This window comes from Rhinopithecus roxellana, chromosome 19, assembly GCF_007565055.1.
Source record: "Rhinopithecus roxellana isolate Shanxi Qingling chromosome 19, ASM756505v1, whole genome shotgun sequence".
Lineage (NCBI taxonomy): Eukaryota > Metazoa > Chordata > Mammalia > Primates > Cercopithecidae > Rhinopithecus > Rhinopithecus roxellana.
The window spans coordinates 6518210-6662388 of NC_044567.1; the positions used below are offsets into that span (position 1 = coordinate 6518210).

The 144179-nt window shown below is 44.5% G+C and overlaps 3 protein-coding genes across 9 annotated transcripts in view; 1 reads left to right on the top strand and 2 right to left on the bottom strand.

Annotated features, from left to right (window-relative positions):
- Positions 1 to 5028: 5028 nt before the first annotated feature.
- On the top strand, positions 5029 to 9526 carry NXPH3 (neurexophilin 3). The gene is made up of 2 exons (XM_010359995.2): positions 5029 to 5446; positions 7770 to 9526. The coding sequence occupies exons 1-2, from the start codon at positions 5393 to 5395 to the stop codon at positions 8472 to 8474; spliced, it is 759 nt and encodes a 252-aa protein (XP_010358297.1). The 5' UTR covers positions 5029 to 5392; the 3' UTR covers positions 8475 to 9526.
- Positions 9527 to 28677: 19151 nt separating this feature from the next.
- On the bottom strand, positions 28678 to 113792 carry SPOP (speckle type BTB/POZ protein). Of its 5 annotated transcripts, none has more exons than XM_010360014.2 (11): positions 113528 to 113752; positions 70005 to 70055; positions 55010 to 55153; positions 54222 to 54343; positions 51192 to 51343; positions 50941 to 51068; positions 42657 to 42834; positions 38259 to 38314; positions 37312 to 37434; positions 31666 to 31808; positions 28678 to 30340 (listed from the first exon to the last, which is right to left on the bottom strand). In XM_010360014.2, the coding sequence occupies exons 3-11, from the start codon at positions 55085 to 55087 to the stop codon at positions 30196 to 30198; spliced, it is 1125 nt and encodes a 374-aa protein (XP_010358316.1). In that variant the 5' UTR covers positions 55088 to 55153; positions 70005 to 70055; positions 113528 to 113752; the 3' UTR covers positions 28678 to 30195. The 5 variants fall into 5 exon arrangements, with proteins under 5 accessions (XP_010358316.1, XP_030779316.1, XP_030779315.1 ...); XM_030923456.1 differs by lacking the exon at positions 70005 to 70055 and adding an exon at positions 103881 to 103933 and having other exon boundaries at positions 113528 to 113691; XM_030923455.1 differs by lacking the exon at positions 70005 to 70055 and adding an exon at positions 103875 to 103933 and having other exon boundaries at positions 113528 to 113691.
- A 23546-nt stretch (positions 113793 to 137338) lies between these two features.
- SLC35B1 (solute carrier family 35 member B1) overlaps positions 137339 to 144179 on the bottom strand; it is a 7271-nt gene continuing 430 nt past the window's right edge. Inside the window, exons 2-9 of one of the 3 annotated variants that reach the window (XM_010360040.2) lie at positions 143484 to 143587; positions 142726 to 142856; positions 142399 to 142429; positions 141533 to 141690; positions 140511 to 140637; positions 139608 to 139714; positions 139278 to 139431; positions 137340 to 137922 (exon numbers count right to left, since the gene is read on the bottom strand). In XM_010360040.2, coding sequence (XP_010358342.1) covers positions 137870 to 137922; positions 139278 to 139431; positions 139608 to 139714; positions 140511 to 140637; positions 141533 to 141690; positions 142399 to 142429; positions 142726 to 142856; positions 143484 to 143587 — 865 coding nt within the window. In that variant the 3' untranslated portion in view covers positions 137340 to 137869. Of the gene's footprint in view, positions 137923 to 139277; positions 139432 to 139607; positions 139715 to 140510; positions 140638 to 141532; positions 141691 to 142398; positions 142430 to 142725; positions 142857 to 143483; positions 143588 to 144179 lie in introns of all 3 variants that reach the window. The other 2 variants (XM_010360052.2, XM_010360047.2) reach the window with 2 other exon arrangements.

Genomic DNA, 144179 nt, shown 5'->3' on the forward strand with positions numbered 1-144179 from the left:
CAGTGGCAACACCCCTTGGGGCCTTTCCGGCCAGCGGTTCCTCTACTCTCCTGGCTCCCTCACCCCCTGCTCCTGTCCTCCCCGTCTTTCCTCATCCCTTCCTATGCGGCCTCCCGGGGCTTTGCTCTGCTCTCTACAAGCTCCCGATACTCACCTCAGATGACTCTCTGGGCTGACACACCTCCCAGTCTTGTCCCTCCAGTCTGACCTCCATTGTGCACCCTGCTATTCACCTGAGCACCCTCAAGCCCCTTGCAGGCCCCCTGTCCAGGATGAGATGCCACATCACCCCCGCACACCTGTGCTCCCTAAGCCAGAATGCTGGGGGTCTTCTTTGACTCCTCATCCCCGTGTCCTAGAATCTGTCCCCTCTCCATTCCACCCCTTAGACATCTTTCAAGGTCATCCCTTCTTTCCAGCAGATGCCTCTGCTCTGATTCAGGCCACCATCGCCTCCCAGCCTCTAGTTTCACCCACCCTCTCAGACCCACCCTCCACACTGCTGCCAGAATGGTCTTTCCAGAGATCTTCCTAAAGTGCAAATCCCAGCTGTGTTTAAACCTCATAATCAAAACAGAAACAAAGACACCTTAACCACAGGATGAAACCCTAAACCCTTAGCTAGACCCGTAAAGCCCTGCATGGTCCGGCCCCCGCCACGTCTCTGGCGGTGTTGTGTCCTCCCCGCATTCACTAAGCTCGGCTCCCTTCAGCTCCTCCAAAGCACCAAGTTCTTCCTAGGCTCAGGGTCTCAGCAGGTGCAGCTCCTCTGTCCAGCTTTTCATCCTTCAGATCCCAGCTGAAAGGTCACATTCTCACAGAGGCATTCCCTGACCCCTCCCAGGTAAATTAAGATCCCTCCTTAGTTTCTCTTTTGCTTGGAATTTGCTGTTCTTCTTCCCCCATACCTCTTGCCAACACATCTCAGAGCTTATGTTTTCATGTGCTTAGTTATTTAATGTCTGTCTCTCCTATAGCCCAAATTCTCCATGCAAATAGGACTGCAGTCTCTCCTGTTCACACTGTACCTCCACACCAGCCCAGAACCGGACATAAAAGTAGACACTTGATAAGTATTTGTGGAACAAATGAATCTTTCATCTCCTCCTCATCAGAACCCCATTCCCAGGCTTTCTTTCATCTCTGGCCTTTGTAAGAGTTGCTTCCTCTGCCTGGAAGGTTCTTTCCATTCCCTCCCACCTGGGCAGATCCACACGTCATTTAAGATTAATCTCTCTGCAATCTGTCCATCGCCCCCTCATTTGAATTAGGGTTTCCCTCTAGGCCCCCTTGGTACCCTATACATAGCACTCTATCCTAACACTTTAAAATTGCAAATTGCCAGCTAAACATGAGAGATTATCAACAATAATGATCTACTCTCACTCTCCCCCAGACCTCTCCACTGTAGCTGGCTCAAGGGCATCACTCTCTCTGCCTTTCAAACCATTAGGAACCCCATTTCCCATTCATTCACGAGGCACTGCTCAGGTGCCCACTGTGTTGCGTTGTTTTCCTTCCGGCAGCACTGGGGAAGCATGGAGGAAGGAAGCAACATAGACAGGATTATTCCAAGGGTGAGAGGAAGCAGGTGAAAACAACAGGGGTGCTCAGCAAACGCCCAGCCACCACCATCCAGGGTGCAAATGGGCGCAGGGAAGGCTGGAGGCAGAGGGGTCTACCTAAAGCGCTCAGTTCTGCCCCCTTCACTGAGCATCTGCTGTGTGCAGGGTATGGCTGGGGAGAGGGGTGGGGAATATGGAGAGGTGTGCCTGAATGGCAGACGCATCACCTCTAGCACAGCTGTTAGTGTGCTTGGTGCAGAGTTTACGTGTCTTGGATCTGTCTTCCCACCCTGGGAGTGCTGGAGGGCCCAAGGGTGGGAACAGTTGTTGTCAAACCTCAGCCAAACCTAGTGGTCACTTTTCTGTCTCTCCCTTGCCAGGTCTTTCTGCTGTGGTTCATTCCCCCCTTCCTGACACTCCCCACACCCAGGTCTAGAGGCCACCTTCATCAGCATCACCTGGGTGGGGACAGGAGCTTATGTAATATGTAGTCCTGGGTTCCTGTCTACCAACTAAGGCTCCCTGGGGATGGGACCCCAGAATCTGCATGGTGCATACTCCACACCGTGTCCACTCTGCTTGGCACCTTGAGCGTGAAAACCCCACTTCTCCTGTGGCTTCAGGATCAGCCCCAGCTGTCCTCCTAGCCCCTGGCTCCCTGTTCCTCCCTGGAAGCCTTTGGGGGTTCTTTTCCTCTGACCACCTTACCTTAAATGCCAGGGTGCCCAGTGCTCCTCTGGCACCCTCCATACCTCCAGCACCCCAGGCTAGACTTTCTCCTGCCCTTGGGTGGCTGACAGCACACAGACTTGACATGGTCAAAGCTGATCCTCCCACCCTCACCACAGACCCCATCCCTCTCCTCCCACCTATAGTACCCACCTCATCAACTATCCAGCCTGTTGCTCAAGCCAGGGAACTGGGTATCACACCCGATTTCCTTTCTCCCTTCCTGCCTCACCTCAGTAACAACCAAATCCCGATCATTTTGCCTCCTAAAGATGCCTTCAGCCTGCCTGCCCCCTGCCCCCAAACCACTGCATTTGTCTCCTAATGATTTCCTCTCCTCTCCCTCCCTCTAGTCCAGGGGATTCTCCAAAAGCTTTTAAAATGCAAATCTAACTATAATCACAGCCCCATTAAAATCCTTCAAAGATTCCTTGTAAACAAAGATCCCAACCCCTTGACCCTCCATCATCTGGCCCCAGCCTCCCCTCCTCCCACTCTGTGCTCCGGGAACAGCAAACTGCTTCCAGTTCCAGCCTCCAGACCTTTAGTCATTCAGTGCCCTCTGCCAGGAATAGCCCTTGCCAGGCGGGCTCTTTCCTCACAACTGCAGTATCACCTCCTCCAGGAAGCCATCTCTGACCCTCCCGCCCCTGCCCCCAGCTTCCTCGGTGCATCCATAATGCCTTCCTTGTTCAAGGATCTGTTATTCCACTCACCACACTGAGTTATAATTATCGATTTTCATGTCTCTGTTCCATACTTGCCGATGAGATCCTTGAGGGCAGGGACGGTGTCCCATTCATCTCTATCTCAACCCCTGGTCTGGCGCCTGGCACGGCAGACAGGCTTGGCCAGTGGGTGATGGATAAATGCGGAGGGGAAACTTGAACAAAGTGAGAGCCAGAAATGACCAAGAGGGGAGTAAGGGCAAGCCTGGCAGGAGGAGCAGCCAGAGCAAATGTGTGGGAAGTGGAGGAGCGAGAACTTCCGTTTATTGCACTCCTACGACTGCCCGCCAGCCATTGTGCCTGCGCTTTGTTTGCACATTTTGTCTCATTTGGTTCTTGCAAGAACAGATCAGGAAACGGACATCAGAGAACCAAAGTAACCTGCCCAAGGTCACACAGCCAGGTCTGGAACAGAATCTGGGACTGTCTGGCCTGAAAACCTGTGCTCTTTCTGCTGGGCCACACAGCTCTCCTAGGGACAGGACCTTCTGGAAACCAGACAAGGAGTGGGCCCAGCTACGCCCCTGCCTAGCTGAGCGCTGGAACCAGCTGCCCACACTCAGGCCAACAGCTTCTCCCTCCCAGCCAGACCAGAGGCTTAGAGGCCAAAGATTTGCCTGTTCCTTCCTCCCCCGGCTATGGGGGGTCTTTGACTAGACATGCACGCCTCCACCCCCCCACCCCCCCACCAGGAAAGAGCTGTTGCATCTTGGTATGGCCCAGGGTGCCTGGAAATGCAGGGGGTTCTGTGATGCTGTCTGGGTTTTGCAGAATCTGTCTCCCTCATCACACTTGGCCCAGGCTGATATTAAGATTCATCTGCATTCCCCGCGCACCCGCCTGGCAGATGGTGGGGGAGGAGGCTGGGTGCGTGCCGGGGTTGCAGCCACGGGACCAAGCTGGGCCTTGGAGGGCCACAGAGCAGAGTGCCCACCCACCGTGCCCCTTGTGCCAAGCCCAAGCTGGGACCACTTCAAATGATGGGGTGCCTCCTCACCTTCATAGCCTCCAAGGGGTGCCAGGACTTGACCTTTCATTTTTCTAAAGACTAAAGGGACCCTGGAATTCCAGGAGGGAGACCTGAAGATATGGAGTGGGGGTGATGCAGGATGGGCCCCAACTTTGGGAATCTCAGATCAGGGTCGTTTTCTTCCTCCTTGCCCTGGAGGTTTGCAGAGACCCCACTGGGACAGGAGCCGCTGTCGGCCTGGTGACCTCTGTAGCTTAGAGAGGGCAAGTAGTGAATAATGAAGGGACAGCCTCCAGGAGGGCCTTGCTCCCTCACTCTCCAGCTTCTCAGGACCTGCCCCCAGCCCCAGAATCTAGCCCGGCTCCTATCAGCCTTTTCAGCTCGGGGGACAAGCCAAATACTTCCTGTCACAGTGGCTGGACCCAGGAGGTCCAGGGATTATCTCAGCCCCTCCAAGTAAAGTAGAAGAGGGAAGGAGCAGACATCATAACAAAAGGAGTGCAGGCTAGACACCCAGAAGGACTTCCCTCAGCGCAGGTTTTGGCTCTTGGAACAGGTTTTGAAAAGAAGGATCTTTCTTAATTCTAGGATTCCTGAGTTGGGGGCAGGGCAGCAGATTCTCGCTGCCCGCTCCCGGGGAACAGGTGCCCTGCCACAGGGGTGGAAACGGTAGGGTCCCTATCCCCTGGCCACCACCCTCTCCCTTCCTCTCCAAGAGCTACTCTGCCCCCGCGTGCCGTCCCCTCCGGGCTGGAGAGCCCGCGTCCTAGGTCCCCGGGCTGCGGGCCGGCAGGGGAGGAGTTAACTCCGGAGGTACCGGCTGGGCTCACTGTACCTGCCGCCGCCGCCGCCGCCGGTGGGAGGGACGAGGAAGCGGGAGCCGCCTGGGCGACAGGAGCGCTCTAGTCTGGCGGGGCGCAGCGCGGGGAGCTGGTAGCCGGGGCTCCGCGCGGCCGGGGGCGTCCGCCAGGGGGCGCGCCGCGACGGGGCGGGTGGAGCAGCCTGGTCGGGGAAATTAGCATCAAGGACGGGCGCGCGCGCAGGTCCCTAGCACATCTGGGCGAGAGCGGCGCCGCTGGAGCCGAGGGGGGCGCCGAGCGCAGATCTGGAGCAGCAGAGCCACGGCGCAGCTGGGGCCCTTCGAGGCGCTCGGGGCGCACATCTGGGACTTCGAGCGGGGGCCGCGCCGCGCGCAGCTGGACCAGGGGAAGGGGGCGGCGGCTGCACAGCTGGACCGAAGGGGGCGGGGTCGGCCCTGGGCGACCGGCTGAGGGAAGGGCCGCGGGCCGCCGGGGACTGGAGCATGGGACGGCGCGCCTGAAAGAGCAGGAAGGGGACGGAGAGGCCTGGGACCCCGTAAAGAGAAGAGGAGAACGAGGGGACGAGAGCGGAGGAGGAAGATGCAACTGACTCGCTGCTGCTTCGTGTTCCTGGTGCAGGGTAGCCTCTATCTGGTGAGTGGTCCGCGGGGAGCTGCGCAGAGGGGCGGGGGCCCGGAGGATCAGGGGAGAGCGCGGGAAGCTTGCGAGCCCTGAAACTTTCTCCCTTCCCCCGACATCCCGGGGATGGCGGGGAAGACTGGAGGCTGGGGGAGAGGGCGGGTCCGAGGCCAGAGACTGGACAGATAGGGTTAATAGGGGCGGGAAGAGGGTGCTTTGCTGGCCCACCCACTTCGCGGCGGGTGGCTGGAGGTGCGACCAGCGCTCGGAAAAACGCCCGGAGCCGGGTCGCCAGGGTTACCCGACCCCTTATCGGAGCCTCAGGACCGCGGAAGTGGGGGCGAGTGGGGCGCGGGTCGTGGAGCTGGTGACCTGCAGGGTTTTCCCTTGACCTCCGGTACTCAGAGAGCCCCGGGTTCTGGGTCCCCTAGAGCGCGGAGCCGGTCCAGGCGGGGGGCGGCCTCCGCGTCCCTCCCTCCCGCCTTCCCTCCCGCTCCCTCCCTCCCCGCCTGTTGTTTTCCTCTCCTCTCCTGGCTGCGCGCAGCCGGAGCCCCACAGGACCTGGGCAGGCGGCTCCCGCCCCGGGCGCTCGCAGCAGCTGAGCTGAGCGCCCAGAGCCCCCTCCCCGTGCGCCGGCTCCGCGGCTTCTCGGCGACCCACGGCGCCGTGGAACCCCTCCCCGAACCCAGCCCAGGGGCTTAACTCCCCTCCGTCGGAGCGGCTGCCAACCCTCCTCGAAATACTGTCGTGGAGAAGCCTTAGCCCCGCATCTGGACCTGCCCCTTTAATCAACAAGCCCCTTGCCACCGCCCCATGCCACTGTGGGAAAAGCCCTTCCCTTCTCACGGCCCCACCTTTACCCTCCAGCCACTCAGCCGTGATCCCCAGGAACAAGTACCTACAGGTCTGCAGCCCTGGACCCAGTCCCCGAGCCTCCCCTCCTAGCAGTCCCTCTACCCCACCTCTGGGGCCTGGCAGTCAGGGCCAGCCTGAACTGTGGGGCAGAGACAGACCCGGCCACAGCACACAGCTGCCAGCACCACCCAGACCGGAACACAGGCATGAGGAGCTCACAGCCCCTTGGAGCCCTACTGTCCCCACCCCAGTGTCACCGCCAAATCCAGATGCCCCTGGTGCTGGTAGTAAAGACACCTGGGGAGAGTGGTTGCTTTCAAAAGCTGAGCAAACACGCAGCCAGGCTGCGCCCTCAGGAAGCCCTGTCAACCCCCTGATGCCCTCCACTGCTGCCCCACTCTCCCTGTGGCGCCTCCAGGAATCTTCCCAGGTGTGGGTTGTCACCATAGCTGATCCAGCAGAGGGAGGATGAGCCCCTGCGGATTCCAGAGGCGGATGGTGCCTGGATAAAAACCCTTTCAAAAAGACATATCTGATCTGTGAGGCCAGGAGTGTGGAGTGTAAGGGAAGGGCTGACCCTATGTGAACTCAGCCTTGCAGTGTTGTTAAACTCTGAGCCCCGGTGTCCTTATCTGTCAAATGGGGATAAGAACTCCTACCTCAGAATCCAAGTAACATCTTGGCATGTCATCCTCAGTGTCCCCTGGAGAGGTGTTTGGCTTTCCATTCCCATGGCCATCCTGGGTGTGGCATTCACTCGGGTCTCCCCTAGTCCTCTTGCCAAACCTAAACTATATTCGTGCTTGAGAATTATACTGTGTTCTGCTTTCTTATTCCATTGTCTGGTGGTTCTCTTTGCATCCAAGGGTAGAAATTATCCTAGGGTAGGGACAGTGTCTTACCCAACAGACTGGGAAGTCCCAAAAGGCAGGGGCTAGCCTCTCCTGTCAAACCAGGGGCTGTCCCAGGATAAGGATGGTGCTCCCCTATCTGACTCAGGGCTCTTTGAGAGCGGAGACTATGCCTCCCCCATCAGCCTGGGGATTTCACAGAGGCAGAGATCCTACCTCCTATCAAACTGGGGGCTCTGTCAGCACCGGGGTGATACTTCTGCAATTAGATGGGGGCTCCCCAAGATCAGAAGCTGGGCTTCCCCCATCAGACTGGGGACTCCCTAGGGGTAGGAGCCGTTGTCCCTGGTGCCACAGTCCACTGGAGAGAATTACTGTCAGTCTTTGAGACTTTGAATAGTGGCCAAGACAGGACAGTGAGGAAAGGACATGGGGGGCGGGCTGACCCAACTGTCAGAACCTGAGGTGTACACAAGCTAGAGTGTACACTTGCCCCCCAGCTTCAGTGGACAACATGCAGGAGCTCTTCACCCAGGTCAGAGTGAAGTGGCAGGGACAGGGGTGCTGCTGGTGGTGGGGGTGGTGGACCTCCAGGGACAGGGCTCTTACTGTACTCACAACTCCCTCCATAGGTCATCTGTGGCCAGGATGATGGTCCTCCCGGCTCAGAGGACCCTGAGCGTGATGACCACAAGGGCCAGCCCCGGCCCCGGGTGCCTCGGAAGCGGGGCCACATCTCACCTAAGTCCCGCCCCATGGCCAATTCCACTGTCCTAGGGCTGCTGGCCCCGCCTGGGGAGGCTTGGGGCATTCTTGGGCAGCCCCCCAACCGCCCGAACCACAGTCCCCCACCCTCAGCCAAGGTGAAGAAAATCTTTGGCTGGGGCGACTTCTACTCCAACATCAAGACAGTGGCCCTGAACCTGCTAGTCACAGGGAAGATTGTGGACCATGGCAACGGGACCTTCAGCGTCCACTTCCGACATAATGCCACAGGCCAGGGCAACATCTCCATCAGCCTCGTGCCCCCCAGTAAAGCTGTAGAGTTCCACCAGGAACAGCAGATCTTCATTGAAGCCAAGGCCTCCAAAATCTTCAACTGCCGGATGGAGTGGGAGAAGGTAGAACGGGGCCGCCGGACCTCGCTTTGCACCCACGACCCAGCCAAGATCTGCTCCCGAGACCACGCTCAGAGCTCAGCCACCTGGAGCTGCTCCCAGCCCTTCAAAGTCGTCTGTGTCTACATCACCTTCTACAGCACGGACTATCGGCTGGTCCAGAAGGTGTGCCCAGATTACAACTACCATAGTGATACCCCCTACTACCCGTCTGGGTGACCGGGGGCAGGCCACAGAGGCCAGGCCAGGGCTGGAAGGACAGGCCTGCCCATGCAGGAGACCATCCGGACACCGGGCAGGGAAGGGGTTGGGCCTCAGGCAGGGAGGGGGGTGGAGAGGAAGAGATGCTAAGTGGGGCCAGGGCCAAGTCTCAAGTGGCAGAGAAAGGGTCCCAAGTGCTGACCCCAACCTGAAGCTGTGGTGCGACTAGATCACAGGAGCACTGGAGGAGGAGCGGGCTCTCTGTGCAGCCTCACAGGGCTTTGCCACAGAGCCACAGAGATGCTGGATCCCCGAGGCCTGTGGGCAGGCCGATCAGTGTGGTCCCAGAGTCATGGGAGGAACCTAAGCCCTTGGTTCTTGCCATCCTGAGGAAGGACAGCAACAGGGATGGGAGATTTCATCAGTGTGGACAGCCTGTCAACTTAGGATGGATGGCTGAGACAGGGCTTCCTAGGAGCCAGTCAGGAGGGTGGGGTGGGGCCAGAGGCGCTCTCCAGCCCTGCCTAGTGGGCAGCCCTGAGCCCCTTCTCCTGTGCTGAGCATGGCATGAGGCTGAAGTGGTGACCCTGGGGTCTTTGATGTCTTGACAGATTGACTATCTGTCTCCAGCCAGGCCACCCCTTTCCAAAATTCCCTCTTCTGCCAGCGCTTCCCCTCTACCACCCATTGCTGATGGCACACCCATCCTCAAGCTAAGACAGGATGATGGTGGTCCTCCCAGCACTAAGGCCACAGCCCATCCATGTGCTGTGTGTCCCTCTTCCACCCCACCCCCTGCTGGCTCCTCTGGGAGCATCCATGTCCTGGAGAGGGGTCCCTCAACAGTCAGCCTCGCCTGTCAGGCTGGGGTTCTCCTGGATCTGGATGGCGCTGCCCTCTCAGCAGCGGGCACGGGTGGGGCGGGGCTGGGCCACAGAGCATGTGCTGGATCTGTTCTGTGTGTCTGTCTGTGGGTGGGGGGAGGGGAGGGAAGTCTTGTGAAACCACTGATTGCTGACTTTTGTGTGCAGAACTGTGTTCTTGGAGCAGGAAATAAAGCTTGCCTGGGGCACTGGAGTCAGAGTTGTCCAAAGAAAGGGCCTCAGGCATCCCTTGGTCCAGCAAGAATTTCTCTGATGGCCACAGGGCATTTGCTGGAGACCCAAGTGGCAGGGCTCCAACCGCCCTTGGAGCTGATGCTTGCGGAGGGCTCAGGGCTTCCCTCTCCAGCCCCCGTTCCAAGCTGTCTGATCCCACATGAGGAAACCTGAGTAAACCCGCTGGGCTTGGTGCTGGAGGAGGGCGTAGCATCTTCTAGAACAGCTCGGGGAGGGAGAGCTAGCAGGTAGAATGGGCCAGTGAGGGTGTTCCTTGGTGTCCTCCCTAAACTGCCATCTGCAGACTCAGCAGGGTCCTAGCCCCGTCATTTTGCTGCGTGGCCTTGGCCAAGTCCATTCTCCTCTCTGGCTTTCTTTGTTTCTTCCTCTATAACATGAACGGCTTGCCCAGACCAGGGGTTCTCAAATGCAGATCACCCAGAGGGTTTGTTAACACACAGGCTTCTGGGTCCTACCCACGTTTCTAATTCAGCAGGCTTGGGTGGGGCCTAAGAATCAGAATTTCTAACGAGTGCCCAGGTCTGTGCTGATGCTGCTGCTCCAGGGCCCACGCTGGGAGACCCACTCAAAGGACCTTGAAGTTCATCTCTGGCTATGGCTCCGCAGGATGGGGAGATACCTCGGATGCGCTCTCCCAGCTGTAATTTCCATCTGCTTCTCCCGGGGAGGGGGCCTTTCAGAGATTCCGGGGTATTGTATTGGGTTTTCAGTCTGACCACATGCCAGTGAAGGAACAGGCTGGAGTGGGTGTGGACACAGGGCCTGCATCAGTCGCTCCCCTCCCGCAGCTAGTAAGAGGCCTCAGAATGGCTGGCTGCCAGTGGCACCACGTCTGGGAGTTACTTGGGCCCTTTGGGGCTCCGTGAAGGAAAGACACTACCAAGGTCACAGTGTCTTCTGGAGGCCATTCTAAGTCGGCTCCCTTGGGAGGGCAGCACTCAGGGCCCTTGGGGCCCTCCTGAGGAGAGGAGAGTCCTGGTAGCAAGGTAAGATGGTCTTGTCAGCCCCCACCTTTCACCCCTGCCCAGCAGCGCTGAGCGCAAACCGGTCCCCTCATACTGCAGCACAGAGCTAGGCGGGGCTGAGAAGCCATCTAGTTACAGCCCACCTTGTAAAAAGTGACCCAGCCGGGCGCCGTGGCTCAAGCCTGTAATCCCAGCACTTTGGGAGGCCGAGATGGGTGGATCACGAGGTCAGGAGATCGAGACCATCCTGGCTAACACGGTGAAACCCTGTCTCTACTAAAAAAAATACAAAAAACTAGCCGGGTGAGGTGGCGGGCGCCTGTAGTCCCAGCTACTCGGGAGGCTGAGGCAGGAGAATGGCGTGAACCCGGGAGGCGGAGCTTGCAGTGAGCCCAGATCGCGCCACTGCACTCCAACCTGGGTGACAGAGCGAGACTCTGTCTCAAAAAAAAAAAAAGCGACCCAGCTTGTTTCCCCCACACCATACTTTCAGGGGCCGTCTCTCCTGAGCAGAGACAGACGTGAGACACAGACCCCTCCTCCAGACCACCCTCCGCTCCCCACGCTGGAGGCTTGAGGCTGCTGGTACTGGAGCAGCCCACCCATGGATGCCCACCGGATGCCATTCAGCCTCCCACAGCGCCATGGAGACTGCAGGAAGGAGGGAACAATGGGGCCAGAGGCCCTGGGTGCCCTCCCTGCCTGCCCTGGCTGAACTCTCAGCAGGCACCTGGGGGCACTTTGACTCCCCTCCTGCTCCTCTCCTCCTGTGGAGAGCCAGATGCTGCCGACAGCTGGAGGGCCCGGCCTGCCTGGCACACAGTTCTGCCTGCACCAGGGATGGATTCATTTTAATAACTTCATTTCACCCTCATGCACACTCTGCCGCCTCATCCCTCCTTTCCGCCTTCCCCAGTAACCTGGCTGCTCTCCTCAGCTGGGCCCTTGCTAACAGATTTCCTCCCAAACCTTAATTCTTTGGAATAGCCCTCTGGTCCCTACTGCTCTTGCCAGATACTTCTGTGCCCCCTTGGTCCTCATAAGGGCAGGGGTCCATCCAGCTTCCTCTGGCAAAGACGACGTCACCTCTGCCCCATGGGCGAGCAGTGTCCCCATGGTGACGCCCCCCGCCACCGTCACGACGAAGTGCTCCGGCCTCCCACTCTTGCCATGCACACACTCACAGGAGATTCCTCTAAAGCAACCTGTCCCCCACTCTGCCCAGACCCCAAAGGGCCAGGTCCTACTCACACTCCAACCCTTTGGTCTCCCCCATCCACTGCCCTTCAAGGCAATCTGAAACGCCCTTAGACCATTTAGTTGTCCCGAGGTCTTCCACCCTAGCCCCTCAGCCCAGCTGGGGGCTGCCAGGGGCCTTGTCTCCTCCCTCAGTGGAGCATCTGGGACAAGTTTACCAGGCTGGGGGCTCTGTAAGGACACAGCTTGGATCTCCCCATCAGGCTGGGGAACACCTAGGGCCAGGGGCCGCGCCTCCCTCATCAGACTGAGGACTCCCTGATGCCAGGGGCTGGATGGCCCTTTAGACTGGGGGTCCCTGAGGGCAGACGCTGTGACCCCCGTCATCAGACTGGAGTCTCCCTGAGGGCAAGAATTGTGCTCTGGATGGGAGGGGGACAGCTTGCCTTTTCCTAGGCATCAGAGCACCTGGAGGCTGCCTCTGCCCTTCAGCTTTGCTCAAAGTCGCTGTCTGGGTCTCAGCGTTCCTTCCTCAAGTAGGGTGAATCTCCTAGCACTCTGAGAAGCTAATAAGGGGGAGTACCCGTTAGGTCAACGGGTAGCAATGCCCGAGTCTCCTTCTCAATGAAGCTTAAGGCAAAAGCAAATGAGTATCTAGGTCCCTTCCCCCTCCTGCCCCCCTTCCCTTTCCTGGGATGAGCAAGCGGGAACTGAGTCACCCCGTTCCCCATCCTTGGCAGGAATGCTGGTGACCTTGCATTGTGGCAGATTCAGGTGGCGAGGCCCATTGCTCAGAGATGTACCCGGTGGGTGGGTGGCAGGGATGCTGGGGGTGTGTTTATGGGGATGGAGGTGGCTGAAGGGTGGGTAGGGGTGACCAGGTGCTGGGATTATCGAGTGAGTATGTGCAGGGGAATTGTAGAGACACAATGAAACAGTTGTTCTGTGTTGGGAAATGATCCAGTGTCATGGCTGGGAGTGGGAGAGAGAAATGTTACTTCCGAAGACTCCAAGTCCTGTGGTACTGCCAGGAGAACCGGGGGCTGGGGTGACGGGTGAGGAGAGGCACCATTAGCCCTGCCAGGCAGAGGCAAGATGGGGTGGGGGCGGCACCTGCCAATTATGCCAAAGCCTTGGAGTGGCAGCTGGCACCATCACCAAGGCACAAATGCCAGCAGAGACCTGGCACTCACCTGGGTTGTGATTCCATAGGGCCTCTGTCTCCTGTTGGTCTCCCAGGCTCAAAGGCTGACCTGATAATTCAAGTGAAGGATGCCTAGTTCGAGGCCTTCCAGTTCCTGTCCCAGGCCACCTGGTCAGGTGGTCCCAAGGGACAAGCTAGGTCCTCCTGAACCGCAGAGGCTGCCAATACACTGTCAACACAGGTGGTGTTGCAGGAAGATATAGCTGGGTCCTCATCCTGGGTCTGTAATTTATTAGACATGTGGCTTTGGACTAATGACATAATCTCTCAGAGCCTCCTTAGATGAAAACTAGGGCTTTGCGTACCTTGGCATATTGTTAGGAAAATTAAATCAGTTGCTCAATAAATGTTACTTCCTCCTGTCTTTGTTTTCTAAGATGGGTTGATGTTAACCTTGGCCTTGCTTCTGGTGTGGAAAGGGGAACGGGTCCCAGGCTAGAGGTAGGAGACCTAGGTTCCTACCCTGGTTCTGCCCCATCATGCATGTGGCAGAGATTTCTAATTGTCCCACAATACCCATTTTCGCTTTCTCCATAGTAATGGGATTCTCTGTTTTTAGCTGGGCATGTGGCTGCCTGAAATAACTACTGCATTTCTCAGCCTCCCTAGATGTAGTCATGTGACTAAGATCTGGCCAGTGACATTTAAGCCAAAGGTTTAGGTGGCACCTTCCAGAAATCATCAGACAGCTGATGTGCACTCTCCGTCCCTTTGTTCCACCCTCTGTCCTGCGGCCTGGAATAGGTACAAGGCTGCTGCCATCTTAGACCAGGGGGTAAGAGCCACACCCTAGAAGTGGCAGAGCAGTGAGTTGGAAGAAGTCTTGGTCCCTGGGAATGTTCTGGAATAGAAATATCATACCAGGGCGGGGCATGGTGGCTCATGCCTGTGATCCTAGCACTTTTGGGAGGCCGAGGCAGGTGAATCACCTGAGGTCAGGAGTTCGAGATCAGCCTGGCCAACATGGTGAAACCCCGTCTCTACTAAAAGTACAAAAATTAGCCAGGTGTGGTGGCGGGCGCCTGTAATCCCAGCTACTCGGGACGCTGAGGCAGGAGAATGGCTTGAACTGAAAGGGAGTTGGGGGGTGGGGGATGGGGGAGTGGGGGTGGGGGGATGGGGGAGTGGGGGCGGGGGACTGGGGGCTGGGGAGGGGTTGCAGTGAGCCAAGATTGTGCCACTGCACTCCAGTTTGGGTGGAAGAGCGAGACTCTGTCTCAACAAAAAAAGAAGAAAAGAAGAAAAGGAAGAAAGGGAGGGAGGGAGGGAGGCAGGCAGGCAGGCCGGCCGGCCGGCCATACCAGCCCTAGGCTGCCGGCCTTCAGACTTTTATGTAAGAGAAAAATCAAAGTTCTATCTTATTTAAGTCACTGTGCTTTGGGTTTCCCTTTCTTGCTGTTAATTCTAGCTCCTCCTAAGTCAGTGGATGTATTTGGGCACTTCACTTACGTGGCCTCGGCTTTCTCATCTGTGGAACTGAGATAATGCTTACATATCTTGGCACGGACCAGAGAGGTTTTATAGACTCACAGGCAAGAATAAACATGGAAGGCGCTGGTCCTCCTCCCTGTCTCAAGGCACACAGCCTCCATTTTAAGAGGAGTAACAAACAAGTTGCTGCCGCATTGTCGAGAGCCCTGGAAGGGCTCAGGAGAATTCTCTAGCCCTGAAAAGGCCTCAGTCCCCAAATTCGTCCCCAACACCTCTGAGTCCCATCTACATTCTGCTGTTGGTGACACACAATCCTCGTTAAGGGCCTGACTGATCCCAGCCAGATGGGATCCTAATTTAATTAAAACCCTTTAATTACCTGCAACAACACTGCTTTGGAAGTTCAATGCAAAAGGGCTCTGTGATGGGAGGGGCACCGTCCACAGGGCAGAGTAGTGGCTGCCCTTTTAGCACTGAGGGAACCGAGGGACGCAAAGTGCTTTTCCCACCCCAGTGGGCACAAACTGCATGGAACAGCCAGTGTGGTCCAGGCTTCTGGGGTGGTTTATACGGTACAGCCAAGCAGGGGAGTGCATGAACCAGGCCCTTGGGAGCAGAGTACCAGGCTCTTGGCCTGAAGCTGTCAGTGCTGGTTTTGTGCTGACACTGAGACCAATACAGCCTGTTCTGGTCAGGTCTGAGCCCTCCCAAGACCCTGCCCCTGCAGGACACTCTGTGTAGGAGCAGGCATGGCTCTAATTTCTCCTGAATGGCCTGGCTTAAGAAGCAGGAGTTACCTCTGCAACCACCAAAGGAAATTCGTGCCCCTGTGAACAGTATCTTTCTTCAAGGTGTCATCCACTTGGGGAGGGGCGATGAAAGGGAGTAACCTGAGTGGGCTGCAGAGGAGCCACATGGTTTCTTGGGGACGTATAAGGACCACTCATGTTTGTTGTTGTTGTTGTTTTTTTTCTGAAACAGAGTCACACTCTGTCGCCCAGGCTGGAGTGCAGTGGTATGATCTTGGCTTAATGCAATCTCCATCTCCTGGGTTCAAGCAATTCTCATGCGTCAGCCTCCCAAGTAGCTGGGATTACAGGTGTGAACCACCATGCCCAGCTCTTTTTTGTATTTTTAGTAGAGATAGGGTTTTACCATGGTGGCCTGACTGGTCTTGAACTCCTGACCTCAGGTGATCTGCCCACCTCAACCTCTCAGTGTTGGGATTACAGATGTGAGCCACCACACCTGGCTTCATCTCATGGTCTTGAGCCTCAACTGGCTTCTTCTGATAGAGGCAGAAGGAAGGAGCCCAGCCCAGGCCAGAGCCTGCTAAGCCTTGGCAAAGGCAGACTCAGAAACCCAGACCTGTAAGCTGGGCTGTTTGGGGGATATCATGTGTTAATACACCCTCAGTTCTCCCTTAGTACTTAGTCCTTCAACAATTGCTTAATTAACAAAGCCTCTGATAGTTCTGACTGGTCTCCCCTGGTCCAGGAGATACAGGTGAAGAGGCTTTGATTCACACTTGAGCCATAGTCTTAAAGCAAGAGAAATGTTCTACTGGAGTCAGTGTGATAGCAGCAGCTGGAGTTGAACTAAGAAATCCCAAAAGGAAGGAGAAATTCAAGAGGGAATAGCTGAAACCACCAGGCCCCACCATCCCATACCTCAAAGATTCTTCCAAAGGTAAAGCCAAGGAGGCTATCTACATGCTTTATTGAACAAGCCCTCCAGTACCAAGCCCTCTGTGCTCCCACCCATCTCATCCTCTTCCTCTCTCCTCCAGAATCCTGTTTCAGTTACCCTCATCTCACTTCCTCTGCTGTCCCTACCATTCACAACCTCTGAAGAGCCTGTTGCTATCCCTGGACTTGGGCTGTGTCTGGAGTAGTGTCTGCAGTGCCCACCTGCAGATTCTCTGAGCAGGAAATGTGGATGTCCCCTCTAGACTAGAACCGGGGAACAGAAGCGGCCTTCCCCCTCGGACCAGAGACTCCCTGAGGGCAGGAACTGTGCCCCTCAAGACTCGCCAGAGGCTGGGTGCGGTGGCTCACGCCTATAATCCTAGCACTTTGGGAGGCCAAGGCGGGCAGATCACAAGGTCAGGAGTTTGAGTCCAGCCTGGCCAATATGGTGAAACCCCATCTCTACAAAAAATACAAAAATTAGCTGGGCATGGTGGTGGGTGCCTGTAGTCCCAGCTACTCGGGAGGCTGAGGTAGGAGAATCGCTTGGACCCAGGAGGTGGAGTTTGCAGTGAGCGGAGATCACACAACTATACTCCAGCCTGGGCAACAGAGCAAGATTCCGTAAAAGAAAAAAAAAAAAAAAAAAAAAAAAAACCTCGCCAGAAGCAGGGTGGCACTCCCTATAGAGGTGCGGCTGCATGCAGGTGCTGCAGCTCATCCAACTCTGCATGAGAGGTCATCCCTGCTGTGCCTCACACCTGTGTGCTGATGCATGATCACAGCCTCAACCTGCTAATGTGGGAGAGGAAGTGGCAACAGGAAGACAGACTGCTGCACGGTATGCACCCCAAATTCCCAGGTCCTCCTGGCCGGAAGAGCAAGTGTGGCAGGAAGGGTGAAAGCAGGAAAGGATGGTGGCATGCCAGCCAGTGTTGGCACACCCCTCCTCCCACCTGTCCCTGATATTGTATGTTGTCTTCTCTAGAAAGGTCTTCAGAGACCCAGGTTGGCCCCTGGGGCACAGTGAGGGGCTGGTCTCACCCTGAATCTCTTAGTCAGAAGACAGCCAAGGCTTCTGGCTCCTAACCCAGTGATTTCTTCCCATTACGCCAGGCTTCCTTGCCCCAAATCCTTTTCATGGCTTGGCAAAGAAAGCCCTAGTCGGTCCTAGGGAGCCTGGACTCCCCTCACTTTGGGATGAAGGCAAAGCTGTGCCCAGCTGGGATATGTTTGAAGAGAGCTGTGTCTTGAGTCTTCATTGGCATGTAACCTTTATCTACCCACCTTGCCTCTCTGGGCCTTGGATGGCAATTCTTCCCCTACCTGCTCACATGGTTCCTGTGAGGGCCAAACTGGCCCAGTGGATGGTGAGCCCCCATATCACTGTTGGCCCCAGCCGCTGGTGCTCACAGACATCCACAGGAATGGGGAGAGGGCTGGGTTTCTCTTTCTTTTCAGGGCAGGCTATGTGGCACAACAGCTGAGTGCACAGATTCTGAAGCCAGGTTGCCTGGATCCAAATTCCTTCCCCGCCACCTCCTAAGTGTAAACCTCGGGCAAGTTACTGAACATCTTTGCGTTTCAATCTCCCCATCTGTAAAGTGGGGATGCTTGCTCCTGGCAGAGGGCTTTTGTGAGTTGCAGCCGTGTTTAGTACAGGGGCAGTGCTCAAGACCAGCGGCCCAATGACAGCTCATCATGCCCCTCCTGCTCCTGCCAAGCCTGGGTGGGAAGTAGGGAGAAGAACGGCCATGGGCTCTATCATTCCTTGCTGCATATCCCAGCTGGGCACAGCTTTGCCTTCACCCCAAAGTGAGGGGAGTCCAGGCTCCCTAGGACCGAGTAGGGCTTTCTTCGCCAAGCCATGAAGGGGATCTGGGGCAAGGAAGCCTGGCGTAATGAGAAGAAGTCACTGAGTTAGGAAGAATGTGAAGGAAAAAACTAGGGAAGGCCAGAAGTCTGTCATGTCTACAAAAGATGACACATAAAAAGGAATCTACTTTTGTTTTCCTTGATTCTGGCCCAAAAATGGGGCACTTGGTTGCATTCCCTGTTCCTCGGCCCAGCATCCCACTTGTGCAAGCACCAGCCCTTCCAGCGCACTGAGTGGTTTCTTCTGTGTACTGCCCTCTGGAGCTCTACCTGTAAACAAAAAAGGCTCAGAGAATGCAAGCGACTAACGGATCTTTATTTAGGGACCCAGAGAGCTGCCTGCCAGGCACACTCTCCAGGCACGGGGACCCTCCTGCCTTACCTTGCCCTGAGTCCTGGCCCCAGTGCCCTGCCCCCCAACCACGCACTGATAACCCAGTCTCTCCTCACCCAGCCTCATCACCTTCACCTGACAGACCAGTTTCTCTGGGCTTGGACGGCCCCATGATCCCTTGCTAGTATCCCGTGAATGGGTGTGTGAAACATGCCCGTCTTGGACTGTACCCTTGAGGGTGACGACTGTGCCTGTCCTGCCGCATAGTGAGTCCCCTGAGGACAGGGCCTTTTGTGACCCTTTCCTTCCATACTTTGAGAAGGGCCAAGTGCCTGGGGTACACACAGGGCCTGGCTGGTAAATCTGGTTGACTCACAGATGAACTCAATGCAGTTTCTATTGTGGGAATCTTTCACAGGGAGAGGGAGAAAGAGAAGGGAAAAGACACAGGTGAGGAGGCAGCTACATTGTGCCATGCCACACTGGCTTGGGTAAACAGAGGGTAGATGGGGGATGAGTGTGGAAAGGTATATAATGCCCCCATTTCCCAGTCTTGGCACTCCCAGGCCTGGGAGAGGAGGGGGCCTGTTGCCACTCAGCGGGCTCTGCCATCTGCCACATCTCAGCGGAGATCAGAACTGGAGGGCTCATTGTAGGCAGGTTTTGTTTTTTCTCTAAATGTGGCAGGATCAGGCTCAAGATGTCACTCTAGTGAGCAGGACTAGAGACGGTGAGCTAAATGTCCAGGAAAACAGGGGAGAAATAAATGGAAGCTTCTATGTTCCAGAAGAGAAGAATGGGGGCAAAAAAAGAAAAAAGAAGTGAAAGAAGATAGTGTAGGGAAGATGGGCTTGATTTAGCAGGTTTGCATCCATCTTTCCCTGGCCACTCAGAAGGCAGCAATAGCCCAGGACACAGGGCTCCTGGGTCCCAAGTGCGTTCCTCTCCTCAACCCTTGTTTTTTCTTTTTTATTAAAAAAAATTTTTCAGAGACAGGGTCTCACCAACCTAGTCTCAAACTCCTGGACAAGGTTTCCACTCACCTTAGCCTCTGGAGTAGCTAGGACTACAGGCATGGGCCACTGTGACCAACCTCAACTCTTATTTTTTTGAGATGGAGTTTCGCTCTTATTGCCCAGGCTGGAGTGCAATGGCACGATCTTGGCTCACCACAACTTCCGCCTCCCGGGTTCAAGTGATTCATTCTCCTGCCTCAGCCTCCCTAGTAGCTGGGATTACAGGTATGCGCCACCACGACCGGCTAATTTTGTATTTTTAGTAGAGATGGGGTTTCACCATGTTGGTCAGGCTGGTCATGAACTCCCGACCTCAGGTGATCTGCCCACCCCGGCCTCCCAAAGTGCTGGGATTACAGGCAAGAGCCACCGTGCACGACCCCCAACTCTTATTTTTATACCTACAAGCCAAAATGCCTCTGCCCTGCCTCTGAGCTTCCTTTCTGGTATGCCTAATCTCCTAACTTTTGGAGACTGTAACAGTGATGACAGTGATGATCATAAATGAAGAAGGAAAGAGTGATTTCCAGGTGACTGAAAGATTTGATGCAGGCTCTTTCCTGGGACCTCTGTGGACTCTTCCTCCTCCATATATCACAACAGGTGAGATACCTGGAACCTTGCAGGACGCCAGGCCAGCTCATCTACTTAGGATGCTTTTTCCAGAGTGAATCCTACTCAGAAGATTCCCACACTCCCAAAGGTGCCCATTTTAGTGTGTCATTGTAGATTTTTATTCTAATCCAAGAAATCCTTAAAGGAACTGGTCTCAGAAGGCCATATATGGCTTAGTTCAGAAACAACAATATAGCAATAGCTATAATATTAGTAGCAATTTACCTTTTTGAGGCCTTTATTCAATGCCAGACACCATGATAAAGATGTGACATGTATATTTTCATTAATTCCCAACAAGAAGTCTATGAGATATACCCATTTTACAGATGAGAAAACTAAGGCCAGGATCACGAGTGGTGGCAGGAGATGGAAGCCAGACTCCTGGACTCCAGGTGTGTGATCTCCAAACACCTGCCGCGGCTGGGCCCTCAGTGCAGCCTGCACTCTTACCAGCTCTTCTTCAACAGCTAGTTCAGATCATGTCTCCAAACCCCTTTCCCAGGAGTTCTCAGACACTGACCTTATTTCCACTTAAATCTGAAAAACATACGACAAACTTGCTCAACCTCCCAGTATCAGACAAACCCACTTATTTCTGCAGGACTCTCCTCACATCTAGAGAGAGGATTCATCCCTGCCTAAGCCCACTCACCTGTTTCTCCTCCAGCACTCTTAGAACCTGAAGGCATAGACTGTCCCCGCTCTACCGGATCCTGGAGTTTTGACTGCTTCCTCTCTACTAGATCTTTCCCATCGGCTTTAAACATGTTATGTCTCCTTCATTCTATAGACAAAACCTAAACGCTCCCCTCAACGCATTTTCCTCCTCCAATTACTGTCCTAACTTTGTGCTTCCCTTCACAGCCATGCCTCAAAGGCTTCTCTGTCTCCCGTTCGTCACCTTCCCCCATCAGGGTCCCTTCCCTGAAACAGCCTTGGCTAAGGTCACCAATTACTTCCATGTTGTTAACTCCAGTGGACATCTTTTACTCTTTTATTCAACAGCATTTTTTAAAAAACATTTTTTTTTTCTTTTTAAATCTGGTTTGCCTAACTTTGTATTTCCTTCATATAGATATCTGGCCACTTCTCCTTTGAGGTGTATCTTCCTGTACTAGCCTTGAAGTATAAGAATTCCATAAAGTTCAGTCCCGGGCCCCCTTTCTCCTCACTCTACGCTCCTCCTCAGTGATCTAACACCCCAGGATTTCGATGGCACTCCTAAACCTGTATCTCCCAGAACCATCTCTCCAGTCCCAACTTCTCTTCTGAGCTCTAGGCTTACCAATTCAACAGCCCATGTGATACCTTCATTTGGATTTCTCAAGGCATCTCACAGTCAACAAGTAAAATAAAATCAATGACCTGATTGCCTCAAGCCTGTTTATCTTCCCATTGGTCTCGCTTCTGGTAAATCCATCTATTCACACAAGCCAGAAACCTCTTCATCCTTACTCTGTCCAATTCATCAAGTTCTGCCAAATTTGCTCCCTAAAATCCCTCTCAAGTAGATGTACTCTTCTCCAGCTGCGCCAACTCCCTACTTCAAGTTCTGTCATCTCTTGCCTTCTTCCACCCCCAACCCCAATGCTAATTTTTCCATACTCTAGCCAGAGATCTTATTAAAATGCAGATCTTGTCGTCCCTGCTGCCTAAAGCTCCTCCATGGCTTTCCCATCGCTCCAGTCTAAGTTATCTAAATCCTAATGTGACCAACGAAGGTTCTGCCACGGCTTCCAACATGCTCTCACATCTCTCCACACTCTAGCCACCTGGCCTGCCCTGGGCTTCTGGAAAAACACAATAAGCTCCCTCCTGCCTCAGGGTTTTATGAATGCAATTTCTCTGTGTGGAATGTGCCTTCCCGAGTACCAAGTTGACAGGTCCTCATCCTTCAGCTCTCACTTCAAGAGCTGATTTCTGGCCGGGCGCGGTGGCTCAAGCCTGTAATCCCAGCACTTTGGGAGGCCGAGACGGGCGGATCACGAGGTCAGGAGATCGAGACCATCCTGGCTAACACGGTGAAATCCCGTCTCTACTAAAAAATACAAAAAAAAAAAAAACTAGCCGGGCGAGGTGGCGGGCACCTGTAGTCCCAGCTACTCGGAGGCTGAGCCAGGAGAATGGCATAAACCCGGGAGGCGGAGCTTGCAGTGAGCTGAGAACCGGCCACTGCACTCCAACCCCGGGCAACAGAGCGAGACTCCGTCTCAAAAAAAAAAAAAAAAAAAAATAAGAGCTGATTTCTTAGAAAGGCCTTTCTGGATTCCCCAGACAAGATAGTTCCACGCAGAGGATCTCATGGTACCCTACACATTTCCTTCAGGGCACTTACCATGCTCTGACATTATTTGTGGGATTATTAAGGATAATCTCTCCCCATTAGACTCCAATGACTACAAGGAGCAGTTAGTTTTACTCACTGTTGTATCCCTAGAGACTAGAACAGTCCTTGGCATATTGTATATGGAATGTATAAATGAACTATTAGCAAAGAAAACAAAAAGAGCTGTAAAAACTCTTGGCCAAACCAAGGCAGAGATTCTTAAATACTGCTGGGAGGAGAAGACACTCGGGATCACCCGTTGGCAGGCATGCTGACCACTCTCAAATGCCTTTTTTTTTTTTTTTTTTTTTTTTGAGACGGAGTCTCGCTCTGTCGCCCAGGCTGGAGTGCAGTGGCCGCATCTCAGCTCACTGCAAGCTCCGCCTCCCAGGTCTACGCCATTCTCCTGCCTCAGCCTCCCGAGTAGCTGGGACTACAGGCGCCCGCCACCTCGCCCGGCTAGTTTTTTGTATTTTTTAGTAGAGACGGGGTTTCACCGTGTTAGCCAGGATGGTCTCAATCTCCTGACCTCGTGATCCGCCCGTCTCGGCCTCCCAAAGTGCTGGGATTACAGGCTTGAGCCACCGCGCCCGGCCCCTTTTCTTCTTTTAAAAAGAAAAACTGTTGTTCAGAGATAATGGGGCAGGAAGGATGCACTACGGAGAAAACTCCCTGGAATCACTGAAGATTATGTTGGATAACATGTCAGTCACAATGTCTACTTTTCATTAGTGCTTCAATAAAATATACTTTCGGCTGGCTGCGGCGGCTCACGCCTGTAATCCCAGCACTTTGGGAGGCCGAGGTGGGCAGATCATGAGGTCAAGAGTTTGAGACCAGCCTGGCCAGCATGGTGAAACCCCATCTCTACTAAAAATACAAAAAATTAGCCAGGCATGGTGGCACATGCCTGTAGTCCCAGCTACCCGGGAGGCTGAGGCAGAAGAATTGCTTGAACCCAGCAGGCGGAGGTTGCAGTGAGCCGAAATCATGCCACTGCACTCCAGCCTGGGCAACAGAGCGAGACTCCAAATAAAAAACAAAACAAAAAAACAAAACCACTTCCAATACTGATAAGACACAGAAATTGTAAAATGTGTTAATTTAACCAGAGAGTAAAATATGCAATACAACATGTATCAATGTATCTTTCGATTTCTGAAAAGGCAGTATTTCATTTTGCTTTCAAACTACATAAATGTATTGTTTTTTGAGACAGGGTCTCACTCTGTTGCCCAGGCTGGAGTGCACTGGTGCGATCATGGCCCACTGCAACCTCAAACTCCTCGGCTCAAGCGATCCTCCCACTTCAGCCCCCAAGTAGCTGGGACTACAGGCGTATGCCACTGTGCCCAGCTAATTTAAATTTTTTTTTTTTTTTTTTTTTTTTTTTTTGTAGAGACAAGGTCTCACTATGTTCCCTAAGCTGGCCTTGAACTCCTGAGCTCAAGAAATCCTCCTGCCTCAGCCTCCCCAAGTGCTGGGATTACAGGCATGAGCCACTGCACCCAGCCCATAAATGCACTTTTTAAATGCTATGGGTGGCCAGTCATGGTGGCTCACATCTGTAATCCCAGCACTTGGGGAGGCCGAGGTGGGTGGATCACTTGAGGTCAGGAGTTGGAGAAGAGCCTGGCCAACACGGCGAAACGTTCTCTCTATTAAAAATATAAAAATCAGCCAGGCGTCGTGGCACACACCTATAGTCCAGCTACTGGGGAGGCTGAGGCAGGAGAATGGTTTGAACCTGGGAGAAGTCTGAAGTGAGCCACGATCGTGCCACTGCACTCCAGCCTGGTGACACAGCAAGACTCTCTCTAAAAAAATAATAACTTAAATGTCCAGTGGTGTGCTGGAGCTGCTTCACACTGGCTCTCTAGAGATAATTATTAAATTTTCAGGAATTTGAGAACTGGTTGCTAAACAGCCATTATTAAAAATTCAGTTATACTAACATACAATTAGGTAAAGGTAATAAGTACTCAAGACTTATTTCTTCCTAATTATTTTACATTTTACTACTATCCATGCTCAGCTATAGTGGGCTGTGTGTCTCTTCCCAACTCTGCTTCAGTGATGTCATTTTAGTGATCCAACATCAGCCATGGTGACAGCGTTTACACCGTGGGAACTGGCAATGCTGCCAGCCAGGGCTTCCATGTCTGGGAACTGAATGGTGTACCTTTACAGCACACCAAGAACCAAACCACTGGCCCATGAAAACATTTGAAGGTCTGAAGCAAATGTTTATTGGAAGATGAATAGGTTAAAATGTACAGAAACATGTCAGCCAGGCATGGTAGCTTACACCTGTAATCCCAGCCCTTTGGGAGGCTGAGGCAGGCGGATCACCTGAGGTCAGGAGTTTGAGACCAGCCTGACCAACATGGAGAAACCCCATCTCTATTAAAAACACAAAATTAGCCAGGCATGGTGGTGCATGCCTGTAATCTCAGCTACTCAGGAGGCTGAGGCAGGAGCATTGCTTGAACCCAGGAGGCAGAGGTTGTGGTGAACCGAGATCGTGCCATTGCACTCCAGCCTGGGCAACAAGAGTGGAACTCTGTCTCAAAAAAAAAAAAAAAAAAAAAAAAAAAGTATGAAAACACGTCTTTAAGAAATCCTTCTCAAAATCGTGTAAGGGTTGAAGGCAATTTTTTCTCAAAGCTACAGTTGTTCTACAACATGGCTTTCATAACAAATATCAGTTACTAGTGCCCATCATTTATAGGACAACCTGTACACCATTACTTCTAGAAAAAAACAAATGTGTTGACTAGATTATGATACAAATTCTGAAGAGTGGGAGAGATTCCCTTCCTCTCTCCCTTTCAAACTTCTGGAAAGAGGAGCTTATTCTCAATCTATGTTTTCTCACCTCATCAGGCTTGGTTTCTGCCTCCACCATTTGACTGAAACTGCTTGAAGGTAACCCTTGACCTCCTTACTGCTAAATTCAATGGATTCTTTTGAGTCCTCAGTTCTACGGGCTCTCCGGTTTATTTCTGCTTCCTCCATTAGACTGAATTAACAGAACAGAAATCCTACCTTCCATCCTAGGCTTAGCCTAGCACAGTGTCTGAGGCCTCCTAGATGCTCAGCAATTGTTTGCTCAGTGGCTGGAAATGTAATCTCTGTGACCTTGGGCATGCCACCTCACTTCCATGGATGTCTGTTTTCTCAGACATGAAAAGAAGGTGAATCATGTGGGACCCCCCTTTTTTCCTTCGGTTTGTCGAGACTCAACTTTAAGGGTCTTGCAAGGGCTAAAACTCTCCCCCCACCCGTTTTTTTGTTTGTTTGTTTTTGAGATGGAGTCTTGCTCTGTCACCCAGGCTGGAGTGCAGTGGCGTGATCTCGGCTCACTGCAATCTCTGCCTCCCAGGTTCAAGAGATTCTCCTGCTTTAGCCTCCCGAGGAGCTGGGACTACAGGCACACGCCACCATGCCCAGCTAATTTTTGTATTTTTACTAGAGACGGGGTTTCACCATGCTGGCCAGGCTGGTCTCAAACTCCTGACCTTGTGATCCGCCCACCTTGGCCTCCCAAAGTGCTAGAGTTTCAGGCATAAGCCACCGAGACCAGCCAACATTCCCTATTTCAAGTGAGCGTTATAAGTGGATGTGTCCACTTTATTACCAGGCAAACTCCTGGATTTTCACCTTCTCTTTGGTCCTTGGGTCTAAGCTCCAAAGCTATCCCTTTGCCTTCTGCTGTTTCTTGGCTCAGAGTCAGGCTGAGTGACCTTGAGGAAGTTACATAGCCATCTTCCCAAGCTATACAATTGGAATGAATGGGAGCTGTGCAAGACAAGCTGGCAAATGTTGAGAACTCCTGTGAGATCTGTAAACTGCAGTTACTAGAGCTACATCCCCAAACCTGAGTTACACATATTTTATCTTCATAACCTTTCTCCCCTGGAGTTGATCCCCTTCAACTCCTTCATCATTTTGGTTGCTTGTACTGAATTCCCTCAAGTCTAAAATTCTTTTTTTCCCTAGAGCTGCAGAAATCAAGACCAAATAGTATCCAGATGCCACTTTCTACTCCAGCATTATAGGATTTACAGAGGGGGAGGGATCATCTTGCTAACGGCTCAGCGGCATTAAGATCCCATCAGTCAACAACATTCAAGTTCCTGTTCTCATCCCGAGGTCAAAGCTTCTGGTTCTCCCAGCTCATTATCCCAAATACTAATCGTCCTACATTTGCTTTCTTGCTCACTGTCTCCATGAGGTGTCCACCTATTGGGTCAAAGGCCCCAACATGGCACGGTCACCTCTGAAATTAAAAGAAGAAAACGCATTCACCTTGCGCATACACGTACATAAAGAGCAGTCCAACGATACTCACCTGAATGTTAGATTAGTCAGCAAGCCATTAGAAATGAAGCTAAATGATGTAGGGCAGAGTTCAGTGACAAGTCATGAGATAAAGGAAACACACAGGGCTCAGGCTGATTTAAAAGATAATTAGTTGTGGAAAATAAGGTTGGGTTCCAGCCAAGAATTTGTCTTTGACAAAGATAAACCAAAGGCTTTGATACAGTCATTTTGGGGGGGATTTAGTTGTTCTTTTATAGGAGTTGAAGAGCAAGAACAAAGCAATAGTCAGTTTCAAAGTGCAGCTCAACTCCCCCTCTGTTTGTTGTTCTGCTCATAAACATACAAGCTATTTCCTTTCATCTGCACAGGCTCATACAATATGGAGATCCCACAATAGATTTACACCAGATTTAAAGATGAATGTGCAGAGCTGTGGTCAAGCCAGAGATCTTCTGGCCTAAGAAAGATCTCAATGTCCCTGGCTGGAATTAAAAAAAAAACAAAAAACACACACAAAACAAGAGAAAGCTCTTCAAGACCAAAAAGGCTTTAACAGTGAAAAGGAAAAGAGGAGCATCTCTTACCCAAATTGTTAAAACCCACAAAGATGCTTAAGATGTCTAGTAACAATGCAAAGAGCTTTAATCTTTACATAGAGAATGGGGAAAATTTTCCATAGGTGGTCGGATATATGGGGGGAGCTGACAACACAGGGAAAGGGGAGATGCGGATGATGCCAGATACTCTATGTGGACCTGAAACTGCAACTCCAATGGTTCTGCAAAACTACTTGCCTGAAATACTGTTTTGATAAATAAGCCACATCCTTGTGGAATTGAAATCTCCAACTGTTTCACTGGCACGGACATCTCTGCAGTGACAGCTCATGCCCCAGATTGTGGAGTTAACTTGAATTAAATTTCAGATGTGGGGGAGCTAAGGGAGGGGGGTGGTGGCAGTGGGAGGTTTATGAACAGTATGCTGGGGCTCTGATGTTGTCATAACCAGATGGCTTCAACTGTATCATTTAAAACAAAAACAAACATGCCCAGAAAGAATGAAATAATGACAGGAGCATCAAGTAGCTTTACCTGTACCTGAAATCCCAACAGCTTTGTACCCACAGTAAAGCCCAAGTTGGAAATTCCATAAATACTGAAAATCCCAGAAGAGACCTTGATCCTGACAGAAGCTAGGTGCCAGGACTGCTATCCTCCTGAGGGCAGAGTCCCTGAACTCACCAGCCTCTCAACCCACAGCTGTCTGTGAATGAAGAGGAAAGCAAATCTGAAGCCTGGTTTGTCCTTCTGGAACCTCTGAAGAACAGGCCAGCAGAGGCACCTTTCCAGAGCTTTGTTCTTGCTATTCCCACAGGAAGGAAGCTTTACTTTCAGTTTTGTACCTAAACATTTCAGAAATGGAACTTCCTCCAGTTAATTACATAATCTTCAGGATACTCCATTAGAAGATCTGGCATTCAATAGTTGTGTGATCTAAGGCATATCCCTTCTCTGGGTTTCTGCTTCTCTCATCTACACAGTGGGAAGATGCCGTGTCTCACCTGTCCTACCAAGTTCGTCAAGTTGTTCGAAGTTCAGATGAAATATTGTATACAAATTTAGCTGGAAAAACCTAAGACGATATGGGTAAAGGAGACTTTCGAGTTCGCCTGGATCCCTGGACTTGTGTGCTGATCTGGAAAGCTAGGACGGAGGAGGCGCAGGACAGCAGCCAGCACATGTAGAACTGGGTACTTCCTCACTCAGGGGACACTTTCCAAGGGAAACTGGGAAGTGCAATGGAATGGTTTCCAATAAACTAATCCTGCCTTTGAGTATATTAGTAACAGATCATATTTATCCATTCTAGAGGCAGTAAGATAAATGAAAGTTGGAAAATGTACAAAATCTAAGGTCCACTGAAGGGAACTGGAAGGTGCAATAGGTTGAGGTTCCACCAAAGGTAAAAAATACACACGCTGGCCAAATAGCTGATGCATTCTTCAATATATCCCACTGTCCTAACAGAGCCACAAAAAAGGAAGACAGGGAGCCCCAGAACATTTTTGTGAGCTCAGATATTAGCTTTTCTGGAAACACATCAAGTCAATGACAGAACCAGTAAGAGACAATAATTTCCCTTTATTTAATCTCCACATTTATGTCCCCTGGATCTTTTTGTATTTAGTTAGGAGAAGGGAGGTGGGGATTAGGTCTTAAAACATACAGGGTGCAGAAAAGCCCACTACCATTACTTGCCTTGGCAGAGGTAGGGGCCTGATCCCTCATCAGGATATGGACTGGGAGATACTCAGGGAGGACAAGAGACTGGCAGATGCTGATAGCTCACAAAGAAAACTTGAAATTACGGAGTCTCAACAAATCCCTACGGCTCATTAGACATTTCAAACATAATCTCTGCAAGCTGAAAACTAGGACTTCAAAATCCCTTAAGCAAGGGACTCAGACCCAAGAGACAAGGCAGGTGAGTGAAACAAAAGACCAGAGATACCACACAGTACAAAATAGTAATTATTTATATTTTCAAAAAGAAAAAATTAACATTTGGAAGTTCTCCCCTGGAGGAAGAGGGGCTAGTCAGAAGGAACAGAACTGGCTCCTATGCAGGCGGCAAGTCAGGTACAAACAGCTGAGCAATCTGGGCTGGGATTTTATCACACAGCATCTTTAATTAATAAAATTTCCTTCTCTCTTCTCTTCTTTTGTTCTGTTTTTGTTTTGTGTGTTTTTTTTTTGTTTGTTTGTTTGTTTTTTAGAAAAAGGGGCGGGGGAGAAGAAATAAAATCAGAGAAAAATGCCCAAAAACATTTTCCACAATATCTAAAAACAGAGAACCATAGTTCTTGTCAAGACAGTATGAATTCTGGATGAGTTATTTTTTTCCAGTTTTCAACACCAATAACGATTTTTGCAAAAGCCACCACATCAGAACACTCATCTTCCAGATCAAATAACCTTCCCCTTTTGCCTTCACTTGTCATTTTTCATAAAAGGATAAAAGGATGCATTCTGTTCTTGCAAACAGTAAGTGCTAACGACAAGAGAGCTCTTCTGATGCTTGTATGGTGGTGAGTTTTCACAAATATCCAAGTTTTAGCACAGTTGGAAGGACTAAAATTTGTTTCTCTCAATATAAATACTACTGGAATCCACAAACTGATTTTTGAGAAATTCTGCAAAAATCTTTTCTTCTTTCCTTTTCCCTTCTGTTAAAACTCAATGTCCTTTCTTTTTTTTTCCTTTTTGCTCCAGGCACCTGACGATTTATTCTGCTCAGTCAGATGCAGACAGGTTTCTCCGAAGTACCACCGCTGGGATGTCCTCAGGCCAGCACCTAAACTGAATCCCCACAGTATCAAACTCGGCCAGGCCAAAGGGAACACAGTGACGCAGCAACAGGGTTTTCATTAGGTTGAATAGCCCCGAGTCCTGGGCCCTTCCCTCCCCCCGTTTCCCCCAAGTTATTTAGTGCTGTTTTAAAAGTCTGGGGCCACAATGCAGTCTCTTCCCCTCACAACAGAGTAAAAGCTCCACAGATTGCGCTGTCTACCTGGTGGTCAGTGGCAGCAACAGTGGCTGCTGCTTCTGGAAATTAAACGGAGTCTTACAACAAGCAGGATCTTAGGATTGCTTCAGGCGTTTGCGTGGGGGTCCCAGAAAAGGGCACTGTGCTGAAGCCAGAGAGCGGTATGCCTCAGCCACCAAGTGGGGATGTGACACCACCATTGACTTCCACCCAGAGGTCTCCAAGACATCCGAAGCATGACTAGGAGAAATGTGGAGAAATGGGTTACCAAAGGGAGTGAGCAAGGGATGAATTCAACAGCCATCTAGATAGCCTAATTTTCCAGTGTTAGGTATAAAGGGTGTCAATGCAAGAAATAGACAGAACCCTTAATATGCATGAGAATTTGCTTGTTAGACAATGCGCAGACTGGTGACTTGCCTGTGGCTGTCGTCATCTGAAAACCAGGACTTTGAGCCACTATATTCTCAAAAACAAAAAGCGGAATGTTCCCCAGGCCCTCAACACTGCCTATGTTCCTTATATTCACCAGTGATGCCCATCATAAAAAGGAGCATGGGCTCCCTCAGCCAGAAGCCCTGAGCTTCTGCCTGGCTTTGCCACTCACCAGCCTTTAACCACAGGGCAGATCAGAGCCCGGGGCCTAGTTGATTATCAAAAAAGAGGGGAGGATAACCATACTTCATTCAATGGTTAATATCTCAAAAGCACCAAGCAAGTGTCCAGCACACAGTAAGCACTCAAAGGAACTCACACTGATGGGTCTCTCCACTCCTTCTTCTGCCTCACTTGATCACTCCTTAGAAAATAATTCTACAACTAGACCTAGAGGATGTTATTTCTTGTCTTTGGGAATTTTCTATGTTGAATATTATTCACTCAATCATCTGAAATGTCTCAGACCTGTCTTGCCCCAGGACTGCTGTTGTGAGGGCTTTTCTTCTTCGGGTTTTTCCCAGCTTTTGCTCTCTCCATGGGGCAAGGGATAGAACATGTCCCACTGAGAAGATGGGTTGTAGTTACAATTCATCTTTCATATTATTATTCATATTATTATTTCAGAAAGTAGTATTGCCAGGTCATTCATCAAGTACGATGAAGGAACAGACCGAGCGGAATGAACATTTCTTTCTCAAAACAGTATTATGAAACCAGCTACTGATGATCCCTTCTCTTTTCCTCATTCTATAACTGAACGTGAGGTACATTTTACCAACTCATAAACATATCTCTATCCTCCTAGAAATCTACATGTCTTTTATTAAGTCACTGAGTGTGAAGTAAAGATACTATAATTTGGGGCACACAGCTTTTTCAGGCAAGTTATTTTCATCACTTCGATTCACTATGAGGAAGTAAAACACTTTACTCACCAATAGGATTCAACCCATGAAGGTAAGACCATTTTCCATACAGTCAATTAAAGGAAAAGATGAAAAGCTCTATACTTACTGCCAAAAGGTTAATGAAGCTACTTGCCTGCTTTACCCACTAATTCAAAGTCTTTCTCATTTCTTCAACTATCCAACTATTCTGAAAGAAGAACTTTGAAGATGCCAACTCACTAGTTGATGAAATCCACTGCCTGAGTTTTCAACTGATCTGCGCTGTGGAGGTCAGCCAGGATGAGAATTTCTGCAGCATTCTCCACGGACAGGTTACTGCAGAGGGCATCCTCACACATGACCTTTAAACGCTCCAGGGCATACTGTAAAACACAAGCACTGCTGTTGTCAGAGCAGCAACAGCTCTGGGCTGACCACTACTGAAGCTGTTTTCTTTAGCTGTACCATCATATTAACTAGATACTTGAACAGAACTGCACAGACCATGAAAAGCTACTACTGCAATGGTAAAACATAACCATATTCTTAAGGTTAGATGTTTAAGATTGAAACACAAACAGCTAAAATAACTTGGAAAGCTGCCACTCGAGTTCTAAAGTCTACCTATTAGAAAAATGGCAATTCCAGGGTAGATCTGCATCCTGAAGTTTACTCTCCTCCAGTCTGTGATGAAAGTTGTTCTTAAACCTTCACCACTTAATGATTACAGTGAGGCATCAGTTTGCTTCAAGTCAACAGGGACATTACTGCAATCCCCTTATTTAGAGCCAGAAGAGGGTGAAGCACAAATCTTTTGACTTAAGCATTGTCACTAGCCCAGCAGGATATGCCAACTGACCCATTAGGCTGTGAAAAGGAGCCCTGTGGTGACTTTTACCAGCACCTCTGCCACTAGTTGTTTCTGAATGAGGGTCAACTAAAGGCTTCCTTTTAAATAGAGAAGGATAAATAGAGTCTTATTTTATTGGGGTTGAGGTTAAGCTTCTCAGGGTAAACGGACAAAGTGGCAGAGAACCTAATGCAGTTTCAGTTCAAAAACTTGTATTTTCTAAGAAAAGGGCATAACTATTCTTGAAATGGAAAGCCTAGGTTAATGCTGGGCACATCTGATCTACTTGATTGGTTCTGATACAACTCTACCCCTTGTTCTCTAATATGAGATTATGAACTTACTAGGAACTTCAGGTATAGGAAAGAGGAAGGAAATACAAGGAGGCACAAAATAAAATGTCATTAATCAGTTCACAGGAAAACAGCTTGCTTTGAGGCTATGCACAGTATCCTTATAGGCCCCAGCTTGAAGGCCCCAGAACTCAATGACACAATGCCCCTTCAGGGTGAATCATGGCAATCAAACCAGGACAATTTCATTGTTATCAATTCTGGGTAAGGAGGCATATCTGCTGGCACTGTGATCTCCTGCAGCAAAAAGAGGTTTTATTGGTTTTGGTGCAGCTTTTTTACATCTGAGTAACTGGAAAACAGTTTCCATGGAAAACAGGAATGACATTAGATAAGCAGGAAAGGAAGTTGCCATTTTTGTTTTTAAAAGGCTGGAATAAAGGTTTAGTAAATGTTCAGTTTTTTATACAGTGCTGCCCAGACAATTCCTCTTATCTTTTCTCAATACATTCTTTTAAAAGGACTTTTACTGTGAATAGCTCTGATCCCTACTGCATAATTAGACAAAAGTAGCCATTCTTGTCCCTTGGGGACAAAGTTTTTTCTTAATTATGCTTCTGAAAAACCTGCCTAATGGCAGTACTTACCCAAGAGATGGAAACTGTGTCTCCCAGGCCTAACTGAGGAGTTTTGTTTTGTTTTTGGTCTAATTACACATGTCCCCAGGAGACTGGAAAAGCTTAGAAGAAGCTGTTTCAGCCTCTTGGGTAAATTCTAGATGTTTAGATCATTCCATGAAAGATTTCTTATTCTGTTTTCCTAAAACTCACAAAGAGGTGTAAAGGTAAAAATGTTTTCAAATAGGCTTGGAGCAAAACCTGTCTAGTGGGAAATTCTGAATGGAATTTGAAAATGCACCCTTCAATTACTTCTCATTCATAAATTTAAAGCACTGCTGTGATTCAACAGCTTTATCTTTTAAAACCACAAGTTAACACATTATGCTGAAATGCTATCCTTGAAATGGCAGTTCAGGCTGATCACCATGCCCTGTGTCCTTACAGTAGGTTACCAGTAGGTTTTCCGGCTAGGGAGCAAGAATGAAAACTCAGGGACACAGCAGAAGTTTAATCTTGGCTCTGCGGATATACAACTCTGAGCCTTGGTATTTCTGTCTAAAAAGTGGGCCTTGCAATACTTATCCTTATGGAATCTAGAAGATGAGAGGATAAACACCTGATGTGTATAAGCACAAGTGACCACTTCATTAAAAATCAGAGCACAGATCAGGCAAAATCATAATTAACTTTATAAAAGGCAGGTATTGGATTATGTCTTCTACTTTCCCAGAGCTTGCAGTGAATATTTTCTTACTGTCTCCATTAAAAGCAAGTTTCCCTTGGTCAGAATTGAGGTAGACTGTAAGGATATGGAATTTTCACCTTGCTTAATTATACTCATAAAGTCTTGAAAAGTGACAAGAAGGATACGGTTACTATTCCAATCTTCTTCATCAAGAGCACTGATTGCATTTACTTACCCCATCCTCTACATACACTCCAAAAAGCCAATCAATAAAGCTAAACCTCCACTATAAACACAGGCACTTTCCTCTGTCCTCAGGCACAAAGGGAGGTAGACTATCCCATCAGCAAACACTGGAAGACTCTTGTGTCCTTAGACCAGAACCCACTTTTCCCACCAATGGGTATTGCAGCATCACCCCAGGAAGAGGGGGTGCTTTCAGCAGAGAGCCTTCTTTCTCACAGAGTCTACTGCTGGCAGGGTCTACACCCTTTTCCCACCCTCACGCCAACTCCACTTGTCCCCCAACACAGGAAAAGCTCCCACAGGATAAACACCAATTCTTTCACCCCTCCCCACAGGTCATGTGTCCACAGATCGCAGGGCCTAGAAGGGTATTGAGTTCTCTCTCTGATGTACCTACACAATGAAAGTCCGTTTCCCAATGTGTGTTTTGGGGACCACTAACGTTTTTTTGTTTTTGTTTTTTTTTGTTTTTTTGTTTTGTTTTGTTTTGTTTTGTTTGAGACGGAGTCTCGCTCTGTCGTCCAGGCTGGAGTGCAGTGGCGCAATCTCGGCTCACTACAAGCTCCGCCTCCTAGGTTCACACCATTCTCCTGCCTCAGCCTCCCGAGTAGCTGGGACTACAGGCGCCCACCACCACGGTCGGCTAATTGTTTTTTGTTTGTTTGGCTAACTTTTTTGTTTGTTTGTCTGTATTTTTTAGTAGAGACAGGGTTTCACTGTGTTAGCCAGGATGGTCTCAATCTCCTGACCTCGTGATCCGCTTGCTTCGGCCTCCCAAAGTGCTGAGATTACAGGCGTGAGCCACCGCGCCCAGCCGCTGACCACTAATCTTGCAGGTGATCCTTGAGAAAAAGGATTCCAGGGTTCACTAAATTGGAGAAATGCTGTCTATCATAATTCCTGTTAGAAAATTCACAGTAACATTAATATGCTACAGGTTCTGAGAAATCCTGCAGTAAGACAGCAACTATTTGTCTTGGTTAAACTCAGTATTTTTCATAAGCCTTTCCCACCAACTTAATATCTGTTGATATTTCACCTTATTTTGGGAATCACTGACCAAATTATTTTAGGTAATCATCATATGTCTTTGATTCTAAGATCTGCGTTTTTATTTTCACACTTTAACACTTCCCAAATTGAAATGTGTCTTATGAAGTATAATTTATTCTACTATTAAGCTATTAATTCTCTCATAATTTTGAAGAAATACTTTCTATTTCGATAACTACTTAGGTAAAAGCTGAAAGTGCTAACCAGGACATTAGGTAAAAGATTACAGCCATGCCTCAGTATCCTTAGGGGACTGGGTCCAGCGGCCCCGCAAATACAAAAATCTGTGAATGCTCAAGTCCCTTATATAAACTGACAGTATTGGCCAGGCACAGAGACTTACACTCATAATCCCAGCACTTTGGGAGGCTGAGGTGGTCAGACCACTTGAGGTCAGGAGTTCAAGACCAGCCTGGCCAACATGGTGAAACCCTGTCTCTACTACATATACAAAAATTAGCTGGATGTAGTGGTGCATGCCTGTAATCTCAGCTACTCGGGAGGCTGAGGCAGGAAAACTGCTTGAACCTGGGAGGCAGAGGTTGCAGTGAGCTGAGATTGTGCCACTGCACTCTAGCCTGGACAACAGAGTGAGACTCCATCTCAAAAATTAAATAAATAGACCAGATGTAGTGGCTCACAGCTGTAATCCCAGCACTTTGGGAGGCCAAGGTAGGTGGATCATTTGAGGTCAGGAGTTCGAGACCAGCCTGATTAAAATGGCAAAACCCCATCTCTACTTAAAATACAAAAATTAGATAGGCGTGGTGACAGGCGCCTGTAATCCCGGCTATTCGGGAGGCTGAGGCAGGAGAATCACTTGAACCCAGGAGGTAGAGGTTGCAGTGAGCCGAGATTGTGCCATTGCACTCCAGCCTGGGTGACAAGAGCAAGACTCTCTTCTCAAAAAAAAAAAAAAAAAAAATAGACAGTATTGGCCTGTATCTTTATGTATATCCTCCTGTGTACTTTAAATTAGCCCTATATTATCTATACTAACTAATACAATATAAATGCTATGTAAATAGTTGCTATACTATTTTGGTTTTTTATTTGTATTATTTTTTATTTATTTTTTTGAAACAAGGTCTCGTTCTGTCACCCAGGCTGGAGTGCAATGGTGCAATCATGGCTCATTGTGGCCTCAACCTCCTGGGCTCAAGTGACCCTCCCACCTCAGCTTCTAAAGTAGCTGGGACTATGGGCGTGCACCACCACACCTGGCTAAATTTATTTTTATTTTTGTAGGGATGGAATCTATGTTGCCCAGGCTGGTCTTGAACTCCTGGGCTCAAGCAACCCTTCCTCCTTGGCCTCCCCAAGTTCTGAGATTATAGGCTGAAGGCCCCATGCACCCAGCACCACTGTGCCCAGCCTGTTTTTTCTTCTTTTTCTTTTTTTTTTTTTTTTTGGAGACAGAGTCTTGCTCTGTTGCCCAGGCTGGAGTGTGGCATGATCTCAGCTCATTGCAACCTCTGCCTCCTGGGTTCAAGCAATTCTCTTGCCTCAGCCTCCCGAGTAGCTGGGACTACAAGCATGCACCACCACGCCTGGCATATTTTTGTATTTTTTAGTAGTCATGGGGTTTCGCCACGTTGCCCAGGCTGGTCTCAAACTCCTGAGCTTAGGTGATCCACCCGCCTCAGCCTCCCATAAGTGCTAGGATTACAGGCGTGAGCCACTGTGCCTGGCCTCTTGTTTCTTTTTTCTCAAATATTTGTGATCTGAGGTTGGCTGGGTCCACATGGATCCAAAGGGCTGTTTTACTGATAAAGTTTAAATACGTTAATAAACTCAAAAACATTTTTGTAAATTATAAAGCACAATCCAAATGTATTTTGAATCTTTACTATCACTGTGATTAAATTTGAGATGGAAAAAAGAGGAGAGGTAAATGTCAAACTTATCCTTCTTTCCCATAGTTAGGTGACCATATAGTTTACTATTCAAAACAGGACACTTTTGAGAATAAAAAGTGTGCTATTAATAATTGTGTTGGAATAATATATGTAAACCAGGACTGTCTTGGCCAAATCAAATATGCTCATTTTACCCACAATGCAATACAGAAGCCTGTTCACGAAACTCAAGAAGTCACAATAACTCCTAGTCCTGATTATTTTTCTATTCTTATCTTACCTTGTCAGCAGCTGCCAACAAATCATCAGCCATTTTGTCGAGGTTTGGAGCCTTCCCTGTGTATATGAAGCACATCATTTCCTTAAAAACTTCAGGCTCCACATCATTGATTTCCACTCGATTCTATGCCAGAAAAACTGAATATGAGAAACATTCCAACAGAACAAAATCCCTAAAGTAAACTATTTTCATGATTTTAAGCTCTCATGAGGAGAGAACCTTGTATCATTTAAAACCTAACATTAATGGGCCGGACACGGTGGCTCACGCCTGTAATCCCAGCATTCTGGAAGGTCGAGGCGGGCGGATCACGAGGTCAGGAGATCGATACCATCCTGGCTAACATGGTGAAATCCTGTCTCTACTAAAAATACAAAAAAAATTAGCCAGGCGTGGTGGCGGGCACCTGTAGTCTCAGCTACTCGGGAGGCTGAGGCAGGAGAATGGCGTGAACCCGGGAGGCGGAGCTTGCAGTGAGCCGAGATCACACCACTGCGCTCCAGCCTGGGTGACAAAGTGAGACTCCATCTCAAAAAAAAAAAAAAAAAAAACCTAACATTAAGGGAAAATTTCTTTGTCCAGCTTGATTAGAACAATCTTTTCGCCCATCACATGTTCCATCTTTGTTTTCTCAAACACAACAGCAAAACAACTCTTTGATTTTTTTCACCTTTCTTTTCCTCAATTTTCTGAGTAAAAACATATGTCTAAATACCCTCACCCAAAACTGTGTGGATGATCAGCCTCATTTAATAAGTCAATCTGCTTTATCCATAATACTTCTACACCACTTCTCTCTGCTTTCAGAAGGAGTTTAGGGACTCATACTCCATTTTAGTAACACAGTAAGAAAAAAATAATTAGGAAAATAAATCTGCAGCTAAAGTGGGAAATCATCTGACTCTAGACACCTGGCTAAACAGACATGTCTTCATCTTGTTACATACCTTTTTGCTCTCTTCCATTTCATGTTCAAACATGGCACTAAAAACCGGAGAACGAGCTACAAAGTGAAAGAAAAACAGACAGATAAGCCTATCACAGTAAAATCTTTTGGTTTTTTCCAGTCATGAGGGAGAGATCATTTTCTTTCCTATCCTACTGCTATAGGAAAGGTCTCTGCCTCAGCTTACATCAGAATTACAAAATTCCTCTCTTTATATAACAATAAGTAACTAATTATAATACATAAAGGAAAATAAAACACTACTTCCAAAATAACTTATTGTCTCTACTCCAACCATTCACATTTCAAGGAAATTACTTATATACGTTGGATGATAATGCTATGTTCTCTGTATAGATTTGGGGTTCAAATGGAAAGTCCCTTATGATCAAGCAGGGTGTTCTAATACCTATGTTTTTGTTGGAACTGACACCACACTTTCTGCACCTCCAGGGACCACATAGGAAGGTCAAGAACTGGGCTCAATGGCATCCACTAACCAGATGAAGTGCATGTTCACCTATGGCAAGCTGCCTGTCTTTCTAAGCTATGCATTCTTTTTTTTTTTTTTTTTTTTTTTTTTTTGAGACGGAGTCTTGCTCTGTCGCCCGGGCTGGAGTGCAGTGGCCGGTTCTCAGCTCACTGCAAGCTCCGCTTCCTGGATTCCCGCCATTCTCCTGCCTCAGCCTCCGAGTAGCTGGGACTACAGGCGCCCGCCACCTCGCCCAGCTAGTTTTTTGTATTTTTTAGTAGAGACGGGGTTTCACCGTGTTAGCCAGGATGGTCTCGATCTCCTGATCTCGTGATCCGCCCGTCTCGGCCTCCCAAAGTGCTGGGATTACAGGCTTGAGCCACCGTGCCCGGCCTAAGCTATGCATTCTTAACAGAGATGATATTGCCGCAAAGAGGTAGGGGAAAAAAAACTTTAGATTTTATAATGATTTGTGTCCCTTTAAAGCACAACCCTACCTGATAAAATCTCCTTCCTTACTATTTTATTTCTCTCATCAGGGAGAATTTAAATTTAGTTTTTCGGCCGGGCGCGGTGGCTCAAGCCTGTAATCCCAGCACTTTGGGAGGCCGAGACGGGCGGATCACGAGGTCAGGAGATCGAGACCATCCTGGCTAACACGGTGAAACCCCATCTCTACTAAAAATACAAAAACTAGCCGGGCGAAGTGGCGGGCGCCTGTAGTCCCAGCTACTCGGGAGGCTGAGGCAGGAGAATGGCGTAAACCCGGGAGGCGGAGCTTGCAGTGAGCTGAGATCCGGCCACTGCACTCTAGCCCGGGCGACAGAGTGAGACTCTGCCTCAAAAAAAAAAAAAAAAAAAAAAAAAAAAATTTAGTTTTTCTCCTTAGAGGCAGGGATAATGAAGGTTGAGAAACAGTATTCCAACTCATGCTCATTCTAGTCCAATGAACATCATGAAAAATAATCTCAACCATGAAAAGTAATAAAATGGCTAAGAACTCAAATTTGTTCATGTTGTCAAATAAATCAGGGGTTTTGGTGAAAGGTGCGATCCAACGATTACCTAAGAGTGAAGGAATGGACAAAATACAGAGTAGAAGGGATTTGAGCTAACAGGGAACTGGAATTTTTGGCCTATAGTTTATGTCAGAAAGGACTAATTTTAGTTCTGCCATTTTCTTTTCTTTTCTTTTTTTTTCTGAGACAAAATCTTGCTCTGTGGCCCAGGCTAGAGTGAAGTGCAGTGGCGTGATCTCAGCTCACTGCAATGTCTGCCTCCTGAGTTCAAGCGATTCTCCTGCCTCAGCCTCCCAAGTAGCTGGGATTACAGGTGCCCACCACCACACCTGGCTAATTTTTGTATTTTTAGTGGAGACGGGGTTTCACCATGTTGGCCAGGCTGGTCTCGAACTCCTGACCTCAAGTGATCTGCCCACCTCTGCCATCCAAAGTGCTGGGATTACAGGCATGAGCCACTGCACCTGGCCTAGCTCTGCCATTTTCTAACCACATATTCTTGGGCAAATCATTTAACCCTCTGAACTTCAGTATTTTAATGTATACCAAAAGGATATTAATTCTCATTGTTCTTATTTCAGAAGGGTTATAGACTATATAGAGAACTAAATAAATATATTTCAGAAATTAAAGACTAAAGGCCTGGTGCTTTTCATAAAGAAGGAAGGGTCCAAAGCAACCAGGTATTGAGGGTCCTCAGTAAATAGATAGCAGCTGATGCAACGAGAATAAATGAAATCACTCAGGGAGAAAAAGTGGAATGAAAACGGAACTGAAGCAGATCCTCAGGGCTCACCAATGTATAAAAGGATGGGTGAGGAAGAAGTAAGGAGACCACTCATCAGAAGCAACCAGAGAACCAGGAGAGAGGAGTCCTGGTATATGAACTAAAGTCCTTCAAATTTAGCAACTAGTAGATCATGTAATTTTGAAAATCTGCTTTCATAGCATGGAGGTGAACTGAGGATAAGTGGGAGGAAAGAAGTAGAAAGTGAATATGCTAACTCAAGAAACTCAGTTCTGGGGAAAAGAGAGAGAGAGATAATACTAGAGGGAGAAGCTTGGAGCCTGTTTACTGGCTGAAGATGAAGAGAAAATAACAGAGAGATACTGAAGATACTAGATAGACAGCAAGGGTATAACCGGTAGAGTAAGGTTTCTGAGAAGGCAAGATGGGATATAAAACAGAGCAGAGGTAGAAAAAAAGTCTGCTTTGTCCACGAGGAAGAACACCTCCACTGAGAATGCAGGTGAGGTGAGAAGCAAGAGATGAGGGAGTTCCTACATAAGGGCTTCCTTTTCTCTTGGAGGAAGTAGGCAAGGTAATCTTTTAGGAGTTTGGAAGGAGTTAAAGAGTGGTTAAGGTTTGAGACAGCTATAGTTAAGAAAGGGAGTTGCCTAAACATCTGTAGAAAAACTATTGGCGGTGTTGAGGGCCTAGCTAAGTGTGGAGACGCTAACCAAAGAGTTATAAACTTCCTTGAGTTTTGTTTTTCTTCCCCCTGAGATGGAATCTTGCTCTGTTGCCCAGGCTGGAGTGCAGTGGCATGATCTCCACTCACTGCAACCTCCGCCTCCCAGGTTCAAGCGATTCTCCTATCTCAGCCACTGGAGTAGCTAGGATTACAGGCGCGTGCCACCACGCCCAGCTAAGTTTTGTATTTTTAGTAGAGATGGGGTTTCACCATGTTGACCAGGCTGGTCTCAAACTCCTGACCTCAGGTGATCCAGCCGCCTCCGCCTCCCAAAGTGCTGGGATTACAGGCATGAGCCACTGTGCCCGTGACTTCCTTGAGTATTACACAGTAACAGCCAGTTGTGAGAGGGTACAGGAAAATGTTTAGACTGAGGCAGTTTGAGGTTTTACCAAGTGTGTACTTTAGAATGACAGAGCTGAGGGTCTTAGTAAGAAGTGTGTTACTTGAAGGTTCACGCAATTTCCTGTTGGGTCTTAGGGTCTTAAGAGAAGTATGCGGTGATTGTTACCCTTCCCTGGGTGGTGAAGTCAGTCCTTCCTCATCAGTTCCTCCTTGGTGTCAATCTCCCTGGTCTTGAAAACCATGGGTCTATTAGAGCAAGAACTGATCCTCCATGTCAGGGGCAAGAGTTTCATTCTTCTAGCATGTTTAAATCGAAGAGAGGGCTGGGAGCGGTGGCTCAAGCCTGTAATCCCAGCACTTTGGGAGGCCGAGAAGGGCGGATCACGAGGTCAGGAGATCGAGACCATCCTAACGAACACGGTGAAACCCCATCTCTACTAAAAAATACAAAAAACTAGCCGGGCGAGGTGGCGGGCACCTGTAGTCCCAGCTACTCCGGAGGCTGAGGCAGGAGAATGGCGTAAACCCGGGAAGCGGAGCTTGCAGTGAGCTGAGATCCGGCCACTGCACTCCAGCCTGGGCGACAGAGCCAGACTCCGTCTCAAAAAAAAAAAAAAAAAAAAAAAAAAGAATCGAAGAGAGGCCTAACCCCTTCAGGGCTGAGGACTAGCTAGATGGCAGATGGCATTTAGTCCTGAGCATAGAATCCTCTCCATTACATCCTAAGTCCCTATCTAGGGGTTGATACCTGCTCTTAACTGGTGCTCTAACATCTACTTTCTAGGGGCAAAGGCATTCAATACCTTTGTACATCATCATCCATTCCTTGAAAATGATGGCCTGGGTCCACTACAGAGAGGAAAAACAGAAATCTCATTTTAGAGAGCAGCTTTTTTGGTTCTGAGCATTAATGTTACCAGAATACAAAGGTATATTTAGCTGCAGTTTGTTTTGTAGTTGAGTTCAAAAAGTTGAAGTTGAACAAAAAGTTCAAAAAGTTGAAGTTTTTGAACAAAAGGTGATTATGCAATCACTTGTTTTTCCTTAATTCACCAAAATTATAAAATTCCTCATGAATAAATACCAACCTGCTAAGATAGCTTTGTGAGCCTGGAATTCCTGGCCAGCAACACACAAGCAGCAGTCTGTGAACCGGGAATTCTCCCACAGTCCTCCTAACTCATCTGCCAACCGGCACTCAGGAACCTTTACCATGTTCATGGTATTCTGGCCAGAAATGTTGACAGAATCTTGCACAACACTCACCTGTGAAAGACAAGGAAACACAAGCCAAGCTTTTGTTACCAGGAATTTTTTTGCCAGCAGATAGAGAGACGACTTTTACCTCATTGCTGTAGTACATTCAGATACTAATATTAATCATATTATCTTGACACCACCTTCACAAATCAAGGCTTTATCCCTGGATCAAGTAACTCCTTTTCTGTCACAATCAGACTTATTCCACACCATCTCAGGACAATGGGGAGAGAGCCCCACAAACCTCCTTTTCCTCCAGTTTCTAATAAGCTTCACCTCCCTTAGACTACAAACCTGGGCAAAGGTGCCAGAGAGACAAAACTGACAGAAACAAACGTTAAACCTCAAGTATTTACCTTATTCTGCCTTAAGTTCAATACAAAGAACTCCTACAAATATTACCATTTAAATTAAACTCTAGAGACAAGAATCTAATCCCCCCCCCCATTTTTTTTTTCCAAGACAGAGTCTCACTATGTCTCTCAGGATGGAGTCCAGTAGCATGATCATGGCTCACTGTAGCGTTGACCTCCCAGGCTCAAGTGATCCTTTTACTCCAGCCTCTGGAGTAGCTGGGACTACAGGCACATGCCACTACACCTGACTAATTTTTTATTTGTTAAAAGAGACAAGGTCTCACTATGTTATCCAGGCTGATCTTGAACTCCCGGGCTCAAAGCGATTCTCCATCCTTGGCCTCCCAAAGTGCTAAGACTACAGGCGTGAGCCACTGCACCTTGCCAAATATAATAACTAAAGCCTATAAGAAGTTATTTTAATTAGGTCAAGAACATGCACATAAAATGCATCTTCTACAAGGCCTAGTAAATAACTGGCACTTCTTCAAAAATATTAGTTTAATGAACATGACATTACTGACCCACTGTCAGTAAGGACCAGACTTGGAAGATCTTTCTAGTAGTGAAAACTGGGTGAATATCCCACACTTTTATACCTTTAGTCAGTTGTGATAATGACATACAAGATGCCTGGCTGTAGCTACACATGCACTTATAGCTTTGGAAGATAATGATGACAACAGGTTTATAAAGGGATCCCAACTTCCCACTATGGCTTCAGCAGAAGCACGTTTTAACCAGTTCAGCCTAGATAAAAAAACCAAGTTAACTTCTAGGTGAGTCAGTGAAACTCAGAAAAATCTGTGAGGGTACCAAATACAAGGATTTATAAATCATACAACGTCACAAAATAAATGTCAGTTGCCAAACTACAGATAGGATGCTGCAGATCAGTCGTCTGCCTAACAATCATTCAAAGCAGAACTCACAAACCTTGAGAATTAGTTCGCCACTCTTGCTATTCCTAACACTAAGATGAGAAAGACAGCTTAGGAACATCCTTAATGACCCAGATTTCTTTTAACCTTCAAGATGCAAGTCATCCCTTAAACGCAGTCATAAACCCAGAGGCAAAGTTAATGACCTGTAGTTCCTTCTGTGCAGGAGTGAGATATTTACTATCAGGTCAAGAAATTTATTCATTTGTTTAAAACTAGCCGTTATGGTCTTGGGCAATGAAGCAGCCAAGTTAATCACTTATGAATATACTTGGCATTAGTATCACATTTATCAGAGCCAGATTATAACATTATTTTAATAGCCTAGGACCCAGTACGAACCATCCCACAGAGATTCTCTCTTGTCCTTTGTAAGAGCTCTAATTTGCTTCTGCCACTTTCTCATATTAATACCTTCACTTCTTTGATATAACATTAACACTGAAAGTAGAAGTTGCCTGTTCTCAGTTATAGCTCCAAAATACTAATTTAAAAAAAAAAAAAAAAAAAAAAGGAAAAGACCAATTAAATCCGACTTTCTCACAGGGAAAGGCAGGAATCTCCTGGGATGGCCAATGAAGGGAATGGAGAATGCTTTTGGCACTGGGTTCCTAGTTTGAATTAAACTAGGTTGACAGGAGCCCAAAGTCATTAACACTTGATGGCAATTTAGTAGACTGGGTGAAATGAATTGGCAAGAAGAGCTAAACTGAATTTCACATAATCAAACCATGGTTACCAGTGGGCCTTCTGCTGGTTAGATGCACATGTGGTAATGAGTGGGGCCCAAAGGCTGTGACATCTCTCACTGGGGCAATTCCTCTCTCTGGACTCAGACAGGAACACAGCAGAAAAGAGAACGTACCTTTATTGTCTGAGCCAGGCTTGTTCTGTAGATATATAGATGCCTGGAGTCTCCAGAACGCTGAATGTCTGGCACCTCTCACCAACATTAAATACGCTTAATTAAAAATAAATTCTAAATGGCATTCACAAATGAGTCTTCAGAGCCCAAACTTTTAACTTAAAAAGGGATTGTTTTCCTCTGCAAATGATGATGCTAAAATGAGACCATTTTGAGAAAAACTAAAGATTTTTTTTTTAATGCCTATAAAGTTGACTGTGGAGACTCATTCAGAACTGCAGCTGTGAAGATGACGTGACTGTGACATTTATGTCATCTTATAAATGACTGCATGAAAATGTCTCAGGAAGGCTGTATAATCTCCTTAACTTCAACTTGTAAAAGGGTCTCACTTTTAAAGTGAATCCTTTTCTTAAAAAAACAAATTTCATAAAAAACTAAAGATTGTGCCAATTCTTGTACATTTCATCTATACATAAAGTAAAACCCAGGGAAATACACTTTTTAACTTCTGTATAATTAAAACAATCTAGGAAAAACAGACACTGCCTACAAATTATTTACAGCAGGAACAATATTTCTACTAGCAAAAGATTAGCAACAACCTAAATGTCCATCAACAAAAGAATGAATAAATTATACATTCACACAAGACTATTATATACAGCACTAAATATGGATGAAGTATAGTTATATAAATTTTAGAAACATAATGTGAAAAAAGCAAGTCTTAGATGACTACATACAGTCTGACACCATTTTTATAAAGCTCCAAAACAAGTAACCTAAACAATATATTATTCAGACATACAAATAAACAAGTACATGATAACATAAAATTCAAAATAGTTATTTATCATCCTCTGAGTGGGGAAACAAATCTTAGGGATTGGGGAGAAGCATTACAGGTTAGTTTCAAGTTACTGGTCATATTTTTAGGTTGAGTGGTAGGTTTAGTATAGTCTCATGCTTTATAACCTACAATGATATTACCTATTGAATCACCATTTGTGTAGTCAAGAACAACCAAATAATGGTATTTTCATCCAGTACAAATAATATATTCAAATAATCCAATAATTAAAGGATAAAAAGGTAAAAATGAATAGATTCACTTATTTAAAATTTGGCAACAATACCTATTCCCAGGCTATGGGGTGTGTGCGTGTGTGTGTGTGTGTGTGTGTGTGTGTGTAAAACAATTAGTTTTAAAATTTACAGACGGGTCTCCCTCTGTTGCCCAGGCTGGAGTACAGTGGTACTGCTGTGATCACAGCTCACTGTAGCCTCCAACTCCTGGGCTTAAGCAATCCTCCTGCTTCACCCTCCCAAGTAGCTAGGACTACAGGCATGTGCCATCATACCTGGCTAATTTTTAAATTTTTTGTAGAGACAGGGTCTCACTATGTTGCCCAGGCTGGTCTCAAACTTCTGGGATAGAATGATCCTCCTACCTCAGCCTCCCAAAGTGCTGGGATACAGGTTATAGTGAGCTATGATTAAGCAACTTCACTGTAGCCTGGGCAAGATCAAGATCCCATCTCTTAAAAAATTAAAATAAAGTTAATTAGTGTCTGGATATTTCACATTTATATGTTATTTCATATTTCATCTTTAGTTGCAACATCACAAAGAGGTACTGGGATTATCTACCTGTCAAAGGCATATATGGTAAAGTTGGAATACAATGCATCTTTATTGCTAATGGCTATTTGTTTTCAATATAAATAATTGGAGAAAAGGGTCAATAGAAGCTGAAATATTTCATGAAGATTTTCTGTGGACCAAATTATTAAAGAGAAAATTTTAAATAGAATTTAATCATGCTTTCATGTCTCTATTTATTTATTTATTTTACAGACAGGGACTAATTATGTTGCCTAGGTAGGAGTGCAATGGCTATTCACAAGCACGATCATAGCACACCACAACCTGGAACTCCTGGGTTCAAGTGATCCTCTTGCATCAGCCTCAGGAGTAGCTGGGAACCACAAGCGTGCGCTACCACTCCTGGCTCTCATGTCTCTCTCTTTTATTACCAAAGTAAATGTTCTGTCAAGAAAACTTGGGACCCGAGTTTGTGCTTCCTTGGGTGAATGGCATTCAGCTCCACTTAGTGTAGTGCAGTGGACTAGAGATAGAAATTGGGAGCTGACATGACCCTCACACTAGTTTGCTGCACAATGTTAGGAAAAATTACCTGACTCCCTAGGCACTGCTTCTCTCCCCTTGTAACATGAAATGAAGAAAACAGAACTAAACCTAGCTCAAAGGACTGTAATAAGGGACAATTCAGGAAATGCTTTCAAAATGCTTCCAAATAAGTTAACTAAGCAATATCAACTTGGAAGAACTGCCACATTTCCTAATAGGTAAAACATCACTAAGAACTGAAAGTGATCTCAGTGTCCACAGTCATATCACCCTGAACACGCCTGATCTTGTCTGAAAGTGAACTCAATGTAGGGCACATTATAAATAAGACCACCCATTCATCATTTTCAGAGTTCACAATCTAATTTCATTTAAACATTCAACAACAGGAATACCACTGAAATAAAGGCCAAACATAAATGGGTGCTTCTCAGTCTTCCACCATAGGAGTCCCTCTTGTGGCCTCTGGGAGCACGAGAATCCCTATGAAACAACTGTACTTATTATATCAGGATGAGAATGAGAGTGCCTGAGCCAAAGGCTGAGTGAGGAACGGGGCACTGGGGTACTAGAACCTAGATTTCTATATGGACATCAATTTCATAAAAGCCTCTAAATAATATGAAAATACTAATTAAACCAATAACAAGGCCGGGCGCGGTGGCTCAAGCCTGTAATCCCAGCACTTTGGGAGGCCGAGACGGGTGGATCACGAGGTCAGGAGATCGAGACCCTCCTGGCTAACACGGTGAAACCCCGTCTCTACTAAAAATACAAAAAAAAAACTAGCCAGGCGAGGTGGCGGGCGCCTGTAGTCCCAGCTACTCGGAGGCTGAGGCGGGAGAATGGCGGGAACCCGGGAGGCGAAGCTTGCAGTGAGCCCAGATCACGCCACTGCACTCCAGCCTGGGCGACAGAGCGAGACTCCTCTTCAAAAAAAAAAAAAAAAAAAAAAAAACCAATAACAAATAAAATGTAAATATGAATTAAAACAAATGTGTTTATAAATATTCCACTGATAGAAGGGAAATAACAGGTCAAAGGATAAAATGTGCACCAAAAATGATCTAGCTATGAAAAGTGCTAAGAACTTAGATGAGCTGCAGACATCTTTAAAACCCACACATCCAATACACACCCCCACGCAACCGTCTTGCAACGCTGAATGCTACTAAGTCCACAGAGAGCCTTGGAACCGAAACAAGTCTCACTAGGCATAAGCCCAAGTATGAGAAGCAACACTCAGCACCTGTGGCCAACAGAGAAGTGTGAGAGGAACAGATGGCACACCTGGTTCGATGGTAAAAAACCGATGGCATCAGCAGAACCCAGCAGACGTTTCCCTGTTCAACATCTCCTCGTTTCTAAAGTGTCATCTCACTTCCCATCTAAGTCAAGGCACATCTAAACTTAACCACAGGATTTCTCCTAAGAGAATTTCATATGGGGAAGTGAAGGGAGAGAGAGACCGAGCTGGAACTTGGCCTCGGATTCAACCACAGGATAAGAGACTGCCAAGTGAGGGAAGGCCAACTGGTTTCCAAATCAAGACTGTGAAGACAGGGGTTGGAGCAGCTGGAATGGATTGGGAAGAGAGTGGGAAGCATATGAGAAAAGGCTGGACCCACTGTGGACTCAAAAAAGCTGCAGTAAAGGTTATGGTATTGCCTAATATTGCCAGATGCAGTATTTAGGGGAGATTTTCTTCAGAGAACAGTTTCAAGATTGGCTTTCATTTCCAATAGAAACTAGAATTTTCTACTATTTTTAAGTTTTTCTGAAATGCAAGTCTCTAAAATAGGTGAAGATTCAAACTGTGATCTGTTTACATAACATCTAACCTCATGTAAAACCAAATAAATTCTCATTTCTTCATTCAGGCAACTGAGTATAATCTGTGACCAGTTAAGATTTACACAGAATTCACACTCCAAGTTTATCAGACATAAAAGAACTGCCACATTTTATGTATTTATTATAGATGCTATCACTCTAGCATTTCCTTCTTTTACTTAGTAATTAAAAAGGAGAAGGGATACCAATTTATGCAAACTATATTTTACATATTTAGTGTGGTATTGTAAGAAACTGCCTCCAGGCCGGGCGCGGTGGCTCAAGTCTGTAATCCCAGCACTTTGGGAGGCCGAGACGGGTGGATCACGAGGTCAGGAGATCAAGACTATCCTGGCTAACACGGTGAAACCCCGTCTCTACTAAAAAATACAAAAAAACTAGCCGGGCGTGGTGGCGGGCGCCTGTAGTCCCAGCTACTCGGGAGGCTGAGGCAGGAGAATGGCGTGAACCCGGGAGGCGGAGCTTGCAGTGAGCTGAAGTGAGCTGAGATCCGGCCACTGCACTCCAGCCCGGGCGGCAGAGCGAGACTCCATCTCAAAAACAAAAACAAAAAAAAAAAAAAGAAACTGCCTCCAAAGTTTTCGAATCATTTGCAACTACTCTGTTGCAATACAGAAAGCTGGCTGGGCGTGGTGGCTCACGCCTGTAATCCCAGCACTTTGGGAGGCTGAGGGAGGCGGATCGCTTGAGGTCAGGAGTTCGAGACCAGCCTGGCCAACATGGTGGAACCCCATCTCTACTAAAAATACAAGAATTAGCCAGGCCTGGTGGCACACGCCTGTAATCCCAGCTACTCGGGAGGCTAAGGCAGGAGAATCACTTGAATCTGGGAGGCAGAGGCTACAGTGAGCCAAGGTCACGCCACTGCACTATAGCCTGGGTGACAGAGCAAGACTCCGTCTCAAAAAAAAAAAAAAAAGAAAGAAATACAGAAGCCTGCTACTGACAGCTAGGCCTTTTCTGCAAAAGGGCAAGATTCCTAAGGGACTCCCTTCCCTGCTACTCAGGTGGTGACATGCCTTTGAAACTGTCATTAACTCACAGTGTGAGTCTATTATTTGACAAAGCAAGCTGGCAATTGGGGAACAACCGTACCATCCCCCATGATGATACACTGTTTATTATTATCAAGCGGTGCTGCTCAGGAAGTGGTTCCTCAACCACACTATGTGCAGGGAACACTAATGCCCCAGTTGACTGGAGATTTTATTCATTTATTACACCATGAGCTTGTGAGTATTTCTAAATGTATTCATAACATCATGAAATGACTAATTGGTATATACTCATTAAAGAAACCACTTTCCAACTCATTCTTGGTTTGGGAATTTGACTTCAAGGCTTCTCCTGTAAACCTGGGAAAAGCTCTTAGGTCATTGGTGAGAGGACTTTCCTAACTGACTACAGCTAGCTCTCTGAGCTGTGAGTTAGAGAGCTTTACATAGCCTTCACCCTAGAAAAAAATGGTTCTCACCTTCCTATTTCATAATTACTCCAGCAAGACAAACCATAGGCCTCAACTCTTGATAAGAATCTAGTTTCAAGAGCAGAAAAGGAAAGTAATGTGCAAACACACATGGCCTTCACACTTAAGAAGCCAGAAAGTATAAAGAACAGATACACATATTTAGCTTGATGTGACAGTTCTTTCAAATGCTATCTGAAAAAAATCCCACAGTGAAAACTCCTGACCCAAGCAACTTAAAACTGACACATACCAAGGTAGCACACAATCTTGGTTTTTCAGAACAGTAACAAGTGGAAAGCTGAGATGTCCAACAACCTTGAAATCATCAGGTAGCTCAATAAGTCACATAAATAACATTTGTGCAGCACTACTCCACTTGGGGTTTTTTCTTACTCTACATCCCTGATACAATTAAGTCTACCAATACTTATCAGGTCTGGGAACTGCTAGTCTCAGCAGAATACAAGGACTCACCTCGCAGAAGAGGGTAAGCTTGTCATCAGGGAGAAGCCCGTTGGCCTCATCCAAAAGAAAATCTCTACGGATGAATTTCTTGAATCCCCAGTCTTTGCCTTGCACAAACCTATATGCCCGTTGACTCTCTGGGGTGAAAAAAAAAAGTCATATTTAAGGTTACGCAAACACCAGATCAAAGCCACAACTTGTCAGTGTATGAAACTTCTGGATGTGAAACTTAAGAGTTGAACAAAGAGGAGAACATTCACCCATAGCTTTGGTTTCTTCTCCCTTGGCATTCAGGATGGAGAATTTGAATTTTGCCCGAACTTCACTCTTTGGACAGCTGACCAGTAACAGGTAAAGTGACAGGTAATCTTTGCTTTCTTCATCTAGCCCTTTGGGGTTTACTCGCAAACACCTGTCCAAAACAGATACAAAAAAAAAAAAAAAAAAAATGTCAAAAGCATCCATTTTGATAGAACTGGAACATCAGACTCAAGAGAGGGAGATATTTAAAACACAAATCCAGGCCTCAAAGAAGAATATAATTCAGTAGAATAACCAGCTGGGAACAACTTTTTTTTCTTTTGTTTTTGAGACAGGGTCTTACTCTGTCATCCAGGCTATAGTGCAGTGGTATGATCATGGCTTACTGCAACCTCGATCTCCCTGGTCTCAGGTGATCCTCCCACTCCCGCCTCCTGAGTAGCTGGGACTACAGATGTGCACCACCATGGCCAGCTAATTTTTGTCGAGATGGGGTTTCGCCATATTGCCCAGGCTGGTCTTGAATGCCTGAGCGCAAGCGATCCGTCTGCCTCAGCCTCCCAGAGTGCTGGGATTACAGGAATAAGCAACCACACCCGGCTGGGAACCACTTTTCTAGAGCAAAATGGGTCACCTTTTAAAAAGTAAACAACAGGCTGGGTGCGATGGCTCACCCCTGTAATCTCAGCACTTTGGGAGGCCAAAGCAGGTGCATCACTTGAGGTCAGGAGTTCGAGGCCAGCCTGGCCAACATGGTGAAACCCTGTCTCTACTAAAAATAAAAAATAAAGAAAAAAACTAGCTGGGCGTGGTGGCAGGCACCTGTAATCCCAGCTACTCAGGAGGCTGAGGCAGGAGAATCGCCTGAACCTGGGAGGCAGAGGTTGCAGTGAGCTGAGATGGCGCCATAGCACTCCAGCCTGGGTAATAAGAGCGAAACTCCGTCTCGAAAAAGAAAAAAAGAAAAAGAAAAAAAAGAAATGTGTGGGCCAGGCACGGTGGCTCACGCCTGTAATCCCAGCACTTTGGGAGTCCAAGGCGGGCAGATCACTTAAGTTCGAGAACAGGCTGACCAACATGGTGAAACCCTGTCTCTACTGAAAATACCAGGTGTGGGCCGGGCGCGGTGGCTCAAGCCTGTAATCCCAGCACTTTGGGAGGCCGAGACGGGCGGATCACGAGGTCAGGAGATCGAGACCATCCTGGCGAACACGGTGAAACCTCGTCTCTACTAAAAAATACAAAAAACTAGCCAGGCGAGGTGGCAGGCGCCTGTAGTCCCAGCTATTCGGGAGGCTGAGGCAGGAGAATGGCGTGAACCCGGGAGGTGGAGCTTGCAGTGAGCTGAGATCCGGCCACTGCACTCCAGCCTGGGTGACAGAGCGAGACCCCGTTTCAAAAAAAAAAAAAAAAAAAGAAAATACCAGGTGTGCTGGCAGGCACCTATAATCCCTGCTTCCCCGGAGGCTGAGGCAGGAGAATTGCTTTAACCCAGGAGGCAGAGGTTGCAGTGAGCCAAGATTGCGCCACTGCACTTCAGCCTGGGCGATAAGAGTGAGAATGTCTCAAAAAAGAAAAAAAAAGTGTGAATAATCTTTTATAGATAATAATAATATACATAATCTTTTAAAGATATTTTCCCAATCTGGCAATAATATTCCAAGACTAAAATAAAAGATGCAATATGAAGGAAGCACAGACAAAAGTGAATTCTCATTACATAGCACAGAATTCCAGGCCAGACTTCTAAACAGTGTTAGAGATGCCAATCTGTTACGGAGAGATCAAAACAAAATTCAGACAGAATAGGTTCAACTAAGTTGTAAATGTCATTAGTCAAATGCATGGGTTTCAGACACTGCTTCTACCACATGCAATACATAGGTCACACGTATCCTTAGGCCTTGTCTGTATTATTGAACCTCTCTCAAACAGGTGGCCCAATCCAGTATCTCTCTAGGGAGTGCATATGCCACATACATTATTATACACCTTGCTAATGATGAGGATTTAAATACGATGTCTAAGAATAAACATCTCTCTCAACACTTAGTAGTAAAATACACAATATATAGCCAACAAATACTAAATTAATGAAAAAATGACTTTTGGTGGGTTATCAGAGGTCAAAACTGGTGTTTCAGAGACATGTGTTTGCTCTTTGCAGTGGGTATATGGTTGTATCCTCAACTGCCTGCTCCTCAGGCAAGATGACACATAGTCTGAATAAGACTGATCCCCACTCCTCGATCATATTTTCCCTGCTCCAGGGATTAGTTCAGGGAATGCAGACATAAAACGATTGGTGCATGTACAACATATTCCTGGCCACACAGTTCAGAGAAAGCTCAAAGACTTTCGCTGGCATGTAGTAGATTATACCCATTGCTACTGCCAGTCACCCTTCAAGCACAAGAGAAGCTAGACCTGAGATGTCCAAGAGCGTGGAGAGCAGGGCCAGGACAGAGATGGTGTTCTTACTCTAACCACTGGCTTGCTGGATCAAGCTACCTTCAAACCCATCCTATACCCTGTCAATACAGTTACATAAGCAAATAAATCCCCTTTCCTGTTTAAAAGCAGGCAACTTAAAAGTAAAGAGATTTTTGTGTTAAAATCTAGATTTCTTGCTTTTCCTGAAAAATCAGAAAATCTGGCAAGGGTCAGTCCTTACTCATGCATAGCTATAGTTAGCTGGAGCTGAGTAGCCAGCATCTCTTTTAGAACACTCACTAGTTTGCCAAGCAGTCACCAGTCATTCCATTTATGGGTATCATTTATAACACTGGCCTTCTTTATTTATTTGCATTACCCTATAGCTTGAGTTTGCCGATTTCTGATATACTCATTGAATGAATTCAACAAATATTTAGTGAGTACCTATTATGTGCTAGGCACTGGGAAATACAGTAAGAACAAAACAAAAGTCCCAGCCCTCATGGAAATTACGTTCTTGTCAGTGTCCCATAAAAACAAACAAAACAGACAACTTCAGAAAAATTTTTACAGCTAGACGTATTCTTCCTCACCATTTCAGTTTATCATTGGCTCCTGATGAAAAGGTAGAACTTTTAATGACTTCACCCATTTCCTCCCGGCAAAAGCTAAAGTTATTGATGGTCCACATGTAGGAGAATTTCACTACCTTGATCTGTTGATAGAAAAACAGGAAGGAATTAAACAGGAAGTGGACAACCTGAAAAAAAAGGCTGAAGAGCAGATTGTCATTTCCCCTCCCTCCCTCTGCATGATCCTGATAGGAAGATAGCAGTTTTCAGGTTTTTCTCACCTTAGGTTCCTCATCCACATTTTAAGAAATCTCATACTGACCAATAGCTTTTATAACTTTTTTCAGCTGCTGAGAACACTGGATGGAAAGTGAGAGAAACATAGATAGGAAAAACAAAAAACAAAAAACCCCAGCACCACCATGGACAGGGCTGGGAAAGCATATGCTAAACCGTACTTAAAATGGGTCTCTGTTACTAAAACGGTGATGTCACTGCCTGGGGTTGCACATCTCAAACTTGTTTCCCCAACAGAGGAAACTTAAAACACTTTCATCAAGGGCAATGTAACCAGATCTAGTTTCAAAGATTCCCCCTTTCAACCTCCACTGAAAAACACTAGCCTAGGGAATTTAGATTCCACATGGAAAACTAAGGCACCTGAGGCTAACAAGTACCTTATCTATCTGCTCTTTGGCAGTTATGTTCCAGAGAAAGCAGGAAGTCCAATGTGGAAAAGCAATCCTACTCCTTTCGTCCACCAAATCCTCCCCAGATGCAAGATTCACAGGGTGAAAACGTCAACTTACCTGTGTGTAGCACCAACTCTCAGCTACGGGGCCACTCGACATTTCTGCCGGAGGTGGAGGACTTGGAACCCTTGACATCGCCAGTTTGAAGGTTAAACGAGATTTCCAAAGTCAGGGAGCAAAGATTTCTGTTCCCTCTTCACCCTGGTCAGATCCAAGAGCAAGAAGACTTTATTAGATAATATTGAGATACTATCCTAACTATTGTTTGACCTGCTAGAGACTGGAAGTTTTGTCTCCATACTGTTTGAGTGGCTCCTTACCATTGAGGTCCTAAATTTTTTTTTTTCCCCTGAGATGGAGTTTCACTCTTGTTGACCAGACTGGAGTGCAATGGTATGATCTTGGCTCACTGCAACCTCCACCTTTCCTGGGTTCAAGTGATTCTCCTGCCTAAGCCTCCTAAGCTGGGATTACAGGCATGCACCATCACCACGCTTGGCTAACTGTGTATTTTTAGTAGAGACGGGGTTTCTCCATATTAGTCAGGCTGGTCTTGAACTCCCGACCTCAGGTGATCCACCCGCCTCGGCCTCCCAAAGTGTTGGGATTACAGGCGTGAGCCACCGTGCCCGGCTGGGGTCCTAAATTTAAATGTTAACATCAGAAAAGGCTATCTAATGTAAAGTAGTCACCTAGTCACAATTATATCACCCTATACTTCTGCACAATACTCAATAACTATATTGCTGAATGAATTTACTCGAAGGGTATTTAAAGTATATCTATGAAAAGGCTGCCTGAAGAGGAGACAGCATCATTAACACCAGACATAACTTGCCATAGGCTCCTTCCTTTGGGGTACAAATACTCTACTCCTAAAGCAAAATGACCTTGTTACCCTCTCTAAGTTTGCTTCATCTTCTCCTATGCTTCACTGCAAACTTAAGGAGTCTTCTATTCCTCAACCCATTGCTAGCTGCTCTCTTGAAGGGGAATATTTTTACACCTTTCTTAGATGTATTCCTTTCTCTGAAGCATTCATGATCTCTCCCTGCTTACATTCCTGTAACCACTCGATATTTCAGATTCTTCTCCTTGCTCTCTGTTTTGTGATCATTCCTCAGTTTCCTGTACTAGATTATCTTTGTCCACTGTTGCTCCCCATGGTTTAATCCTCAATCATTTTCTCAATCTACATTCTCTTTATGTCAATTTTTTGTTTTTTCATCAGTCAGACATATCTTTATGGCAATTTCATCCATCCCAACAATGTCAAATTTCTACCTTTATACAAATGTTTTCAAAATCTCTACAACTCTCACCTCTCTCATAAGCCTCAGACCATTCTCCACTAACTGCTATATATCTCAATGGGGTGTCTCAGTAGCAAATCAAATCCAACTCAAAATTCTTCCCTCCAAAGCCTTTCTAAATACCAAAGTCATTCAAAAAACTGGTGAACTTGGGGATGAGGGAGTAGACTGGGGAGATGTAGGTTCAAGGGATACAAAGTTGCAGATGGGTAAGATTAATCCATCTAGAGAAGATCTACTGTACAACATGAGGGCTATAGTTAATAATATTATATTGTATAATAGAAGTTTGCCAGAAGAGATTTTAGGTGCTTTTACCACCTACGCGTGCACACGCACACACATGTGCACACACACACGTACACACAAAAGGTAACCGTCAGATAATGGATATGTTAATTGGTTTGACTATAGTAATCATTTCACTATGCATATGCAAATCAAAATATTATGTTGCATACCTCAAATATATACAATTTTTACTTTTTTTTTGAGACAGGGTCTCACTTTGTAACCCAGGCTGCAGTACAGTGGCTCGATCTTGGCTCACTACAACCTCTGCCTCCCAGGCTCAAGCAATCCTCAGTCTCCTGAGTAGCTGGGACAATAGGCATGCACCACCATACCACCTTGCTAATTTTTTGTATTTTTTTGTGGAGACAGGGTTCTGCCATGTTGCCCAGGCTGGTCTTGAACTCCCGGACTCAAACAGTATGCCCACCTTGGCCTCCCAAAGTGCTAGGATTACAGGGATGAGCTACCACATCTGGCCACAATTTTTTTTAATTGGTGAATTTGGTTACAATTTCTTTTTCTTTTTTTTTTTTTTTTGAGACGGAGTCACGCTCTGTCGCCCGGGCTGGAGTACAGTGGCCGGATCTCAGCTCACTGCAAGCTCCGCCTCCCGGGTTTACGCCATTCTCCTGCCTCAGCCTCCCCAGTAGCTGGGACTACAAGCGCCCGCCACCTCGCCCAGCTAGTTTTTTGTATTTTTTTTTTAGTAGAGACGGGGTTTCACCATGTTAGCCAGGATGGTCTCGATCTCCTGACCTCGTGATCCGCCTGTCTCGGCCTCCCAAAGTGCTGAGATTACAGGCTTGAGCCACCGCGCCCGGCCAATTTGGTTACAATTTCTAAGCACCATAAACAAAGACAAAAGACTACAAAAAAAAAAAAAAAAAAAAAAAAGCTTGTAACATATGACAAAGGGACTGAATAAAAAATTGATATATAAATCGTTTCTGTGAAATCAATTGGGTGTATCTAGTACAGTGGAAAATACATGTACCCTAAAACTTAGTAACGCCACTTTTAATGATACATGTGCTAGAGCTGTGATTCTGAAGTGTAGAATAAAAGGACCAGAATCTCCTTTTAAACAGATTGCTGGCCCCACCCCCACAGTTTCTGATTCAGAGATTTGGGATGGGCCCAAGTTTGCATTTCTAACAAGTTCCCAGATGATCCTTTGAGAACTGCTGCCCTAGAGAAACTACACGTGGGCACAAAACACAGACAAGGGTTTTCAATGTGGCACAGTTAATAACAGTGAAAAACTAGAAACAAACTAAAAATCCTTTAGTAGGGGAATAGATAACTAATTTGTATTATTTCCATATAATGGAAAACTATGCTTCAGAATTTAAAATGCATGAACTAGGCTGGGCACAGTGGCTCACACCTGTAATCCCAGCACTTTGGGAGGCTGAGGCAGGCAGATCACCTGAGGTTGGGAGTTTGAGACCAGCCTGACCAACATGGAGAAATCCTGTCTCTACTAAAAATACAAAATTAGCCAGCAGTGGTGGCGTGCGCCTGTCATCCCAGCTACTCGGGAGGCTGAGGCAGGAGAATCGCTTGAACCCGGGAGGCGGAGGTTGTGGTGGGCCGAGATTGCACCACTGCACTCCAGCCTGGGCAACAAGAGCAAAGCTCCATCTCAAAAAATAAAATAAAATAAAAGAACTAGATCTACAGCACCATGGACATCAAACACAGCGCTAATAAAAAAAGCAAGTTTAGGAATGACATGTACAGTATATTATTTATGCAAATTTAAGGTTTTTATATTATTTACAGATATATGACGTAGTAAACGTAAAAAACAACAACAACAAAAACCCAGCCTTGACAGCCTATATATCAGTTTCATACTGGGAGAAGGAGGGAGAAGGAGACTGGGAAAATAATATAAGATACTTCAAGTTTATCTCTTGTGGTTCTTTTAAAATAAGGATACAAGGATAATATGATAATACAAATATCTGTTAATTAGCGATGACAGGTACTTGGGTATAAACTACTTTTTGTAGTGTTCTGCATTATTTTTATTGTTTTGATATTGGAGCAATTGTGTAAGGATGTATTCCATTATATCACACATCTCTGGTTTTTAATACACAAGGGAGAAATTTCCTGAGCACCTAGTTTGTTTTCAAAGGCTAAACAATATGAATCTTATAACTGATCATGTTGCCCTCCTTGCTTGGCTACTAGGAAATCCTGAGACAAGTTTGTGACTCATCTCTTAAAACTGTAAGCCCATATGCCTGTTTTATATGCTATATTTTATACAGGATCATATGTTCATTCTATAATAGTTTTATTTTCTTAATTATTCCCTTTGATATAATTCTCTCAACTTTTAATCTTTTATTATGTTAAGTATTTTTGGAATCTGCCTCAAATCCTTTGCAGAAAGAGGTATAACAAGTAACAACAGGCTGGGCATGGTGGCTCATGCCTGTAATCCCTGGACTTTGGAAGGCCAAGGCAGGCGGGTCACCTGAGGTCAGGAGTTCAAAACCAGCCTGGCCAACATGGCGAAACCCCATCTCTACTAAAAATACAAAAATAAGCCGGGTGTGACAATGCACACCTGTAATCCCAGCTACTTGGGAGGCTGAGACAGAGAATTGCTAGAACTCAGGAGGTGGAGGTGAAGGTGGAGGTTGCAGTGAGCCAAGATGGCGCCATTGTACTCTAGCCTGGGAGACAGAGGGAAAAAAAAAAAGTAACAACAAATCACACAATAACTCAACTCACAAATATTCACTGATTCACTGACTACTTAAATAATAAACAAGGAGATTAATAAACTACAGGTGCGCCTTCACAGAGTAATACTCATAAATAGATGCTATTCCCATGGTCATAAACGCTATCTTACAGGAATTGACTTTTTTTTTTTTTTTTTTTTTTTTTTTGAGATGGAACCTTGCTCTGTGGCCCAGGCTGGAGTGCAGTGGTGATCGTGGCTCACTGCAAGGTCCGCCTCCCAGGTTCATGCCATTCTCCTGCCTCAGGCTCCTGAGTAGCTGGGACTACAGGCGCCCGCCACCATTCCCAGCTAATTTTTGTATTTTTAGTAGAGATGGGGTTTCACCGTGTTAGCCAGGATGGTCTCCATCTCCTGACCTCATGATCTGCCGGCCTCGGCCTCCTAAAATGCTGGGATTACAGGCATGAGCCACCATGCCCGGCCAGGAATTTACAATTAAGGCATCTGTGAAATCACAGATGAAGCTAATATGGTGTGCTTGTCTCACTTAAGCTAGCAAATTAAGCACTGCAGTGGCATTTGGGCCTCCCTGGCTTGTGCAATTCATGATTCCATGATAACATGAAGAAAAGAGGCCAAATGCTACTGTGGTCACCTCCAAGACAGGCTTGCATTTGATGGAAAACACATTCTCAAAGAACTGTTTTATTTTTCCATTAACAAGTATAAATTAGCTAGTTTTACAAGTCCCAATTATCATTAATGGCCAGAGTGAAATTTCAAAATTCCTACTTTGGGACGGGGTGCAATGAAGGTTTGATTTTATGCGTTAGTTAAGAACAAAAAATTTGGCTCTGGAGAGGTGGATTATAGGCACAGCTCTACACTGAGTAATCATAAAATACTAATTTGAACTTATTTTGAGGTTAAAAAACTTCAAACTTATCTAACAATGAACAATTTATGAATTACCTAAGCCCAGGGAAAGGCCAAATTTTAATAATCACTTTATTTTAATGCCTTAATTGTTGCTACTGATCCTTGGTTCATTATTATAACCAGAAAAAAGAAAATACTACTTTGATCTTGACCATTTTTTCTCACCTTTTTTGCTTCTGACTTATTTTGTAGCTACATCTTTTCCTTTCTTCTAATTTTTTTTTTTTTTTTTTTTTTTTTTTGAGACGGAGTCTCGGTCTGTCGCCCGGGCTGGAGTGCAGTGGCCGGATCTCAGCTCACTGCAAGCTCCGCCTCCCGGGTTCACGCCATTCTCCTGCCTCAGCCTCCCGAGTAGCTGGGACTACAGGCGCCCACCACCTCGCCCGGCTAATTTTTTGTATTTTTTAGTAGAGACGGGGTTTCACCAGGTTAGCCAGAATGGTCTCGATCTCCTGACCTCGTGATCCGCCCGTCTCGGCCTCCCAAAGTGCTGGGATTACAGGCTTGAGCCACCGCGCCCGGCCCTTTTCTTCTAATTTTTAAAAATCTCTAACCCCACAGCCAGTAGAACTGGAGAATCTGTCTCAAACTCTGAGGAGCTCTAACCACACAACCGGCTGTGAAGGAAATTGACTAGGACAGCACAAGTCTAATTAATTTCACTCATAGCAGGAACCACAGGCAAAGTGTTCATCAGCAAAGTAGTCTAATGCTACATGAACTCTCTAGCATTTCATGCCAACTGCTGCAGATGACCAGCAGAAAAAATTTTTAGAAAAGAGATCTACCTGAGGATTACAGTTTGAGAACCTCTGCAGTAGACAACTAAAGCCAAAATATATTGCTCCTGCCTTCAAACAAGTTAAGACAGTCTCTGCCTGCATTCTCTATTGAGAAATTTATTTTCCAAAGCTTACCAAACTTTCTAGTACGCTCAAACTCTGAGGCTGAACATACACCACCATTTATCTTCCTGCTTACTCTATTAAATTCTGACCTGTGAGAACAGACCTCTTCGAGTTACATTAAAAAATACACTTTAAAATATCTCTGTCAACTGTAAATCTGCTTAATTTCCAATGAAGGTAGTATCAGCTAGTACCTAATAAAAATCTCTAATGGAATGCTTCCTAGTGGGTATTATAAGACCATGAAGTCATTAACCAGTTTTGATGTGATTCAAGTCAACAATATAGTTTCTAACTAGAATATTAAACTTTGGAGGACAGACAGAAGGACAAACGAAAATGTATTACAGGTTGAGTATCCCTGCTCTGAAAAGTTCCAAAATCCAAAAGTTTTTGAGCACTGACATGACATGCTCATTGGAACACTTTGGATTTCAGATTAGGAATGTTGAACTAGTAAGTATGTAACAAAACTATTCCAAAAAATCTGGAAAAATCTGAAATCCAAAACACTCTGGTCCCAAGCATTTCAGATAAGGGGATATTCAACCTGTAATGCTGTCGTGATGCATAGATAATGCTTTCAACTGAACCCACGGTGCATTTCTTTTCTGCCTTCTTTTATACTTTGAACACTTCTGCTGACTCCTATAGACTTTAAGCTTCTTAAACAGAACCTGCAACTGTTCTATCTATCCCTTACCACCTAGCACAGCCTGCCTGGAATTCAAGGCATTCAGTACAAATACTCTGATAACGGCCAGGCGTGGTGGCTCATGCGTGTAATCCCAGTACTTTGGGAGCCCGAGGTGGGTGGATCACGAGGTCAGGAGTTTGAGACCAGTCTGATCAACATAGTGAAACCCCATCTCTACTAAAAACACAAAAATTAGCCAGGCGTGGTGACACGTGCCTGTAGTCCCAGCTACTCAAAAGGCTGAGGCAGGAGAATCGCTTGAACCTGGGAGGCGGAGGCTGCAGAGGGCTGAGTTGGTGCCACCGCACTCCAGCCTGTGACACAGCGAGACTCCATCTCAAAAAAAAAAAAAAAAAAAAAAACTCTTGATGACTGAAACACTCATCCAGTTGCATTCCAGTTCATTAAGTTTTCTGGTTTTTTTTCCACATATCTCTAAAACAGCCCTTTGAACAATGCTGAGTATATCAGATTTGCAATGTAATGAGAATAATCTGTTATTTCAGATAAATTATATTACAAAGCCAAAAACTCCCAGCCTGGTACTTCTAATCCCGGTCCTGGTAAAAGTGAGTTTTTCATCCAGTATCAAGTATATATTTATTCTACAAGAGGACAAAGCCTTGTTATAATTTCATGTTGAAAACAAAAATCAGTAACTAATCTGAACTAAACTCTTACATAATCAGAATTCTTTCAAGATAGAAGAGAAATTTCCTGTACAATAAAGGAAAATGTCCCAATAGTTTATTTTGCAGTATTTACACAGCTAGGCTGGAACACCCTCTGAAAAGTGTTACATAGACAGCTTGTGCAGTCACTTTTTAAATCTTTCACTTATTTCCCATGAGCATTTCTCCACCATCAGTCGAATCTACTTATTCAGAGAATTAAAATAAAATCAACCAGTTAATAGAGAGAGAGGCATGAATCTCATACATAATATCTATGACTTAGCCTTACTTATATCCATCAGTTTTAAAATGACAGGAACAAGATTGTGAAGACATTAGACTGAATCATGAAACTGCTGTTTTATATGACAAAAATAACTGAATATCAGCAATTTCATGTAGTTCAACATAATACACAGCATATACAAGCTAGATGGCTGGGAACATACTTCTTGCCAGAGAATGGTCTGTTAGGGACTTTTAAAAAGCCTAACTTTGTTTTCCTCTGGTTTAAAGCTTTGCACAGTTTCCAGGTAAAGAAAACCCCAGTGTTGTAACTATTTTCAACCCGAGATGTTTGCATTTTCCAAAACAGAAGATGCCAAAAAGATTGATGACAACTGAACAACAACAAAAAACAAAACTACAAGACTTTTGTATACTCATTTTTGAGAAACTAATGTATCCTAAAAGAAGCCTTTTGTTTCTTCTGTTATAGTGTGCTCAATCATATATATACCCCAGGAGGTAATCTTTTATTTCTCATTACCCCAAGGGTAGTTATTAAAGGTCATACTGACTTCTGTCGCAAGGTTTACATGACTTTTGAATATTTGTTATGAGTAAACTTTCTGCAGTTCAATCTAGTCCAACAAAATATTAAATACACTTAAAATATTTTTAGAGACACAGCTTAAAACAAAACTCAGGGCTTCAGACAGACCTCAATCAGCAAAGGAAAGACTGAGGTTCTCTTATGTCTTTTATCAGGTTCACGCTTTGTAAAACTTTACAAATTAAGGATGCCTGTTTCTCTGCTGTTGTTGTTTTCTTTCTTTTAAAATTTTTTTTTAAAAAAAGTTGTAGAGACAGGGTCTTGCTATGTTGCCTGGGCTGGTCTCAAACTCTTGGCCTCAGGCAATCCTCCTGCCTTGGCTTCTCAAAGCACTGGGATTATAGGCATGAACCACTGTCCCCAGCCTGTTTTCATTTTTTAAATTCTTAAACATTGCACCTACAGGGGGATTACTAAGTGAATCTAGAGATCAAGAAGAAAAAAGTCAACAGTCTTACAGAAAAATGGGCAAAGAACAACTAACGGTGTAGAGAAATGGAAATAACCCAGTGGTTCTTAAATATATGAAAAGATGTTCAACTCTCATTCAAGATAAAAATGCAAATTAAATCACACATTGATTCACCCACTGAATTGGCAAAGATCAAAATGTTTGATAACACTTACCCAGGGTAAAGACAACATTTCTGGTTGGAGTATAAATTGTTACAATCTCTGTGAAGGGCAATGTCTATCAAAGTAAAAATGCACATCCCCTTTAATCCAGCAATTTCACTTCTAGAAATGTATCCCTACTGGTATGTTTTAAATGACAAATATAAAAGGTTTTTCACTGTGGGACTATTTATAAACATATGAAAATGGAAATAACCTAAAAGTTCATCAACAGTGGATTAAATAAACTATGATACAGATAATGTAATAATACACATCTCTTAAAAAATAAAGAAGTTCTATTTTTTAATAGAAAATGTATATTTGTTTTAACATATAGAATATCTCCGAAAAGACATAAGGCTCTAGGGATGCTGGTTACTCCCATGGAAGGAAACTGGGTACACCTGAGTGGGAAGAAATCCCACTGTATTCCTCTGAATACTTTCTGAATTCTGAACCATGTAAATATATGACCTATTCAAACAGTAAATTTAAAAATTTAAAAAGGAATTAGCAGCCTTTACAATTAATTTTTCCAAGTTGTGAAGAGGCTTGTACATCAGACCCACATGAGAGACAAGAAAGGAATTCTTCAGTGGCCTCCACTGCTATCTGAGTAAAATCAACCTTTTCGTCATGACCACCATGGCCTCAGCACACCTCCCTGACCTTCTCTAACACTCTTCTCAATCCTGATGTTTTAGTCACTCAGGCCTTTAACTCTAATCCACAAACACGTTGGGCTCTTTCCTCAGCCCACCAAGCTCTTTCTTCCCTCAGGTCTTTTCATAGGTCGGTCCTTCTTGTAATTCAGGTCTCCTATCAAATGAAGTTATCTTCAGAGTGGTCTTCCCTGACCACCCAGTCTGAAGCCGCTTCCACTTCTAGCCTGTTCCTCTCATCACATTACCCTATTTTATTTTCTTCTTTATTACCACTACCTGAAATTATCTTGTTTTTATTTTTTCACTTGTCTATTGTGCTCCCTACTAGAAGTTAAGCTCAAGGAGAATAGTATCCCCCTGTGCCTAGTATGGCCTAACAGGCACTCAGTAAATATTTGTTCAATGAAATTCTGGTTGAGTAACTAGACTCCTTCTCTTTTGGGATCATTTTTCCCTAAAGAGTTAATAAATTAAAGTTTAGAAGTTGTTGAATGAATGTAGCTATAGGAATCCAGGCATACTTCTAAAACAATAAAACATTTTAAAAGGAAAACTATCAAGTCACTCCAACTTTAAGAATTTATTGAGTACATTACAAAACTATACTCTTCCCTGATTAAAAATTTTTTCAAATTCAAGAAAACAGAAGAAAAGGGAAACCTACAGAGCTATGGGGGAGAGTTCCTGAATCTACAAGACAATAGAGAGAAAAGTACATTTCCCAGAATAAGTCAATCCTGGTTACAGAAGTACCATTACAGCAGCTGTCAGGAACCTAAGCTAAACTCTAAGTTATTTCAAGTTAAATTCTTTTTTTTTTTTTTTTTACAGAGTTTCACTCTTGTTGCCCAGGCTGGAGTGCAATGGCATGGTCTTGCTTCACTGCAACCTCCGCCTCCCGGGTTCAAGCGATTCTCCTGCCTCAGCCTCCCAAGTAGCTGGGATTACAGGCGCCCGCCACCATGCCCAGGTAATTTTTGTATTTTCGGTAGAGACGAGGTTTCACCGTCTCTTCAGTTGGTCAGGCTGGTTTCGAACTCCTCACCTCAGGTGACTCACCCACCTCAGCCTCCCAAAGTGCTGAAATTACAGGCGTGAGCCACTGCGCCTTGCCTCAAGTTAAATACTATATATTACAATAAAATTCTAATATATTGATTGAGGGAAATCCTTAGCATCTACTTTTATTTGTTATATTGTTTTTGTATCTGACACTGGGTTTGATTCTGGATGTACGGAGAAAAGATAACTAACATTTATTAAATACAGATCAGTGTAAATATGTACATATGTAAAAACACGACTAGGCATATAACTAAATTTTTTCCATATCAGGCTAAGATGTAGAACACATTTCTGTCATAGCCAAATATTTCTCTAATTAAGAGCTGAACTGCTTTGTAACTGTTGTATATAAGGAAAACCTAGAAACAAGCATAGTATTATGTGTTCAAGTCAGTACTTGTAAGATTTTCCCAGTTTACAGGTATTTCTTAGTAAGTATAGATTCTAAAATGATTGTGAGGATTAGATATGCACTTGTACATAAAAAGGCTATTTCTCCTTCCTTTCCTCAATCTGTGTTATAATTTCATAGAAATGCCTAGCCAGTAAGGCTCATCTAGATAGATGAAGTCAAGCTGAAGATGAATAAGAAGGTACATGACTCACAAGTCACTAAACCCAATAGGATAAAAACAGAATGCTCCGACTCCCAAGCCTCGGTGTGTGCTGGCAGTTTACAGGCTTACTGCTCTTCTTTCAGGTTATAAATAACTACAAACTGTCCTTGTCCCCAAGGAGACCTTAGCAGCCAGCTCAAAGGTTAAAATATGGAATAATTCTCACTTTGGATGCAACTTTTCCAGACAGCAAAAAAATCACAAAAGCAGAAAATGTAATGCCAAGTTAAGTTAGGGCAGGGGGATCATTCCCTTGCCCTAGAAACTATCTATTATGTAACAGTTGTTTTTTTTTTTTTTTTTTGAGACGGAGTCTCGCTATGTCGCCCAGGCTGGAGTGCAGTGGCCGGATCTCAGCTCACCGCAAGCTCCACCTCCCGGGTTTACGCCATTCTCCCGCCTCAGCCTCCAGAGTAGCTGGGACTACAGGCGCCCGCCACCTCGCCCGGCTAGTTTTTTGTATTTTTTTAGTAGAGACGGGGTTTCACCGTGTTAGCCAGGATGGTCTCGATCTCCTGACCTCGTGATCCGCCCATCTCGGCCTCCCAAAGTGCTGGGATTACAGGCTTGAGCCACCGCGTCCGGCCAACAGTTATTGATATAAACATGTTAGCATAATTATCTACCCCAAAAATATGTCCAGCAATGCATCTCTGCTCCAAATGCTGAAGTTTGTCTTAGAAAGGGGCAGATGCCATTCAACCACCTTGCAGGAGTGTAACTCCCTGGACCTTAAAAAGACTTTTTGAATTTTTGTTTTGCTTTTAATTTAGGCACAAAGGACTACTGAGCGAAACACATCCACATAACAATATCAGAGGAAAAAAATTCCTCTGTCTCCATTTGGATGGAGGATCCAGCAGAATAATGGCCACAACAAGCACAGGTCTCACAAGATCTGGGTTAATACCATCAGGTGACATGCTGCTGTTGTTAATTACAGAACCCCTGCTAGGAAGAAAAACTCCTCCAGCTGCTTTAAAAAAAAAAAAAGAAAGAAAGAAAATAGGGTTCCTCAGATTAGACTTTTCCACACTGGGAAATACCTGAAATGGAAGGACAGGAATCCGGATCAGGAAACAAACCTGATTACAAAGGGGCTATTTCACTTCAAAGTGGGTCTCAGTTCCAAAAGAGAACATCTTTAGAAATGAAGTCAGAAAGGCAAAAGCAAACAATCAACAACTTCGCCGTTCTCACAAATTAGAATCATGTGTTGATTCCACTAAATGTCTTGGGGACAAATCTCCAGGGCCACAAAGAGTGAACTTGGGAAAGATGAAGATTTTAACACATCCCACATGTTATAAAAGATGCCTCCTCTAGGTTGAGAAAATTTACTTATTCTAAAGAAGAGCTGAAAAAAGAATCAGAAAAGGAGGAAGCAGGGAAAAGCCCTATGGTAAGAAGATTCCATTTATTACATAGGTTAATATTCTCATGGCTATTTTCCAATTTGAGAGGTTATGGTCTTTCACCTACTCCCCTCAATGATGACTATGAAGAACCTTATAAAATCTAAACAGTAAACAGATGAAAGGGCTGGCCCTAATACTATTTAAGCATGTCCAATCTGCAAGGAATTAAAAAACAGAAGGGTCATTTCATGAAACAAATAGAGCTTATATAACCCCACAGAGTCCCCTGGTTTTTATAGAAGCCAAATTCAACAGGCAGTTCTCTTTGGCCATCTATACTTCAGCCAAGCCATTTAAAAATATTTCTTGCTAACATGATTCGGCTATGGAAGGGACCCAAGGAATGGATTTCAAAGGAGAAAGTCTAATTAGTCGTAGGGCATACATTTTGAAATAAGTTCATTAACTTGGAAACTGAAAAGGCCCACCTGCTCCAGAGGATTTGGTCTCCTACAAGGGCAACCGATTATGTTCAGCATTAACTATTACTATCCAGCAGTAAAGAATTCAGTATTCCCATGAGATACTTTTCTTCCTGAAAGGCACCTAGACCTCCTTCCAACTATAAAAGGGAAGAGAGGTATATGTATGTTTTTAATCTTCTCCTTTACAGTCTTAACTAAAAAAACCTAACTACTATTTACATGGACCATGTACCTTACTTGGAAACAATCTGCAGAAAATAAATTCCCTCCTCTAACATTATTAAAAATAAGCAAAATTATATGTTAATATTACAGTTCTAAGTAAATGAAATGGAACAAAGGATGGGCAGGAATTTCTCAGTTTTAAGTGTTCATTCCAAAATTCATGACTCAAGGAAAAAGTAAAACCACACAGGCAGACAAAATAGGGAAAGTTAGACAGAATGTCTGTCTTAACAGAATTTCCTGGCTCCTGATGATGTGTGTCAGAATTTAAAAGATTAAAATGCAGTAACACCTATTTAACCCAACATAACTCTGACAAAACATACACAAGCTTTGGAGGCCAAAATCTCATACTACAAAGTAAAAGTTTTAAGATGTTACACAAAATGGTGGAGAGTTTTTTTCTGTAAGTTACACAGAGAGATAAGAGCTCCAAGGTAAAACACACAGAGGCAATTTGTTCAAAATCAAACTCCTTTTATAGAGTAAAATGAAGCCTACAAATTTCTTTAAGGTATCTCTTTTTTTTTTTTTTTTTTTTTTTTTTGAGACGGAGTCTTGCTCTGTCGCCCAGGCTGGAGTGCAGTGGTGTGAGCTCAGCTCCCTGCAACTTCTGCCTCCTGGGTTCAAGCAATTGTCCCACCTCAGCCTCCCGAGTAGCTGGGATTACAGGCACGTGCCACCATGCCTGGCTAATTTTTGTCTTTTTAGTAGAGATGGGGTTTCTCCATGTTGGCCAGGCTGGTCTCAAACTCCTGGCCTCAAGTGATCCACCTGCCTAGGCCTCTCAAAGTGCTGGGATTATAGGCATGAGTCACCGCACCTGGCCCCAAGTATCTCTTTTCATAAACTGTAATTCTAATTTCCCTGAAGGTCTTTTATGTTTTTGGGTTTTGTTTGTTTGTTTTTTAGATAAGGTCTTGCTCTGTCGCCCAGGCTGGAAAGCAGTGGCACAATTATGGCTCACTGCAGCCTAGACCTCCTGAGCTCAAATTATCCTCCACCTCAGTCTCTTGAATAGTTGGAACTACAGGCATGTGCCACCACACCTGGCTAATTTTTGTATTTTTTGTAGAGATGGGTTTTTACCATGTTGGCCAGAATGGTCTTGAACTCCTGAGCTCAAGCAATCTTCCTGCCTCAGCCTCCCAAAGTGCTGGGATTACAGGCATGAGTCACCATGCCCAGCATTCCTGAGGAACTCTTCTAGGGAGAAAAATAATCTGACTCTAAGGTTTCCATATCATATATTATCAACCATTGATTAAAAATTTTCATTCAAATATCATTTCTCCCCTTACCATTATTGTAAAGTCTTATCCTATATCTAGAAATCACCAGAGAAGATCAGAATAAATAGTTCTGGCTTACTCCAGGTAAGAATACTTAAAATAAAACTTTTTTTTGAAGCCACTTATGAAAAATGTTTATTTAACACTGTAATGATTCTTATTTTAAAAAGAAAATCTTACATGCTTACCTTATATGACTTTAACTTTTTAACTTTACCTATCATTTGCACTAAAATGAAACAGTAGATTGTACTCAAGAGGTGTATTTTTAAAAGTCATGGTAAATGTTTTTATGCATTTCATTCTGCTTTTTCCCTCATGATTAAACTATATTTAAAATAAAACTATGTAAAAACTCACCAAGTTAAGTCAGTAGGAAAACTCTAATTTGTCTTGTCTAACAGGAAATCTCTGTTGGAAATAAAGAATATGAATCAGACTTAACTAGATTCTGAATCTCATACAAGTCTTTACTTATTTTGTCTATTCCTAAAAAGGAAAAATCTCACAAAAGAAGGTGATACATTTGCAAAGAAATGACTAGTAAAAATTTACTAGTCAAAATTACCATTCTTAGGTCAAGATGGGTGGATCTCTTGAGGCCAGAAGTTCGAGACCAGCCTGGCATCATGGCGAAACACTGCCTCAACTAAAAATACAAAAAATTAGCCAGGCGTGGTGGTGCGCGCCTGTAGTCCCAGTTATTTAGGAGGCTGAGGCACAAGAATTGCTTGAACCCGGTGGTGGGGGATGGGCTGGGGGCAGGGCGGGGTGGAGATTCCAGTGACCCCAAAATCATGCCACCGCAGTCCAGTCTGGGCGACAAGAGTGAGACTCTCTCAAAAAAACAAACAAAAAAATTACCATTCCTTTACCTCATCACTAGCTCTGAATGCTCTATTTCTTAGTCATCTCTCAAAAAAAGATTATACTTAGAAATGGAAGTCAGAAAAATCCAAGCTGGTTCTCCTTTTTTTTTGAGATACAGTCTCAGCTCTGTCAGCCAGGCTGGAGTGCAGTGAAGTGATCTCAACTCACTGCAACGGCCACCTCCCGGGTTCAAGCAATTCTATTGCCTCAGCCTCCTGAGTAGCTGGGATTACAGGTGCCTGCCACCAGGCCTGGCTAATTTTTGTATTTTTAGTAGAGACATGATTTTGTCATGTTGGCAAGGCTGGTCTCAAACTCCTGATCTCAAGTGATTGGCCCACCTCGGCCTCCCAAAGTGCTGGGAATACAGGTGTGAGCCACCTCACCCAGTCCCAAGCTAGTTCTTCTAATAAACTGACCTATGAGTGCAGCAAAAATGAAGTGACTTGTCTCGTGTCAATACTTACAAGAAAAGAGAGATCACTGTTGCCAGCTCTTTCACAAAATGCTGAAAGAATTATTACAAGTTTTAATGTCAAACACCTTTTTAAAAAAGTGCTCTATGGGTAAATTACACCAAAGCAAGAGGCATTTAAACAAAGCCATGTATCCTATGGTTTCTGTTTAGAGACAAGGTCTCACTATGTTGCCCCAGCTGGAGTACAAAGGCTATTCACAGGCCTGATCACAGTGCACTATCTCAGCCTCCTGAGTAGCTGGGACTATAAAGCCACATGAGACCAGGCCTGGCCCTATGGTTTTAATAAACAACTGTGACAATGAGATGCAGAATGGTGGACATTAAAGACTGGATTAATACTGGTTATACAAGGGAGAGAAAGAGGTTCCTGTTGAAGACTGGAGAGATAGCCAAGCAACACCAACCTCTGATAATCCACCGTATCCTACAAAGTAGCTCAAAACAGAAACAGGGATAAGAGAAGTAGCAATGCTTCTTGGAGTCTAACATAGGCAGAAAATTCCACTGATATATTCTTTTGTGAGAAAATAAAGTATTGCATAAATCATAGGTAAGTGATTCCTTAAAAATAGAATCTCGGCTGGGCACAGTGGCTCATGCCTGTAATCCCAGCACTTTCAGAGGCCGAGGCAGGCGGATCACAAGGTCAGGAGATTGAGACCAGCCTGACCAACATGGTGAAACCCCGTCTGCACTAAAAATACAAAAATTAGCTGGACATGATGGTGCGTGCCTGTAGTCCCAGCTACTCGGGAGGCTGAGGCAGGAGAATCACTTGAACCCCACAGAGGTTGCAGTGAACCAAGATCGCACCACTGCACTCCAACCTGGCGACAGAGCAAGACTCCGTTTAAAAAAAAAAAAAAAAAGAGTCTCTTTCTGAAAATGTAAGCACCAACTTTAACTAGTACATTGGTACAAATAAGATTCTCTTAGACTATATAATAGCTTTTGGTAAACAAAGTCCAGTTACTATCAGTGATCAAATAGCCATCACCAAAAACTGTGCTAAATGACTGATGCTAAAACAGGGCAGTCTTAATCAGATACCATAAAATAAATTCACTTGAGGTCAGGAGTTCGAGACCAGCCTGGCCAACATGGTAAAACCCCATCTCTACTAAAAATACAAAAATTAGCCAGGCGTGCTGACGGGCGCCTGTAATCCCAGCTACTTGGGAGGCTGAGACTGGAGGAGAATCCCTTCAACCTGGGAGGCGGAGGTTGCAGTGAGTAGAGACTGTGCCAACAATCCCATGTAGTTCAGTTAATAGTAGCAGGAGTCAGGCTGAATTCATGCAACAAATATTTACTGAGTACCAACTGCAGGGCATTCTTTGCGACACAGTGGTAAAGAGACAGACAAGGTTCCTGACCCTCTGAGGATAGAAAGATAGAATGCCTTTAAGGCAGAAGATATCAACCAACTCTTAACAAATGAAATGAATAGCTATGATTCTTAAAGCAGAAACCAGTATCTTTAGTCCCCTACTCTCCAACTTTTTTTTTTAAGCTTAAGGTTTGGGTTTCTCAAAATTTAAAGCATCTGACAATACTGCTAAGGGCTGAACAGGGAGACTAACATACTGTTGGTAGGAGAACAAACTGGTACTACCACTTTGGAAAATAGTTTATCATTATCTAATAAGACTAAAGATTCTACAATTCCGCTGCAAGTACATGGTCTAGAGAAACTTCTGTAGATGTTCACAGCAGCATTGTTCATTAACAGCCAAAAACTAGAAACAATCCAAGTGTCTATCAACAGAATGAATACATAAATTGTGGTATATTCATGTAACAGAATGCTATATGGCAATGAAATCAAACTACAGTTCTATATAGCAACATGGATGAAAGTTATGAACATACATATTGTTAAGTTCTTTCTGAAAGATATAAAAATGTAAAAATCACATAATGTATTATTCCAATTTATACAAAGTTTAAAAACAGACAAAACTAAATTATATTGTTTTAGAATGAATCCTAGGTGGTAAAATCATAAAGAAAAATAGGGATATGATTATCACACGTCAGAACAGTCGTTATTCTGAGCAATGGTGTAGGTTATGATCTAAAAGTGAGATGCAGCAGGCTTCTTCCAGGTGTTGGCAATGATATATTTCTAGGTCTAACTGGTGGTTACATAGATATTTGCCTTTTGTAATTAATCCTCACATTATACAGTCATGTTTTGTGTATTTTTCTGTTATATTTCACAATAAAAAATGTTCAGGCCAGGCATGGTGGCTCACGCCTGTAATTCCAGCACTTTAGGAGGCTGAGGAGGGTGGATCACTTGAGATCAGGAGTTCAAGACCAGCCTGGCCAACATGGTGAAACACCATCTCTACTAAAAATACAAAAAAAATTAGCAGGACATGGTGGCACACACCTGTAATCCCAGCTACTTGGGAAGCTGAGGTGGGAGGATCACTTGAACCCAGGAGGCAGAGGTTGCAGTGAGCCAAGATGGTGCCACTGCACTCCAGCCTGCACGACAGAGTGAGATTCCGTCTCAAAAAAAAAAAAAAGTTCAAAGCATACATGATTAAAATAACCTAATAGAGTTACATATTATTGGAGGCTAGAGCCTCCAATAATATATAAGTGTGAGTACATCTTGCACATAATACAGTTTAAAAAAAAAAAAAAAAAAAAAAGATAATTTAGGACGAGAAGTCAGTAATAAAACAAGGCCACCCAGGAATAAATACCTATAGGCAGGATTTTCTATTACTTTCTCTGAATTTAAATGCCATACCTAAGATCTATATTTCAGGGAAATTTTCTGTACTAATATAAAGGTTTAAATCTACATATGACTACCACCAGGAACCATGAGTTAATCCCCAAATTATTTTGAGACAAAATCTTCTGAAAAAGCAAAGGCAAGACACAAGTATTTTTTGCTTTTACTAGTTTAATCATGGCCTCTGATGGAACCTCCAGTAAAATCCCAACTCCCTCTAAGTGAAAGCCTTACAATGGCCAAAAGAGTCCTGCACAATCTGGACTTGATTACCTCTCTGGCCTCATTTCTAACTGCGTTTTCCTGATCTCACTATGTACCAGCTACACTGCCCTTTTTTGTTGTGGTTCCTCAGAATAGGCCCATTCCTGCCTTGGGGCTTTGCACGTGTCATTTTCTGTCTGAATAAATCTTCCCCTCGATGTTCTCAGGGCACACTCCTTCACCATTGCTAAGACTTTCCTTGTCACCATCTCTGTGAGGTCTTCCCTGACACCCTTAAAAATGAATTCCTGGCTGGGTGTGGTGGCTCATGCCTGTAATACCAGCACTTTGATATGCCGAAGTGGGTGGATCACTTGAGGTCAGGGGTTCAAGACCAGCCTGGCCAACACGATGAAACCCCATCTCTATTAAAAACACAAAAATCAGCCGGGTGTGGTGGCACACACCTGTAGTCCCAGCTACTCAAGAGGCTGAGGCAGGAGAACCGCTTGAACCTGGGAGGCGGAAGTGGCAGTGAGCTGAGATTGCATCACTACACTTCAGCCTGGATGACAGAGCAAGACTCTGTCTGAAAAAAAAAAAAAAAAAAAAAAGCAATTCCCTCCCTTAACAGCCACAATCCTATTCCTGCTTCATAATTTTTTTTCTATAGCACATAAAGTCATCTACCATCCTGTATCTTTTTACAATCTGTCTTCTCTAACTGGAAAATAAGCTCTACCAAGGCAGGTTCTTGTCTGTTTTGCTGCTGCACCCAGACAGTGTCTGGCACATGGAAGGCTACAAATACTTATTTAATAAATGACTGAATTAATGTTTTCTTTTAGATTCCCCTGCTTGAAAGATTAGACAGTAACTCTATACAAAAAAAAGAAAAAAACCCAGAATGTTTCCCCACTCTGTATGTCAAATTAACAAAGTTTATTTTACTAACAAGTTTCAGGTTTATGCACTTACTATTAATGAGTCAGAAGATTAAGACTTCTAAAAAGTTGATACAAACATAACTATATTTTCCCTTAACAAATGTATAATATTGGCCAGCCACAATGGCTCATGCCTATCATCCCAGAACTTTGGGAGGCCAAGATGGGTGGATCACCTGAGGTCAGGAGTTTGAGACCAGTCTGGCCAATATGGTGAAACCCTGTCTCTACCAAAAAATACAAAAATTAGCCTGGTGTGGTGGTGGGCACCTGTAGTCCCAGCTACTAGTCAAGAAGCTGAGGCAGGAGAATCGCTTGAACCTGGGAGGCAGAGGTTGCGGTGAGCCACGATGGCGCCACCGCATTCCAGCCTGGGTGACACAGTGAGACTGACCTCAAAAAAAAAAAAAAAGTGTAATACCTGTTTTTAATGATAACAATGCCATTGAGGGCACAAAGAGACAAGAACTCTCACGTTCTGCTGGTGCGGTGTAAATCAGCATAACTATTATGGGAATTACTTGACAATATGTAGCATAAAGACTGAGTACTTACTATATATACTATTTAAGTTTGTAAAAAGTGACCACATTTAACTTTTATAGTCAGAAAAAAAAGTTTTTTAGAAGAAAGAATCATGCAAAAATATGTATCATTTCAATAAAAAAGTTCTTCAGCACCTTGGAAGGCCAAGGCAGGCAGATCACTTGAGGTCAAGAGTTTGAGACCAGCCTGGCCAACATGATGAAAACCCGTCTCTACCAAAAAATACAAAAATTAGCAGAGCATGGTGGCATGCGAAGAGATTGCAGTGAGCCGAGATCACGCCACTGCACTCCAGCCTGGGTGACAGAGTGATACTCTGTCTCAAAAAAAAGAGAAAGTTCTTTATACTGTATTTGGACGCCAACAAAAGCAATAAAGGTTTCTGTTACATATCCAGATGAAATATCTCAAGAGGGTAACTACAGTTAGAAAAATAATGGTTTTTTACTTAGGAACTAAAAAAAGTTTTATAGCAGTTTCCAGAGTGGAAGGGAAAACAAACTCTACGGTGTTAGTGTTCCACATAAGAGCATAATTTTCTTCTAAAGAAAGATTTAAGATAGGAACATTTGTATGTAGCATAAAACGTGGGACTGATGTGACAAAGAGCAGGTAAACAATTTCATTCAAACTTGGTGACTACGATGACATAGGGAAGATAATTCACTAAACGAAATTGCCTACTGGGTGACATGACAGATACTTCCGAGTATACATATAGTGCTTATACTTTTGAAGGAATACGTCATCTATGTTAAAGTTGGCATAAGCCTAGATCCAAAGGTTACTTTCCAACCACAATACTTATTACCTGAACCAAACCCTGAGATAAGAACAGATCTGAGATAAAATACACAGGCATCTGATATACTAGTTCTATTTATTACTCTGATTTCCATTTGAAGGTCTTATTGGTTGTCTTAAAAAAAATTCAGCACATAAATTCTCAAATTCTTAAAGATAGTTGATATATTCATGAGACAGGTGGCTGCCCAAACTAGTTGTTAAGAAAGGAAGTCCTACTCAAACGCTTGCAGCAGGCAGAGTGTGTTATTAGAGAAGAGTAACAGTTTTCATTTGTAACACTTCAGGATTCCAAGTGCTCAAAGCTCTGAATAGGAGCCAGGTTTAAAGGGTGAAAAAACACAGAGCATAAAAATTAAAAATATACTCAACCTCACAATAATGAATAAGGCACAGAGGATTAAAGACTCCACAAAAAATTTATAAATGAAAATAATTGGTAATTGAAACATATGGTCCTTGAACAAAATTTAAATGTAATAATTGTAATCAAATATCAAGGTGAAGACATATTTTTTAAATGCTTCCTTTGGCTAAGAATGCTTCAAGAAACCCTTCTATAAATATCAACTATGTCTGGATCACACTGAACTTAGAAAGTAACATAAGAAGAACATGAACTAGATTGGAGATCACTAAATAGTCCCACACTCAGTAGGGAGAAAATATTCTAGAAGAAGGCTGGGCATGGTGGCTCACGCCTGTAATCTCAGCACTTTGGGAGGCCCAGGTGGGCAGATCACCTGAGGTCAGGAGTTCAAGACTAGCCTGGCCAACATGGTGAAACCCCATCTCTACAAAAACACAAAAATTAGCCAGAAATAATGGCGGGTGCCTGTAATCCCAGCTACTTGGGAGGCTGAGGCAGAAGAATCGCTTGAACCTGGGAGGCGGAGGTTATAGTGAGCTGAGATCGCGCCACTGCACTCCAGCCTGGGCGACAGAGCAAGAATCCGTCTCAAAAAAAAAAAAAAAAAAAAAAAAGAAAGAAGGAAGGTATTCTAGGAGTTAAAAAGTAGTAAAAGAAAGCTTACAAGGAGAACAAAAGGTGAGCAGTAATTGAAATTTATTTAAAAACACCCACTAACATGAGACAACAGAAATGCAAAATATTAAAATGCAAGCTGGCCAGGTGCTGTGGCTCACACCTGTAATCCCAACACTTTGGGAGGCCAAGGCAGGAGGATCACATGAGCTCAGGAGTTCAAGACCAGCCTAGGCAACATAGTGAGACCCTGTCACTAAAAAATTAATTAAATTAAAATAAAATGTGAAGTTGCCAAATTTATCAGATTCCAAAAAGAATCCATAAGGAAAGAAAATTTCAGAGCCTCTCATTCTCTGATAAAAGAAGACCATTATTCCAAAGTATGGAAGGTTTTCCTCATCCCTCTCCCTCCCTCAAATAATGACTATAAATACCAAAGTGTTGGACCCAGTGGGAGAACTCAAATAATGAGATAGTTTAGGACAAAATCAAACCATTGAAACAAAAGAAGAGGAGAAGGAGGAAGAAGAAGATGAGGAGGAGGACAAAGACCAGAAAAGATATGTACAAAGTTGTTCACTGGTTGTCTGTAATGTAATGGGGAGAAAAAAGGAAAACAATTTAAATATCCATCAAAGGGACTGTGGAAAACCTGTGAAATATTCATACTGTATAATAAAAACAAAACAGCTAAAATGGGAGACCTAGATCTGAATCTACCAACATGTACAGATTTTGGAAAACAAGAATGAAAACAAGACTGCTGCAGAACTTATATATATATATATACACACACACACATACACATACATATGCACATATGTACTCACACGTAATTTATTGTCTAAATATTAAGCACGTAAAGCAATACATTTTCATACATACACACATACATACACGTCTACATTGCACTGGAATGATACACGCTAAATTCACGGTAACAGGTAGTCTCTGGTAGTGAAGGATGGAAACAGAACAGAAAGTATAAATAAATAAAACTTTAGCTGACAGTGTCACAGTCTCTTTTTGTTTGGCTTTTTCTTTTTTTAAGCTTTTCAAATCTATGAATTCAGGAAAAATGGTAAATTAGAAAAGCTAAAGATTGCTTAATGACTTGTGATACAGAAAAAAAAGCTAAATAGCTTAAAGCAGTATTTTAAATAGATACTAATGCAGCCTAAATCAAACCAAAAAGAGCCAATGAATTCAGTCCAGATCATCTCACTAATGAAAATCCTGTGTTGGTAAATATTTTTCCTATAGCTGATGGGAATCATACAGCACTGGGGTTCCTTAAGCAGAGAAAGTAAAGGGACTGACTTTATATATGTCAATAAGAAAGCACATCCCTCCCTTCCTCCCTTTCTCTCTCTCTCTCTCTCTCTCTCTCTTTCTTTTGGGACGGGGTCACCCTCTGTCACCCAGCTGGAGTACAGAGGCTCAATCTCTGCTCACTGCAATCTCTGCCTCCTGGGTTCAAGCAATTCTCCTGCCTCAGCCTCCTGAGTAGCTGGGATTACAGGTGCGCACCACCATGTTAGTGAGGCGGGTCTCGAACTCCTGACGTCTGTGATCTGCCCACCTCAGCCTCCCAAAGTGCTGGGATTACAGGCGTGAGTCACCGCGCCCCAGCAGAAAGCACATCTTAAAATAATGTTCATAGTAATCCGACATATCTTCATAGAGACCATAAATCCTTATATTTTGCCTTAATTTTGTTTATTCCTCTAAGAACCAATCTCTCTTTTAATCATCTCAAATTTCAGTACCTGAAACTCAAAGACAGATTATAAAAACAACACTTCAGGCTTTTTTGCCTTCTTGAATTGACTTAAGCTTTTTTTCCTTCTTTCAAATATGTTTTTCCTCCTTCTTCCTTGACTTTTCCCATCTCCAACCTGTTGTGTTTTTTTTCCTTCCATTCTCTCACCAACAGTTGCTTTCAACTGCTAGCAAGCCTCTGGCATATTTATATTTTTTCACTTCTTAAAGGAAAAGATGCTCCCACTCCACAGCCCAAACGTCAAATAAAGGGGAAAAAATTTATGTACAAAGTACTAACCATATTTTGATATCTTTCCTTTCTGTATTATGGCTAGGAATAAAGCTCTAATTGCCAAACAAGAGAGCAAAATCAAACTTACCTGTACATTTTATCATCTTTATAACATTTAAATTTATCCAGGGTCCTCTGTTTCACAAGTCACTTTGGTTAGGAATTATAAGGCCACTTAAAATAGGCCACTATAGTTGAGCACTATAGTCTAGTGGAAACCATAACCTCAAGATTCATGGTAGACAAACAACCTAGGCCAGGTGTGGCAGCTCATGCCTTTAATCCCAGCACTCCGGGAGGCCAAGGTGAGCACATCACTTGAGGTCAGGAGTTCCAAACCAGCCTGGCCAACATGGTGAAACCTCGTCTCTACTAAAAATACAAAAATTAGCCCAGCATGATGGCGCAAGCCTGTAATCCCAGCTACTTGGGAGGCAGTGGCCACAGTGAGCCGAGATCATGCCACCGCACTCCAGCCTGGGCGACAGAGTGAGACTCTATCTCAAAAAAAAAAAGAAAGAAAAAAGAGAGAGAAGCAACGTGTGCATTTCCACCCCCATCCTCCTTTAAAAGGATTTCCAAGGTCCTTTCCAGTTAAATGCTTTAAGCTATATAACCACTCCCTCATAAACAGTATTCAATGTTTCACAGTCTTCAAAGTACTCTGACATTTATGATCTTATTTGGGATTTTCAACAGCTCTGTGAGGCACACAGAGCAAGCAAGTATTTTACAAATAAGGGAACAGAAGCTCAGAGTTCCAATTTGCTGTGGTCACATGGCTATTAATGGGCTTGAGTTCAGAACACAAAGTCTTTTAACTCCTAAACCAACGCTTTGCAATTCCTTTGGCGTGACTCTTAGATCAGGTATGGTCTTTTATTCAACACGTAGGAGTGGGAAAAATACCTGAGAAAGATACTTATATTCCCTAGCTTTCAGTTCCAATTTCATTTTCAAGTGGCAACTCAGTATGAATGTATGTTCTTTTGGCAGGGCAAGGTGACTCATGCCTGTAATTCCAGCACTTTGGGAGGCCAAGGCGGGCACATCGCCTGAGCTCAGGAGTTGCAGACCACCCTGGGCAACATGGTAGAACCCTGTCTCTACTAAAAAATACAAAAAAAAAATATTTGCCAGGTGTGATAGTACATGCTTGTAGTCCCAGCTACTCGGAAGGCTGAGGCTAGAGAATCACTTCAGCCCAGGAGGCAGAGAGGTTACAGAGAGCCGAGATCATGCCACTGCACTCCAGCTTGGGCTACAGAGTGAGACATCGTCTTAAAAAAAAAAAAAAAAAAGGACATTATTTTATTCTAATGAATTTGGAGCACCATTATTAATGGAGACCTCAACAAATCATTAATGGGTTCATGTCTACTTCCACGACTAGATCCTGGGAACGAATCTTATATTGTAATTATTTTTATTTTATTTTTATTTTTTTATTTCTTGAGATGCAGACAGAGTCTTGCTCTGTCACCCAGGCTGGAGTGCAGTGGCGCAATCTCGGCTCACTGCAACCTCCGCCTCCCAGGTTCAAGCAATTCTCCTACCTCAGCCTTCCAAGTAGCTGAGATTACTGGGATTACAGGGGTGCACCACCACGCCCAACTAATTTCTGTATTTTTAGTAGAGACGGGGTTTCACGATGTTGGCCAGGCTGGTCTCAAACACCTGACCTCAAGTGATTCACCTGCCTTGGCCTCCCAAAGTGCTAGGATTATAGGTGTGAGCCACTGCACCTGGATGTTGTAATTATTTCAGAATGACTTTTCATGCTTTAGCACCTAATCATCAGTTTTTTCAAATAAAATATCTATTGTTTTAACATGCCAGAGTAATTTTTCTAATCTAAGTTTTCAAGAAACCAGTGTCTTTCTCCACAGCTATCTTCCTCTCCTTCGCCACAAGCTTACAGAATTAAAAAGCACAATTTTTACCATTCTTTAATTATACTCATTTCAGGTGTCTAACATGACTAAAATACTAACTGGCACCTCTTCGTCTCAATTGCTTAAGCTAAAAACCCTATCTTTTCCTATCCTCTTTATCAGGAAGTCCTGTCAGCTGTCCTGCTTCTCAATGTATTCCACATTTATCCATTTCCGTCCAAGCCAGAGTTTTCTCACCTAAATAGTTACTGGTTTCTAATCGATCTCCCAGCTTCCTCTGTAGCCCAATTTATGTATTCTTCACATGATAGCCACAGTGGGCTTTTAAAATGTAAATCCAGATATTGCTCCTTCACTTAACCATACTTAGAATTCCAGCTCTTTATCTGAACCTACAGTCCTGTAAGAGCTGGCCCATTATACCAAATTCATCACCTACCACTCTCCCTTATCACTAACTTTACTCCAAAAACACTGGGTTTTCTCTCTACAAACAAGCCAAGATTGTTTCCATCTTAGGGCCTTTGCATTTTTCCCTCAGGCTGAAAGAAACTTCTTCCAGATACTCACATTGCTTCTTGTTACTTGTGGTCTTCTCTGACCACAGCCAAAAGCAGTAGCTCTACGCCTACACCTGCTATGAATGTTTCATGTGACTTAATCCTCTACACTGTCTACAGTCTATAGCCTGATCATTCGGGTGCACTTATAATAATCACATGTGGTCCTGCAGGGCTGAGACTCAGAACCTAGACAATGGGGGCTCTCCTGAAAGAATGCCCATTTCTAAGTCTGAAGCAGCCCACTGGTCTTTTTCTTTTCAGTGCCCAACAGAGTACCTACTAAACTCTTTTTACTTTGGGTGTACAATTTTTAAACAAAGACATACTTAATCTTAGAAAATTTTCCTATGATGTTGTTTAGGTCTCTCTTTTTAAAAATTACATCACACTTCTAGATTCTGTATTTTTTTATTTGCCTTAAAGAAATCAGCCAGGACCGGTGGTGTCCCATTATGACTAGTCTTTTTTTTCTTTAATTGATAGAAAGTAAACTATGGGCTGGGCGTGGTGGCTCATGCCTGTAATCCCAGCACTTTGGGAACCAAGGCGAGCGGATCACCTGAGGTCAGGAGTTTGAGACCAGCCTGGCCGACATGGTGAAACCCCACCTCTACTAAAAATACAAAAATTAGCTGGGCATGGTGGCGCATGCCTGTAATCCCAGCTACTCGGGAGGCTGAGGCAGGAGAATCACTTAAACCAGGAGGCAGAGGTTGCAGTGAGCCAAGATTGTGCCATTCCACTCCAGCCTGGGCAACAAGAGCGGAACTCAGTCTCAGAAAAAAAAGAAAAAGAGGCCAGGCATGATGGTGAACGCCTGTAGTCCCAGCTACTTGGGAGGCTGAGGCAGGAGAATCGCTTCAAACCGGGAGGTGGAGGTTGCAGTGAGCCGAGCTCGTGCCACTGTACTCCAGCCTGGGCAACAGAGCAAGACTCTGTCTCAGTAATAATAATAATAATCAATAAGCAGAAAAACAAAAAGTAGAGATTATGAGTATTTCTGGAGATAAAGATCTAAATAATACCAGCAATTTTAACAAATACCTTATACAGTGATAGTAAAAATTGACGAAACTTGCTAACACTAAATTTTTCCAGAGTAAAAGACTAAGCTGATTTGAATAAACTGATGGAAGTTATTAACACTCTTTGTGGGCGAGAAGTTTGTACCTAGAACATCCTGTATTGTGCGTAGCACAGAGAAGGTGCTTCACAAGAAAAGTCTGGTGAATAAAGGAATAAAATAGCTCTGGAGATATAAAAGGACTTAATAATATCCAGTCAAATGATTTCATTTTACAGATCAAGGAACTGAACCCCAAAGCAGCTTAGTGGCTTGCCCAATGTGATAATAATACATACAGGAAGCCAGCAGCAGAGTTCGGAACAGTACCTAGCTACTAGCTATCGTACTATCTCCCCACAGTTATGTGGGGAAAAAAGAGATGTTGTGCTCAAGAATTTCAGTGTGGGTAAATGAAAGATAAAAGATTGGTGAAAAATAATCAGACTGTAATTCAGGACACTGGTTCCAATAATGATTGATAAATTGGAATAGCGCAAGAAAGACATTGGTGAGGCACTATAGTTACCCATTAAGTAGGATCCAAATGGGCTACCAAATTCTCTCCATTATCAGAAAGGATACTAGAAACAAAACCAGAAAACACACACAAAATTGCCTTCCCTCAACCTAGCTTTCCAGTCTTGTCTAATGTGACTGGTCAAATTAAGTCAACTGTCAAGCTACTCAATTACACTGCTCAGTCTATATTCACAGTAAAATTAAAGTGGCTATACAAACTGGATTCCTCCTAAGGATATGGAGTTACAAAGATAAATTTGCAACTCTATTTGTTCCTGGCTCCTGTAACCTTTTCTTATTTTCAATTCAACCAAACCTTTACTGATTAAAACAGCACAGACATAATTTGATTCATTCTTAAGATGTGAAAGGTATCTTTATTTCCTGAATAAAAGGCATCCTTTATTTCCTCTTTCAAAGCAAAGATTCATCCTATCATCTTAATCAAATTAGTATCAAATATTTAGAGTACCCATTTTGTGATAGGCCTATGGATCATTTAAATTTTGGAAGAATAGGCCCGGCACTGTGGCTCATGCCTGTAATCCCAACACTCTGGGAGGCCAAGGCGGGTGGATCACTTGAGGTCAGGAGTTCCAGACCAGCCTGGCCAACATGGCGAAACCCTATCTCCACTAGAAATACAAAAATTAGCCAGGCGTGGTGGTGGGCGCCTGTAATCCCAGCTACTCAGGAGTCTGAGGCATGAAAATTGCCTGAACCCAGGAGGCGAAGGTTGCAATGAGCCAAGATCGTCCCATTCACTGCACTCCAGCCTGGGCGACAAAGTGACACTCTCAAAAAAAAAAAAAAAAAAAAAAAAATTGGAAGAATAAATTTTCCCTACCTATACTACTATAGGTTGATCATCCCTAATCTGAAAATCTGAAATGCTCCAAAGTCCAAAACTTTTTGAGCACGGATATGATGCTCAAAGGAAATGTTCATTAGAGCATTTTGGATTTTTAATATTTGGATTAGGGGTGTAAATATTTCAAAATAGGAAAAAAATAAAAAATCTGAAACACTTCTAGTCCCAAGCATTTTGGATAAGGGATGCTCAACCTGTAGTAGAGTCACTACTACAGACAGATTTTAATCTTAAAGCTAACAACTAATCTTAACATTAGTAAATGTGTTTCTATTGTTTGTGCCTTTGTCAATCAACATAAAAAAATATTCATTGGATGCAGTTTGAATGTCCAGTCCCAGGCTGAACTGCCATTCTCACCACTGCCAGTGTCTCTGTGTGGTTTGAATAAGGAGAAAGTGTTTCTGGCCTTGAAGACCCAGAAGAAGACTCAACTTAAAAGAATAACTCATATTTTCAAGAATGTAGAGTTTCTCTTCAGTACATAAAATTTCCTCCATTAGACAATTTCCTACCATCTCTTAAATTCTTCCTTTAAATAGCAAGCCATTTAAAAGTCACCAAGACTATACCCCAACCCTTTTACCCCTGCATACCAAATGGAACAAAAACACAGTAAAACCAATTTTAAACATCTAGAATAGTCAGATAAGAATTCAAATCAGGAAGGGAAACTTTGGACTCTAGACACAAATTCACTTCAAATAATACTTAAGGAACTTGTAAATATATTTCTAAGGGATTGGGTCCCTCAAAGTTACAAAACATGGGGAAGAGTTAACACTACCACTTTATCATTATTGCCAGAGGTGGTTGCTTTAAGAACTGTCTTACAAAGGTCAACGTTTTATTGGGTCTTCCAAAAATCAGTCCTTCACAATGAGAAATGGACATCAGTCAAATAAACTGCTAGAATAAGAACAAGTCAATATATTCATAAGCTATTCATAAGCTATTGATATTCTCAGGGCCTGAATTCTAGTGCAGGTTTGAAGATACTTTCCTGAATGTGAATTTCCTCATTCTTCTTTCCCTCATCTTTAATTGAGGGTGACTCTAAGGTCCCTTCAGTGCTAAAGTTCTATGCCCCTTTGGAAACACTGTTAAAATTGTATCTACCTTTCTTCATATATGCATTTTATTTTAAAGAAAAGCAGTATATATATATGTAACTTAATTCAAAAGTTACAAGAAGTTACAATTGAAAAGTAAGTTTCCTTCTAGATTTCAAATCCCTCTCTAAAGGTTTTAGAGGGATTTTTTATATCTTCAAAAAAAACAACAAAAAAATGAACATAACAGGCATCTACCAGCATATATATATATATAATACAAATATATATATATATAAAATACAAATATATATATATATAATACAAATATATATATAATACAAATATATATATATATAAAATACAAATATATATATATATATTTTCCCTGTAGACATACTTTATTCTTTCTAATGGTTGCGCAGAATTCCACTGTTACCCTGCTGAATGGTTTCCATGCTTTTGCTACTGCAAACAATGTAGTAACAAGTGTATCTAAACATAAGCACAAGTAGGCCCAATAGCCTGCACGCTGTTTACTTTGATATTGTGAAATTACCCTCCAAAATATATGTACTTCCAATGTGACTCCCACTTGAGCATCTACCCTCCTTGATACATTCAGGATGGTCAGAGATAGTCAAAGAGTGGGTACAAAAAAAACCAAGAGCCAGTGAGATTTAGACCAAAAAAAGAAAAAGTCAAAAATGCCTTTTATAAATAGAAATATATAATACAATATACACAATATATAAGTATATAATAGATATGATATGTGGTACTTTGTTTACAAGATTTAAGTGTTGATGCTTCCTTGCGGAGCTCTGAACGAAGATATAGACAGAAAAAAAAGTTTTTTCTATTCAAGGAGAGTAGGTGAGCAACTTGTATTGCAAATCCTATGAATCCCAAGAAGGCCTAATTCTGTCTTAGATCAGGACGTGAATTTAAATGTACAACTAAATTCCACTACATACAATCTGGCCTCTTTCACCCAGAAATGGTTATCAGCACAGCGAAAGTGAATTTAGTTCCTCGTCTTTGTCCCTGACAAAGGACACCTATTAATGCAGCCATTAACCCCCAATTAAATAGGACAGTGCACGATTCCAGAGGTGATAAACATGTTAGTAAAACACACAGACAACAATTCTTCGGGCATTTTTAAAACTGTTTTTTACTAGTGACAGTCTCGCTATGTTGCCCAGGCTGTTCTCAAACTCAGGGACTCAAGTGATCTCCTACACTGACCTCCCCAGAAGCTGAGACTACAGGTATGCTGCCACCACACCCAACTAAATGTTTAATTAAATAACTGTTACAATGTCTGGCATGCAGTAGACACTGAATAAGTAAATTATTAAATTAATTCATGGCATCCACTTTGGAAATTGCATGTTAGTTTCTTTTTTCTTCTCTTTCTTTTTTTTTTAAAGAGATAGTAGCACTTTGTGAGGCCGAGGCCAGTGGATTGCCTGAGCTCAGGAGCTCCAGACCACCCTGGGCAACATGGTGAAACCCCATCTCTACTAAAATACAAAAATTAGCTAGGCGTGGTGGCGCATGCCTGTAGTCCCACCTATTCGGGAGGCTGAGGCACAAGAATTCCTTGAGCCCCGGAGGCGGAGGTTGCAGTGAGCCAAGATCGTGCCACTGTACTCCAGCTTGGGCAAAAAAAGTAGCCTGGTATGGTGGCACATGCCTGTAGTCCCTGCTACTAGGGAAGCTGAGATAGGAGGATCATTTGAGGCTAGGAGTTCAAGGCTGCAGGTTGCTATGATTGTGTCTGTGAATAGCCACTCTAGCCTATGCAATAGAGTGAGAGGTATCTTTAAAAAAGAGAGATAGACAAGGTACTCCTATGGTGCCTGGGCTGGACTTGAATTCCCGGGCTCAAGGGATCCTCTAGCGTCAGTCCTCCTAATAGCTGGGACTACAGGCACACACTATTGAGTATCATCTTAGTTTTAACTGAAAGTATTTGCAAAGGACTATGTAAACACAAGGCAATTATAGGAGTGGGTGTGTATGTATGTGGTGAGGAGGAATATATGAGTTCCTAAAATCAAAATAAATGTATGTGAAGTTCCCATTTTCCTTTCCTGTAACTTGCTATTATAAATATTTATTACATCTTTGATTTTAACATGCTATTAATTTTGAGGAGGAAAAGAAAAAAGCAACACTTTGCTCTTAAATTGCAATGCAAAAAAACCTGCATATTTTAGAATCAGAGAAACTTAGTATATCTAAAGTGGTATATTTGTTTTCAACTGAAGCTCCCTCTAATTTTGTAAGTAGGAAAATACAATTTATGAAAATTCATATGAGACTATTCCCAACACATTATTTCTTCTCCTCACCCAAGTACACCAACTACACCCAACACTAAATCTCTTTAAGAAAACTGCCCCCTACCGTGCCCAGCTATGAGAGAGACTGAGGCAGGGGGAATTTCTTGAGCTCAGAGGGTCAAGTCCAGCCTGGAAAACATAAGAAAACCCCCTCTCTTAAAATAAATAACTAAATAAAACAACAACAAAACTTGGTCCCAGTTTCTTCTACTATCAGGAGTCACTGAAACACAAACCTCACAATTTTAAGCATCAGTGGGAAGAACTCAGAATCAAAGCCAACCTTATATACACCTACACATAAAACCAACTGGTATTATGCTGAGAACCAGAAATCTCTTTCAAAATGAAGGCGGTCTTCTAGTCTTTGCTCTGACTACACCACAATTTATTGGTAGGGCCCAACTGCAGACACTGGGCTCAGAGCAAATACTTCCAGGTATCCAACAGGGCATGAACTGGAAAGGGGAGGGTGAGCTGAATTAAATGGGATGGAAAGCCAAATATTAGAGTTACTTTGGGGCCAGGCGCGGTGGCTCATGCCTGTAATCCCAGGCATTGGGAGGCCAAGGTGGGTGGATCATGAGGTCAAGAGATTGACCAACATGATGAAACCCAATTTCTACTAAAAAAATACAAAAATTGGCCGGGCATGGTGGTGTCTGCCTGTAGTCCCAGCTACTAGGGAAGCTGAGGCAGGAGAATCACTTGAACCCAGGAGGGAGAGGTTGCAGTGTGCCAAGATCACACCACTGCACTCCCATCTGGCGACAGCAAGACTCTGTCTCAAACAAACAAACAAAAGAATTACTTTGGGCCAGGTGCAGTGGTTCATGCCTGTAATCCCAATATTTTGGGAGGTCGAGGTGGGAGGATCACTTCAGCCCAGGAGTTCCAGACAACCTGGACAACGTGGCAAAACGCAATCTCTACAAAGAAATACAAAAATTAGCCAAGCGTGATGGCTCATGCCTGTGGTCCCAGCTACTTGGGAGAGTGGGGTGGAAGGATCACTTGAGCACAGGAGGCAGAGGTTGGTAGTTATCTGGGAGGTCCCCAAATTCTATCACTAATAAAGAAACCCTTACCTGCAGGCATATGATTTGAGTTGCAGCTGAAGAAAAATTAAAATCTTCTAGGTGCTTGAAAATTCTACTTATGGCCGGGCGCGGTGGCTCAAGCCTGTAATCCCAGCACTTTGGGAGGCCAAGACGGGTGGATCACGAGGTCAGGAGATCGAGACCATCCTGGCTAACATGGTGAAACCCCATCTCTACTAAAAAATACAAAAAACTAGCCGGGCGAGGTGGCGGGCACTTGTAGTCCCAGCTACTTGGGAGGCTGAGGCAGGAGAATGGCGTAAACCTGGGAGACGGAGCTTGCAGTGAGCTGATATCCGGCCACTGCACTGCAGCCCGGGTGACAGAGCGAGACTCCGTCTCAAAAAAAAAAAAAAAAAAAAAAAAAAGAAAATTCTACTTATTACAGTCAACATCCCATTTATCAGACTGAATTCCACAGATTAGTAAATAAAAATTTTAGGTTAAGTGTTTTCAAATAAAAATTTTAAACAACACCAAAACAAAACAATAAAAACCACAAATATTCCAACCAACAATTAAACAAACAGGCCTCGGACTGAGGAAAAGGAATCACACCCCTCAATACAATCTACTGTTTCCAAGACACAAGAATCTGTTTCTTGGACTTGAGATTGGTATTAAGTGGCAGTGGACCAAGGAGAAAAAAATAAATGACATAAAACAAACCCAAAAATCAAATCCAAAGACAATTTAACACTGAGCTTGCACGTACTGTCAAGAACAAATTAAAGCAATGTTTGCTGGGGTTGCCATAGCAAACTACTATGACATAAAAGAAAACAATAGCTCACAATAGGCTGTAAACAGTCTAGTAATCAAAGTGCGTATTTATTGGTTACTGCCTATAGCTGTCAGAAAAGTTTATCCAATCAGATCAGGTAATACATATAACTTTCTTTCTTTTTTTTTTTTTAAGAGATGGAGTCTCGCTCTGTCACCCAGGCTGGAGTGCAGTGGCGTGACCTCCACTCACTGCAACCTCTGCCTCCCAGGTTCTAGCAATTCTCCTGCCTCAGCCTCCCAAGTAGGTGGGACTACAGGCACACACTGCCATGCCCAGCTAATTTTTTGTATTTTAGTAGAGAAGGGGTTTCACCGTGTTGCCCAGGCTGGTCTCAAATTCCCGAGCTCAGGCAATCCACCTGCCTCGGTCTCCCAAAGTGCTAGGATTACAGGCGTAAGCCACTGCACCCAACCATACAAATAACTTTCCAAAGTAAGTTTTTAAATTGTTGTCCAATGTTCTTGAGATTTATAATTAACCCAATCACTTCTATAGGTATTGCATGTCTAAAAACTTTGACTTTCATGGCCGGGAGCAGTGGCTCACGCCTGTAATCCCAACATTCTGGGGCCAAGGCGGGTGGATCATTTGAGATCTTGAGTTGGAGGCCAGCCTGACCAACATGGTGAAACCCTGTCTCTACCAAAAATACAAAAAAATTAGCTGGGCGTGCTGGTGTATGCCTGTAGTCCCAGCTACTCAGGAGGCTGAGGCAGAAGAATCACCTTAACCCGGAAGGCGGAGGTTGTAGTGGGCAAGATCGTGTCACTGCACTCTAGCCTGAGAGACAGAGTGAGACTCTGTCTCAAAAAAATAAATAAATAAAATAAAATGGCATTCTGCTTTATTTTGTCAACTGTTAGTGAGGTTAGTTAACTACTTTCCCCAAGACCAATTAACTCTGGTAACAATGAAGAAACTGAGTTTACTTGCAAAACTGAGGAACAGATCCTGAATCTTCAAGATCCCACCAAGTTAACAGCATCCCAAGAGGGCCTGTCAGAAGAACCAGTCAGTCACCTATGGTGCCTTACATTGGTCAAAAGTTGTATAATTTAGTGAAAAGAATGTAACACTAGGAAGGAGATACTTAAAGTATGCCCCTGAATTAAGCTCTGAACATGGTTATATACTTTAAAAAGAAAGTTCCTGAGTTTAAAAAAGTACTAGTCAGTTCTCAATTATCCATACTAAAGGATGTAAAAAGTGATATAAATATTCCAAAACAGGTATTAAAAAATAAATCCTTAACATTTTACTTTGGAATGCATGATGTAATTTTTCCTATAGATTTACATCCAAAATTCTATCTTGGCTAAAATAATAGTAATTATTTACGTAGTCTGGACATAGATTAAAAGACATCATGGGAGTGAATTCAAGATAAAATAGGAACTCAGCAAGAGATAAATGTTGATGGATAATGTATATGAGGATAATTTAAAACTATTATATAATAATTCCTCTTGATCTCACAGCATCTTCTAGCAGCTCAGTCTCAGCCATAAAATATTTTTTGAATGAAAACTTCTTTTTTCTCTTTTTTTTTTTTTTTTTTTTTGAGACAGTTTCACTCTCGTTGCCCAGGCTGGAGTACAATGGCGCAATCTTGGCTCACCGCAACCTCTACCTCCCGGGTTCAAGTGATTCTCCTGTTTCAGCTTCTCAAGTAGCTAGGATTATAGGCACATGCCACCACGCCTGGCTAATTTTTTGTATTTTTATTAAAGACGGGGTTTCTCCATGTTGGTCAGGCTAATCTCAAATTCCTGACCTCAGGTGATCTGCCTGCTTCGGCCTCCCAAAGTGCTGTGACCACAGGTGTGAGCCACTGTGCCCGGCCAGGTATTCTTAAAAGTGATGTAATAATCTCTGCATCAGAAAGAACTTCAGAAACCACCTTGTCCGAACTCTTTGATATTATAAAAGAGTTTATAATATCAAATTCTTTGATATCCACAAAAGTTGCAACATGTCTATATATAGAGAACTATAGAGTAATATAAATATTTAAGTATTGGGAAGATCTTTATTTAAATAATTCACATATAAAGAACCTTTCTCGGGTATTTCTTGTAAAAAGAGACTTCAATGTATCCAGTTTGCTTAAAATTAGGCCACATCTAGCTTTCTGCTTTATCTTACACTTGCATACTACACAACTTCAGATGTACTAAAAATAAAATCAGTCCTCTGGGACATAACTCCCATAAAAACTTCTCCACTACACCACTATACAAACCCTCCTCTTCAATTACTTGACCCTAGCCTGTTTGTCAGCTCATACATACAACCATATGCCTTTCTCAAATTTATTCATACCACCCTGAAAGCCAGAAATGTTCTACCTCCTATCTGAATACTACCCTTCCAGGTCCAAGTCAAGTCCTACCTTGTTCTGAAGCATTTCCTAACTGCCCCAGTATACTCTAAATTCCTAGTGTCACTTTCTTGGCAGTTAACAAATGTTACTAAGAACTCATTAGCTGCCAATTAACGCAGGATGCCCAGAATTTTAATTCTCTCTGTTTTTCCCCACTCCAAAATTATCTTTTATAGGTCTAGTAATATCTAGGAATTGACACTTAGAAAACAACTAATCAGATGGAAAGAAGAAAACAGTTGCTACACAAATAAAATTGATTTAGGCCAGGCGCTGTGGCTCACGCCTGTAATCCCAGCACTTTGGGAGGCCGAGGCGGGTGGATCATGAGGTCAGGAGATCAAGACTATCCTGGCTAACATGGTGAAACACTGTCTCTAGCAAAAAAAAAAAAAAAAATACAAAAAATTAGCCAGATGTGGTGGTGGGCACCGGTAGTCCCAGTTACTTGGGAGGCTGAGGTAGAATGTCATGAACCTGGGAGGCGGAGCTTGCAGTGGGCCGAGATTGCAACACAGCACTCCAGCCTGGGCGGCAGAGCAGGACTCTGTCTCAAAAAAAAAAACAAAAAACAGAATAAAGTTGATTTTTTCCCTTTATCAAAATATCCTTTAATGCTGTTTACATTTTTTTCAATTATGAGAATATTTAAGGAATAATTAGGAAAAATCTAATATTGTACAGCAATTCTACTTCAGGAATAAATCCTAAGGAATCAATCTGATTGATGTATAAAGATTTATGTACAAGGATGTTCATCACTGCAAATTTTTTCTTTTTGAGATGTAGTCTTGCAGTGTCACCCAGGCTGGAATACAATGGTGTGACCTCGGCTCACTGCAAACTGCAAACTCTGCCTCCTGGGTTCAAACGATTCTCCTGCCTCAGCCTCTCAAGTAGCTGGGATTACAGGTGCCGGCCACCACGCCCAGCTAATTTGCATATTTTTAGTAGGGACAGGGTTTCACTATGTTGGCCAGGCTGGTCTCGAACGCCTGACCTTGTGATCCACTCGCCTCAGCCTCCCAAAGTGCTGGGACTACAGGCGTGAGCCACCGTACTCGGCTTTTTTTTTTTTTTTTAAAGAAACGGCGTCTCGCTCTGTCGCCCAGGCTAGAGTGCAGTGGCGTGATCTCGGCTCGCTGCAACCTCCGCCTCCTGGGTTCAAACAATTCTCCTGCCTCAGCCTCCTGAGTTGCTGGGACTACAGCCACATGTCACCAAGCCTGGCTAATTTTTTGTATTTTTAGTAGAGATGGGGTTTCACTGTGTTAGCTAGGATGGTCTCGATCTCCTGAGCTCATGATCCACCCATCTCAGCCTCCCAAAGTGCTGGGATTACAGGCGTGAGCCACCTCGCCCAGTTGTCACCGCAAAATTTATAAGGAAAAACTGGAAGAAAAAAGTTCATTATTGGGAAATTGGCCAAATAAAATATGATGAATACATACAACAGAATTCTATGTAGTTACTTTGAGAAGTTATTTTTTTTTTACTGGTATAAAAGAGGTCTACAATATGCTGAATGTTTAAGGTAATTTTTTAAAAAATCAATTTTTTTGTAAAGATATAAATATCTACATGCACATACAAATTTAGAGAAATGCCCAATAAGTTGTTCAGAAAATGTTAACTGTAGTTAACTCTGTATGGTGGGATTTGGGGTAATTTTTTACTTTTTTCTTCATACTTTTCTATTTTTTTCCAAGAATTATTTTATAATCAGCAAAAGGAAATACTTTTGTTCTGAAAAAATACCATGTTGATTTTTAAATCTCAAGTCTTTTTAAGGATTCAGGAGTGCATTACTCACATTTACTACTAACACCACCAATTAAAGGGCCACACAGGTGCTCCTAATGAGAAGTAATTCCTAACAATATGTCAAAGTGGAGTGCAAGGAACTTCCCTGTTTTTTTTTATTTTTTTTTATTTTTATTTTTTTTATTTTTTTTTTGAGACCGAGTCTCGCTCTGTCACCCGGGCTGCAGTGCAGTGGCCGGATCTCAGCTCACTGCAAGCTCCGCCTCCCGGGTTTACGCCATTCTCCTGCCTCAGCCTCCCGAGTAGCTGGGACTACAGGCGCCCGCCACCGCACCCGGCTAGTTTTTTGTATTTTTTAGTAGAGACGGGGTTTCACCATGTTAGCCAGGATGGTCTCGATCTCCTGACCTCGTGATCCGCCCGTCTCGGCCTCCGAAAGTGCTGGGATTACAGGCTTGAGCCACCGCACCCGGCCTGAAACTTCCCTGTTTTCATGTTGTTTCTTCAAGCCAGCAAGTTTCTGAAATAATTTACCCATAGCTTTCCCTGAAGGGAGTTTCTCACCTATGCAGAAGATGTTTCCATCAGCGGTGGCAGGACAGGTAGCAATGAGTCAAGTCATCACCAAGTTATATTTCAAAGGTGGAGCATCACCACCACCATCATCAGACAACCAAGCGGAGAAGAACTACCACTGCTGTAGCATCTCTGGTCAACAAATTTGACTACTGGGATACACTGAGACCAACATGGTACTCTGTGTCTTTGTGTTGACCAAATGTCAACGTCAAGGGCTCCCACAGCCATTCTACCTCATGTGTTCATCCATGCTCCCACACCTTAGCAAAGATCTGCTTGGAACTTTCTCCACTTCCCAGACACCAACTTCTGAATTTTTCTCAGCCCTCTTATCCCTCTACCAAGAAGGAGAGAAGAGTTAAAATGAGAAAACAAAAAGTGCAAAAGCCCAAGGGAGGACCTAGCTGGGTATACTGGAAGAATAGAAAGAAAGGCAGTATAGCTTGAACATGGTCATCAAAGGAAAACACTAAAAGAAAAAGGCAAGGACCACATCACAGAGATCCGAACAGGTCAGAATACATCTGGGGATGTTATTTTCATAAATGTTGCTGCTCCCATGGTGAATCAATTTTATGCAAATGAAACCTCATCTATTCTTCCAAAACTTGGTACAATAGACCCAACCGCCTGCCTGCTAGGCAGTGTCTCCTAAACATCAATACAACCAAAGCCAAACACTACCTTTTTTCCCAAACCAGCTCCTCCGACAGCTTCATATCTGCTAATGGACAGATCATTCACCCAGGCTTTATATCTCAATGTTATCTTTCATTCTTTGCCTATTGTCCACCTCTGTTACACACAGGCTTCTCAGTCCTTAAACCTCCAACCTACTCATGCTTTCCTAGTGCCACTGACACTATCCTGATTCAAATTAGCACCAATTCTTGTTCAGATTACTAAAGTAGGCTAGTTTCCATATCTCCAGTTCTTTCACCATTAAGTTTGTCCTATATGATGTTATTTAGATACTTTCAAGACCATCAATAAGCAGATGATATAAAACTGTATTACCTCAAGCTCTGATTTCATTTCAAGCTCCACTCATATATCTGCCTACTTAACATATTTATACTTAGCCTCATTCGCATCTCAAATTTAACATGTCTAAAATTGAACTCCTGATTTCTGATCTTCCCTCCAAATTCCACACCTACTCCTCCCATTCCTATCTCCCACCCTCATCTCAGTAAGTGACACGTCTACCCATCCAGTTGCTTCAGCCAGAAACCTGGGAGTCATTCTTGACACTTTCCTCTTCCTCAACCCCCACATTCAATCTATAATTAAATGAATTCTTTCTTTAACATACTTCTCAAATCCATCCACTTCTCTCCATCTCTTCTGTCACTAAGTCCCACCTGCAGATTCTTATTTAAGTGGTATAGGTGCAGCCCAGGCATCAGTAGAAAAAGTTCCCCAGGTGATTCTAACAAACAGCTAAGAGTGAGAACCACTGCTCTACAACATTTGGACTTCCATCAACCTCTCTGACTTCATTTCTACTACTTTCTCTCTTGTTCACTTAACTCCAGCCATGCTGGTCTCCTTGCTGGTTCCTTGAGTATGGCAGGCACATACATACCTTATGGTTTTTGCTATTTCTTTTGTCTAGAGTGCTAGTTCACTCCTTCATCCTCTACAGATATTATTCATATACCTTTGATGTGAGTTAGTGAGGCCTTCCCTAGCCATTCTATCTAAAATCACAACACCTACTCCCACCCCAACATTCCCTATCTATCCCTTTTTCGGGTTGTATTTTTCTCCTTGAAACTTATCACTTTCCAATATACCATATATTTTATTTATCTTGTTTGTTACCTGAACATAAGCTCCATGAGAGTAGGGATTTTTGTCTGTTTTTGTCCCCAGCATCTAGAATAGCATCTGGCACACAGTTGGTACCCAATTAATATTTAATGCCTCAGCAAGGCCTTCCCTGACTCCTCCAACTAAATCTAATCTCCCCATTATTTTCCTTAATAATTTATTCTGGCCAGGTGCGGTGGCTCACGCCTGTAATCCCAGCATTTTGGGAGGCCGAGGTGGGTGGATCACGAGGTCAGGAGATTAAGACCATCCTGGCTAATGGGGAAACCCCATCTCTACTAAAAAATTCAAAAAAATTAGCTGGCCGTGGTGGTGGGTGCCTGTAGTCCCAGCTACTCAGGAGGCTGAGAGGCAGGAGAATGGCATGAACCCAGGAGGCGGAGCTTGCGGGGAGATGAGATTGCCCCACTGCACTCCAGCCTGGGAGACAGAGCAAGACTCCATCTCAAAATAATAATAATAATAATAATTTATTCCTTTCCTTCATTACATTTACAATAATTTATAACTATATTAGCTTGTTGAAGTTCCTTTTCTAGACTACAAATTCTGTGATAGGGGATTTTCTATGAGGCTCACCATCATATAAACTTTGCCTCACTTATACGGCACAGAGTAGCTACTAAAAAGATAGTCAGTAAATCAGTAACAAATAAAATTTGTGAAAGCACACCCTAATCATGTTATTTCTTCAATCAAAAATTTTCAATTTCTCATGCTTTACCACGTTAAACCCAAACTGCTTGGCCATAGTGGAAAACCTTCCATGCTCTGATCCCATTTATTTTCCAGTCTTATCCTCCTTTATTCTATCTTCTGCTTCAGCCACGCTATGCTCTTCATCATTTCCAGTACACACCCTATGCTAACACTGCACTTCCCCACCTCCACATTTTCACTCATGACATTTCTTCTGCCTCAATTCCCTTCCCCATCTATGCCAGTGGAAATTCCAACCTTCAAAATACCCACCCTTCAAAGCTCAGTTCAAATGTAACCTTCACGAAGACAGTCCTGAATCTCACCCCAGCTTCCCCAAAGATCTCTTCCTCTTCTAAGCACCAAAGATATAATACTGGTTTAATCCTCCACTCATTTCAGAACATACCCCTCCCTGACCTTCTATGCTTTTGCTTTTAGTCACTCAGCAGGTATCTGTTAAAAAGAAAAGTCAGTTAACACTACTCCTTTCCCTTCTCTAACATAAAACATATTTAAGCCTAAGCGTGGTGGCTCACGCCTGTAATCCCAGGAGTTTGGGAGGCCAAGGCAGGCGAATCACCTGAAGTCAGGAGTTCAAGACCAGCCTGACCAACATCGAGAAACGCTGTCTCTACTAAAATTACAAAATTAGCTGGGCATGGTGGCGCATGCCTGTAATCCCAGCTACCTGGGAGGCCAAGGCAGGAGAATCACTTGAACAGGAAAGGCAGAGGTTGCGGTGAGTCGAAATCATGCTAGTGCACTCCATCCTGGGCAACAAGAGTGAAACTCCGTCTCAAAAAAAAAAAAAATTAAATTATTGTGGGTAGGGAGGTCTCTTCCTCTTTAGAGAGACCCTTTAATGACCAAAAGATACAAAGCTAGAATGGAGGATTCTCAGTCTAAACTTTCTCTTCTATGCCTTTTCTAGAAAGGCAGGACCTGCCCAAATGCAATTTTTAGAGCTCAGATTTTTGCCCCCCTCAGATTGTGACAGATTTTCAAAATATATTGAAGTGTTTGAAAAAAAAAGTCAAGCTGTATGTACTACTACATGAGACAAATTCCATAAGCTTCATTAAAATGGTTTGCCCTAAGATTATCATATACTTGAAAGACCATCTGGCTGAAAATCCAAACACCATAAACTCTGCTGTTAGAAAATGATAATTCCAGGCCGGGCACAGTGGCTCACGCCTGTAATCCCGGCAATTTGGGAGGCCCAGGCAGGCGGGTCACCTGAGGTCAGGAGTTCGAGACCAGCCTGGCTGACATGGTGAAACCCCATCTCTACTAAAAATACAAAAATTAGCTGGGCACCACCACGTGACAGGCACCTGTAATCCCAGCTATTCGGGAAGTTGAGGCAAGAGAGTCGCTTGAACCTGGAGGCGGAGGTTGCAGTGAGCCAAGATTGTGCCACTGCACTCCAGCCTTGGTGACACAGCAAGACTCTGTCTCAAAAAAAAAAGTAAATGATAATTCCTAGAAAAACATTTCCGTTCAAAAGAAATTTGAAACTTTTTATGATCTTTAAAAATGTCCCATTCATGTTGACATTATGTTCAGTGATGCTAAGTGACTGCACTTACAATCTGGTAAAATTCTATCAGGAAACACCTGTGCTTCAAGTATTGACCTTTGTTTCCCCACCCACAACCTCTCTTAAGGTTGTGATTCTCAAAGTGTGGTCCCAGTAGATTCCTGGAGGTCTCTTTCAAGTAGTCTGTGAAGGCAACATTATTTTCATAACAATACCAAGAAACTGCCTTTTTCATTATGTTGATATTTGTGCTGATAGTACAAAGGCAATAATGGGTAAAACTGCTGGTGCCTTAGCACAGGGCTCCCCAACCCCAGGGCAGCAGACCTTACCGACCCGTGGCTTGTTACGAACCAGGCGCACAGGAGGTGAGTGGTGGACGGGCGAGCAAGTATTACTGCCTGAGTTGTGCCTCCTGTCAGATCAGCCATGGCATTAGATTCTCATAGGAGCCTCAACCCTACTGTGAAATGCAAATGGGAGGGATCTAGGCTGCACGCTCCTTATGAGTTATCTAATACCTGATGATCTGAGGTGCAACAGTTTCATCCCAAAACCAACCCAACTACCAGGTCGTGGAAAAACTGTCTTCCACAAAACCGGTCCATGGGGCCAAAAAAGTTGGGGACCACTGCTAGCATGAGCTATTACTCATCAGCATGAGTAATGACATCGAACTGTGCTATAGTCATTGTCTTTTGCCATCACACATAGGTGATTTTTTAAAAAACAATTGCTTGCACTTAAGAATGTTCTTGATGAAGCAATAAAAATTATTAATTGAATCTAAACCCTTGAGTGTAGGTCTTTTAAATAGTCTGTAATAAAACGGGGAAGTATGCATAAAGCACTTCTGCAAGATACTCAAGTACAATGGGCTGTCTCCAGAAAAAGCACTTGTGACTCTGAGTTGTGAGTTGAACTAGCTGCTTTTTCCATGGAACCCTACTTTTATTTGGAACAAAGAACAAACTGGTTATTTAGACATGAATATTTAGCAGACATTTTCTTGAAAATGGAGTCTGTCACTTTGAGGAAAACAAGTATTTGTTGCCAATGATAAAATCCAGGTTTCTAGTGAAAACCTAGAATTGTAGAAAACTTGTAGCTACTTGACAGCTTCCCAATACTTATAGACTTTGCAGATGAAATGGGTGGTGATAATAACTAATATAGTTTTTTTTGATATTATAAAATGTTTAAACATTTAGAATATCTGCTTAACTCAATTAACAAGTATTTCCCAAAAGACCTCAGCACGATATTCTAAAATCACATATGGGTAAAAGATCCATTCAAGTGCAAGTCAGATTAATGGATTTTAATGTAACAGTAACATCAATATGATTTCAGATTTCATACTGCAACTTAATTTATAAGAAACTAACACTTGTCAAGTTTTGGTGTAGTATCAGAAAAGAATATGCACAATTGTCTGAAAAGGCTGTAAAATACTTCTCCCTTTTCCAACTACATGTTCTTTCAGGCCATATTTTCTTTGGGTACTTCAATCAAAACAAATTATCACATCAGACTGAATAAAAGCAGATATGAAAATCTAGCTGCCTTCCATTAAGCTGGATATTTAAGAGATTTGCAAAAATGTAAAAAAGCCACTCTTCTAATTTTTCAAAAACTTATTTTTTCATAAAAAATATATTATGTATGTTAATGAGATAGGTTTATTATTTTATAGTAACAATTTTTTTTTTTTTTTTTTTTGGAGAAGTAGTCTTGCTCTGTCGCCCAGGCTGGAGCGCAGTGGCCGGATCTCAGCCCACTGTAAGCTCCGCCTCCTGGGTTTACACCATTCTCCTGCTTTAGCCTCCCGAGTAGCTGGGACGACAAGCGCCCGCCACCACGCCTGGCTAGTTTTTTGTATTTTTTTAGTAGAGACGGGGTTTCACCGTGTTAGCCAGGATGGTCTCGATCTCCTGACCTCGTGATCCGCCCACCTCGTGATCCGCCTGTCTCGGTCTTCCAAAGTGCTGGGATTACAGGCTTTAGCCACCGCGCCCGGCCAGTAACAAATATTTTTAAATGTCTTCCATTTTAATATCTAATTTGGTAAATATCAATGTATATAACCCACATAAACAAAAGCTCTTTAGGGTCCTCAAAAATTTTTAACAGTGTAAAAACTCCTGAGAAAACAGTGAGAATCACTGTTCTAAGAAAAATATGCCTCTGATTCCAGCCACTCCCAAAACTGCTCTTTTGTACCAAAATCTTCCCCTTCCTCACCCCCAACTGGAGTTGAAGCTGGGGCAGATATCTGGCCCAGGGGAAAATCAACCTTTCAACTGACCAAATCAGATCTTCCCCAGGAATCTGAATTATGCCTCACGGAGACTAAAGCCTATTTACAGCAGAACACTAGAGTCCGCAAACTCTTGCGGAAGAACCTGCTACTGTTTTGGTTCCAGCCTTTTCTGAGGTTTGGTTGTTCAGCTTTTCCTTAGATTCTGCAACAGCTATTTCCTTTTTCCTTCAGATAAATCTCCCCCAGTTTATGTTTTTTTCAACCCTGCATGTGACATCAGAAACTCTTTTATATGAACTGTTTTGAATACGTTTAATTTCCTTATGATCAAGGAAGCCTTGACACCATAAAACTTCAATGCTTTTACCCAGTCCTTATACAAGACACCAAATTACAATAAGGTTCCCTTCCATTTGAAGATATCCCTATATAAAATCACTCCAACAAAACTAAAAGTTGAATGGAAATTGCAGGCTCATTCAAAACAAGTGATAAGTTACTAGGTAAGGAAGGTGTAATTTTTCTCTTCTTTAGGAAAAGTCCATTATACATCATGTGAGTATATATTGGACAACAAATAGCTTCATTAAAATATGTCAATTTGGGGCTGGGTGCAGTGGCTCATACCTGTAATCCCAGCACTTTGGGAGGCCCAGGCGGGCGGATCACAAGGTCAGGAGATAGAGACTACCCTGGCTAACACAATGAAACCCCATCTCTACTAAAAATACCAAAAAATTAGCCGGGCATGGTGGCAGGCACCTGTAGTCCCAGCTACTGGGGAGGCTGAGGCAGGAGAATGGTGTGAGCCCAGGAGGCGGAGCTTGCAGTGAGCCGAGATGGTGCTACTGCACTCCAGCCTGGCGACAGCAAGACTGTCTCAAAAAAAAAAAAAAAAAAAAAAATACAGACACACACACACACATATACACATACATACACACCAATTTGGCCAGGCGCGATGGCTTATGCCTGTAATCTTAGCACTCTAGGAGACTGAGGCAGGTGGATCACCTGAGGTTAGGAGTTCAAGACCAGCTTGGCCAACATGCTGAAACCGCATCTCTAATAAATTAATAAAAATTAGCCTGGCATGGTGGTGCACACCTCTAGTCCCAGCTACTCAGGAAGCTGAGGCAGGAGAATTGCCTGAACCCAGGAGGCAGAGGTTGCAGTGAGCCGAGATAGAGCCACTACACTCCACCTGGGTGACAGGGCAAGACTCCGTCTCAAAAGTAAATAAATAAATAAAAAATACCAATATGACAGAAAGCCTGAAAAATAAAGAACAAGGGAGTGAGACTTGCCCTATCAAATATAAACAATTATTATAAACCTATGAGAATTAAGGCAGTGCAGTACCAGTACAAGATAGGCCAACAGACCAACGGTATGGAATAGAGAAAATACAGATACAAACTCTCATATATATGGAAACATATTAGTGGCATTATGAAGTTGTAGGGAACAGATGGACTATTCAATAAAGGATGCTCGGCCACTAGACTATCCTTATGGAAACAAAACTGGATCCATACTTCAGGGTTATCTTTATGAAAAAAAATATGATCTGTACTTCACATGAAACATCAAAATAAATTCCAGGTGGATTAGAGACCTAAAGGTAAAAAGCACACTTTAACAACTTTTAGAAGAAAAGATAAGATGAAACCATTACCTCCATATAGGGGAGGATTCCATCATGAAGAGACACACACACACACACACAAAACCATATAGGAACAATATAATAAATCTGATTGCATGAAAATCTAAAACTCAAGGCCGGACACAGTGGCTCACGTCTGTAATCCCAGTATTGTGAAAGGCCGAGGCAAGTGGATCACTTGAGGTCAGGAGTTTGAGTCCAGCCTGGACAACAATGTAAAACCACGTTTCTACTAAAAATAAAAAAACTAGCCAGGTGTGGTGGCAGGCACCTGTAATCCCAGCTACTTGAGAGGCTGAGGCAGGAGAATCATTAAACCTGGCAGGCAGAGGTGGCACTGAGCCAAGATGGCACCACTGCACTCCAGCCTGGGTGACAGAGCAAGATTCCTTCTCAAAAAAAAAAAAAAAAATCTAAAACTCAGTTTGATAAAAGATAAAATTAAGTTTAAAAACAAATTAAAGGGCTGTGCGTGCTGGCTCACGCCTATAATCCCAGTACTTTCAGATGCCAAGGTGGGTGGATAACCTGAGGTCAGGAGTTCGAGACTAGCCTGGCTAACATGGTGAAACACCATCTCTACTAAAAATACAAAAATTAGCCAGGCATGGTGGCACGTGCCTGTAATCCCAGCTACTCGGGACGCTGAGGCAGGAGAATCGCTTGAACCTGGGAGGCAGAGGTTGCAGTGAGCCAAAATCATGTCATTGCATTTTAGCCTAGGTGACAAGAGCAAAATGCAGTCTAAAAACAAAAACAAAAACAACCAAATTAAAACACACCCATTAGAATGGCTACTATTACCAAAAAAAAAAAAAAAATTTTTTAAAACAAAGTAAGTATTGCCCTAAAAGGGATATCCAAAGCCTTAAAAAAAAAAAAAAAAAGCCGGGTGCGGTGGCTCACGCCTGTAATCCCAGCACTCTGGGAGGCCGAGGCAGGCGGATCACTTGAGGTAAGGAGTTCGAGACCAGCCTGGTCAACATGGTAAAACTCTGTCTCTACTAAAATACAAAAATTAGCTGGGCATGGTGGTGCACGCCTGTAATCTCAGCTACTTGGGAGGCTGAGGCAGGAGAATCGCTTGAACCCAGGAAGTGGAGGCTGTAGTGCACCGAGATCACACCACTGCATTCCAGCCTGGGCGACAGAGTAAGACTCCATCTCAAAAACAGAAAGAAAAAAGGAAAGAAAAGAAGAGAAGAAAAAGAAAAAGTGTTAGGCTGCAGAGAGGTTGGCACCTTTGTGAACTGTTGGTGGCAATACAAAATTGTTCAGCCACTATGAAAAACAGTATGAAGTTTCCTCAAAAAATCAGAAATAGAATTACATGATCCACAATTCCACTTCTGGGCATATACCCAAGAGAAATGAAAGCAGGGTCTTGAAAAGATGTTTGTACACTCATGCATCAGTATCAGTATCAGCATTACTCCCAATAGCCAAAAGGTAAAAACAACACAAATGTCTATCAACAGATAAAGCGATAAGCAAAATCTGGAATGGAATATTATTCAGCCTTTAAAAAAAGGAAATCCTAGCACATGCCACAACATGGATGAACCTTGAGGACACTGGGCTAAGCGAAACAAGCCAGTCACAAAATAGACAAACTCTGTAGGATTCCACTTACACTTACACCAGAGTAGTGAAATTCCTAGAGACAGAAAGTAAAAGGGTGGTTCTCAGAGCCTGGGGGAGGGAGGAAACAAGAAGTTGTTTAGTGAGTACAGAGTTTCCGTATTGCAAGACAAAAAAGTTCAAGAGATCTGTTGCACAACAATGTGACTATACTAAACACTACTAACTGTATACTTAAAATGGTTAAGGTGGTAAATTTAACATTAAGGTTTTTACCACAATAAAAATAAGAGATTGTTTATTATGTGTAATAATAAAAAACTGGAAATACCTTATGTTTATTAAACAGGAAACGGATAAATGGTGGTACAGCATATTCTTACAACCAAATACTAAACAGCAGTTAAAATGAACTCAAGTTACATGTATCAACATAAATAAATCTCAAAAATCCATACTAAGCAAAAATATTAAGGTAAAGAATGGTATAGATTGGAGTATATAGTACATATTGGATTATAGCACAGTTAGAACATAATAAACACCAAATTCAGGATAGGTGTTACCTCTAAGGAGGGAGGCAAGAAGAGAACAGGAATACACTAAGGTTTTGCTATTTCATTAATGTTTTATTTACTAGAAAAAGCATCTGGGGGCAAATATAATAAAATGTTAAGATTTTATAAAGCTGGGTGATAAGTATATGCATGGTATTATTCTTTATATTTTCTATATGTTTAAGATATACACATACATTTACATATATACACATATATATTTACATACATATGTTTTGGTTTTTTTTTTTGAGATTTTGAGATGAGTCTTACTCTGTCGCCCAGGTTGGAATGCAGTGGCACAATCTCAGCTCACTGCAACCTCCACCTCCTCCCGGGTTCAAGTGATTCTCCTGCCTCAGTCTCTCAAGTAGCTGGGACTACAGGTGCTCACCACCATGCCTGGATAATTTTTGCATTTTTAGTAGAGATAGGGTTTCACTATGTTGGCCGGGCTGGTCTCGAACTCCTGACCTCAGGTGATCTGCCTGTCTCAGCCTCCCAAAGTCCTGGGATTACAGGCATGAAACACCATGCCCAATCTAAGATCTTTTATAATTAAAAAATTAAGACCAGGCGCAGTGGGTCACAACTGTAATCCCAGCACTTTGGGAGGCTGAGGTGGGCGGATCACTAGGTCAGGAGATGGAGACCATCCCAGCCAACACGGTGAAACCCTGTCTCTACTAAAAATACAAAAATTAGCTAGGCATGGTGGTGTGCGCCTGTAGTCCTAGCTACTCGGGAGGCTTAGGCAGGAGAATCGCTTGGACCCGGGAGGCGGAGGTTGCAGTGAGCCAAGATAACACCACTGCACTCCAGCCTAGCGATAGAGCAAGACTCCGTCTCAAAAAAAAAAAAAAAAAAAAAAATTAAGACAGCATAAAAGATGTTCACCGAAAAACTGTCATTTTTATTTATAGCAAATTTCTACATGGTTATCTGTTTCCAAATATCAAGTAAAGGAATATATAAATCTCAGTTTGAGATGAATGATCACACATACATTTTTCCTGTTACAAATAAATAGATATATAGATAGGGGAGATTAGAGGCTTTCAAAGAACTACTGACATGGCAAGGAGATTTACACTAACAGCTTTTTAGAAAATCAAAAGTCAGGAATAAAGGTCTTCATGGTCAAGAAGGTGTTGCTGGCCGGGCGTGGTGGCTCAAGCCTGTAATCCCAGCACTTTGGGAGGCCCAGACGGGTGGATCACAAGGTCAGAAGATCGAGACCATCCTGGCCAACACAGTGAAACCCCGTCTCTACTAAAAATTACAAAAAAACTAGCTGGGCGAGGTGGCGGGCGCCTGTAGTCCCAGCTACTTGGGAGGCTAAGGCAGGAGAATGGCATGAACCTGGGAGGCGGAGCTTGCAGTAAGCCGAGATCGCGCCACTGCACTCCAGCCTGGGCGACAGAGCGAGCCTCTGTCTCAAAAAAAAAAAAAAAAAAAAAGGAAGGTGTTGCTGTCTGAATGGTTAATTCCCTAAGGTCTATATCCAGCTCTCCCAAAGCTGCATGACCAACTCTGTCATAGAGTACCTAGGCAACTCCTTGCTAGTTCTATTAAAACATGACCATAGTTGGAAGAATGACAGCCCAAGCATTTCCTCAAGAATGTGTACTTTAGAATTTCTTTTTCCTGTAATGGGAGCTTTTCAAAAACAAAAATAAAAGTGGCTACTAGGTCTTATTGGCAAATGTGTCAGAATAGCCTTTCAGAGAGATTCACTATGCCTGAAAACAAACACAAGAAACAGGTGTGCTTCCCTGAATATACAAGCAGGATTTAATTTGGGACCAGTATTGTTATGAAACCAGGTTGAGAATAACCTTGTAAATATGACAAAATGGTAAAAAGCAACTGAAATATGAATTTCACATAAATATCAGACTACTGTTATTGTCTGGCTTTCAGTAACCTGAAATCAGTAAGATTACTCAAATACCACTACATTGTAGAAGTCTAACAAAACATTTTTTGCTAAGACAGGAATTAGTCTACCCCGAAACCCACTTTAGAATGCAGTTCTGCTGTATCTTTCATTTGTATTAACCTTTATTAGTGTGATGAATTTTCACAAAACATGGTGGCTGCCCTGACTTTCCTCCTGAGTCTACAGTACATGACAGAAAGCCACAGGATTCGGCACTGTTCCAGACCCTGAGTTAAGACAGCTAGATATCAGAGTTTATGGCCTATCTGAAATTTTTCCCTAATTAAGAACAATTAGCCTCACTTCTTTTTTATGATGAAAATCTAGTGATAATTTAAAAAATGCGATTACAGCATAATCTTACATAACACTCTGTGTAGAGATGAGGAAAAGGGAAGACATACTTGGGCACAGACGCACAGATGTTTTTATATAATAATAAAACCGCCACATCCCAAAGCTTAGAAACACACAATTTCAACCTCTAAATTTTATTCTGTGTGCCTTTCATCTTAGAAAAAAACAAGTTTGCTCATGAGAGGTGGGGACAAGGGGGTAGTCAATGCTCTCTTCAGATACTGCCTTTCACGAAGAATATTCAAGTCAGGGAAGCTGTGAGTTCTAACATCCAGAATCCAGCAATGCCAGTGACACAGAAGTGAGTCAAACACTAAGTACATCGGGTTAAAATTAAAGCACCTTTAGTTTTTAGATTTTGGTTCCAGAAGCTGCATATGGTAGACAAATAATCTATTAGGTTGGTGCAAAAGTAATTGCGGTTTGTACCATGAATGACAAAACCACAATTACTTTTGCACCAACCTCATAATTTACTGAAAGGGAAAAAAAAGTCATATACATAAAGGTAAGGGTAAGGGTTCTGCATCTAGGAAAGGAAAAATACAAAGTGAGCTAGGAACTTCTTGTGACAGAAAGCAAGGAAGCACTCATAGCCCAAGCTTAAAGGGCTCCCACAGGCCAAATACGGAACAGTGTGAGCATCAGAAAGAATGTAAATGTTGGTAAAACATAGAATAAACTAAAATCCATGACACTAAAACAATGAGAGTGAAAAACTCATTTACCACTATTAGAGATGATACTATACCATTTCCTTACTCAGAAAAGTGTTAAAGAAAAAAATTTAAGAATTTATCCCAATTTTTTAGTAGGAACTATAATTTATGCCAGGCACGGTGGCTCATGCCTGTAATCCCAAGACTTTGGGAATGGGATTCCCAAAATCTGATCACTTGAGGTCAGGAGTTCGAGGCCAGCCTGGCCAATATGGTGAAACCCCATTTCTATTAAAAATACAAAAATTGGCTGAGCATGGTGACTCACACCTGTAATCTCAGCACTTTGGGAGGCCAAGGCAGGCGGATCACAAGGTCAGGAGATTGGGACCATCCTGGCCAACACAGTGAAACCTTGTCTCTACTAAAAATACAAAAAATTAGCCGAGTGTGGTGGCGGGCACCTGTAATCCCAGCTAATTGGGAGGTTGAGGCACAAGAATCACTTGAACCCAGGAGGCAGAGGTTGCAGTGAGCCATGATCACTCCACTGCACTCCAGCCTGGGAGACAGAGCAAGAAACACACGATTTCAACACACAATTTCAATTTTTTTGAGACTCCATCTCAAAAAAAACAAAAAACAAAAAAGAATTATAATTTATTCCCAACTGGTGAGGAAAATCCTTACAGAAGATTGAAAGCTAATCAGTGTAAAAGAAATGACAGACTCAGAAAAATCACTATTTCCAAAAACCAATGAATTAACTGATTTACACAAAGATCATCATAATGAGGTGAAATGTTGCTGGAGAAGTGTAATAGTACAATGCCAAAGTAGCACCACTCCACAGATAACTTACTAATTATAAAGGGGCAAAAATGTCTTTACAACAAAGGAGTCTGGTATTTATCACCTTAAATGATGAAACAAACTCAGCATCATTAATAGTGGGACAGTATGATGACATCATGTTTCTCCTCCTATGATGCAGTGAGGAGCAGAGAAACACGTACAAAGTAGTCTCATAAAAAATGTTTAACGATAATCTAATCAGACCTTTAGAACTCAATATCTGTTTATGAAACTATGAGGAAATAACCAGAAAATTCCAGAAGTGATATATTCTACAAGACAAACAGCTCAGGCTCTTTAAAAACCAGTATCATGAGGCCAGGCATGGTGGCTCACACTTGTAATCCCAGCACTTTGGGAGGCTGAGGCAGGCGGATCACGTGAATTCAGGAGTTTGAGACTGGCCTGGCCAACATGGTGACACCCCGTGTCTACTAAAAATGCAAAACTTAGCCAGGTCCACATGGTGGTGGGCACCTGTAATCCCAGCTCCTCAGGAGGCTGAGGCAGGAGGATTGCTTGAACCCTGGAGGCAAAGGTTGCAGTGAGCCAAGATCGCGCCACTGCACTCCAGCCTAGGCGACAGTGAAACTTCATCTCAGAAAAAAAAAAAAAAACCAGTATCATGTGGCTTCTAAACTGTTCTCGATTTAAAGAGACTAAAAAGACATGTTTGGAGGAAAAAAAGAAGTGTCATCTTCAAGATAACTGAGCAAATCTGAACATGAATTGGATATTAGATGGTATTAGAGAATTACTGTTAATTGCCTTAACTGTGACAAGTATTATAAGCTTTAAGAAGATACATCTAAAGTATTTTAGGGTAAAGTGTCCTGATGTTTGCAATACAAAAATGTATATATTTAAATATATGTGCATATACATAAAGTAAATATAGCAAAATGTGAACAACTGTTGAATCTAAGTGATATATATAAAGATGTTAACTGTACTATTCTTTCCATTTTTTTGTATGTCTAAAATTTTTCACTTAAACCATTATAGAAAAAAAAAAAAAGGGCTCCAAATGCACTTCCTCCAGGAAGGCCTCCCAAATGAACTCTCCTCTAACCCTTAATCATGTCTTCACAAGGTCCTCTCAGCATGGAACATAGTGTATTACTGTTACAGTTTTGTTTTCTAATTGTTCTCTTATTATTTCCTATATTCAGTAGGTGTGGCTTTACAACAAGATTATGTCTTTGGGCCAGGCGTGGTGGCTCAAGCTTGTAATCCCAGCACTTTGGGAGGCCGAGGTGGGCGGATCATCTGAGGTCGGGAGTTCGAGACCAGCCTGACCAACATGGAGAAATCCCGTCTCTACTAAAAATACAAAATTAGCCAGGCATGGTGTTGCATGCCTGTAATCCCAGCTACTCAGGAAGGCTGAGGCAGGAGAATAGCTTGAACCAGGAAGGCGGGAGGTTGCGGTGAGTCAAGATTGCGCCACTGTACTCCAGTCTGGGCAACAAGAGCGAAACTCAGTCTCAAAAAAAATAATAATAATAATAAATAAATAAATAAAAAGATTACATCTCTGGTTTTGGCATCAGGGTAAGACTGGCCTCAGAATGAGTTTAAGAAGTATTCCCTTCTCTTCAACTTTTTAGAATAGTTTGAGTAGAACTGGTATTAGTTCTTCTTTAAATGTTTGGTAGAATTCAGCGATGAAGCTGTCAGGTCCTGGGCTTTTTCTTTGATGGGAGACTTTTTATTACTGCTTCAATCTTGATACTCACTATTATTGATCAGTTCAGGTTTTCTATTTCTTCATGGTTCAATCTTGGTAGACTACATGTGTCCAGAAAGTTATCCATTTCTTCTAGGTTTTCCAACAAGACTGTAAGCTCTCTTCAGGCACAGACATATTTAATTCTTTTCTACTTCTTTGAAGCTCATAGTGAAGTATTCTGCAATCAGCAGACTTAAAAAATGCTAGTACCAGTATTCTGTACCAAGACGGCAGACCTCAACTAACTAGATTAGCTTTTCAATTTCTCACCAGAATAAGAGCAGTTCACTTGGATGAACAATTTAAAGTTACAGTTATCAAAAGGAGATCATAAATCATTTACAGGCTTACAGAATTACAGAGAAACTAGCATCTAGGAGTTAAAGGAAGAAACTGGAATATAGGTTTTTTTATGTCTTCCTAGCATTGTCATGGATTTGCTATTATCCAGACATATGACTTTATTCTCATGACATTATTTTTCAAACAAAATCCTCCATGACCCCTCCCCAATGTGCAAAACAGTGAGGTATTTATACATAACTCTTCAGTGCAGTGAAGCTTAACAAACTACATAATGAACTTTAAAATCTTAGATAAAAGACGGCACAAATATCAAAAATTTTGATAATAGTGTTGGTGAGAAAACAGGCAGACTCACACTGCTGGCAGGAATATAAATTCATACAACCTCTGTGGAAAGCATTTAGTAATATCTAACAACACTACAAATGCACACCCATTGATCCAGCACGTCCACTAGGAATTTAAACCAACAGACACTCATGTACACATAATAAGTACATACAAGGAATTAACTGTATCACTGGAAACAACCTAAATGTCCAGTAAGTGTTGGCTGAATGATGGTACATCTACACAATGGAATTATCTGCCATCTTTCAAAAAGGAAGAGGGACTGTATTTACTACATGGAATGATCACCAAGATAAATAGAGAAAAGCGAAGTGCAAAATAAGCATAGTGTCTTATTGCATAAAACAAACAAAAACAAAAAATGTGAAGATATATAGGTGTATATGCTTGTAAAAGGATATACTGTCTCTGGATGAATAAACAAGATTGCTGCCTTTGGGAAAGGGAACTCATGGATAAAGACGATGGTAAGAAAAGAAAGACTTCACTCTCTGTGTACCTTTTGAATTTTGTTTCATATGTATGTACATGTGTTTCCCATTTTAAAGAGTGATTTTTTTAAAAAAGGCTCTGCACCAGTACGAATTATTTAACAATATTCATCTTAATTTAAAAGCATTGCATGCCATCAAAATTTTAAATGAGGCTTCGGTGAATTCAACTAGACAAAATGTTTCTAGAAAAAATCAGGCCCGGCGCGGTGGCTCGCACCTGTAATCCAGCACTTTGGGAGGCCAAGGCGGGGGTGGATCACTTGAGGTCAGGAGTTTGAGACCAGCTTGGCCAACATGGCAAAACCTCGTCTCTACAAAAAGTACAAAAATTAGCCAGGCATGGTGGCACTCATCTGTAATCCCAGCTACTCAGGAGGCTGAGGCAGGAGAATCACTTGAACCCAGGAGGCGAAGGCTGCAGTGAGCCGAGATCACACCACTGCACTCCAGCCTGGGTGACAGAACAAGACTTCATCTCAAAAAAAAAAAAAAAAAAAAAAGAGGAAAAAAGAAAAAACTGAAGCATCCTAATGGCTGAAACCTACTGAGAAGAAAGATGGACACTTACTACAATAGTTTCACTTCTAGATATTACCAGAACCTATCCTATCCTAAGTATGGACATAGGGAACAGTAAACATCTCCAAATACCAAATTAGCTCCTATGAAGAGCTCTAAAAGGAGAGATCAACAAAGTACCAAATGGATACCAACTGCCCCAACCCTAAGTGTGGGGTAGTCTTACAATAACTTCTACTCCTCAGGAAAAAAAGGAAAAAAGGAAAAAAAGATGAGTTTCCAGCTCTTTCCCAGGAAGATATATGCACCCCAAATTCCTCTGCTCCCTGTGTGTCATCTCTTGGTTCTAACTGTAACCATGGCAAAAGGAAACAGCACAAAAGACAGCTGAACCCTGTAAGGGCCAGGGTTAAAAGGGGAAGTGAAAAATACATATACTTTAAGGCCCAAGAACAAACGGTTTTGGAGGCAGCCAAAAAAGCCTTGAGAGAAGAACATCAAAGAATACAAACTAAAGAGAATTGAAAGTAAGGTCCCTTCCCAGTTATCCAGCTAGGAGACTAGGATTGGCAAGGAGAACTGAAAAACACAAAAAATGCCCCTCCTTTCGCACTCCCCTCCCCACAACAATTTAGCTATTCATTTCAATGTTATCTAGAAAACCTTTTGCTATTAAGAGCTTATCTTTTCTTCTCTCTGTTTTGATGGCAGAGGTAAGCAGCAGCAAAGTATCCCAAAACAGGGTCACATAAAATCGCCAACTGAAAACCCAGGTCCTAGACCACTGAAATACTATTGTTCTTCAGAGTTCGTTATTTACATTTCTTTTTGTTATCTGCCAACGTGAAAGAAACATCACATTACTTAAAACCTCCACTGAATAAGTTATTGTCCACCAACAGTTTCAGATTGCCTTTGTTTTCACGTCACAGAGCACCAATAAGGTACAGATAAAATTAAAAGTGCTAAGGAAGATTAAATAAAAAGGCACATAGGTCACACAAAGTAAGAGGGCTGGTAGGTGAGATTCCTGATGTCTTGATTTATAGTTAGGACCCTAAGCTTTATACTGAGTGTGTCCTTTATCTCTGTCTTATCTAGTTCTGAGAATCAAGAATTTTACTAAAATGAAATGCCTTAGTTTCTTTTATGACCCTTAGTCTTCTTTAGCAAAGCTTCCAAAATCCCCTGCCAGGACAAGTGATGGAATGGAGCACCTACTCCTAAATTTAGGGTAAGTTGGTACTAAAAGGTACAAGCACGACGATGGAGTATAGAAATGGAAAAGTAATCCTACAACTAGAAGATGCAGTGACAGTTTCAAAAGAAGGGTCAGTGTGGGACACGCTGGCTCTGGGACGCGTTTGTAGCCTGGGAGTCTCTAGGGCAACACCAGATGAGAATAGTGCTTTGTCCGTAAGTCTTTCACATAATTTAAATTCTCCCTTTTGGGCAGGAGCAACAGGCTCATTATCTGGCAGCATGTCTAGCCCACAGCCTGGGAAGAAGGCGGACTCGTGCTCCACCGGCTCTTTATCCCGCAGGTCCCTGCAACACCACGATGCGCATGCGCCCCGGGGGCAGCTAAGAAGCACCCCGAGCGCGTTCACACTCGCGCATGCGCAGTCACCCATCTCGCCGCAGGCGACAGCTCACTATTTGGCAAGGGGGATGGGGCTGGGAAATGATGGGGGGGCGCTGAAGGCAGGGGGCGCGTTTGTGTCTCCTGAATGCTTGAGATAGGGAGAAGGGACGGCTGATTCGGCTTTGGCATTCGCAGGCCACGTAAATCGGGTGTAGGAAATGGGACTGAGGAGAGTATATGTGTGTGCTGGGGGGTGGGGGGGCAGTGGGGGTCAGTCACCTCTTCAGGGAGGTGCCCCCCCACTCCGACAGGACAACCCCCTCCCTCGACTCTCCTCCCCCCACTCACCTGAGAGCGGCGGCGACAGCTGCTGGTCCCCGTCCCCCTGCGCTCGCCTCATACTGTCCGCAACATCCGGGACCTGCGGGACCGCCGATACACAAATACACACACACTCGGAGCGCGCACACTCACACACACACACCGACACACACCGGCCGGGGCGTCATGGCGTCAGCACGTCGACGCAGCCAGCGCGTACCGCCGGGCCCCACCCCGCGCGGCCTCCTCCCCTTCACTCCCTTCTCTTCCCCTCCCCTCCCTGGGTTTCCCTGCTCCTCCTCCCTCGTCCTTAAGACTCCGCCTATCTTCCCTAGTGCGCATGCGTCTCGGGGCCAAGCCCGGGCCCGGGGATATGAGTGGAAGGAGGGGCCTGAGTAAAAAGAGGCGGGAACTTGGAGGGGGTCGCGTGCGGGGCGTGGGAGGCCGCGCCGAGGTGCGAGGACCAAATAGAGGCGTAGCAAGCCAAGGGTGGGAGTGGGCAGCGTAACAATTAGAGGCATTTCACAACAGCCATTTAGGTCTGCAAGCAGTTTATGGAGTACCAACCACTGTTATATGTATTAACTCATTTTTTAAAAGCCAGCCCTGTTAGTAAAATATTTTTTGGACTTTATGATGATGCTAGAGACCCTTTTAGGTAACTCAAAATTTAGCACTTAGAAACAAAAACAAGGACTATCCTTTCAGGGAAAGGTAGGAGATACAGGTGATCTAGGCATGCTGGCTCACGCCTGTAATCCTAGCACTTTGGGAGGCCGAGGTGGGTGGATCACTTGAGGTCAGGAGTTCGAGACCAGCCTGGCCAACATGGCAAAACCCCATCTCTACTAAAAATATAAAAATTAGCCAGGTGTGGCCAGGCGCAGTGGCTCACGCCTGTAATCCCAGCACTTTGGGAGGCCAAGGGGGGCAGATCACAAGGTCAGGAGATTGAGACCATCTTGGCTAACACGGTGAAACCCTGTCTCTACTAAAAATACAAAAAATTAGCCGGGCGTGGTGGTGGGCACCTGTAGTCCCAGCTACTCGGGAGGTTGAGGCAGGAGAATAGCATGAATCCAGGAGGCTGAGCTTAGAGTCAGCCAAGATCACACCACTGCACTCCAGCCTGAGCGACAGAGGGAGACTCCATCTCAATCAATCAATCAATCAATAAAAGGAAGCTAATTCAGTGACAATTTGTTGCCTTGGACACCTGAGTTCCCTGTCGGCTTCACATTTTAGCCCCAATGGGCCATAAGTGATTCCTGAGTTGAGTAAAAGAAAAGGCCTCAGATCACCTTGGCCCTTGGAGAAAAAAAGTTGTCTCGGCGTTAGAGTAATAATGTTAGTGTTGTGTATTAGTTGTTATGATTCTTTTAGCTCAGACTTTTAAAAAATTATTCTTGAGCTGGGCACACTGGCTCACGCCTGTAATCCCAACACTTTGGGAGGCTGAGGTGGGAGGATCCCTTGAGCCCAGGAGTTGGAAACCAGCCCGAGCAACAAAGCAAGATTCCGTTCTACAAAAAAATTAGCCAAGTGTGGTGGTACCTGCCTGTAGTCCCAGCTACTCAGGAGGCTGAGGCAGGAGGATCCCTCAAGCCCAGGACTTTAAGGTTACAGTGAGCTGATTGTGCCACTGCACTCCAAAGTGGGCAACAGAGTAATACCTTGTCTTAAAAAAAAAATTATTACTACGTTGTGTCTGTAATCCCAGTACTTTGGGAGGCTCGGGTAGGAGTATCACATCAGTTGAGTCTAGGAGTTCAAGACTGCAGTAAGCCATGATCATGCCACTGTGCTGAGCAACAAAGTGATATCCTGTCTGTAAAAAAAAAAAAAAAAAGAAAAGAAAAAGAAAAAAAAAGAAAAAGTTTTTTTTTTTTTTTTGAGACGGAGTCTCGCTCTGCCACCCAGGCTGGAGTGCAGTGGCTGGATCTCAGCTCACTGCAAGCTCCGCCTCCCAGGTTTACGCCATTCTCCTGCCTCAGCCTCCCAAGTAGCTGGGACTACAGGCGCCCGCCACATCGCCTGGCTAGTTTTTGTGTGTTTTTTAGTAGAGACGGCGGTTTCACCGTGTTAGCCAGGATGGTCTCGATCTCCTGACCTCGTGATCCGCCCGTCTCAGCCTCCCAAAGTGCTGGGATTACAGGCTTGAGCCACCGCGCCCGGCAAGAAAAAGTTTTTAATATTCTTACTGAATGAAGCCAAATAATCCAGAGTGGTCATTTTCCCTCTTTCTTGCTGGAATGGTATCATTACACACACACGCACGCACGCACGCACGCACACATAGCATTGGATACGAGAGCAACCCAATGAACCTGTAGATCGGGAGGTGACAGTGTGGGCCCTGCTTTGGGAACAGCTTCCGGGAGCCCTGCTGTCTCCCAGGCCTATGTGACTGTCTCTAGGAGACAGTGCTCACTGTCTCCTGCCACATGCATCCTGGTGCCAGGTGGCTGGTGAGTCTGTTCAGTCGGGAAGTCTGGGAGCCCATGAGCAAAACCCCAGGGGTTTGGGGGAAAAAAAAAAGCCCCTGACAGTGCCAGGCTGTCTTCCACTTTCAAATACAGAAGCAAGCCGTACAATCTCACAGTTTAAAATTTCCTAGGAATCACGGACAAAACATTCCAGACTCCTAGAGTTTACACAACTGATTTTTCAGTCAGAATGATCAAGAAATGTAGATCCTAAATTCTACAATGACTATACCTGCCCCACTGCAAAACAAAAAGAGCCTGTGTCACCTATTAGGCAGATGCTTGAAACTTTCCAGTTAGATTTCACTTATCAGTCGGGTGCGGTGACAGCACTTTGGGAGGCCAAGGCGGGCGCATCACTTGAGGTCAGGAGTTCGAGACCAGCCTGGCCAACATGGTGAAACCCTGTCTCTACTAAAAATACGAAAATTAGCCCAGCATCGTGGCACACACCTGTAATCCCAGCTACTCAGGAGGCTGAGATAGGAGAATCACTTGAATCTGGGAGGCAGAGGTTGCAGTAAGCAAAGATCATGCCACTGCACGCCAGCCTGGATGACATAGCAAGACTGCCTCAAAAAAAAAAAAAAAAAAAAAAGAGAGAGATTTAACTTATTGTTATCAACAAACATGATTCCTTTAGCTGAAGCCAGCAAGGTTTTTGGTCCCTGTGAAAATTCAGAATGCCCTAGAAATAATCCAGTAACCAGTAACAAGTAACTGGTTCCTGGTGTCACTGAGGTTGCTCAATTAGCTATTCTCTTGACTTCAGAGTTCACACAAAAGCAGAGAAAAAAGAAAAGGGGTACTCTTTGCAGGAAGGAGCATGGAAGTGGGGAACAGGGTGCGGGAAAAGGAAACTGGATGCATGGACAACCTACTGTAGCTCCCTCACATTTGGAGCTAATTGTAACAGCTTCGCCAGACTCTATCCAGGACCTGGAAGGGGACTCCTCGGGGAAAGTGAGTCTGTGCCAACAGCTTGTCCAAGCTGGGCCTGAATCCCCAGTGATCTGGAAGGATATGAGAGGTCTTATCCCATCTGTAGCCTGGTGCAATGAAGCTCCTATTATACTGTGGGGACCATGCCTCCCACCTGAGATGTGATCCTATCAGCCTCTGTACAAAGGACTTTGATTTGGTGTGGAACTGATTAAACGATTGTAGATGTCCTTGGAAGCACTGTGTGGAAGAATTTTAAACAGCTTCTCCTTTTTAATATGCACTTCCTCTTCGGTTTTAATTATTTTGTTCCTACATTTTCCCTTTCAATTTACTAAAATCTAGAAATGTAATTAGAGCAGAGGCTGGGCTCAGAGAAAGCTGCCAGGATTTCTACAGCATGATTAAATATACCAGGCATCCCTTTAGTGTGGGACTGAAAAATAGGATTCTCATTATTATCTTTCCCTTATCCAGGAAAGAATCGGCACCACATACAGATACGGATTTATTGAAAATGCAGCACTAATTAAAAACTCACCCAGCCTCTTGACGAGGTTTGGGTAACAAAAAAAAAAAAAAGTGTAGTTATTTAATTATTTCCTCCATTTAATGTTTTGTTGCTGTAATGACAACAAGCAAGAAGCGCTTCTTGTTCTTCTTTCCTCAAAATAAAATTCTTGTCTCCTCCTGAGGGACTTAATGAGGCTTTTATCTATGCAACAACAATCAAGCTTACAATGGCACCAATTCAGTTCACTGCTCCTTGTGATGGTAAGCAACATGCAGAACTCACTTTCTTAATCCAAAACACAGACAACAAAGTGTTCCTTGGCTGTCATGAGCCAGGTCTGGGTGTGGTATCTTCCCCAGAGACTCTGAGTTGCCTGGTGTTTATTTATTATGCCAACGAGGATCTTCAGCTCCATTTTACAGTCCAGCAAGCAAAGATGTGGTTTCCTTGAAGTTCTAGAGGAGGTGGAGGCAGGCAGGACTGAACAGAAAATGAGTACAGACTCCCATTCTGGTTGTAAGTGCTGTAAGAAACTGAAGTCTTTCCTCACTCTACAGCTCTTCTGTTGGGTGGTCAATGATCAGCTTTTCAGTTGGGCAGTTGGTCCTCGGGCCCAGTGGCTCCTTTGTTGGAGCCCTTCATGGACATTGGGGATGAATATACAGGAAGGAAGATCTTTAGTAGGCACACAGTCCTGTGCTCCAGAGGTACCCAGCCTAAAGGAAAAGAGACAAATGACATACCCCCAGGACACATGCACAAAGAAACAAGAATAACACATTTATGATGTTATACTGGGGCCTCTATGGAGCTCACAAATATTAGCAGTGGAGAAATTTTGATTGATTCATGAAATTGCATAGTGAGGCAGCTGTGGCTTAATGAATGGGCTCCAGCCCCCTTGTCTGGAGACTCAAGTTCAAACTCAGCACTAACACTTACTGCAATATAAAGTTGGACAAACCTCTCTAGGGCTCAGTTTTTCCACTGGAACAATAAGCAAAATAATGCCCACCTTATCATATACTATGGGAGGATGAACTGAAATAATATTTTGTTGTTGTTGTTGTTGTTGGAGTCTTGCTCTGTTGCCCAGGCTGGAGTGCAGTGGTGCGATATCGGCTCACTGCCACCTCTGGCTCCCAGGTTCCAGCAATTCTCCTGCCTCTGTCTCCCGAGTAGCTGGGACTAAAGGCGTCTGCTGCCACACCTGGCGCATTGCTGATGTTGTTGTTTTCTCAGTAGAGATGGGGTTTCACCATGTCAGCCAGGCTGGTCTCGAACTCCTGACCTCAGGTGATCTGCCTGCCTTGGCCTCCCAGAGTGCTGGGATTACAGGCGTGAGCCACCGTGCCTGGTTGAAATAGTATTTGAACACAGCACAGTCTCTGGCATACAGTAGACTCAACTTATTTATGAATGTGTCACTGAATGTGGATGTTTTGGAGTAAGTGTTTACATACCTGCTAGCCTTCAAGTCCCACTCTCATCTGTGCACTGTGTCACTCCTTGCCTCTGTGCCCTTCTTCAGAATTCTTTGGGGAGTGTGGAATCAAGAAAACAGCACAGATTTCTCACCCAGAACACTGTTACTTGCTAGCTGTGTCCCCTGCACGAGCTCTTTGACCTCAGAATCTGTTTCCTCAAACATCAGCCAGAATTCCCAGTTGCAAGAACTGCATCAACTCTGGCTACATCAATCAGAACTGGAATTGACTGAAGAAATATTGCTGGCTCCAAGAATTAACAGGAGCTAAAGAGTCCAACTTGGAAATTCAGCTGGAAACCAATGGCTGGTGGAGGAAGGACAACCACCTTCTTTGGCAGGACAGTCTGGGGAGAAGGCCCAGCTGCTGGGCACTGCCATAACGTGCCACCAGCAAACACATCACCACTGCTGCTGCTGCTGCTAAGGATGTCTAATCTTTTCTTCATCTGTGTCTCATGCTGCAAACCCACAGCTCCAGGTGGAAGTACCCAGTTGGCCAATCCTAGTCCACCTCTTGGGTCCTGACTACCATGGTGGGTAACAAGGAAAAGTCTCCCTGCCATGGTGTCTGCAGTGTTATGTGTGACCCTCCTCACTGATGCAATCCACAGCAGAGGACACATCCCAAACAGGAAGCAGATCAGATGCTGGACCTCTAGGTCCCCATCCCATCAGTGAAATGGGGCATTCCATCATAGGGTAATAAGCAGCATTGCATGACATATTTGTTCAAAAGGGCTTGACATACAAAGGGATTCCTTTACTTTACTTTCCTCTTAAATAAAACAAAAGAGAGCCGGACCGTGGTTTGTGCCTGTAGTTCCAGCTACTTGGGAGGCTGAGGCACAGGAGGATTGCTTGAGTCCAGGAGTCAGAGGCTGCAATAAGCTGGGACTGCAACACTGCACTCTAGCCTGCTTGACAGACTGAGACTCCAACTCATAAAATAAAGTAAAATACAATAACAAAACAGCCAGGTGCAGTGGCTCATGCCTGTAATTCCAGCATCTCGGGAGGCCAAGGCAGGAGGATCACTTGAGCCCAGCAGTTTGAGACCAGCCTGGGCAACACAGCAAAGCCCCATCACTACAGAAAAATACAAAAATTAGCCGGGCATGATGGGTACCTGTAATCCCAGCTACTCTGGAGGCTGAGGTGGGAGGATCACTTGAGACTGGGAAGTCGAGGCTGCAATGAGCTGAGATTGTACCACTGTGGCGACAGAGCAGGACTCTGTCTCAAAAAAAAAAAAAAAAAAAAAAAAAAAAAAAAAAAAAAAAAAGGCTTGGAATGGTGTACTTATCTGAGGATTTGATCAATATATATTTACAGACATAGAAGTTCTGAGGTTTTAACCTGGGAAATGGCTGGGATACATGATATCTATAGGGTGGCACTCCAAGCAAAGAAGAAACAATAAGAAAAAAGAAAGGAAAGGAAATGGCAGGTTTGAGCCTGTTTTTCTTTTACTTATGTCTTAGACTAGCAACACAAGTCCATCTCCATCTCATTCATCTTTAAAACGGGTCTGAAAGTTATCTGAAGTCATTACTTCAAAATAAGTTTTAGAAGGTTACTATTTGTTTTCAACAAAGAATATATTATCAAAAGTAGATTTTATTCACTGTCACGAATTATTTCCTGTGGGTTTTTTAGTCTTATTCTGAATGGGATTGATCTGCCATCTGTTGGCATTTGCCCGAAAATAACATTTACCTAAATGTAGATAATTAGTTTAGCAAAAACAAATTTTTTTTCTACATCAACTCAAATAAGAATTACTTTGGATTTTACTGTTTTAGATTATCCTTGCCATGGCTCTACTTTATCAAGGTGAATTGATTTCAATTGAAAGTTTACTCTACATTAGAATCTTATTTAAAAAAAAAGAATTTAATCTAAAATTCAATTATGGAAGATCTGTGCCAAAACGAAAAGTCAACTGAGTGCTCCCCAGGTACAGAGCTCTACCAGGGTACTACAGGGTGAGTCAAAAGAAATAGAGATATTGTCCCTATTCACAGACTTTTCAGGTTAGAGTAAAAGAATTTTATAACTTAAAGAGACCTTAAAGCTTCTCCAACCTAGTGGTTTTCTTTTTTTTTTTTTGAGGCGGAGTTTCACTCTTGTTGCCCAGGCTGGAGTGCAATGGCACGATCTCAGCTCACCGCAACCTCTGCCTCCCAGATTCAAGCAATTCTCCTGCCTCAGCCTCCCTAGTAGCTGGGAGTATAGGCATGTGTCACCAGGCCCAGCTAATTTTGTATTTTTAGTAGAGACGGAGTTTCTCCATGTTGGTCAGGCTGGTCTCGAACTCCCGACCTCAGGTGATCCACCTGCCTCGGCCTCCCAAAGTGCTGGGATTACAGGCGTGAGCCACTGCGCCCGGCCATTCTTTTTTTTTTTTTTGAGACAGAGTCTCGCTCTGCCACCCAGGCTGGAGTGCAGTGGCGCGATCTCGGCTCACTGCAAGCTCCGCCTCCTGGGTTCACGCCATTCTTCTGCCTCAGCCTCCCGAGTAGCTGGGACTACAGGCGCCCGCCACCGCACCCGGCTAATTTTTTTGTATTTTTAGTAGAGACGGGGTTTCACTGTGGTCTCGATCTCCTGACCTTGTGATCCGCCTGCCTCGGCCTCCCAAAGTGCTGGGATTACAGGCGCTCCTAGTGGTTTTCAAATGGTGCTTGCTTCCCAAGCTCTGGGCTTCTGAAGACTTGCCTCGGGGGCTCCAAGGAAGTGGGGGAGGGAGGGACCAAATGGGGCCAGGACAGGCCAAGCCAAGCAAATCTGGTTGTCTTTTTACCCATTCAGTTCAGAAAGTAGCCACCATCAACCAGGTACAGTGGCTCACACCTATAATCCCAGCATTTTGGAAGGCTGAGGCAGGCTGGTCACTTGAGGCCAGGAGTTCGAGACCAGCCTGGCCACGATGGTATAACCCTGTCTCTATTTAAAAAGATACAAAAAAATTAGGGGGGCATGGTGGTGCATGCCTGTAATCCCAGCTACTAGGGAGGCTGAGGCAGGAGAATCATTTGAACTAGGGAGGTGAAGGTTGAAGTGAGCCGAGATTGCGCCACTGCACTCCAGTCCTGGGCAACAGAGTGAGGCTCCATTTCAAAAAAAGAAAAGAAAAGAAAAAGAAAAAAAGAGGCCCGGCATGGTGGCTCACGCCTGTAATCCCAGCACTTTGGGAGGCCAAGGCAGGCGGATCCCAAGGTCAGGAGATGGAGACCATCCTGGCTAACACAGTGAAACCCCGTGTCTACTAAAAATACAAAAAATTAACTGGGTGTGGTGGCAGGCGCCTGTAGTTCCAGCTACTTGGGAGGCTGAGGCAAGAGAATGGCGTAAATCTAGGAGGTGGAGCTTGCAGTGAGCCGAGATCGTGCCACTACACTGCAGCCTGGGTGACAGAGCCAGACTCTGTCTCGGAAGGAGGGAGGGAGGGAAGGAGGGGAGGGAGGGAAGGAGGGGAGGGAGGGAAGGAGAGGAGGGAGGGAAGGGAGGGAGGGAGGGAGGGAAATTAGCCACCATCCTTGGCTCCTCTAGTCCCAATGTCTCACACCTAATCCTTCAGGAATTCCTATTAAGTTCTAGTTTCAAAGTATCTCATGAATCCATTCACTTGTCTACTTCTCTTCTGTCCCACCGAAGTTCTAACCACCATCCTCTTTTGCCTGGACCATAGAAAGAGGGTCCTAATTAGTCTTCCTAATTCTCTGCTTGTCTCTCAATCCATGCTTCACTCAGCAACCAGGGCAATCTAATTAAAATTTAAGTCAGACCACATTGCAATCTGGCTTAAAACCTTTGAATGCCTTTTTCTTGTACCAAGAATAAAATCCAAACTTTGTATCACCAACTACCAGAGCCTCATCTTCAACTATCACATCTCATGTTGCTTCTTTTCCTGTCCTTGCTCCAGCAACCCTGACCATCTACAGATGCCTAGAACCCATCAAGCTCTTTCCCTCCCCAGGCCTTTGTGGCTACCATTGTCTCCGCCTGGAATACTTTTTGCCTGGTTCTGTCTCTTCAGGTTTCAGCTTAATTGTTATATCCTTCTCTGACCTCCCACCATATCCAAAATAAGAACTTTCTGTTATTTTCTATCACGGTACTTCGTTTACTTTCTTTACAACACTGCTAACAATTTGTAATTGTTTTTGTGAATTTACTCTTTCATTATCTGTCTCCTCTACTGGATTGTCAGCTCCATGGGGACAGTAACCTGGCTGGCTGGCTCTCCGTTATGTCCCAGCATCCAGCGTAGTTTGAGACCAGCCTGGGTAACATAGCAAAATCACGTCTCTACAGAAAAAGACAAAAATTAGCTGGGCGTGGGTGGGCACCTGTAGTCCCAGTTACTTGGGAGGCTGAGGTGGGAGGATCATTTGAGACCGGGAAGTTGAGGCTGCAGTGAGCTGAGATCCTGCCACTGGGGCAACAGAGCCAGACTCTGTCTCAAAAAAAAAAAAAAAAAAAAAAAAGCCTTGCGGCCAATTGCAGTAGCTCATGTCTGTAATCCTAGCATTTTGGGAGGCCGAGGCGGGTGGATCACCTGAGGTCAGGAGTGCAAGACCAACCTGACCAACATGGTGAAACCCTGTCTCTACTTAATACAAAAAATTAGCCGGGCGTGGTGGTGCATGCCTGTAGTCCCAGTTTTTTTGGGAGGCTGAGGCTGGAGAATCGCTTGAATCCGGGAGGTGGAGGTTGCAGTGAGCTGAGATTGCACCATTGCACTCCAGCCTGGGCAACAAGAACGAAACTCTGTCTCAAAAAAAAAAAAAAAAGGCATGGAATGGTGTACTTATCTGAGGATTTGATCAATATGTTTACAGACATAGAAGTTCTGAGGTCTTAACCTGGGGAACATAGAAGTTCTGAGGTCTTAACACGGTATCTATAGGGTAGCACTCCAGGCAAAGAAGAAGCAACAGGAAAAAAGAAAAGAAAGGAAATGGCATGCAGCACGTGCTGACATGTGGACAGGAAGTACTCTGTACTTACTGAATGAGTAAACATATAACAGGAAGCCTTAGCCTTAGCCTTGCCTGGAATGTCAGAGAAGACGCAAGCAAAAGTTGGAAGCATAACTGGAAGGCTGATAGGTAATGTGGGTGGAGAAGGGGAATGGGGAAAAAAACAGTCCAGGCAGCCAGGTAATCTAAGGCCAGGGAGGGCTTGAAGTTTTTTAGAAACTCCATGAAAATTAGTGTGGTTGGGCCAGGTACAGTGGCTCAAGCCTGTAATCCAAGCACTTCGGGAGGCTGGAGCGGGAGGATTGCTTGAGGCCAGAAGTTAAAGGCCAGCCTGGACAACATAGTGAGATTCCACCTCTATAAAAAAAAAATAAAAAATTAACAGGGTGTGTTGGCACGTACCTGTATTCCTAGCTACTTGGGATGCTGAGGTGGGAGGACTGCTTGAGCCCAGGAGATCGAGGCTGCAGTGAACTGTGATTACACCACTGCACTCCAGCCTGGGCAACAGAGTGAGAGCCTGTCTCAAAAAACAAAAATTTTTTAAATTAATTAATTAATGTGGTTGGAGGATAGAGAGTGAGCAAGAGGGCAGTGTGAGGTGGGTCAGGAGGGCAAGGTAGAGCCAGCCTTTTTCCCCTGGGATCCAAACCACAGGACCTGAGAGTAGGGGAGGAATGAATTTCCCCAAAGCACAGTCAGGGCACTCTGGGCGGGGAATGCGGGAAATGAATGCAGAGGCCAACAATGCAAGACCACTCTCCTTGGTTTTCCTCCCCCTTCTCTGGCTGCTCCTTCTCTGTGTCCTTTACAAGCTCTTTTTTTAGCAATCCTTTGAAAATCTGCTTTCCTCGGATTCCATTCAGTTCCTCTCCTCTTCACACTGTCTTCACTTTCCTTGAGATCTCTCATTCACTCTCACAGCTCCCCTGCCATCCATCTGCTAGAGAATATTCCCAGTCCGTCTTGAGCCAGGCTTTCCTCTTGAGCCCCAGACTTACCTACCCAACTACCAACCTGATAGCTTCAGTCAGATGTCCCATAGGCACCTAATATTCAGCAGATCTAACACCTGGCTCTCCTCTAGTATCTCACCAAGCTGCTCATGCCTGAAAACTGGGGAGTAGCCTTGATTCCTCAGCCCTCATTCAATTAATAACCAAATTCTGACATTCATACTTTAGTTATATCTCAATTCTGCCTACTTCCTTCCATCTCCACTGACATTTCCCCAATTCTTCCCTGGATCACAACGGCCTCCTCACCAGCCTCCCAGCCTCTGATCTTCCCCACTCCAGTTCATTCTCCACCCTGCAGCCAGAGTGAGCTCTCTAAAATAACTATCCGGCTGGGCGCAGCGGCTCAAGCCTGTAATCCCAGCACTTTGGGAGGCTGAGGCAGCGGATCACCTGAGGTCAGGAGTTCGAGACCAGCCTGGCCAAAATGATGAACCCTTATCTCCACTAAAAATACAAAAATTAGCTGGGCATGGTGGCACAGCCTGTAATCCCAGCTACTCGGGAGGCTGAGGCACAAAAATCACTTGAACCTGGGAGGCGGAGATTGCAGTGAGCCGAGACTACAAATATCACTGCACTCCAGCCTGGGCAACAGAGCGAGACTTTGTCTCAAAGTAAATAAATATGCCGGGTGCAGTGGCTCACGCCTGTAATCCCAACACTTTGGGAGGCTGAAGAGGGTGGATCACCTGAGGTCGGGAGTTCGAGACCAGCCTGACTAACATGGAGAAATCCCTTCTCTACTAAAAATACAAAAATTAGCTGGGCGTGGTGGCGCATGTCTGTATTCCCAGCTACTCGGGAGGCTGAGGCAGGAGAACCACTTGAACCAGGGAGGCGGAGGTTGCGGTGAGCCAAGACCGAGCCACTGCCCTCCAGCCTGGGCAACAAGAGCAAAACTCCGTCTCAAAATAAACAAATAAATACAAATAAATAAAATAAAATGACAATCTGATCAAGTCACTTTGCATATAGCTCTTCATTGGCTCCCACTGCCATCAGGAAAATAAAATCCAAACTCCTTAACAGGGGTGAAAGGCTCTCTAAAAGTGACCTGTGCTTTTAACTCTAGGTGCCCTCTTACCCTCCCCTATCCCACTTAGCAATACAGTTTCCAGTCGTACACAGATCTACTTTCAATTCCCTGAGTGAACCAAGTTCTGTGTTTTTGCACATGCTGTTCCCTCTTCCCAGAACAGTCTTCTTTGTGTCTTTCCCTGCCCCCACCCCCTTCCCCCTGTTAATTTCCTGCTGATTCTTCAGGCTCTGGCTTATCCATCTGTTCCTCCAGGAAGCTGTGCAAGTGTCTCACAGCCCTGAGCCAGGTCTTCCTAAACTTCTCCTCCCACTGCATGTCACCCTGGATTGTGGGTGCCTGAGTCCTTCCCTCTCTGCTCATTACTAAATTGTAAGCTCTTTGGGGACTTATTCTTTTTATTTTATTGCTTATTTATTTCTTTTTCTTTTTTTTTTTGAGGTGGAGTCTCTCTCTGTTGCCCAGGCTGGAGTGCAGTGGCACGATCTCAGCTCACTGCAACCTCCACCTCCCGGGTTCGAGCGATTCTCCTGCCTCAGCCTCCGGAGTAGCTGGGATTACAGATATGTGCCACCACGCCTGGCTAATTGTTGTGTTTTTAGTAGAGACGGGGTTTCTCCATCTTGAACTCCTGACCTCAGGTGATCCGCCTGCCTTGGCCTCCCAAAGTGCTGGGATTACAGACGGGAGACACCATGCCTGGCTTCTTTTTCTCTATTGTATTTCTGGCACCAAGCAGCATTCCTAGCACATCACAGGTATTCAGATAAGTACTTGTGGAATGAATACATGAATGAATGAGTGAAATAAACATTCATCTCAGGAACTTGGTTCCAGGAGCTTTAGGCACAGAAGCCTCCAGAGCCTTCCTTTTCCTGCATCCATTATTTGGCCTCAGGCTGGTCAGTGGGCTGGCTGGTCAGAGGCCCGTGACAACCCTGAATACCCATCCAAGAGGTTCCTTGACTCAGACCTTCTGCTGGGAGCCCAGTCTTCCCTTAAAAGGCCACCTTATCGGAAAGCGCCTGTGAAGGCATTTATGAGCTCTATTTTTATCTATGTTGGAAAGCCTCAAAGTCAATTCCCAAGCCAAAGACATTACACTCAGGAACGCGGATGAGCAAGGAAGCATCTCTGCGATGCGTTTGAGTCACAGCTTTGTTTTCTGTGGCAAGGGCCTCAGTTCCTCCCCATTACTGGGCCCTTGTTTTTAAGGACTGGCTGACTCTAAAAAGCTTTTGATCTCACATTTGTGAAAACTAGATCTTGCAGCTCTTAATGATCTGTGCAATGGTGTCATCTTCCCTACAATTTCTTAACTCTGCTGGGCAGGGCAGAGCAGAGTGGATTGCCAAACAGCTCCCAGTTTATTCAAACTGGCTTCCCACCCCCATCTCCAAATGGAAATTCATCTTGGATGATGGAAGGAAGCAGGGTGGTCGGTGGGGGGGCAGGGCTCCCAAGGAGCCTGGTCAGAGAAATAATTGGACAGAAGCTACAAGGCTGAGGAGAGTAACACAGCAGGGCTGGTGAGCAAGTTGAGAGCCTTTGCCAGGGAAAGGATTCACTGTCAGCACTGCAGAGAGCAAGAGCGGGAGAGAGAGCGCCGAAGGGAGGAGTGTGAAGAGAGGAAAAAGACAGTGAAAGACCAGAGGAAGGGAGAATGGTGGGAGGAAAGTGGGAAGCTGCAGGATGGAAGGATCACCGGTAGTTTATGGAGAAGGGGAAGAATGCATCTTCCCCTTAATCCAAGTCGGGTAAATTGGGGAGAGAGGGCATTAGAGAGTCAGGTGGAAGCCCCAGAGAGACGGTCAGTCACACCCTCAGATGTGACTAGAAATCTGGATGTCGGGATTAGAAATGAGAGTCGGGGAAGACAGGAAGGAATGTTCTCACTCCCATATTCCAGGTACAGACTTTGCCATCATTCCTGTTCCTGGGGATTTAGGAAAGATAGGCTTTTTGTTTTGTTCTGTTTTGCTGTTTTAGAGGAAGGGTCTCGCTCTGTCACACAGGCTGGAGTGTGGTGGCAAGAGCATAGCCCATTGTACCTCGACCCCCCTTTCAAGTGATCCTCCCACTTCAGCCTCCTAAGTAGCTGGGACTACAGGCGTGTGCCACCATGCCTGGCTAAAGACAGGGTTTGTCGGCTGGGCACGGTGGCTCATGCCTATAATCCCAGCACTTTGGGAGGCCGAGGTGGGCAGATCACAAGGTCAGGAGATGGAGACCATCCTGGCCCACATGGTGAAAGCCCGTCTCTACTAAAAATACAAAAATTAGCTGGGTGTGGTGACGTGTGGCAGTAATCTCAGCTACTCGGGAGGCTAAGGCAGGAGAATCGCTTGAACCAGGGAGTCAGAGGTTGCAGTAATCCGAGATCGTGTCACTACACTCCAGCCAGGCAACAGAGCAAGACACCATCTAAAAAAAAAAAAAAAAAAGATTTTGTCAAAGAGTGCTGGAACCCAGAGGACTCAAGACACCGTTAATTCACTCTCTCCTTTCCTTTAGCAAAAGAGGCTCTAAACAATTGAAGGTCCATGCTCCACTGTCTCTCCAACCCCACATTCCCCCTTCTGAGAACAGACACAGCCTGTACCACAGTCCCTTATGTGCCTCTGCCTCTGTTGGCCACTCTGGGACAGGAACCAGAGTTAGAACTTGGAGTCTGGGCTGAGTCAACACTGTCTGTGGGAGAGATGGCTTCCTGGGAAGTCTGGCTTCAAAGCTTCTGACTGTCCAAGCACGAGGTACCATGGAGGTTGGAGGTGGCTTTGACTTTCAAAGTACCTCTCACTAGAGAGAGAATCATGGGACAGAAGTTTCCATAGTCTAGGTCAGGTGTGGTGGCTCACCTGGATTTCACCCATCTCTTTAGTAGAGAAACCCCATCTCTACTAAAAAATACAAAAAAAAAATTAGCCGGGCATGGTTGTGGATACCTGTAGTCCCAGCTACTTGGGAGGCTGAGGCAGGAGAATGGCGTCAACCTGGGAGGTGGAGCTTGCAGTGAGCCGAGATGGCACCACTGCACTCCAGCCTGGGCAACAGAACGAGACTCCGTCTCAAAACAAAAAACAAAAACAAATTGTTGTTCCCAGGTTGTCTCCTTTCTCCTCCCTCCTTTCCTTCCTTCCACAAACAGTTATGGAACACCTACCGTGTGCCATCCACCATGATAGGGGCTAAAGATACAAAGATACAGCGTTGGAGGAGAAATACGCATAAATACTAATCAGATGCAAGGCAATGATATAAGTACTTCAATAGGGTAGGTGGCAAACTAGTGACCCTAGGCCAAATTTGACCTGCAGGAACGTTTTAGTCAAACTGACAAAGAATTTAGGTCAGGCATGGTGGCTCACACCTGTAATCCCAGCACTTTGGGAGGCCAAGGCCAGTGGATCACTTGAGGTCAGAAGTTCGAGACCAGCCTGGCCAACATGGTAAAACCCCCGTTTCTATCAAAAATACAGAAATCGGCCAGGCGCGGTGGCTCAAGCCTGTAATCCCAGCACTTTGGGAGGCCGAGACGGGCGGATCACGAGGTCAGGAGATCGAGACCATCCTGGCTAACACGGTGAAACCCCGTCTCTACTAAAAAAATACAAAAAACTAGCCGGGCGAGGTGGCGGCGCCTGTAGTCCCAGCTACTCGGGAGGCTGAGGCAGGAGAATGGCGTGAACCCGGGAGGCGGAGCTTGCAGTGAGCTGAGATCCGGCCACTGCACTCCAGCCTGGGTGACAGAGCCAGACTCCGTCTCAAAAAAAAAAAAAAAAAAAAAAAAAAAAAATGCAGAAATCAGCCTGGCGTGGTGGCAGGCGCCTATAATTCCAGCTACTCGGAAGGCTCTGAGGCAAGAGAATTACTTGAACCCAGGAGGTAGAGGTTGTAGTGAGGTGAGAGCCTGCCACTGCACTTTAGCCTGGGCAATAGAGCGATACTCCATCTCAAAAAAATAAATTAATTAAATAAAACTGACAAGGAATTCAAAAATTTGGGCAAGTTTATTTAAAACTTGGGATTTCCACCTTCTCTTAAAAAAAAAAAATTGGTGGGCTGGGTATGGTGGCTCATGCCTGTCATCCCAGCACTTTGGAGGTCAGAGGCGGGTGGATCACCTGAAGTCAGGAGTTTGAGACCAGCCTGGCCAACATGGTGAAACCTCGTCTCTACTAAAAATATTTTTTAAAAAATTAGCCGCGTGTGGTGGCAGGTGCATATAATCCCAGCTACTTGGGAGGCTGAGGCAGGAGAATCGCTTGAATCCGGGGTGTGGAAGTTGCAGTGAGCCGAGATAGTGAAACTTACTCCAGCCTGGGTCACAGAGTGAAACTCTGTCTCAAAAAAAAAAAAAAAAAAAAAAAAAGGGCCGGGCGCGGTGGCTCACATCTGTAATCCCAGCACTTTGGGAGGGCGAGGCGGGCGGATTGCCTGAGGTCAGAAGTTCGAGACCAGCCCAGCCAGTGTGGTGAAACCCCATCTCTACTAAAAATGCAAAAATTAGCTGGGCATGGTGGCAGGCACATGTAATCCAGCTACTCGGGAGGCTGAGGTAGGAGAATTGCTTGAACCCAGGAGACGGAGGTTGCAGTGAGCCAACGTCACACCACTGCACTCCAGCCTGGACAACAGAGCAAGACTCTGTCTCAAAAAAGAAAAAAAAAAAAAGGGAAGGAGGTGAAAAGCCACAGCACTTTATTTTATTTTTATTTTTTTTACTTAGCATAGTGGGCTCTTCTAGAACACCGCACATTTTTAATTTTTTCTCTCCTAAAACTCACCATTTAGAACACAACATCTTTTAGATGGACCACGCATACTGTTTTCACAGGCTGCGTCCCACCCCTTTTCCCATTGACCTAAACTAGCTTGCCTCATTCATCCGTGATCCCTGCAATGATTGTGCAGGTGTCAGAATTGAGGACCCTTAAAATGGAAAGCCATCACAGGACCCAAAGGAGGGAACAGTCGACTCTGAGCGAGGAGGGCAGATCAGTTAGCCTTTGAACTAAGTCCAAGTTCCTTATTTACTTGTTTACTTGTTTATTGTCTCCCTACCCCACCGCCCTCATTGTGAGACTACTCATAAGAGAAGGGCTTCAGTCAGCTGCCTTCTCCACAGGGTCTCCGGTGCATAGCCTGGTACAGGGTCAGTCTCAATACCTATTCCTGAAATGTGTTGAATGAGCAGAGTTGCTAGAAGTGCCAAATGCAAAAGAGAATTCCAAGCAGAGAGAACGTTGGGCATCAAAGCATGACAGTAAATAGCATGCAGGGAACTGCAAATAGTTCCTGGTGAGTGGAAGTGCCGGGAGTGTGAGGTGGGTGGGATCGAGCAGGGTGGAAGTAGCAGAAATTGAAGCAGGGAAAATTGACTCCGGTGGGATCCTAAAGGGCTTTTTGTGCTGCACTAAGAAGGTAACTGTGGAATCTTGGAAGAGATTTGAGAAGTGGAGGGACAGGATCAGGTAGATTCTTGTTGCGTAGAAATAGCTCTGGCTGGGTGGGAGTGTGGGAGATGTGGGCTCCAGAGGAGAGACAAGCAGCAAACAGAACCTTCCATTCAAACTCCCCTCCTCACCTCCACCTTCCCCTTCGGTTTTGAACCCCCTGAAACTGACCTGGGAATCTATTTTAAGAGAATGGTGCCCCCTGCTGACTAAGCCTGGGCTTGCACCTCCCAGGGCCATCAGGGAAATTAAAAAATTTTTGGCCCTGAACAAAAAAGCACCTGGAAGGCTTGTGCACAGAACTGCAAGTCGTGATGTATCTGAGAGTGCCTTCCTTTTCCTAGGAAGAGAGAGGCCCATAAGAACACTTGTGATCATGAGTAATGCCACAATAGTGTTGCCAGATAAAATACAGAACACCAGCTAAATTTGAATCCAGGGACATACTTACATGAAAAATTTGTGTTGTCTGTTTGAAATTCAACTGCAGCCAAGCATCCTATATTCTTATTTGTTAAATCTGACAATTCTAGATAGTGTGTAGCGGGGTCAGGAGAAAACTGGAAATGAAATTGGACAGGCTGCTCTCCTTGGGTATCTCTGCAACCTCAACCTCATCTAAGCAGGCAGAGCTGGAGATGGTGCTTTCTCATATTTTGCAGTGGCTTTGAGTTGTATAATTCTATTTGAGAAATCACTTTTAATTTAGTCCCATGATTATGGTGCATCCTGTGTATGGAATCCTTCGTGAATATGAAGAGAACTGTGGGCCCTTTTTACAGAAAAATGAACCTACTAGCTACAACACACACACACACACACACACACACACACACACACACAGAGAGAGAGAGACAGAGAGAGAGAGAGAGCGTGTTTTCGGGGAGTTCCCAGCCTTCATGTAAGAGTAACACATTCCCTCTAGGGCTGTGGTCTGAGTGTGGCAGTTCTTGGGTTCTGAGTGGGAGGAAATGGCGTCTTGTCTGTAACCTCAGCTGAAACGTAGTGCTTCTGTTAGCTCTGGCCACCCACACACCATGACAAAACACAGAAGTGGGCAGGAAGAAACATACCATCCCTCCCCTTGGTGAATGGCTTGAACCACTTCCCTCTTCTACCTCTCCCAGAAATCACGGGGAGTCAGGCATATTCAGACCAAAAGCCCACCTATCCTCGCGGGCTCATGCTGCCACAGAGTGGAAGGCAGTGAATGAAGTCACGCTTCATGCCAAGTCCCTCTTCACTCCCCTTCCCGCCCTTCCTGCCAGTGGCAGGCATAGCCCACTGGCTCCCACTCTGAGGACCATGTCTGTCAGAAACTGGCTGTCACCAGCTGGTGGCAACCCTCCAGAATATATTCTGGACGCTCTGGGCTGGGTGATCAAACCCCTGGTCTGAACACGCTGGGGGCAGATCTCAGCAGGCATGCCTGGAGTCTCCTTATGGCCCTTTCTGGAAAGCTCTCTGAGCCTCCATAGCCTGCTGTCCTCCAGGCTTTATAGAAGGAAGGCAGAAGTGGCCAAGGCCAGGGGGATGTGGCTTCCAGAATCTCTTAAAGTATCTAAATTACAGAAAAATTTCATTTCAGGTTGCTTCTGTCTCTGTCAGACAAGCATGTTTATGTGACATTCAGCTCTGCTGGACTGTCTGTGGAATACAGTGCCCCAACTGACCAAGTGCATCAAGCAAACAATCACAGTGATATACCCTACAGTGTACGATTGTAGAATAACGTTTTATGTTGAACATTTTCTACAATTAAAAATTAATTTAATGAATACAGTACTATGATTTCCAATCATAATTTTTTTTTTTTTTTTTTTTTTTTTTTTTTTTTTTTTTTTTTTTTTTTTTGAGATGGAGTTTCGCTGGCTGCTCAAGCTGGAGTGCAATGGTGCGATCTTGGCTCACTGCAATCTCTGCCTCCTGGGTTCAAGCGATTTTCCTGCCTCAGCCTCCCAAGTAGCTGGGATTACAGGCATGCACCACCATGCCCAGCTAATTTTTCGTATTTAGTAGAGACAGGGTTTCACCATGTTGGTCAGGCTGGTCTCGAACTCCTGCCCTCAGGTGATCCTCCCGCCTCAGCCTCCCAAAGTGCTGGGATTATAGGCGTGAGCCACTGCGCCAGGCCTCCAATCATAATTTCTTTGGAAGCAGGGTCCTTTGTTCTGAGGTTGGATAGCTTTTCCTAAAATCTTTTGAGTTAGACCAAGAGTGGTGGCTCATGCCTGTAATGCCAGCACTTCGGGAGGCTGAGGCAGGTGGATCCTTTGAGCTCAGGAGTTTGAGACCAGCCTGGGCAACATAGGAAAACCCTGTCTCTCCAAAATTACAAAAATTAGCCAGGTGTTGTGGCATGCACCTGTAGACCCATCTACTCAAGAGGCTGAGGTGAGAGGTTGGCTTGAGCCCAGGAAGTGGAGGCTGCAGTGAACCATGATAGCACCACTGCACTCCAGTCTGGGCAACAGAGCCAGACCTTGTCTCAGAAAAAAAAAAAAAAAAACTTTTTAAACCACAATGGTGATTTTTTTTTTTTTTTTTTTTTTTTTTTTTTTTTTTGAGACGAAGTCTCGTTCTATCGCCCAGGCTGGAGTGCAGTGGCCGGATCTCAGCTCACTGCAAGCTCCGCCTCCCGGGCTCACGCCATTCTCCTGCCTCAGCCTCCCGAGTAGCTGGGACCATAGGCGCCCACCACCTCGCCTGGCTAGCTTTTTGTATTTTTTTTTTAGTAGAGACGGGGTTTCACCGTGTTAGCCAGAATGGTCTCGATCTCCTGACCTCGTGATCCGCCCGTCTCGGCCTCCCAAAGTGCTGGAATTACAGGCTTGAGCCACCGCGCCCGGCTGATATTTGATTTTTTAAAAATGTCCTTACTTGAAAAAATTAAAAGCCAGCATACCTCCAAATTATTTGAAAATTCTACTGGGAATTTTCAGAAAATCCAAACAGCTGGAAACCACTAGTTTAGCCCACTGAGGGTTAGGGTTCCCTGACCCCGGGAAGTGGGGAGTGAAATGGGAGGCCCACCCACAGAGCTCCTGCCCTCCTGCGGGGCAGTGCAACACGACCTTCAGCTGATGCATTCTGGTGGGTTTCAGGCTGCCTCTTCCAAATATGGGGAGACTGGTTTCTGGCCTAACCTCTTCCCAGGAGTGTTCTAAGGATAAAATGTCACGTACTAAAGAGCTTTGGGAAAGAAGGAGCTCTATAAATATATGAGATTACTGTTCCCAAAGACAGCTGGTGTGTTTTTAGTGGGAAGGGCTGAATGATTCCACAGAGACTGAGAACAATTTCTCTGCCAGGGCATCCAGGGAAAATGACCAGCACTACTCATAAAACCTGCAAACTGTTCCACTGACAAGCGAGGCCAGACAGAGGCAAAGGGTCTCCCAGCAGGCTTCACTTTCCTCCCTCAGAGGGCACAGGTCCAAAACGCAACTCGAATTCAGGGAGCCTAGAGTTCGTGTCTCAGGGACATACCTAGGGACCCACCGCAGGTCACCTAACTCTCCCTCATTTAGGTTTTCCCATCTCTAAAAAGTGCGGATGTCTGCTGAGTCCCTTTTCACAAGGGTGGTACGAAGCTGTGAGAAAACACATAATCCATTCCTAAATACCTCACTTGATAGATTCCCTACCATTCATGTTTAATTCCTGCCACCCTAAGTCCTTTTAAAAACAATATGGGACTTTAGTTTCTTTTAATGTTTAACTCCAGAATAGCTTTCCCCATGATTGTACCCCAAATCACACTGCGGCAGGGCAGCGGGGGGCAGGGGGTTATTCCCCTTGCCACAGACGAAAAGGTGAACAGGGACTGAAAAATCACTTTGTCATGTACCTGAGCATGAACAGTAAAGGAGGTGGCTCAGATGCTTTGACCAAAGTAGCTGTAAGCACCATACACCCCAAACGAAAAACAGTGTCTTGGGAAATGTGTGTGCCAGTTCCCTCCCTTCGACACATAGCTGAGAATTAACTGCAGATGAAAGTCCTTTGATCTTTAGAAATCTGAGGCATCAGGCCGCCCAGGGTTAGCCATCACCATCACTTTTGTTTGAACCTGTCTGGTATTTCACATTTATCAGCCCTATTATAAGTTAACAGTGTTACTGACTTTAGTCAACTTTGGCACTCCCAGTCCCTGTGATCCTGCAGGTAAGTTGACACCCGGAGCAAGCTGGCAGCTCACAGAACCTTTTCAGGTATCTTCAAGTTGAGCAAAACAATGCCTCCTGTAAAATCTGCTCTCCTGCCATATGTTCCCTACGGAACTGACCTAGGCAGAAGCAAGGGGTGACACAAGGCAGTCAGGCACCCCTTTTCCTGCTTGGCAGTGGAGTCCAAGCTCGAGCTCCTCCTCCTCCTTTCATCTTCCTACACTCTCCAGCTCATGCCTCACCTTGCCCGGACACCTTCCTTCGTTGTTATCCCTGCATTTCTGAGATGTGATGTGTTTTCCTGTCTCCCTATTAGACCGTGAAGTCCCTAGAGGGTAAGTTCTAGCCCTACTTAACTTTGAACTCCCAGCATGTTCACAATACATGGCACCCAAAAGGAAGTAAATGTTAAGATGGATGGACAGGGGACTGAACAAATACACTAGAACTGGGCTCCCAGCCCACCCTGGGTAGGACAGGCTTGCTCTACAAGCCATTTCTCTAACGTCAGGTGAGAGCCATGCTGAGCTACTGAAACCCTGCCTTGCTTATGACTAGTATTAGGCGTTTTTGAGACAGCTGGTTGAAAATGGTAGAAGGAAGAGGTAGAGGGAATTGGTCTGGTAGCTGGGAAGATGTCTCTTAAAACAGGCCCAGATGACAACTGCTTGCACCTACAGGTCCCTGGCCCTAGTAACATGCTCTAACCACCTAACTAATCCACAGAAGACAGTTTCGAAGACCTATAAATCTAGTAGGGAAGAAGCTAATTGATGCAACTTTCAGGATGAAAAAAAAAGACAGGGGAGAGGGTGGAGAAAGGAAGAAAGGAAGTTCAGCCAGATGTACTTAAAGCATCTTCTCTCTCCAGCAGTTCAAAATGATAGGGGGCTTTTTGGGGCAGGGCTGCAGTGACACCTGGGCCCCCAGAGAGTAAGATGAGCACAAGTGAGGCAGGGCTTGAAAGGCTGGGCGGGGGGTGGCAAAGCAGCCGTTCAGGAAGGAGGCCGGGCTCCCATCTGGAGAGCCAAGGGGCTGGGGCTGCTGAACAGATGGAGAGAAAGTTGCAGCTGGTGGAAATGCACTTTCATGTGTAAAGTTTGGTCCTTGGAGGATTGCGATTTCCAACTCTAAAGGCAGCAATGGGCAGGTGGCTCTGCTCCATACTCCGCCTTTTCCCTCCGTTGCCACTCAGACAACTCGACAGTGGCTGTGCCAGGACTCAGCCACCATGACTTCTGCCAGCATCCCTTTCAACAGGCAGAAGCTGGCATGGTGACACCTTGGCACAGCAAGGATGGCAGAGGACTGCAATGCTTCAGCAGCTGGAGGACGCAGGGGAACAGGAGGGATTAATCCAGCCTCCCTGGAGGGATCAGGTAGACTGAGAACAGACAGACAGATGGAGGGGAAATAAGGAAAAGTACATCACAGACCTTCCAAAGCTGACCATGATGTATGCACTGGGTCTCCACTCTGGTCTTGATAGAGCTGTGGCTGAAGGAGAGACAGTGGGGAAATGGCAAAACAGTATATTCTGAAGCTCTGGGTTCATTTTACCCCAACCTCAATGAATATTTCTTTTCTGTTTTTGATTTTTAGTGGAGACAAGGTCTAACTATGTTGTCTAGGCTGGTCTCAAACTCCTGAGCTCAAGTGATCCTGCCGCCTTAGCCTCCCAAAGTGCTGGGATTACAGGTGTGAGCCACTGCACCAGGCCTAAGAAAAAGACAGATCATAACTTTTTTTTTTTCTTTTTATGTAATATTTGCCCACAGGTGCTTTAGGAGAGAAAGTGACTTTTACATTCTCTGGCTCTAACGGAGAGCCACCTGTCCTCCACCTGTCCCTGATGGGACCAGCTCTAATGGGACAAGCCTCACCCATCGGAACAGAAGCCGTTAGCACAATTCTGCAATCTCATAGAGTTCCTCCCTACAATGCTCAGGCTCTTGGGGGAATCACCCACTCAACCATGCTAACCACACCCACGAGAGGAGCAGCCTGAGTAGTGAACATCCAGCTCTGCCTCTTCCCTCCCTCTTTATTTACCATAGACTGTGCTCCAGGGCATGAAGAACAAAAACCACCAACTCTGTCTTGTTAAAATCCAAGTGCATTTTTTAGAATATGTGATTTTGCTTGATTTTATTTTTTTAAAAAAGACTGGAACTCAGTCCCATATTCCTATTGAGTCCATTTTCCTAAGAGATGTCACTGTTTGAGACAATAACTTAAATATTCTTGATGTGGAGGTAGTCTCTCTCTTCCTAGTGGGATGTCTTCTTGGCTCCTTTCCCAAACTTGGCATCGAGACCAAGACCTGTGAAAAGAAAGAAAATGGGCTTAGCCTTATGAGGGAAAATGAAACTTACCAATGATTGTGGTGGGGTGGGGTAGTCGGCCTTGGGGGTAGTCGGCCTTGTGTCTCCAAAATGGGGGCTTTAAATAAAATACACGTCAGAACACTGGTTTTATGTAACTTCCTCAGAGACAAGAGAATGGCACCAGGATACTAGTTATTACAGATATCTGTATCTATATAGATAGATATAGATACATACATATATTTATAATACAGCAAGACTAAAAGAAATTTAAGAGTCAAAACTTCTAGGCTATGGCTGAATGTGGTGACTCATGCCTGCAATCCCAGCATTTTGGGAGACTGAGGCAGGAGGATTATTTGAGCCCAGGAGTTTAAGGCCAGCCTAGGCAACACAGCAAGACCCCATCGCTACAAAAAAAAAAAAAAAGAAAAAAAAAAATTTAGTCAGGCGTGGTGGTATATGCCTATAATCACAGCTACTTGGGAGGCTGTGGTGGGAGGATCACTTGAGTCCAGGAGATCAAGGTTGCAGTGAGCTATCATCGCACCACTACACTCCAGCCTGAGCAACAGAGGGAGACCCTAGGAAGGCTGGATTAGACATAAAGCTTTCTTTTCTCTTTTTATTTTCTTCTGACACCGGTTCTTACTCTGTCACACAGGTGGGAGTGCAGTGGTATGATCACAGCTCACCTTAGCCTCCAACTTCTGGGCTCAAGTGATCCTCTCACCTCAGCCCCCTGAGTAGCTGGGACCACAGGCGTGTGCCACCATGCTCAGCTAATTCTTGTATTTTTTTGCAGAGACAAGGGTCTCATCATGTTGCCCAGGCTGGTCTCGAACTCCTGAACTCAAGCGATCCTTCTGTCTCAGCCTCCCAAAGTGTTAGAATTACAGGCATGAGCCACCACACTCAGCCCCTTTTCTCTTTTAAAAAAGTTTTCTCTGGGCTGAGCACGGTGGCTCACGCTTGTAATGCCAGCACTCTGGGAGGCTGAGGCGGGTGGAACACCTGAGGTCGGGAATTCGAAACCAGCCTGACCAACATGGAGAAACCCCCATCTCTACTAAAAATACAAAATTATCCAGGTGTGGTGGCGCATGCCTGTAATCCTAGCTACTTGAGAGGCTGAGGCAGGAGAATTGCTTGAACCCAGGAGGAGGAGGAGGCTCACCCAGTTGGTGAGCCGAGATCATACCATTGCACTCACTCCAGCCTAGGCAACTCCAGCCTAGTGAAACTCCGTCTCAAAAAAAAAGTTTTCTCTAAAATATTTAAACAAATTTCATAAATATACAAGTAAATCTGAGGAGACAAAATCCAGCTGTGTCTCTGTGTGGCCACTTACCCAGGAACACAAGCACAGTGCCCACCCACTGCACGGGGCTGATGGGATTGGCGAAGAGGATCACAGAGGCCAAAATTGTGAAGAACTTTCGAGTTGTAGTGATGATGGAGCAGGTCAGGGGACCAAAATACACAACCGTCATAAAGATGAAGCTCTAGAGAAAGATAAAGGTGAGGTCCGGTGGGTTCTTGGGTATCTGCCATTGGTCTAAAGTCTATAAGCAGACCTCAGGGCTAATCTTGCCACCCTCTTCTTCCAGCCAGGCCAGTCTTTCTTAGGGAACCAGCTGCCAGAGTAGGGAAGCCAAGCCATCCCTTTTCAAGCACTCACCTGACCCAGGGCACTGGTCAGCCCAAAGAGCAGGATGTTATAGATGATGGCAGGGTACCTTTCAGCAAAGCTCAAGAACTCCCAGAGCTCCCCAGTGAACAGGATTCCTGAGAAAACATGTCAACAAATCAAATGTATGGCGTGTTTTGTGTGCCCTTACCCCCGGGTGTGCACACACACACATGCAAACTCCTGCACATGGCCTGTTAAAGAACTGCAAGGGAGGTGGGATGCGGGAAAGTGTATGGTGTGGATTTGCATCGTCTCATTATGGATTCTTCTCATATTTTTCTCTGATTAGAGAAACTAAAGAGAATTTTGTGAGAAAAGCTTGAAAGTTTATGAGTTACTTCTACCAAAGTGATTACAAGCAGAAATCCTCAGATGCTGTAGAGATGCTGACCCACACATCCTTAGCTCAAGGAAGCCCCTTGCATTAGTCACCTCCAGCCATCAGCAGCCTCCACCATTAACCCCAGTGTGCTGTACAAAAAATACTTTCTACATATGCCCAAATTTGAAAAGTTAGGAAGCACTGATTTCAAAGCAAATCCATTCACATTTGAACTATTTTCAGTGTACAGCTAACTCTGTTTCCTGTGAGCACTACATGTCTCATTTCCTTCATGAAAGGGAACATTCCCAGGTATCTCCCTGTGTTTTACTACTGTCTTCCCATGACACCTGACACACGACTCTCCTTCATTGTGCCAGTAACAAGTAGCAAACAAATCCTGCTGGTGCAGGTTTTTCCAGGAAGGTTTCTCAAGGGCTTGAACAAAAGGGCATCTTGGAACTAATTCAGGCCCTTGGTCTGGGCAACTAACAGCTAGAGGGATCAAAAGGATGAGGGCAGCCTGCCCTCTGGTGATACATGGGAAGAACAGCAGAACTGGCTCTCACCCATTCCCAGCAGCAATGTCGACCAAAGGTTGATGTTCAGCATCATGTGGTTGGAGCCTGTTTGGTAATGAGCCCGCATGTGGTCCTGGGAAACACCAGTCAGTCCATCCAGGGTCAGTGATAATAGCTGGGAAAGAAAGGGTGCAGCCTGCAGTGAAGTGGCCAACAGGGCCCTTTCCTAACCCAGGACACAGGATTCTCACTCTCAGCCTCCTCGGAAAGCCACTCCCTTTAAAGTCCTCAGAACAAAATGTTGCCATTTGGTCACAGGTGGAAGGTGGGGAGAGACCATGCTGACTGCCTCCCCTACCCCCTCCTCCCGTGGCCCAGGCACTGGACTGACAGGCTAACTGAGCTACGTAGTGATTTTGTAATCAGAGTAGAGCAGGAAGCTCACTGCCCAACATAAGGCAGGGGAAAGGTAGTCCCAGCAGGTTAGTTTCCTAGCTTGGAGTATAGTGCTCCAGAGACTGGATCCTATACTTAGGCTGCCTGGATTGGAATCCTGACTCTGCCACTTAAATAGTCAAATGACCATGGGCAAGCGAGTTAACCTCTCTGTGCTGAGTTTCTTCATCTGTAAAATGGAGATAATACCACATAAGAGACTACTGTTGTAAAAATTAGTCAATTAACATGTAAAACACTTGGAACAATGCCTAATGCATACACACCAGATACTATCATATTATTTTAAACTCTGGCTCCTAGGTTTCTTGGAAAGCCACAGTGAGAGACATTATTCCTTCCCTCTCCGCTCTGAGGTCTCTGTGACCTCACACCAGGATTCAGCCACAACCCTCAGAGCTATCTCTTCTCCAGAATGAGAGCTGAGCTGTAAATATTTCAGGTTTCCCACTATGGCATTAATAGAGCCAGGGGCCTGCAGCAAAGACCAGATATGGGGATAAGGAGCACCACAACCTCCCTTGACACATAACTGGCCTTCTCCCTGTCTAGGTGAGGCTATCCTTTGGTTACGTTTGCTGGAGAAGGCTGCCATCCCCAAAAGGATCTCATACCAGGAGTAGCTCTCCATAGCCGACTGTGTGTTCTTCTATCCCAACAACTTTCTTGGGTTTGTACATGAAAAGGGCCACTCCAGCCACAATTAGCAGCACACACAGGTACTTGGCCAATGGGTACTTCTTCTTCAAGAGGGTCACCCCAAGGAGCATGACTACAGGGGAAAAAAGAGTAGAAAATTCAGGCATCCATGAGGCATCGATGACCCCAATACCCTCTCTCCCAGGAGCCAGGAAAAGACTCAGGGAGAAAAGAATGACTAAGAAGGAAGGCTTAGAGAGGACAAAAGGAGGGTGCCAGGCTGGCACCTAGATAAGGATTGAGCAACAGGGTTAAGTATAAGACAGGGAGGAGGTAGAGAACAAAGGTGAAAAGTCCAGGAAGCACTATACTCCAAGCTAGGAAACTAACCTGCTGGGACTACCTTTCCCCTCCCTTATGTTGGGCAGTGAGCTTCCTGCTCTACTCTGATTACAAAATCACTACGTAGCTCAGTTAGCCTGTCAGTCCAGTGCCTGGGCCACGGGAGGAGGGGGTAGGGGAGGCAGTCAGCATGGTCTCTCCCCACCTTCCAGCTGTGACCATTGTCTAATGACAATGTACACAAATGCAACACAGAAATGGCTGACCAAGTGAAGCAGGCTAGGTTGGCCTTTAGCTCCTATTAAGGATTACCAGCCTATGAACATCAAAAGAAGTGACACAGATGACAGGATGGACAGCAGAGAGAGCTGGGGGAAAGTCCCTGGAGACAGCCATGATGGGATGATGAAGCTGAGAGGGACACAGTTGTAGTAGAGAAAGAGAGAGCTTACTATAGGAAGAGAGACGACAGAAGAGGAAGACCATCTTCTTTGCTTACCTGGGATTGGCTTGCAGGATTTACCAAGGACCTGAAATTAAATCCAGCAAATAATTTCTGAGCATCTGTGATGTGTCAGGTACTATGCTAGGTACCATGCTGATTAAGATGAGTAAGCACAGGGCTTGCACCAGAGACTTCTGCCTCAGAAAGCAGCCCAACCCACCACCACTAAACCCAAGTTCTATGGTTCTATACACTCCTAATGTCTCAAGGACCGTTACTTTTTATTATTATTATTTTTTTAACTCACAGACCTGAGGGAAGAACTCTTAGTCATTTTCAAATGATATCTGAGCCAACCGTCATCCCACCCTGACGTTTCACCTGAGTTGGGTAGTTGACAAACTGTAGTGCTGAGTTGCTGGAGACCATGGCACCCAGATAGGAGATAGAACAGGCAGCATAGAGCCAGCTCCGGGTACGATCCACCCTGGCAGTGTCAAAAAACTGGATCACTGGGAGAAGACAAAAAAAAAAAAAAAGGAAAAGACAAAAAAAAAAAAAAAAAACAAGAGAAACCTGGTGGGGCTAGGATGGACCACTAAGCAAAGCTAAAGCCACATGAAAGGAACTTGTCTGTCAAATAAGACACAAGCTATTTCTGTCCTCTTACACTGGGAAATCTCTGAAAATTATTAATCTTTCCAATTCTGCCTAAGTCCAACAAAAGACCATATACAGGGTGGAGGTGAGGGCCTCATTCAGTTCAAGGGACCAGTCAGCCCTGCTGCTAGTCCCCAGGGAACAAAGAGAGAATGCTCAAAGCATGCTTGAAGTTGACACACAAAAGAAACTCAAAGGGAAAGAAAAAAATGTTTCAAGTCTTTTCAATGGGGATTTGGAATAGAGAAGACCCATTCTCTGAACATTTCTAACTCAGAAGTTGATAAAAATTGGGGAAATAATATTTTACTCCACTTCAAAGTCATTAGTTTTACAGACTTCACAGAGAGGCTGTGTGAGTACAAAATGAGGTGGAGATCATGAGTTAGCCTTTAAGGCTGAATCAATGTTTAATGCCTAGCATACTGAGGGAACTTGGGGTGATGGGGTACCCAACAAATGACTATTTAGGTACTCACAGATCTTGGCAAACACAGCATTGATGACACATTGAATGAAGACCAAAGTTAAGGCAAAGGCGAACGTCTCCTGTTTGGCTCCCTCCCCATACTTTCCTCTTGTTCTAGAAATGAAATGCATGATAAACGAGAGGAAAAATTAGTACATTTCAGTCACTGTCATCTAATACATCCAGAACCACTGAAAACTTTAAAATTATCTTGCCTCTCTGGATGTAGGGAGAGTTTGTAAGGACCACTAGGCTCATCTGCAAAAGGGGCTGATTTTACTGGATCTAGAAACTAGACATCCCAGCCTACTGATTCCATAGCCTAAGGAAAGAATACCCGAAAAAGACGGAGAGGAAACATGCAAAACGAGGTAGTGAAGTCAGGTACCCCAGGCAGGAGGAGACGGTATTTGGGCTATGGCACCAAGGCCGAGGGCGAATAGGTTGTTTGCAAGCATCTGGGAGTACCAAAAGGGGGCCAACTCGGGTCCTCTTTGAGGGGTAGAAGTCTCAGCCTGTAAAATGCAGGCCCTTAGAACCAAGCAAGGAAAAACAGCTAAGAAAAGAAAATAACCAAGTCCAAAGAATCCAGAAAATAACCCTAGAGTTCTGGAATTCTGGGTAGGCTCAGCCACAGCTGCAAAAGTAGTGGGGTGCTAAGAGGACGACAGCCGGGCATGAGGACAAGAGGCAGAAGGTCCAGAGG

Excerpts from the sequence above, each read along its gene's own strand:
- SPOP (XM_010360005.2), bottom strand. The coding sequence starts at position 55,087 with ATGTCAAGGGTTCCAAGTCCTCCACCTCCGGCAGAAATGTCGAGTGGC. Across the intron at positions 54,344-55,009 it reads AGAGTTGGTGCTACACACAG|ATCAAGGTAGTGAAATTCTC; the intron begins GTAAGTTGACGT and ends TTCTATCAACAG. Across the intron at positions 51,344-54,221 it reads GCCAATGATAAACTGAAATG|GTGTTTGCGAGTAAACCCCA; the intron begins GTGAGGAAGAAT and ends TGTTTTGGACAG.
- NXPH3 (XM_010359995.2), top strand. The coding sequence starts at position 5,393 with ATGCAACTGACTCGCTGCTGCTTCGTGTTCCTGGTGCAGGGTAGCCTC. Across the intron at positions 5,447-7,769 it reads TGCAGGGTAGCCTCTATCTG|GTCATCTGTGGCCAGGATGA; the intron begins GTGAGTGGTCCG and ends CTCCCTCCATAG.